Source organism: Quercus lobata, chromosome 6, assembly GCF_001633185.2.
Source record: "Quercus lobata isolate SW786 chromosome 6, ValleyOak3.0 Primary Assembly, whole genome shotgun sequence".
Classification (NCBI taxonomy): domain Eukaryota; kingdom Viridiplantae; phylum Streptophyta; class Magnoliopsida; order Fagales; family Fagaceae; genus Quercus; species Quercus lobata.
Window position 1 is genome coordinate 20,917,569 of NC_044909.1, and position 143,336 is coordinate 21,060,904.

The window sequence follows — 143,336 nt, forward strand, 5'->3', positions numbered from 1 at the left end:
TGATAGGTAAAAGCAATAAATAATTACTGTGTATATATATATATATATATATATATAGAGAGAGAGAGAGAGAGAGAGAGAGAGAGAGAGAGAGAGAGAGAGAGAGAGAGAGAGAGAGAGAGAAGAAATCTGCAAATAATTAACAACTCACAGATCAAATGTATGAAGAATGAATGATTCAGATCAAATCTTGTGTTTGACATAATCTCCTTAAAGTAGATTTTGCCCCTCACACAATGTGTGGTGCTTTGAGACTCACGGATGTTTGCTTTCCAAGATAAAATGATCTACATCACAAAGAAGAAGCACACAAGATCTATGCTTTGCGTACTACTCTATGTCTCTTTTTGTCTCTTTGACTCAAATGAATGCACAAAAAATTCTCTCTAGAAGAGTTTCTCAAAATAATTTTTTTTCATGAATAAGGGACTATGAAAATATACGTTACTAAACAGACACACTATTTCAGAAATAACTACTGTATATAGACTTATTAACTCAAAAAATAAAATATTATTATTAATTGGATAAGTGGGTCCAGTCCACACATGCCTAGAGCCTAACCCAATATCCAACTAAAAACTCACATTCTCTATCATTTCCTATGTGTGACTCAAGTATTCTCACCACTTCAAGATCATGTTTAAGTGGACACATTAGGAGTCAATTTCTTATTCACTCCATAGTATTTTTCTAACAAAGCGGTCAACAAAAAAGTCGGACGTTTTACTTTTATATTATATATAGATATAAATTGCAACTTACCCATCCGTAGTTTGACTGAAATTTAAGTTGCTTACCCGTGATTTGAAATTTGACACTTTACCCACTTGAGGTTTGACTGAAATTTAAGTTATCTACTAGTTGTTTGAAATCCCATGATGTAAGTGTCTTTCTGGATTATTTTTGATCTTATTTGATCTTATATTATTATGTTTTTTGAGTTTTTAGAAGAGAGATACATAAAAGTGGAGTAAAATTATATATTTAGTCATGTTTTTAATAATTGTGGGTTACAAAATTCTAATTGAGTTAATCTCAGGTGGGTAAAGTATCAAATTTTAAACTATAAATAGATAACTTAAATTTCAATCAAACTAAATGTGGGTAAATTGTAATTTGTCCCAAATATAGATGTATAAATATAGATAGAGATATAGATATATAGACAAGTAAAGTGGGTTAAATTGGGTTTTAAGCCGAGTGGGTCAAATACCAAAGCCCATTAATCTCTAAGCATTTTTGTTAGAAGCCCAAGCCTGGTGTCGGTTTTAAACCTACTTGGGTTTTTGTTTTGTTTTGTTTTGGAAAAAAAAAAAACTCATTGATTGCACAAAAACAACCCCTTTTCTCTCTTTCGCATTCCTGCTTCTCGCTTTTTGTTTGCTCTCTCATCAGAAAATACGGGGCAGCCAAAAACACAAAGCTCAGAGCCCAAACCCTAGCTCCAACCACAACCACAATGAACTGCTCAAGTAAGCTCTCTCTCTCTCTCTCTCTCTGTTCGTGTTTTACTCTCTTTGTTGTATCTCTACTCAGTGGCATTTTGGTTATTCTTCTCTAATATCTGTCTCTTTTTGTCTTTCTCTGCTTTTCACCGTGCAGTTTCCGGCGAAGTGCCGGAGGAGCCGGTGGTCTCCACGAAATCCGGCCTGCTTTATGAGAAGCGTTTAATCGAGAGACACATCTCCGTATGTTTATTTTTTATTTCTCTCTCTCCTTTTCATGCTAGGGTTTCTGTTTGCTTTTTTCTTTAATCCCTGTTTGGTTCCTCAGAAAGTATCGGAAAAGAAAGAAAGTTACAATTTAAAAAAAAAAAGATGAACATTTTTTTTCTTTTTTTGCTCTATGGCTAATTTTAGGTTTTCTTAGCTATTTTAAAAGAGTGTTGACTTGTACTTAGCTTCTGAGAAGTAATTGACATTGAAAGCTTAGGTTTTAATTGTATTTAAACCCCATTTACCAAATTAACTTCACTCAAATTTATAGCTATAGTTTAGTTGTTTTTCCATCTTGTTTTAATTTCTATTGCCATTGTGAAATCAATAGTTCGAGACAAACAAAATTCAATGCTACGAAAAAAAAATTCCCATTAGTTTTGGAAGTCAAAAGATAGCATTAGTGGAAGTAGTAAAAAAGAACGTGTCCCTAATTTTTGATAAGGATCTATATTCGACTCAAATTTTGGGACTAAGGCTTTGTTGTTGTTGTAGTTTTGGAAGGGAATCTGGGGTTTTGAATTTTATATGCCTATTTGTTGTAGGACCATGTTAATAATTTGCCGTGTAAACCAGAATTTTCATTGCAAAATTATGAGGCTTGAGATGTAGTCGGGTGCCAAAATGTGATTCCCTTTATTTATTTTGATTCACTTGATCAACTGAATAAAACAGAGACATATAATACTCTTTCCTCTCCTTTTTTTCTCTTCTCTTTTATTTTCTCTATTTAATAACAACCTAATGGAGTGTTTTATAATTAAGCCTAGTGCAACATGTTTTGCACTTGTAAAAACATGGAATGTAAGATGAAGAGGCACTTCTTTCTTATTTCCTTTATTCTGCCACTTCAGTATGTTAATACCTTCACTTCCAAAATTTCTACTTGTTTATTAAAATTGCATAACTAATGGATGTATGACTTTTTATTATATATATATATATCAGTATTGTATTAGTTATTTTTTCCTCTTGCAATTCAATTGTTTCTGCAAAACTCTTGGTTTATATTTTCTCAATTGTTTCTTTATAATTTTGATCAATTCATTGTCTTTCAAAGTAGTTTTGGTGCTATGTGTGATGAAAAATAGCATTTTCGTTTATTATATGGATAGGATTATGGAAAATGCCCAGTTACGGGGGAACCACTAACTATGGATGACATTGTTCCAATCAAAACAGGCAAGGTACGCATAGTAAAATATGTATATTTATGCTTTCTATGGTTGGATTTAATCCCAATTCTCTTGTACTATGATTAAGAAATTTTACCAGCTAAGGTAGTTGAGACCGTATATTGCTGTTGATTATATTTATCATGCACTGATGCATTCTTGGGCCTGCCATGCAGATAGTGAAGCCCAGGCCTCTACAGGCTGCTAGCATACCTGGCATGCTCGGAATGTTCCAGAATGTATGTGACATCAGTTTATAATCATACTTTCCCAATTCATTTTCTTTAAATGGTTTTATATGCTGTGGACCTTTTTGCATTTTTTCCTCATTTTTTATACTTTGCTATTTAATCAGATTGTGGTTCTTCATTTTCATCAATTATTCATGACCATAAAATTTGCTTTGTTGTGTCTCTAACTATCTATGGTGAGAAGGTTTTATATATGCAACCAGTACGTGTCATGTCGTCATCATCATCATAATTGTTGATTTCTGTCCTTGAATTCATGCTTGATGGGCATCTTAATCTTATGTTGTTGCTTGTCTTAACCCCAAGTTATTTGTTTAAGCCTAAATTTGGCACCTCTGGTAGTGGCATCTTAATCTTATGTTGTTGCTTGTCTAACCCAAAGATTTTTGTTTAAGCCCAAATTTGGCACCTCTGGTGGTGGTCAGAATGTGATGGAAACTAGTCATTACCTAGTCATTTCAAGGAACAAAAAGGATTTGATATGTGGTGTTCTGTATTCACATGCTGTGACAATTTTAAGATACTGTCAATCTGTTATATGCTGGATATTCTCACGGAGTTCACCTGGATTAGAACAGCTTGAAAGTTTGAGAGTGTGTTGTTTGCTTACCTAGCATGTTGGCTTGTAGGGTGAGAACAGTGGTTGTTTTGGCTTGGATTTTTAGTGGTTAATGGATTGAAATCACTTGTGTAAGCTTGCTGCAATTTCTTCCCAGCAAGAGAATTTCAGGTTCTAAGTGGTATTTCCACCCTCCAGAAGAATGGGGTGGTCAATGAGGCCACAGGTACAAGCTCAAATGGCATTTCTCTCCTTGTAACAGGATGAGATTGTAGGTTCAAGACTTACTAAATATTTGTGACTTACCATTAAAAAAAAAGCACAAAACTCGTAACTGAAAAACTAATAATACACCTAAATGTGGTTTTCAGTTTTCATATTCTTTAAGTAGACTAAAACTGTATTAAAATTTGTTTATTACAAGTGCTCTCCCAAGGGTATTACCTAAGAAGCACGGGTACGGTACGCAACAATTTTTGAAAAAATAGGACATGGTAAGGTGGGACATATCTATTAAATAATTATTAAATATATCTTCTATATATTATTAAGCATTTCTTTTTACTTATCAAACCAAAAAAATATTATTAAGCATTTCTTTTTAATATAATGTTAAATATATATCAAATTAAGAGTAATAATGGATAATAAAGCAAATCCATGACCATTAAATGATGTTTAGAAATTCGAATACAAACCAAGAATATAGATATTTATTAATTTTCAAATGCAATATTACTATTCGGAGCATGAATGCTCCCTTTGTCTTGTGAAGGGGTATTCAATGACTCTTGTTCTCATGTCCCCGTCATGTCCTGCATTAAAAAAAAAAAAAAAAGAAGACACGAATGCAGAAGTGTTCCAGGCGTGTCAAGTGTTTGACACGGATGTGACATAGGTACAACACCCCAAATGAAGTGTCTATGCTTCCTAGGGTATTACAGAATTCATTAGTGAACCCCATGCCGGCTGTGCAAATCTTCATAAGCACCACCTGCATATAATCAAATATAAGGAAATCCTTTTGGTTGGATGATCCTGATAATGTTCTTTCTTAGGTATGTCAAACATATTATGTGCCCTCCAACAACTTGTTATATAATATGTGTCTGCCTGCTAATTTATGGTATAAATTTGGGATTTATTTTGTTTTTTGGCCTTTTATCAATTTATTCTAACAGTGTACTGATTATTATAGTGTTTTATTGTTTTCCTAGACTCTTGCAATTTTTGTATTTGATTTCCTTTCCCTTGTTCACTTCCGGTGCACTTGGGTGTTCCTTTTTTTCAATATATCTTATTACTTATCAAAAAAAAATTATAGTGTTTTATGTTTTACTCTTAGATCCCATCATTTAAGAAATAATTCCATTATTTTTTTAATTGATTTTCTCTTTATTGTCTGATCGTAAGGTATGTTTTCCTTCTTTCTTTGGTTATAGGAATGGGACAGTCTGATGCTGGCCAACTTTGCATTGGAACAACAACTACATACAGCAAGGCAAGAGCTCAGTCATGCTCTATACCAGGTAGTAGCTACTAAATTATATTATGCTGTCTAGTTCTTGCTTTATATTATAAATTCATTTAAATATTTTAATGTCAGATTGTCTTTCTTCTATTTTTTATTTTATATTATTATTGCTGGTTTTCATTTGCTCGTCTTAATATTTTTTACATTTTTTTCACAATGTGCATGAATCCTTAACACTGTTGGTCCACACTCTTCAATGGTGTGACAGAACTGACATTCTGAAATTGTCATCAAATTATTTTGATTACACTTTTAGTTATAATTGGTAAATGTACATCTAATAAAGTCCTTAACTTATTCTTAGGCTCCTAAGGAACTGAATTTTCAGAAGCCATCCTTGTTGTTTGCTTCCTATATCTTTTAGATTTGAGGGGATATCAAGTAATGCTAGTGGAGTTGGTTTTAATATTCCAGTCTAAGTCGTTAGCATTCAAAGTGGGTTGGAATTGAGCCTTTATTGCTCTCAAGCAACCTCGTAAATCTACTTCACTGTTATTGATAATTGGCATCTAAGAGGAAGGTTTCTTTGGGAGGCGGGACTACTTCAGTGTTATGCATTTAAAGTTTTTATTTGGAATTATGTTCTCTTCTTCTCACAATGTATGTTTTGACAACAATTTTCTTTTGTTCTTAATTGTTTCCCTGCCCACTCTCAAATCATTGTTCTTTTAGATTTGAATAATTTAATCCTTTCTGGTGTTAGTTTATTACGAGAGTTTAGCGTGAGTACCATTTAACCTTGACATATTTTGCAATTGAACCTTTTTTGGGCCCAAATTACCCAAATTCTTTCCACAGTTGTGATTTTTGACGTTATAAAAGTTTGTACTTTATACACACACACACACACACACACACACACACACACACACACACACATATATTCTGAAAGAGGAAGTTCTCTTTGGGAGGGATTACTACTTCTCTGTATTGATTAACTAAGAAGGATGTCACTGAAGTCTCTCTATCTCTTAAATTTGTGGCTCAACTAGCACCTTCTACTGTTTCCAATAGAGACGTTCAAGGTTTAAATCCCCCCTCCCCCTACTATTAAATTATCCAAAAAAATTTTGTTGTTAATAGTACCTATCAAAAAAAATTTTTGTTAACAGTATTTCAGAATCTGGTAATACACAGTATCCCAAACTTTTTAAGGTTTTTGTAAAGACTACTGTTAAGGAAGATTTTATCATGTGAGTTAAGCTGCAATACTTTTGAAAAAAATGTTTTGCAATCTCTCATGCTTGGTTCTTTACGTTGCATATAATTTTCTCTTCCCCTCTTGTTGCATTGAAAAAAATGTTCTTGCATCTCAATAATTGATTAGACCGTGTATCTATGACTTCCATTGTATCTAAAACTTGATTGGTATATGGGCAGCATGATGCCGCTTGCCGTGTGATTGCAAGACTTAAGAAAGAAAGAGATGAAGCAAGGTCACTACTTGCTCAGGCTGACAGGCAAATACCCATGTCAGCATCAATGGCAGCAAATGCTCCTGCACTTAGCAACGGAAAGAGAGGTAGTTTGTTTATGTGCTTTTTGGTTTATTTTCATATATATTTTTTAATATTAATTTACCTATAGCTCATTGGAATTCTGTTAATGTCATTGTAGCTGCTGAGGATGAGGAGTTTGGCCCTGGTGGAAAGAGAATACGTCCTGGGATATCTGCAAGTATTATCGGTGAGCTGACTGACTGTAATGCAGCTCTATCACAACAGCGCAAAAAGCGACAGGTATTGGTTGTTATGACGCGGTATCACTGAAATTATTCTGTTTGCATTACTAATTGATTAGTTAAAAGGATATTTATTCTCTTACTTGACTTTTGTGCATTTTTTTTTTTTTTTTTTTTTTTTATCAATTTCTAATCGCTCTAATCTTCTTCTATCCCCTCCTTCCCTTCTCTCTTTTCATATGATTTGTATATCAGATACCTCCAACAGTGGCTACCGTTGATGCTTTGGAGAGGTATACCCAGATTTCTAGTCATCCACTTCACAAAACAAGCAAACCTGGCGTTGTATCTCTTGATATCCATTATGACAAGGTATGGCATTAACTAAAATCTTAATTTGTGTATGCATATATTATACAATCTTGTTACATGTATTGTTCAATACAATAGGGGTTCAAGTGTAGTGTGAGCCCAGTGGTAGTGACACCCTTTGTGGTGCCCAATGTCTGTGGTTCAAACACCACCTCCCCCTCCCCCACTATCTATCAAAAAAAAAAAGTATTGTTCAGTTGAATAAGTAGTTCAACATTCATTGCCTAGGTGCTGGTGCTGAATTGTAGCCTCAATGTCTAGGGAAGTTCCTTGACTATCAGTTGCTCTCATCTCATGCTTCTATTCTTCGCATGTCCTTCTATGTAGTTGTGGTACATTCTGTATAATAATTCTATGGTATGGTTATGTTGTCCAAACTGCTCCCAGAAAACAAAAGGTCTAAATATAAAAGAAAAAAAGAACTGAAGGGAATAGTGGTGGCATGGAAATGGGCTTTAGATGACATGGTGATATGTAATTGGGCTCACAAGATCAAATTCCTCATTTTTTTGTTTGTTTGGTTAGTTGGTTGTTCATTCTTGTATGAATCTCTGATGAACTACAATGAAATTTGCAAGCAAACACATAAAACTAAAAAACCCTAGTATATACAATTCGCCTCACTAGGGTCTTCTTGTTTTTAAGTTCCATGCTATTTTGTTATTAAGCACTCCTCTGATGCTCTAACAATGATTTGTGTTCAAGAAGATGCTGCCAATTGGCTTAAATATGATACTGGCACTCTAATAAAAGCACTTCCCCCTATTTTCTAGGATATAATTGCAACTGGAGGGCTTGACACAAATGCTGTCCTATTCGATCGACCAACTGGACAGATCTTGTCTACACTCAGTGGTCATTCGAAAAAGGTTTGATTTTTCTGTCTTCTTTAAATTCTTTAGTTGTCTTGAAAATCTATGAACTTATTAGACTTTCTGTGCTTGTTAGGTTACAAGTCTAAAATTTGTTGCACGGGGCGATTTATTCTTGACTGGCTCTGCAGACAAGGTAAACAGTCAGCTTTGTGGGAATTAAGTTTCACAATTATGAATCCATGAATATTGACATGCATTTTTTTTTTTTTTAGTTTTGTATTTTCTTGGATATGTATGTTTGTTAAAGGTAATTTTTCCAATTAAGGTACAGAAAGTTTGGTTTTAACAAGCTAAATTGAGTCTGCGAAATCCTCCTAGATCTGCCTACTGTGGATTGGAGAAAGCAAAGGTGACTTTTTATGAAGTGTGAAATGAAGTCCTGTCCTCACTTTAAACCATTAAAATTGGGGCAGAAATTATAAAACCTTACCTTCATTCTCTTCTTTCTGTTATCCCTCCCTTCTACCACAACTTTAGGGAGAGATGGATGGCCCTTAGTTCGCTCCTTCCCTCTGAAATTTCTTCATCCCTGCTACTTTTCATCTATCCTACTAAACATTGACATATAAAAGTTCCCTATCAATGTGTTATGAGTCCTTCAAAGTAGCCCTCAAATCCTTCCTCCCTCAGGAAAAGAAGGTTTCTCCACTTGGATGTATAAGTTGCACAAAGTGTTGTAAAATTGGATTTTTAAGTCAAGAAACTTGTGGCTCGAGCTCGACTCAATGGCACTACCCAGATAGTTCTATGGGAAGAACTTGGGTTTGAATTCCCACTCCACCACTTGTTATAAGAAAAATAAGGGGTTCTGAAAGACCTAAACACTTTGAGATTGCAATTATTAAATTTTCATGCCCCCCTTTTTCATAACCCAGAGGATTATACTGTTTATAAAATGTTAGTTATTTACTAAGATCTGGTGTAGTGGTGTCCGTTACATTGGAATGTTGTCAATTAGGTTAAATTTTGGTTGACTTAAGATAAGAGTTAGTTATGATCATTTCATTCAACTACACAGTATAGAACAGTTATGTTGAAGACAATCTAATTATATAGCTACTATTGTTTATGCTGATGGGTTTACTGCTACCAGCCAAACTGCCTGTGAGAACCATAATTTGTAACCAAGATGGCCAATTTTACATCCTAGGCTAGCTCCAATGGTTGGCTTACAAGGTAGTGGGCTATTTGGGAAAGGATTGCATGTGACATTGGGAAGGATTATAACATACTGTGAAGTGCAAAACACATTGTGATAGTTGAATTCTCTTAGACATGCTTTCATGTACGCAAGGAGCCTGAATTGCAATTATGGACCTTGAGACTATTAAGATGAAATCATAACTTACTGATATGAAAAGATGCAAGTGAAGGTTTTTTTATCCTTGTTTTGGTTGTTTTCTTTTGAGTTTGAATGCCTTTTCAAGTGACATTGAATAGATTATGTAAAAAAGAAAACATCTAGATCTTTTTCAATTGGTGATTTCGTGCCAGTATTTATAGTTATTTTGCTTGATTGCATTTTGTAATTTGTGATTACTCTGTATGGTGTAAATATTTGAAAATTTGGGGCCCTGTTAAGCCCCCTCCTCCCTCTCTTTTTAAAAACTAAACACTTTCTTTGTAGCTTTCATGCTCACAATTTACAGACATTCTGATTGCCAAAGTCTAAAGGAGATGATTATGCTGATATTAACAAGTTTTTGTGTCCTTGATGATTATACTAAATAAAATGTTTCAATCCCTAAAACTCATATAGAATTTCCATATTTGAAAACTATATTGTTTTCTGCTCTGTCTTAAATCTTAATGTAAATCCATGGCATGAGTGTGTTAAACAATTGATGTTTACAGCTCATATGTGATTTTGTTTCTGCTGTTTCTGCCTTTATCCCTGAAATGTTTCTTTTTTTCATTGGCTGAAGACTGTACGCGTGTGGCAAGAGTCTGATAATGGGAACTATAACTGTAGGCAGATCTTGAAGGATCATACTGCTGAGGTAAAAATGCTTTCGATTCTATTGATCATGTCCCTTAACTGATTTTGACTTTGGGTGTAAAATTTGTCTTTATTCTTCACGCGTTTAGTTTGTACTTGGGAAATAGTAGTTGAATTTTCTTATTCAATTCTTTCTTGTCCTCCCCCTCCCCACTATTTCCTCTTTTCTTATAGTTTTGACGTACCTAGTAAGGTGCTGCTGGAGCATGAGACCTGTATGTGGTCATTAGTAAAGTCAAAATTGTTACATCAGTTAAGAGTGTTTACAGCTGAGTCCTTTAGTGTCAGGAAACTTGTCTCTCACTATGCTATATTACACTTCATTAATCATGTTCTTTTTCATGTACAACCTGCAACAGGAGGCATTTTCTCTCTATCTTCTTCCTTCTTTTTTTCCCTCCCTTTTTAAATGCTGCACAATATTTCCATTAATTAATACATGTTGATCAAAATAATATCTTGACATCACAATTAATCTAGGATCTTTGAAATATTTTCTGACATTCCTGAATACAATTGTTGCATTATATGCAATGAATTCCTCTTACCACTTTCAACACTGCCCTCATCAAGTGGTGTTCTTAACTTTAGAAAAATGACATGCCATGGTGTAGTTTTCATTTTGGCACTCTTGGAATCTTGGAGTTATTTATTGTTGATGAAGTTTTGCCTTTTTCTCCCTTTTTCAGGTGCAAGCTATTACTGTACATGCCACAAATAACTACTTCGTGACTGCTTCTCTTGATAGCACATGGTGCTTTTATGAACTTTCTTCTGGACTATGTCTAACACAGGTCTCTTTCTCTCCCTCTCGTGCATGTGTGCGCACTCAGACTTGAACTGACACACAAACCCACTGTTATATAGTACATCTAGAACTATGAATAGCATGCATGTATCTAAAGGTTGACAGCCCATTGCATTGACTTAATTAATAAATTCAACACATGCAAATGTCATTTGAGCTTTCCATAACGTGTTAGAGGTTGCAGAAGAAATAGTGAGCTTTAAATGCTTTCTTCAACCTTGAAGTATCTCACAGTCATTAGTATGTATCTTTTTCCCTCCATACTTTCTGGTGGGTCAATTTGACAATCTTCAGTTCTGCAGGTTGTGGACTCAACGGATTCTAGTGGATATACTTCTGCAGCATTTCATCCTGATGGTTTAATCCTTGGGACAGGCACTTCAGAAGCTATTGTTAAAATTTGGGATGTGAAAAGTCAGGTATAGCTAGCTCTTTTCTTTACATTACCTCTGTTTTTCAGTGTGTTTCTCTGATAAAACATTCTCTGATTGGTTTACAGGCAAATGTTGCCAGATTTGATGGACATGTTGGGGCAGTAACTTCTATATCGTTCTCTGAAAATGGATACTTCCTTGCAGTAAGTATTCTGCTACTTAAAAAATGCCAGTGTTGCGCTTTGATTGGCCGAAGTGAAACTTATTTAATGAAAGCACGTCTAGGCGAACTTTTCTTTTTCTTTTTTTGGCTATAAAATATATGAATCATTAAAATTAACTGCTTGATCTTGAAAGACATGACATGAACAGTGATTTAACATACAAACACTTTTGTTAAGGTACTTAATTACATAAAAGAAAAAAATTGTTTACATATTAAAAGACATAAACAAGGATAATTTACTATTCCTGTGCTTTTTGATCTTTGCCTTTTGGATATACTTTGATTGGACCATATAATTCATCTGATCATAGCTATCACAGTTATGTATTTTTATAAAGCACAAAAGAATTAAACAAAATGTTATTTTTAAATCATCTATCACTACATTATTATCATATTGTCTTTAATAATTGTTTTCAAATTTTACTGTATAAATTTTTTAAGAAATTCACGTTACTTTCGTGAAATTATTATTATTATTATTATTGTTGTTGTTGTTGTTGTTTGCGCCTAGGCTCTTAGAGTCCTCTGTGCTTGACACTTTTACCAACATTGAAATATTATTATTATTATTATTATTATTATTATTGTTTTGCACCTAGTCTCTCAGAGTCCTCTATGCTTGACACTTTTACCAACATTGAAATATGCACAGTAGATAGGTCAGACATTCCATGTTTTGATTTTCATTTCTGAAATGGACAGACTGCAGCTCATGATGGTGTTAAGCTGTGGGATCTACGCAAATTGAGGAACTTCCGAACTTTCTCTCCATATGATTCCGAAACCCCAACAAATTCTGGTATGTAATACTAATAACTATCTCCCCAAAATGCATTGCTCTTTATAGAGATCAAGCTATTAGAAATTTTACCATAGATTGCTATCCCTCTTTGTAAAAGCCAGTCCATTCAATTTGGAAGCTTTCCTTGTGGCTTTTCTTTGTTGTTTCTCTTTTATTTATTCTCCTCCCCCCTTTCCTTTTTTTTTAATTCTATGATGGTGTTATTGATAATATTAGTTTTTCTTGTCCATTTAATGCTGTAGCTTTGTAATGTTTATTAGTGGACTTTAAAGATCAAACTCTCCTTATTCTTCATGTATATTATTGTAACATGATACAAAGTCTTGAAGAAATGTGTATAGTAATGGAAGCCATTTTTTCTGTTTGCAGTGGAGTTTGATAATAGTGGATGTTACCTTGCGCTTTCTGGCTCAGATATAAGGTGGGTGTTCAAAAACCTTCAACTATTGGGTTTTGGTTAAAGATTTTAATCCTGAATGAAATTCAGATCCAATTCACAAATCTGGAGGTCACGTATATTTTAGTTGATTATATATTATTTTAGTTGATTATATTTAATATTAAATAACTTAGCAATTTTGATATATGCTATCTGTCTGCAAATAATTTTTGTTTAAAATATTTGCAAGGAAAATCGTGGCATTCAAGGAGCTCCAGACTTAGTCTTACTCTTCTCTCCTTTGTCTCCCATCCCCCATCCACACACCCTCTTCTTTTTATGGTGGGAAGAGAATTTATAGCGATGCCACCATGAAAATGGTGGAACTGTTACTTCAATCTATCACAATACAATCTTGATGTCAGAAGTATAAATATTTGTGGCTTTCACAAAAATCACCAAACTAACCAAATATTTAGCAAGTTAATGTGGGAAATCTGAAATGGCGTGTTAATGCATGTTTAAGATTCTCACTATCTTGGTCAGTAAGCTCTCGGTTAAATGACACTTCCTTTGTAAGAGCAAGGTGGAAGGTGGGGGGGTCGTGTGTTCAACCTTGTGAGTGCATAATTACCAATAAAAAATGATAATTACTATTTTTTATAAGCTGAGCTATCTCTTCTCCCAAAAGGATATTACTATATTAGCCTTGACCAGTTACCAGAGTTTGCACCACCTTTTCATTCCAACTGCATAAAAGCCAAATGTTCTTTTCCCTCTACTTTTTTGTAATTTTTGCAGCTATGGAAACTAATTTGGGGCTTATGCTTCTGCAGAGTTTACCAAGTTGCGAATGTTAAATCAGAATGGAATTGTATCAAAACTTTCCCTGATTTGTCTGGCACAGGTTTTTTTTCCTTTTCTACATATTTTTATAATTTGTGGCTTTTAGTTGTTAGTCCTTTATGTTTTACATATTCTGCTCTGATTTCAGGTAAGGCAAGTTGTGTAAAATTCGGCCCGGATGCAAAATATTTAGCAGTAGGATCAATGGATAGAAACCTCCGCATTTTCGGCCTGCCTAGTGAGGATGGTCCATTAGAATCATAAGGCACCTTCAAGTTGCCCTTTCTGGGAAGTGGACTTCTTGGTATTTCCTGCAGTTTCTGTTACTGCTACTCTTGATTTTTATTGGCTGAAGAAGTGGAAGGTAGAATTACCTAATTATATGGTGTTGGTGCTATTCTCACATTCATATTCATAGACCGGAGAATATCCTATGAGCATTTTGCATCAATGTCGCGAGGTGCACTGACAACTGAGCTGGAAACAGTAATATCTCTGAGCAATTCTTAGTCTCCATGTTATCATCTCTTTATAAGTACATGTCCAATCTAATGTATTATTATTATTTCCAAATTTTTCTTAATGAGATTTTGTTCTTTACGAATAGTTCAGTTGTTGGCCAAGAATTTAGCCTTGTATGTTCAAATGTGGTTGGGTGATAAGATTATGACAATTGTTTCCAAAAATTATCGGACTGCCTTTTGGTTTTTTTGGTGTGTAATTTGTTGCACTTCAATCTCTGTCAATCAAATTTAGAACGGATTCCTGACCAACCCTTGCAAGTGTGCAGTTTATAATAGTCATTATTAACAATGTGGGTGGGCATTTCAAAGTTGAGCGCAGGCTTTGGTGTTTAAACGTATGTAATATATGTATATATATATATATATATTTTTTTTTTATATTTATATATTTATATTTATATTCAATTTCGTTAGTGACAAGAAACTCTTGTGAACTCCCGACTCCCAAAATAGGGTCTTCATTTGAAAAGTCAATAAACACAATTCCAGCTCCTCCGGTCTTATTAATAAACACAATACCTTTCCTCCCTGTGTTCGTGTTTTTGTTTTCCCTACACTCCCCCAACACCCAACAAAACTATCAATCTGTCACATATGAGCAAGCAACCCAGATCTAGACCCAAATGGAGGCTCAGCCCCACCATCACTCCACCACCACCACCGCCAATTATTGAAGCCATGTCAATGCACCCAAACCCAATTGTTGTCATCACTATAATAAGGAAATTGTAAAGCACCTTGCCATCCAAGCCATGCCAAGAATGATATATGAAGTCACTCGTGCTAAGGAAAGGTTGAAATTGCTCTATGCCATCTTTGCAATGCCAATCCTTTCCTCCCCCAGATTAAGGATGTTCAAAAACCGATTCGGATTGACAGACGGAGCCGGAAATTGAAGAACGAGATGGCAGTTGTTTGAGGCTTGTCGATTGGTACGGTTTTTTTTACCAAATGTTTCGAGATTCCAATGAACACCGAACTAACTGACACACATATAAAAATCTTATTAAATAATGTAGTAAATATTATATTATATAGAGTTTTACTAACATATGCCCTTAGAGCATATATTAGTAATATGGAAAAATAAAAAAGTAATTTAGGTAATAAAAATGAATTGTTTTGAAGTTATATCAGCATTTAATTCGCACAAGTTATATTAGCATTCACTCTTTCTTTTTCTTTTTTTCTTAATCCATTGTTTTTTATTCATTCCCCCTTTTTCCTATTTCATTTTGGTGCTCTCTCTCTCTCTCATAAGTCTCATTGAATAGGCGAGCTTCTCTGGCAAGTACCTTCAACCAATGTCACCGTGGTTGAGATCAATGCCTACAGTTGTCAAGTACTTTTGCGCAGAAAACCCTAGTAATATTATAGTTGTAGATAGGGTTGTCCAGCGGGTCAAGGACCCGACCAAACTGACTGAAATCGATTGACCCAAAGCCAAGCAGGTGGATCTGAAGCCCATGGTCGGTTGGATTCGGGTCTTTCTCTCACAAAAACCGAATATTCAGTTCGGGTAGCGGGTTAAAGGATTAAAAATCCGTAGAACCCGACCCGACCGAAGGTTTCAGATTTAAAATATATATATATTTATATATCTTTTTGGTTCTCTCTAGGTGAACACGTGAAAACTGAAATTGATATGACTCAAGCACTGACTTATTAAGCCTCACATGCTATCTAAAACTTACACGCAAAGATAAACTCAAATCAGAAAAGCTAAATTTCAAATCAAAAACAGAGTTTCAAAGGCTTCAGACGTCTTCCACAGTTCCACTTCCACATGACCTCATATTTTTAAACTTAAACCTCTCCATTCGCATCTCACTCTCTCAAAATCTCATCTCCTTTCTCTCTCTAAAGTCTCTGTTCTCTCTAGTCTCTTTGGTCTCCACTCTACACTTCACACTCTCCACGGTGTTCTTTCACAAGAAAGTGTGCTAGCTTGTGAAGGAACAAAGAGCAAGGTTCTACATCATGAGGCGCTGCGTGGCTATGCTCATTTGTTGGAGAGAATATAGCGATTCTTAAATAAATGAGTTTTATAGAGGGAAAGAGAGAGAGATGGCACTCTAGAGGGACTAAACAAAGAAAGTTCACTCTTTTTTCTCATGCCTCTCTCTCTTTTTCCTCTTTCTTTCTATGAGATCGTTATTGGGTTAAGCAAAAAAAAACACCCGTCCAAAAAGGAAGAGGAAGAGAAAGATATATACTTGTACATAAATTTTTTTTCCACTTTTTTGTGTTTTTCTTTTTTTAGGGGGGGGGGGGGGGGGGGTTAGATTCTTTTTGGGGGCTCTGAAAATCTCCTTTGAAGGAGACGGGTTCATGATGTTGCTGTTAATTAATTCTACTGTTTATCTATCTGGAAATATAGAGGCATTAAATTCAGAACAAAATCAAAATTAGCTTCAGTAATCCCATTATCATTGATCATACTCTTAATTACCTCTAATACTTGTGTTTTTTCTTTCTTATTTTTTGGTTTTTTGAGCTTGGTGGTGACCTTATTTGAGTTATTTCTTTGTTTCCCATCTGGGTTTTGTTGATCTTGATGAACGAAGTGATGGGTCATTTTGAGATCTCAGGTATATTTTCTTCCTCACTTCACTCTCTCCACCCTGGGTCAAGTCTTCTCAGCCTCTCAATCTCAGCTCTCCATTAATTAAGGCCAAAAAGGCCCGTAAAAATAGAACTAAAAAAAAAATTCAAGCAAATCCACAAAATTGGCTCAATTTGAAGCCCAAACTCACCAAACCGACAGATCCGACCTGCTCAATCTGCGGCCCGAACCAATGGGTCTAATCTGTATGTTCGGTCGAGTATGGGTCAGGCCTAAACCCGACCTGACCCGTGGACAACCCTAGTTGTAGACATTACATCCATGATCCAACCCATGAGATTCAGAGGATCAGATTGAATATTAGTCTGATGAAATTTGGGGGAATTATTAATTATCTGCAGTATTGTAGTCTTGCAGCTTGGGTCACAGCCACACTAGAAAGAAAATCTGCAGTGTTGTATGGCATTCGCTACCAACCATCTAGCCACTGAAATGCAAGAGTGGCTGCTCAGAATACCATGGCTACAAAAGCATTTTCTAACTAAAACTCAAATTCTATTGATTCATCTTATGGATAAATACATCATCTCCCATATATATATATATATATATATATATAAAATAAGAGCTCTTCGGTATTACAAATGGAGGTAACTTTAAATTAAATGAATAAAGAATAGGATTACAACAGATCTTGAATGACAAGTGAGCAAAGCATCTTAGTGCCTTGTCCTAGGTAAGGTAATGCGAAGCATGCTTAAAACCCCATAGCTGCAAAACAGACAAAGCTCATATTAGAAACAAACTATGATGAAGATTAAAGTTGAAATATGCAGCTGCAAACATGACTGCTTATAAAATGGAAGAAAACAATCAAAAGGGCTAACATGGACATAGCTTCGCCATATCTTTCATTAAAGAAATTCCACATGCTTTGGTTAAGTATGGTTTGGATCCTCTCCAATTCCAAAATACTTGGAAAGTTACAGTTCTAATCCCATGGCTAAGACATGACATGTAAGTCCTAATCAATGGTGGAAAACAAGACATGGGCCAGCCCTAGAAGAGTGAAAATTCGGATCTGAAAAAGATGGTCTTTCAACCACAGATTGCCTGGTCACAATGGGGATTGCACATGGGCCAGCCTGTCCAATGTCCATGGCCAGCACCAACTGCTTTAGTGGTGCCTCCCAGATTTCAGAAGATTAGGTTTCTGGGTTTACCATTGTCGTCACAATAGCCATCACTCCCTCCTCTGCGTTAGGTTGTTGCAGCTATTCTAGTTGTTACAAAGAAGGTTCCAAAGACCAAACCATTTAAAAAACTGGAAAATAAGGAGGCCAAAGATTTTAATGTTGAATTAGAGTTCAATCAGAGGTCAAACCGAAATAATGTTATAATGAATTTAAAAATTAATTAAAACATAAATAAATAGATTAAATTTTTACACACACACACATATATATATGTTGACTAAAAAACACGTGTAAAGAAATTTGGGTATCTTTCAAATACATCTTCACAACTTTTGTAAGGCTAATAGAAAGTAATAAAGTGTAAACAAGCATAAGGCAAAATAGAAAATAATAAAGCTTAAACAAGCATTAATAGATATTGAGTTTATCAATCCTTCAAGTACAAAGTCTAATTGCATAAACAACCAAATGAATTCCTAGTTATAAACTGTTTTCTTGCAAAAATATAGAATTTCAAATAGTGTCATCAACATCATCATCACCAATCATATGAATATCATAACACACATTCGGGCATATCTAAATTAAGCACAAAAGCAAATCCCACATCATCAAACCACCATCATCATTTAAAAGTAAACAAATAAAATAAAAAATAAAAAAGCAAAACTCATTCGGCCATATCTATATTAAGAAAAAAAGTAAACTAATATCATCACCACAGCCCAATATCATCCAAATTTTTTTTACAAAACCCATATTGAAATCAAGGGAAAAAATAGAGTAAAAATTAGCAAAACCCATATATACACATATAGAGAGAGAGAGAGAGAGAGAGAGAGAGAGAGAGAGAGAGAGATGTTGAATACCTATAAGAAATGAAGAGAAATTGACAGCAGAGAGGGAGGGAGCCAGCTTGAGAGAGAGAGAGAGAGAGAGAGAGAGGGGGGGGGTGTGGGGAAGGGTATATTGGTTGAAGAGGGATGAGATGACATGGTTTACTTTAGCAAAGCAAACAATGTTTTGTGAGGAAACGAGAAACAACATCATTTTGGGTGAGAAAATTCGAAAAGATAAAATAAAATAAAATGAATCAACCTGCTCTAACGGCCAGACCAGATCACGATTTCCTAAACCAACCTCCCTTTTTTTCTTTTTCTTTTTTTGTTAGGGCCAGTTCCTGATTAACTGGATTGGACTGGCTGGTCTAGTCCGGGATTTTAAATCTGATTGAAGGCGTAGGCCAAGGTTTGGCTTGTGAAAAGATGGCAATAAAAGTGGGTTGGATGCTCAAGGAAGTTGATGTTACTTGGGGGCTTTTCATTTTGTCTACATTGCTTAAAAATGACCATTGGATAAGTAAATCCATCTTGATGGAGTAGACCAAAAATGGCATTTTGGCAAATTTTTACTAATGAACTAGTACTCAAGTTTCATCTTAGGCTGTGTTTGGTTAGACAAAATATTTTCCTAATGTAAAATATTTTTAGGTGTTTGGTTGCGTTCTTGAAAACGCTAAAACATATTTTCTACTACTTTCCCACGTTTTCTCATCTCCCAAGAACATAAATAATGAAAAAGGACAATTCTAGATAGAAAAAAAAAAATCGAGATCAGTGACTGCTGGTGGTGGCGGCTGGCAGCTAACAGCAGTGGTTGGCAATTGGAGACCGGGGACATTAGTGGGGGGTGGTGGTTGGGTGCCAGTTTGGGGGGGGGGGGGGGTGGTGGAGGTTCAGTTGATGAGTTTTGGGTGAGGTGGAAAATGAAAGGACCACAAATTTAAGTGTAAAACATTTTCAGCCAAAAGTGCTTTTATTTTATGTTCTGGTTGATCAACAATTTCAGTCACCCCAAACACCTGCAAATGTGGAAAATATTTTTCCATAAAAACAAACACACCCTTAATTGATCTCTCTCAGTACAGTCTCATTATTTTAACAAATAATTTATGGTATCACCATTATTTAAACTTATAATTTGTGGTTCACTATCACTATCACCATAATGCTACTGATATCATGGATCCCAAATTCAGGTTCCTAGTTAATGCACACCAGTCACTACAAGCAGCTAGAATGGAGTCCAAACACGTATAATGTAGTGGCTGGTAGTGGAATGGACTCGAAAAATGTATGATATGATAAAGAAAATGCATTAGAGCAATTCTTGTACTGAAACTGATTGGTGAGAGAGAAATATTAGTGAGCATGAAGTGGGTTAAGGTAGTGGTGGCAGCATCAGCCAATCCTTCATTCTTTCTTAAGAACAATATTGATACTTAAAGATCACAACACTATCAACAGATGATTACTAAAAAATATGTTGAATAAAAGACAAGCCAGAAAAAGGAGTTACACACGAACATGGAAGCAAAAGCAACAATGTGATCCAGCCACTAAATGTTACAAGTGGACAAGATGAAGTGGTCAAAAAGCTGCATTACCTCAACATTTCTTAACTCAAATTCTTGGTTATGAGCCAAGCATAAATTCCCAAATGTTTCGCAAGGTCCGCTGGTTCCATTTAACCTTTTCAAAAAGAGTTCACAACCATAAGAAAAAATCCTAAAATATTTCTACATCTATTATTCATGTCATGTGAGATTCAAAACAGATCATCAAAATAAGAATCTTACAGATCTCCATCCAAGCACAAAGCAAAGTTACCACCACCACCAAGGGCTAGTATGTCATTCAAACACAAGTAGTAATACCGATTGCTTCCTACATATAGAAATTTAACACTATATAAGATTATGCATAATAAACGCCCATTGAAGGTTTCTCATGCATTTTAAATTTTAATTTTGTTTAGCTTGAAGATGTAATAGATTTCATATTAAGACTTTAATTATTCTTATCCAATGCTGATGATTCCCAATGACTTCACAGGAGCAATGAATTTTGATATGGGCACCTGCTAAAGGAACAACCCTCTTCTTGTAGCAGTTGAAGATTGACAACAATGCCAAATTCAAATAAAGGCCCCAGTTGGGATATGAGTAAATTGGGTGTCCACATTTTGATTATCAAACATTAAGGTACCAAACAGTCAAACAGTTAGCACTAAAACCTACTTAAATGCCAATTGCACTATGTACTCATCTTCTTTTTTTTTTTTTTTTTGGAGGTAGAAAACATAACAACCTTTGGACTTGATAGAAAGCATTACACATATGATTCACTCAAGGCCCTTACCAGTTGGTCTAAATAGTCTCGGTGCACCATATATGGTTGTAAATACGAATGTCTGGTTTGTCCCCTATCACCAAGAAAGAAAGAAATACTAAATCATACTCCAAATATTCAAAGAGAAAAATATAGAAACAGACGTGAAATATCAAAAGAGATAGTCGCTTCATCAAGAAGACAAATAAATAAGATTAAATATCAATAAACTTGAAAGCGTGTTAGCTTACTTGATATTTCCTCTTTGCTGTAGGCTTTAAGGGACATTCTAGCAGCCCACCAAACACAGCACCTTGCCGATCACCAACAATCTAGAAGATAAATAACAAGATTTACATTAACTCACACTAACTCCTGTTATCACCACTTTAGAGATATCATTGGACCATAGACATCAACATACCAGCAAACAAGGGCCAGAAAGTTCAGCACTCTTGCGAATAAGTGTACGCAGTGATATACCATGTTTCAACGTACTGCCCTTCATTTCAAGAACCAATATTAAATCAAGACCCAAATACAAGAGAAACAACTGCTTTTAGCGTAGAGTATATAAGCTTTTCAGCAAAGCTTACCTGTACAACAAGACCCACTGGCACCCTTTTACAATATTAGGAAGGGACGACAGCAAAAATTCATACAAGTCCGCAGAAATAAAAACAGACTCGTCCATGAGATAGGGTAAATGCTTCCGTGGACTGGGTTGGTCAGTTGCATCTTCAAACATTTCAGACCCACTAGTGCTCCTTCCAGAAACCGGGTCTTCATTATCTTCTTGATTACTTACAGTTGCCTTCTTCCCAAATACTGGACTACATTCTACGTAGTCATCTAAGAATTTATCTTCAGCTTCTAAGTTCACATATCTATATCCATCAGTGTCTGAATGACTTGGTTTGAGATCATGCTGATGATTATTCGATCTCAATCCATTGAAGCTGACAGAAGGGATAATGTAGGAAAAATACGAAGAAACAGGTTTCTCCCCTTTAGAATACGACCTGGCCTACACATTTAAAAACTTTACGTCACCATGAAAGTAAAACTCACATTCACAATTCAAATAGAAAATGAGAAAAATGCAGCCCCTTTTGCTAGGAATATTCAAAAACAGTAAAAAGGGTAGAAGATGCCATCTTCATGTATAGTTTCCAAACAAATGAAAAAGAAAAATCAAAATCAACTTGACTAGTCCACATAGCTCTAAAGGGCTTAGTTGAATGCAAATTTTGGTTTTGGTTATCAGCTACCGATCCAAAGCCTATTAGAACATCTCTTAAAACTCTTAACAAAAAAAATCAACGGTGTTGGAATGCAAATTACAAGGCTAACTACCCCACCACCTTAAAAACCACAATCATATGACATGAAGATCATATAACCCTCATCTCTTCCTAGTGTATAGGAATAAATTCAATAACAAAAATTACCCATCTGGTTTTTTTTTTTTTTAAGGGGTATGTGAATAACAAAAACAAAAGGTATATCTTTTAACAATAGCTGATAAAAAAGATTCAAAATTTTCTTTTACCCACATAAGATCCCAAACATGCAATTGCAAATTTACCCACATTGAAATTCAACAAAAGGAATGTTAGAATTGTCCAAAACAACAAGATCTAAGCTTTTCCAAGACCAATGATGACAATCAAGCTCAACTGTTATGTACCAAAAGAATTTTCTTTTAAAAAAGAAAAGAGAAATACCTGAGGTGAAGGAGAAGAGGAGGAGGACGATGAGTTGGGGGAATCAGCAAAGAAACGAGACAGGCTCTCACTCACTTTGTCTTTCAACGTGTGCATCCTCCTGATTTTTTTATGATAATAATGGCGAACCTAACCTCTCTATTGCTATCAAGCTTTGTGTTCGTGTTTTTGTTCTTTTAACGTAAATGTAAATCAGCTTTTTGTGTTTTGCTTTTGTTTTGTGAAAAGGAAATAATTACGAGAAAGTGAACAAAAATAGAGTCGGTGGTGTGTGAGAGAGAAATAATGAATAATGGCAGCAAGCGATGGATCAACGGAGGAATATAAGGAATTGAAGGTTAGGCGAAGTGGTCAATTCACAAATTACATATGCGTTTAGGATCGAATTTTGGTCCGGATTCGCATCCTATGACTGATGATTTTGCTTTTCCTTTTATGGGTTAGGCTAATTTTGCAAATATATTATTTATTTATTTTAGAGAATAATTTTTAAAAAGTTTTAAGAAAAATGTAATTGGCTTTTTCAATGGCGGCTTATATTTTTCATAAAAATAGTATTGTAATTTTCTTAAAATGTGGGTATTTGTCAAAATTAAAATATATTAGTTACTAATATTATACCCGTGCGATACACGGTTTAATTAAATTTCAAATATAAATAATTTTTTATTATTAATTTTCTTAAAATTAAATAATAAAATAAACAATAAAAAATAAATGAATATTTTACTTTTAAGTTATATAATGAATGCATATTGTGTGAGGCTAAAGTGTTTTAAAAGCATATATGTGTGCGTGTGTGTGTCTAAAATAATTGAATGGAAGATGGTAGATAACTACATAACTAATATAAAATGAGATACATAAAAGAAATATAAAAGGATTTTTCATAATATATTGAGATTTAAGGCTCAAGTAATATTTAAATGGAAAAACCTTGAATTTAATAATTAAAAGCTATTTAAAAAAATGATTGAAAGCATATTTAAGTGGAAACCTCAATTCAGGAATTAAGAATAATCTAAATAACTAAACATTTAAAAATATAAAGTAGAGAAACATACATGAAAATATATTTTTTTTCCTTAAAAGCATGGGAGAAGACACTGAAACTTGAGTGATTTTCACCCAACCAAAAAAATAAATAAAATAAATAAATTCATTAGCATTGAGATATGATGAGAATTGAGAAGTGATACCTTTCAATAGTAACATCCATTTTGGCCTTTAGTTGTGAACAATAATCTCTATTATTTGATCTCAACCTCTCTCTCTATTATTAACAAACCAAAAAAAAAAAAAAAACTGCTTAGCATGATATTTCCTATCTAATAATATTTGAATTTGGATTATAATGAAATTAAGATTTTTATTAACTTAGAAATTATTGGAGAAGAAAAATTATATCTATTTTTTTTTTTAAATCTAAAAACTTTTTTGCAATTTGCATGTAGTAAGGTTTTTTTTTTTTTTTTTAGATTTTACATGTAGTAATATAATTTAAATAAAAAAAGAAGAAGGATTAGATGGACCTTTTTTTACGTGTACTACATTGATTTTTTTAATTAAGATTCTTATCAACTTATATATTATAATAAGAAAAGGATCAAATGAAGAATTTGGATTGTAATCAAATTATGATTTTTATCAATTTAGAAATTATAGGAGAAGAAAAATAATATATATTTAAAAAGCATCAAGATGAAAGAATCTCTTTTTTATTTAAATTCTATCCTTAGGTAATTCTATTCTATTGATTTTAGGATTTGTTGATAACATTTTAGATCGACACAACTATTGTAGTTGTAAATCAAATACTACTTTATTTCATTACCTGATTTGTCATATTTATCCAAAAAATATGTATATATCTATTCTTAAAATCTAAAAATTTATTAAAATTTCTGCAATTTGGTGAAGCCACGTGGCGCAACCACGACGTCTAAACCCAACCTTTATTATATATAATATGATAATATGATATAATATGATATGATATGATGTGGTTGCGTTTAGAACTTGAGACTTGACTCAAATTCCAATACAAAGATACTCGAATTTCAAATGTGACAACATAATCAATATGTTTCAATTTTGGAGGGAAGTGGATATGGAGTGTGGGTATGTTGCCAAAAATTCAATGCTTCATATGGAAGTGTTATCTTCAAAGCCTTTCAGTCAAAGAGTTGTTGGTCGCAAGGGGCATTGCTGAGAATGGGTATGTGAGTGATGTGGACTTAGTAGTGAATCAATAATGCATGTCATAAGAGATTGCCCTTTTGCAAAATATTTATGGACCAACTTAAACAACACCCTTTATGATGAGAGCTTGTTAGCTAAGTTGGTATAAGATGAATACCGATGGATCTTCTGTTGGAAACCTAGAGAAGGCTGAGGGAGGAGGATTAATCCGAAACCATGATGGTGGCTAGGATAAAGGCTTCTCTCGAGCTATAGGTATATCTTCGAGTGTGGATACAGAGTTATGGGCTCTAAGAGATGGCCTGAAGATCTGATGTTCAATGGGGATGTAGGCGGTGGAGATTGAGCTTGATGCCAAAGTTGTGGCTGATTAGGTGGTAGGGAATGCTAGTATTAACACTGCTCACTCAATGCTTATCTTGGATTGCAAGTACCTCATGGAGTAGATGAGTTAAGATCCGACACTGCTAATAAGACTCTTCAATCTATCAATTGATCTTAGAAACTTGAAGATATGTTTCTGGTTGATTTCAAGGACAACCGAGCCTCCACAAGAAAAAGGGTGAAGATTAGGAACGGTTAAGAGCAAAGAAGCATTACATTTCACATAATCCCCTACCTCACCATACAATCTTCTCTTATACTCTCATGTCCATCTCTAACTGACAAGTAACTAACTAACTGCCTAACTACCTACTGCCAATGCATTATCACATGCTTCCTACAATTAGCACATGCTTATTTCAATCAAGTACCCTTCCAATCAATCACTTGTCTAAATACAATCTCAACACATGTCAGCTATACAACCTGATGCAGACCTGATGCAGCACTTGATGCAGCTAGCTTCTTAACAACTGCTTTAGGGTGGTGAACTAGTGTGCAGACTTTTTGGCTAAGAAGGGAGTTGTACAAGATCAAGCCTTTAGAATTTATGATGATCCCCCAGTGGACATGTCTATGCTTTTGTATTATGACTCTATTGGCATGTATTTTGATAGGCTATGCCTTAATTCTCTTATTTAATTCAAGTCGAAGCCTTTTAACCAAAAAAAATAAAAGGTCATATAACGAACATGTTTGTAAAATTAGTTTAATGGGTAAAAATAAACTTCTCTTTTCATTGGTCTTTACCTACTTATAAGGTTTTTTTTTTTTTTAAATAATGAATTCGTTAATTATATGATGTGTACTTAATATTTTTCTAAAAAGAAAAAGCATGTTTGTGGCTTCTTTATCCTAGTGAAAAATTTGGTTAAAGTACTTATTTTGAAGTTTCTTACCAAAACTTGAAAATTTTGGTATCTTTATTATTATTATTATTATTATAAATTCTTACAATAACAAGGGAAATAGATTTTGATAAGGATATTTTGGCATAGCGAAGAAGTCGACGGCCTCTCAGGACCTGATGGTTTCATATTAATAGACGGAGATCAAGGTGATGGTTCCACATGGCAGACGAGCCCACGATATCTGACGAGCATCTCCATGAAGCTGACGGGGGATCTTCAAATGAGGAAAGAGGCCGATGGGTATGGAGAAGCCAAAGGGTCCAGTGTGGCCTAGCTTGACCTTCACGGATATTTATACAAGGAAATGTCTTGTACCCCATAATTAGCCATAATCAATGGAACATTTATAAGGAAAGGATCCTACAAACTATGTAAAATTAATGAGGATTTTTCCTACAAGGAAAGACCCTCCCCGCCAAGAAAACGAAAATCATCTCTACTCTACTATAAAAACCCCAAAGCCCTCACAAATCAAGATATAAATAATTTATCCCAGTTCTGGTACTCTAGAGTTGTGAAAGTTCTCTAACTTAACCTTTGGAGGGTATTTGGTCGGTACCACACTAGTACTCTCTGCGAGGTCTTCCTCTTATTTGTTGCACATGTTTTGTCTAGAGCATGTGAGGACTATGTGATTTACTAATGATTTTTGGCATCATCAATTGGCGCGATCTGTAGGAAACCACTTGCCAGACAAAAATTTTTATGGTACTCACTCGCTCGATGGCAACCAATAACCATATCGGAGAAGAACCATGCACTACTGCCCTTGAAAGACAGGTATAGATCCTAGTTGTGACTGTGGAACGTCTTACTAAGCAAAACCATGACCTGGAGGAACAGTTGCGCCAAAGGGATGCTGGGCCCAACAATCATGGAGAGGAACAAAATGGCACCAACGTCGAAAGGAAGGACCGAGAAGGACTAGAAGGCAGAATGCTCCAAGTAGGCAAGAGTGACTAGATTGCAGCCATCCATCCATCGCAGAAACAAAAACCACCACACATGGTCGCGGAGATGCAGATGATGAAGGAGCAGATGGACTTCATGATGAATGCCCTCAAAGGATGGGTGTTAAGCGACCTCGATGAGTTAGTCCATCGGATGGACTCGCCTTCTACTGCACCCACCACTTCATTCCCCCTTCCATCGAAGGTAGAAGCCTATGATGGGTCAAAGGATCCCTTAGGTCACCTGGAGTCATTCAAAACTCTTATGCACTTGTAAGGCATGGCAGACGAGATCATGTGTCGATTTCCTAACTATGCTGAAGGGTTCTGTAAAGGTATGGTTCAGTAGGTTGACGCCCAACTCCATCAGTACCTTTAAGGAACTGAGCGCGCCTCGCACTTTATCAGGGGGCACAGATATAAAAGTCCACTGCATGCTTGATGAGCATCAAGCAACGGGAGGACGAGACGCTGAGGTCTTGCATAACTGACTTAAAAAGGAAGCCATTTTGATAGACAAAGCTGATGACAAGATACTGGTTGCCGCGTTCACTAATGGATTACGGGAGGGGAAGTTTTTGTTCTCCTTATACAAAAACGACCCAAAGCATGTCGGACGTGCTGTATCGAGCCACTAAGTATATGAACACGGAAGACACGTTACTAGCTCGAGAGAAGAAACCCAAGAAGAGAGAAAGGCAAGAAGATACATGACAGGATAGGGGACGAAAGACGACCAGGACCGGGGATCGACGAAAGGATAGGCACTCCAAACCCCCCGTTGGAAGATTTGCGAACTTCACCCCGCTGACTACCCCTATCGATTAGGTCCTAATGCAGATTGAGGATGATGTAGCCTTGATATAACCCACCAAGTTGAAGGGAGATCCCAGTAAGAGGTCCAGAGAAAAGTATTGCTGTTTTCACCGAAACAACGGTCACGACACGTTTGAATGCTACGATTTAAAGCAGCAAATTAAAGCCCTTATCAGGAAAGGGAAACTACAATGTTAGAAGGGATAACGAGTGCCTCAGGCCACCCATAGGAGACATAAGGATGATTGTAGGGGGCACCACGACTTCTGGTTTATCTAAGAAGGCCCATAAGACTTACCTTAGGATGGTTCAAAATGTCCAGCTGACAAATTTGGTCCCAAAGTTAGCACGGGTTGACAACCCTATAATTGGATTCTTGGAAGAAGATGCTTGACGTCTCCACCACCTGCACGACGATGCACTCGTTGTTAATATCCATGTAGGGGACTACAACACTCACCGAGTCCTAGTTGATAATGGAAGCTCTGCTTATATCCTCTATTACCCGACGTTCCAGTAGATGAGGATTGAGAGAGAGCGACTCGTACCAACCAACGCACCGCTTGTTGGGTTCGGAGGAACAAAAGTATACCCCCTTGGCGCAGTCATATTGCCCGTGACGGTTGGTGACTACCCTTAGCAAATTATTAAGGATGTTACATTCCTTATTGTTGACTACTTATTTGCCTACAATGCCATACTAGGTCGACCTACCCTCAACTCATGGAAGGTCGTGACTTAAACCTATCACTTGATGATCAAATTCCCTATAAAGTATGGAGTAAAAGAGGTACGTAGGGACCAAATGGCAACATGTAAGTGCTACATAGCAATGTTAGAGTTGCACAACCACTTGCAGACCATGAGCATAGAAGAACAGAGGGCAGTCGCAGAGCCCGTTGAAGGGTTGGAGGAGATACTTCTTGATAACTCTAGGCCCGAGTGAACGACTAGGATCAGCACCCTTACCAGTCTACCAGTCCGTCAAGCGCTCATGGCATTCCTAAAAGAAAACCAGGACGTCTTTGCTTGGAGTCATAAAGACATGCCAAAGATTGACCCTTCAGTCATAGTGCACAGGTTGATGTCTCACCCTCTTTTCCCTTTATTTGTCAAAAGAAGCGAGTGTTCGCCTAGGAACGAGACCAGGCTATAGTGGAAGAAGTCTGCAAACTGCAAGATGCATAGTTCATTAGGGAGGTTGAAAGTTCAAAAACGTGTACAAAACACCTTGAACGTTTAGACCCCCAAAATACAAAATAACCAATTCAAGCTTTATGACAAACAACTAGTGTGCGGAAAATGAACATAAGCTATAAACAGAATTGGAAATCAATCTAAGCCAATTATAAATCACATCCACAGCAGAAAATAAAAGGCAAAGATAAAGGGAAGAGAGATGCAAACACAAGGACAACACACGATGTGTTATCGAAGAGGAAACCGAAGCCCTCGGCGTAAAACCTCTCCGCCGCCCTCCAAGCGGTCAATAATCCACTAGAAAATGTAGTTGGGATACATGAACAGCAATAGACCCTCCAAGCCTAATCTACCCGATGTACCTAAGCCCTCCAAGCTTCTTGCTCTAACGAGGTTGCGCCGAACCTTTTTCTTTTCTAGCTTACCGGATTCCGCTACTAAACCATAGCATCCGCCATCCTTAGCATCTTCCAATGCTTCCCAAAACTCCAAGAACACTCAACACTCTAAATGGGTGTGGGTAGTGTTTGGATAGAAATCTCCTCTCAATACATATGACAATGAGAGAGGGAATGAGAAGAGACTACAAAGATTTCTCTCTAAGAATGAGTAGCTCTCTCTAATTGGGTGGGTGTTTTGAAGAAACCTCTCTTAGGGTTTTTCTTTCTGAATAGCCACACACATCTTGTGGGAATGAGGGGTATTTATACTGGTGGGAGAATGGAATACGAAGAGTCAGTTTTTCCAAAAACAGGGCTGGCTGGCGACTTGACCTCGCGACTTGACTGAGTCGCGAGTTCAAGTCGCGAGCTAACTTAATGGCCAGTCTGGATTTTTGTCGTGTAGTGCTCCAGGTGGCGTGACTGTTCAGCTCCCCTGCATGCTCTGCACGTGAGCAACTTTTGGCGGCTTGAAAGCCGCGAGCCACCCGCGAGGCCAAGCCGCGAGTCTCTGCTTCACTGCACTGTCTTGAGCATTTCTTCACACTCTCTCACACACTATCCTTACATGATTCCCACCTAAATACAAGGTTTCTAAGTGTTGTATTACAAGCAAATTTGTCATGGAATAAAGCCAACACATGGTTGATTAAATTCAACCTTACAGAGGTGTACTACCCCGACTGGCTGACCAATGTAGTGATAGTCAAAAAAGCCAATGGGAAATGGAGGATGTGTGTAGACTTCACGGACTTGAACAAGGCGTGCCCCAAGAATAGCTACCCCCTCCCGCAGATTGACATCCTGGTAGACTCAACAGCAAGACACCAGTTATTGAGCTTTATGGACGCATTTTATAGCTACAACCCGATCAAATTAGATGAAGCTGATTAGGAGAAAACTTCATTCGTCACCAGTCAAGGCCTCTACTACAATAAGGTGATGTCGTTCGGTCTTAAGAACGCGGGCGCAACGTATCAGAGGCTATGAACAAAATGTTTGCACATCAAATTGGAAGAAATGTCCAAGCTTACGTGGACAACATGCTAGTGAAAATTCGAAGGGAGGACGATCATTTAAACGACCTCAAGGAGACCTTTGACACTATCTGTTCTTACAACATGAAGCTCAATCCAAGTAAATGCGCATTTGGGGTGACGGCTGGAAAATTCTTATGGTTCATGGTGTTTTCGAGAGGTATCGAAGTCAACCTAGACAAGATTCGGCCATAATGGAGATGACACCACCAAGGAACACAAAAGAAGTGCAATGCCTCAACGGCAAGGTAGTTGCGCTGAACAGTCGTTTCGAGGGCGACGAACAAGTGTTTACCTTTCTTTCGCACCCTGAAGAAGTCCTTTGAGTGGACAATCGAATGCAAACAAGCTTTTGATAATCTAAAAGAATACCTTTCTTCCCCACCATTGCTAAGTCCCTTCTAACTAAGGGAGGGCTATTTCTTTATCTGGCCGTCTCCCCAGCTGTTGTCAATGTGGCTCAGTCAAAGAAAAAGATAGGGTGCAAAAACCCGTGTACTACACTAGTTGGGCACTTCGTGGTGCAGAAGAGAGGTACTCTCTTATGGAGAAGCTCGCCTTCGCTTTAGTTACCGTAGCACATAAGCTCAAGCCATACTTCCAAACCTTCACTGTGGTCGTCCTGACAGACAAGCCTCTACTACGGGCAATGAGTAACCCTGAAGCGCCTTCATGGGCCCATTCCCAATAGCGATAAAACAACTGAAGTTTCTAATAGTCGACATAGACTACTTTACCAAATGGGTGGAAGCTGAAGCCCTAGTTATCATCACAGAGAAAAATGTACAAAACTTTGTCTGAAGGAACATCTTCTGTAGGTACGGGATCCCTAAAGTCTTGGTCTCAGATAACAGAAAGCAATTCGACAACGACTCGTTCAGAGATTTTTGCTCACAACTGGGAATCAAGAATTACTACTCCTCACCCGCCCACTCTCAGGCCAATGGACAAGTTGAGGTCACAAACTGATCCTTGCTTAAGATCATCAAGACTCGGCTCGAGGAGGCAAAGAGTATATGGCCAGAAGAGTTGCCAAGCGTACTATGGGCGTACAGGACGACGGCCAGGACACCTACAAGAGAGATGTCGTTTCGACTAGCGTATGGGAGCGAGGCCGTCATCCTAGTTGAGGTCGGACTCACAAGCTACAAAGTAGAGAACTATGATGAGAATAGAAACGACGAAGCCATGCGCCTACAGCTTGACCTAGTAGATGAAATAAGAGCAACAATCGAATAAAGGTTAGCGCGGTACCAGGATCTCATGGCCAAGCTTTATAACTCCAGAGTCAAACGCAGAGATTTCCAAGTCAGAGACCTAGTCCTAAGGAAGGTCACGGGCGCCACGAGAGATCCCTCATAGGGAAAGCTGAGACCTAATTAAGAAGGATCCTATAGAATCACTTTATGGCAGAGGAAAGGCACCTATCACCTGGAGATGCTAGACGGGCAGAAGTTGCACCACCCATGGAACACGGAGCACTTGAAAAGATACTTCTAGTAGACGACAGCACGAAGAACAACACTCTTCATTTCCAGTTTACTTCCTTTTAGTTAATTTGTATTATCTACAGTACTTTTTAAGCACAAAGGGTAGCTTTTTATTCTTTCAAGAATAATTTTTTACTTGTGTACGCATTTATTACAATAAGAGGAGTTATTTAGATATGACTTGTGTATGTATATGTCTCTACGAAACTACATTTGTGATTAAGTCCATAAGTGGATGGGTCCGTCCTAAAGGATGCCTCCAAATTAACAAATCCTTAAGAGGACGGTTCATTATTCGGTCCACAAGTGGACGGATTCATCCCAAGGGATGCCTTGAAATTAGTAAAAGTCCACAAGCAGATGAGTTAATTATTCAGTCCACAAGTGGACGGGTTCATTACTAAGTCCAAAAGGGATGGGCTCATCCCAAGGAAGGCTTTGAAAATATCAAGTCCACAAGTGGACAAGTTCATCCCAAGCAATGCTTTGAAAATATCAGGTCCTCAAAAGGGGATGGGCATGCCTAAATAGATGAGTATACCCAAGTAGACGGGTTCATCTTGAGGATACCCTAAATCTTGCTAAGTCCTCAAAGGGGATGGGTGCACCCAAGCAAACAAGTTCATCCCAATGGATGCCACCAGATTAACAAGTCCTTAAGAGGACAGGTTCATTATTCCGTCCATAAGTGGATGAGTTCAACCTAAGGGTGCCATTAAAATATTAAGGCCTTGTTTGGATTAAGGGTGTTTTGAGTCATATGACTGAGTTCTCATAATTGAGTTTGAGAATTACGTGAGACCCAAACAATTTTGAGTGTTTGGCTTGATTTTCTCTCCTTGTTTTCATCACTTAAACTCAGTTTGGGTTGAGTGAGAGTGATGAAAACCGAAAACAACAAAATGTTGTTTTCTGTTTCTGAGTTACATAACTCAGTGGCACTAAGGTAAATTTCTAGACTCTGTGGGACCCATTTCTTCTGTGTTGTCAAGTCAGTTCAGAGCTGCTATTTGATATTACTGTTGCTCCCTTAAAAACCATTTCTCACTTCCCTCAAAATATTTCAGCCAAAATTTTCCCCCTTTTCACTTCCCTCTCTCCGTTTTCTCTCACATTTCATTACTCCATCAAATCTCGACCTCCAGCGATCTAAACCGAAGCACGAAGTGGGTTTGAAGTCATTTCTCTTCACCTGGGTCTGAATTGAAGTGGGTTTGAAGTCATTTCTCTGTCCGTTGCAAAAACCATTTGAAGGCAGTTCTGTGATCTTCTCCTAGGTGCGGTGTATATCTCTATCTCCCTCTCTATTGTCAATGACCATTGTATGATTTGGGCATTGTGGTATAATTTTTGTTTTATTGATTTTTGCCCACGGGTATTTGCCTTGTTGTTGTTGAAGTGGGTTTTTCTCCATGGACTCATCTTCGATCTTTCTTTCTTTTTATAATTTCAGTTTTATTGATCTGCACCTGGGTCTTTCTTTTCATTATTTGTGTTTTATTGAAGTGGGTCTTTCTTTCCACAGCTGTGGTATGAAATTTATGTGACCTATTTGTTTAATTGATGAACAAATATGGTGTTAAATTGCAAAAATAAAACCATTTTGCTTCTGGATCAAAAAAAAAAAAAAAAAACCATTTTGCTTCATAATTGGTTGTAAATTAAGGAAAAACTGCCCATTTTTCCCTTGCTTTGCCTCATTGGTATATAGTTTTTACCTTCAGTCCACAAAGCACAGTCCTTTTTGGTGTGTGTGCATGTCAGCATATGCTTTGCCAGAACAAACCACACTGCAAAGCACAGCCATGAGTCACCCATGCCTTGGCTCTCCGTTCTCCCAACCATACCTTTGCTGCAATAGCTTAAGATTACATTTCAAATTCATTTGTTTATATCAAACTGCCATTTGTTTAATTTATTTTCCTACCTTTAGAGATTCTTTCACCATCTACAACAAATAAGATATCAAACCTTGATTTGATGGCAACTCAAGTGTGTCAGTGCTTACTTAGCTTGCAGAAGTTTGTGGTTCTATTACTCTGATTGTGTGTAATGTGTATAGAAGACAAAAAGGATGAGGTTTTTCTCTCCCACATTTCAGATCATTAATTTGTGTTGTATATTGAAAAAATTGATATGCAATTTCATCAAGTGCAACCTTTATTCTTGTAGTATCTCTTGTTTCCTATTATTATAGTAACTTGTGAAGAAGGTCCTGGTTTTGGCAATTTAACAATTACCAAAATTTTGTTGATTTCACTCACTTCATGTTTGGGTGGTCTTTTGATGGTTTTGGTCTCTTGATTTTCATACACGTATGATAAAAGGAAAATGTCTAAGCTTTAACTTAATTTTTGAGGTTTTGGATTAATTAGGAATATGGTTCTTTTCATTGTTATTAAGAATACTGTTTTCATTCCTTTGTTTGGAATTAACTAATAAGTGATGACTTGATCTTAGATATTGACACTGTATGATAGTAAGCATTAAATAAAAATAAAACAGATAGAGCACTGCATATTGCTGGATAGAGCACTGCATATTGCACTATTTACATTTCTTAGCTTTATTTGTTCATCCATTAGTTTTCTATTTTTCAAAGTGACATAAACATTTATCAAAATTACATTAAGAAATGAAAACTTCAGTAAAATACTGTCTCGGTTCCTCTTCCAATAGAAATGAAGTGGCCAATTCAAGGAACTATATATATATATATTTATATATATATATATATATATATATTAACATCTCCGCAATTGTGTTGGAATATTTGTATTAGATGGCACAAGAATCTCAAAATGCTGAGGAGCCAAAGTGGCCTTCCCACATTGAAAAAATCTTCATTGATATTATGGTGGATGAACAACAAAAAGGGAATATGGAACATGGTATTTTTAAGCCTACAACTTGGCTATCAATTACGAATGCCCTAAATGAGCGAACGGGGAGGAGTTTTTGCATTAAGCAAGTGCAACAAAAGCATAATAGGCTTAGGCAAAAGCAGAGAAAATGGAGCCAGATTTTAAGCCATACCGGGTTGGGGAGGGATGAGACAGCCCAAACGGTTACTGCTTCTGAGGAGGTGTGGGCGAATGTGGTTGCGGTATGTTAGATTTACTACCCTAATTACTTGGTAAAATGTTCGTAATTTTCTATTTTGTATTAGTATGATTTTGATGTACGTCTTGTCATTTCAGGCTGATTCTAAATCAAATGCATTACAGAAGAGTGGATGTCCTAGCTATGACAAACTACGGCAGCTGTTTGCTTCTAATGCTGCAACCGGTGCCTATCGAATTTCATTAAACACACCAGCCCCAGATAGTGATGAAGAGCGTGCCTTAGAGGAGGAAATTACCAATAAGGCTCGTCGTACCCAGTTGGGTACCGATGACTGCTACAATCTTGACATGGAGGGCATAACCCAAGATGATCCCCTTGCTACGGAGCAAACCCAACGTGAGAACAAACATCCCATTGAAGAGCCTACTGGCAAGGGGAAGAAGGTTGCCAAGAAAGCGGATAAGGCTAGTGAGATGACCATTGCTCTTCAAGAGTACACTGCATTGGCAAGGGAACTGTTTAACAAGAAAATGGGCAAGTCTATGGGTAGCTCCGACCATGTTGCATAATTTGCTACTGGTGGCGATCCTTGCTCCCTTGGGAAGGCTTTAGATGTGCTGAACCAGTACAGTGATCTTGATGATGACACCTATATCAACATCTCCGAGGTTCTCCAAAAAAAAGAGAGACAAGTGTTATTCACGGGCATGCTAGAACATAGGAGGAGGAGGTGGATGGAGCGCTATGCTCATAACCCAAAAAATTAATGGAGACTTCTTATTTCTATTTTGTATGGATTATTGTGATTCGGATGTGAATCACTTATGTAGCTTGTAAGGACTTTATGTGTGTGCGTAGACGATCTTGGACTTTTGGTTGTATTTGCCTTGTTCAGCTGAACACTTTTACTTAAAGCTGTTTTTGTTGTAATGACAATTGTTGTGAACTATGCATGTGGATTTGACATGATTAGCATATGTTAGTATGTGAGCTTTCTCACTTGGTGATCTCTACTTGATGCAATTTACATTAGTATGTGGGTTTGGTAATTGTTGTTATGTACTGGGTGTTTTTTTTAGTATTGTATCATTTCTATGGTAATTGTTTTTTAGTACTTACATTATAAGGAGAGTTGTGCTAACATTATTGCAGCATCTTCAATACCACTTATTATTCCTTTTGTTAGTTTACATATTGCAATGAATTGGTACTGATGCATTGGTTTTTGTAGAGTATAGGGTAGAATGGTCTCTCCCAATGATCCATTCTGGACCTTCGATTTTGATGATGCTTACTTTGACTCTGACGATGATGACATGAAGAGTTCTGGATGCAGTGATGATATGGATGTCAGTGACTGTGATCATGACATGGATGTCAGTGACTGTGATGATGACATGGAAATTGGTGTAGACACAGATTCAGACTATGACAACGAGGAGGAAGAGTTTTGGATTGTATTTCCATTTATTGGTGAGATGGTGGCTTATTTCCAACGGCATTATGACAAGCACCCAATGCGTACTAGCATTTTGAGTGGGAAAGACTACATGGCTGAAGTGAGGGATGGCAATCCTACCAATTGTCATGACATGTTCCGCATGACATTGGACTTGTTCTATCATTTGGTGGATGAGTTGAAATAGCATGGGTACTTGAAGGAAGGGAAGGGGCTTGTGGACGTGTAGGAGGCTGTTGCAATATTCTTGTACATTATCGGCCATAATCCTCGGATGCGACCTGTGGGTGACAGATTCTAACATTCCACTGAAACTGTCAGCCGCAAGTTTCGTAGGGTGTTGCGGGCTGTCCACACCTATGGCCAACATTTAATCAAGCCCGATCCAAACGTGGTAGGCCTTCCAGAGCATATGTGGTTGAATAACAAATACTACCCTTGGTTTGAGGTAAATCAATTCATAATACAATTCTTTCAATGAGTATGTTCACACATATTACTATTTTGTATTCCTTCATTCACATATAGAGATGTTGTTTACAAATAATTGGCTCTCTTCAATGTAGAGAAGCATAGGAGCTATTGATGGAACGCATATTAGTGCTCGGCCTCCAAGTGAGAGAACCCAGCCTTGTAGAAGTCACAAGAGCTTGATTACAACCAACGTTATGTGCGCATACGACCATGATATGAAGTTCACATATGTCCACTCTGGTTGGGAGGGAAGCGCCCACGACTCAAAGGTCTTCGAAGAAGCTATTAAAGATTCGAAGCATGGATTCCCATGGCCACCGGAAGCTATGCGTCTTCATGTTGTTGATCTGTTTGCTATTGATCTAATTCTGAATTCTGTTCATATTGTTGTTCTATCCTAATTTTTTCTGTGCCAAATTATGTTATGTTCTAGTTTTATTTGTTGTTTGCTGTTTTTTCATTCTATTTTGTTGTAATTTTGAATTCTAGTATGTTTTATATTTTGTTCTGATCTAATTTTGAATTCTATTCATATTGTTGTTCTGTCCTAATTTTTTCTGTGCTGAATTCTGTTCTGTTCTAGTTCTGAGTTCTGTTTGCTATTTTTTCATTATGTTTTTTGTTATTTTCTGTTCTAATTCTGCATTTTGTTATGTTCTGTTCTATACTAATTCTGCGTTTTTACACGTGCCTAATCTGCTCACAACAAATTCTGCATTCTGCATTATGCATTCTGCAAAAGATGTTCTGCATTTTGCATTATAATTCTGCATTCTGCACTTATAATTTTGCATTCTGCACTATAATTCTGCATTGTAACACCCCGACCTAATTTTTATAATTAAACTATGTGTTTAAGTGGTTAAGTATTATTAATATTTTAAGCCACTTACTTACAAAAATTAATATAAGAGTATTTAATAAACATATTATTTTATAATGTCATTGAATAGAATTGTAAAGATTATAAATAATTGAAATGGTTATTTGTATTATAAATATATATTTAGTATGTGCAAAAATATATTAAGTGGGTTAAGTTATTACATACATAGTTAGTATTTTAATTAAGCATGATACATGAGATATAGATATATATATATATATATATATATAGTTGTTGGTGTTTTAACTATGTATGATGCATGAGATATTATAGAACATGTATGCCATTTTAATGTGATGGGTATAACTTTATAAAGGTAAGGATATATATGTGTGTGTGTGTAGAGTGATATTATTATTTGTAAATGAGTGTGAATGCAAAGAAAAAACTAAGTGTGAATGCAAGAAAGTTGTGTGAATGCAAGAAAGTGGAAAGTGGGTGGGATATTTCTTTCCCTAGCCATACACGTATCCACCACAATTTCCACTTACCTCATCTGATTTTTCTGCCCCAAAAGTCATCACACTTTTCTTATTTTCTTGGCTGCATCAGATCAGAAGTCCAGCCCCTCTTTCTCTACTCCTTTTTCCTCTTTCTTTGTTCTTCTTTCTCTCTTCTTTTGTTGCTTCTACACGGCAGCTCTCCCTCTCTCACCAACACAATATATTCCTCTCTAAAGAAGAAATTAAACAATTAACCCTAAGGTTTCAGCTTCAAATTGTTGTGGGTAAGTAATCAAAACTTCATTTGTTTATTTCTACCTCTTTAACCTCTATCCTGATTTTAAAGGCTGAAACATGATTCTGTTTTAGTGATTTGAATATTTGATGATATTATGGTTTATTTAATGTTTGATAACATATTTTAGTGTGTTAATTATAGATATAAAAATACCCAAATTAAATTAAGGCCTATTGCTATTTGTTGATGATTTTATAAGAATATGTACTGAAGCTGTCACTGTGACAGATTCTGTGTTCATGCATGTTAAATTATGTATTAAATTGTATATAGTGAATTTGGATGCTAGGGATAATTCATATGAAACCTAAGACACTTGTGGTTGTTATTGAATTGGTCTCACAGCATTTGGATGAACATAAAAATAATGGTTTAATTTATAAATTGCATGAAATTCTGTCAGGACAGATTTGAGTATGCCGTCTTGTGTGATTTTTAATAAATCATGGGTTTGTGCTTTGACTCCGAAATTTTTATGGTATATACTGGACATACAGAGTAGTTCTGTAAAATTTCATGACAATTGGATGTGTTTGAGCAGCCCGTTTGTATTTTACAAATGGAGCCTATGCTGCTGGAATAGAACAGTGAATAGTAAGGGACATGCCTAACTTTGTGGATTTAATTATCAAGTTAGGGTGAATGTTTTGAGCTATAATTTAATATGCTTATCTTTTGGTATGTCTCGATCATAGATTAATTTTGTGTAACTTGTTTTGAGGTTTAGTACTCAAAGGAAGGGGTTCTAAACCATGAGACGGTTGTATGTATGAAGCTGTTTTGCCCGACGTGTTGTATGTTATCATATGAATGTAATTTTTGTTTGTGGGAACCTCGTTGAGGTGGGGTTAGGATTTCCTTAATTCTAAGAAATAGGCTTTGAGTTGATTGTGTAAGTCTATGACAAGGAAATTATGGATAGTAATAAGCTTCGATTTATGGTTTAGGTGTTACCAGTGTCCAAGTCTAAGCTCCTTCGACTTTAGGCTCTCGGTTTCTCTGCTTTCAGGTAAGGGATAAGTTATATGAGCATTTGGTAAGTCATGAGGTTATTTTAAAGTATATTATGCATTAAAATGTTTTTGATTAGAGATATGGCATGTAATCATTATTCTGACAAAGTTATGTTCGTGAGTTTTCGAAAAACTTATGTATATGATTTAAGCATATTGATGCTATTATTGATTCCACGAACATGATGTTTAATGAAAAGAATGAAAATGCTATTATTATCAAATGTTATGCAAAATAAGAAATTGCAGTATGATGTAAAGTATAAAATGTTTTCGGGTTATGTCCTCTGGTGATCTGAACTCTGCTAGTAGGGGTTAATTACTAGCTTTCCATGGAAAATGTTATATGATTTGGCCATTAAGTGGGACTGGCTCTGCTGTACCCGCCCCTTGTTGGTTACGGCCAACTTGTGGGGGAAGCCAACCTACCCCCATGGTTGGAAGATATGTATTATGATGATGTGATCCCGGGAATACCTGGCATTGTGGGGAATGCTGGATGCCTAGCACCGTGGTGCTAGAAGCCTCCCAAATAAGTACAGACTTATCAGATACGGGCTAACCAATAAATTATTTATGAACAGCTATGTTATGTTATTAATCATGAGAGAATTATTTTGTTTAAATGCATTGCGAAAAGTGAAAACTCTCATGGCAAGAAGAAGTTTCTAATGAAAAGAAAAGCTGTTCATTAAAGATAAAAGTTTCTGAAAATTCTGATATGCTATAAAGGTAAAGTTTCTGATGAAAGTACAAGTTATGTTTAAAAGTTATCAGATAAATGTTTTTATGAAACGTTAAGTTTTATGATCATGAAAGTTGTAGTATTCTATGAGAAGAAGTTTATAAAGAAAAGTTTTCTTATTAGTCAAGATGTTTCTAGCTTAATACAGAGTTGCCAATTATCTGATTTAAGTTAAAATAATTATATTGTAATGAGAATATATGTATGGCGACTTTGTAGGAAGTGAAAGAAGTTTAATCCGAAAGGTTTTAGTAATTTTAAACCGATAAGAAAAAGGAGAACAATTATTTCCTATGATGAGCGTATAAGCTATTATTATGAATAGTATAAAGTACTATGCATGAAAAGATGTTCTCCTGTTCGAATATTCATAAAATGAAATGATTTGGTTACATGCATCCTTATTGAATTCTCATATATCTTACCTTTACTGAGCTGTGTAGCTCACCCCTTCCACTCTTTCAGTTAGCAGGTGTTATTTTGGAGCAGAGGGAGCCTTAGTCGAGTTTTGGAAGGAGCTGGTTTAGTTTTTTATGTATAGATCCTAAACTAGCAATATGATGTTTAGATTTGTAGCATTGTTTATTTTAGGATCTAATGAAAGTGTATATTTTAAAGTATCAAGCGATGTATTATGTAAAAGTGTGGAAATAAAATGATTGGTGGATTATGTTATTCCTTGGAGTACAATGTAGATGCTCTGAATGTCAAGTAAAAGGTTATATAATTTAAGTAAAGAAACAAAGATTAAAAAGAAAAAGAAAGCTTTTGGTAGAAGTTTTGTAAAAGTTAAGTGGTTCTTGTTAATATCAGGTTTAGGCTTGATATTAGCATGCCGGTCATGGTTACAAATCCGAGTATCGGGTTTGGGGCGTGACATGCATTCTGCATTCTGCACTATAATTCTGCATTCTGCACTATAATTTTGCATTCTGCATTTCTAATTCTGCATTCTGCACTATAATTCTGCATTCTGCATTATAATTCTGCATTATAAGGTTTTGTTGACTAGTGCGTTTCTATTTTGCTTTTTGTTGTGTCCCAAATAATGAACAGCTTTTGATGTAAAGTTTTTTTTTTTTTTTTTTCATATTCCTTTACCATCTGTCATTTGATTTATATGGGGATTTTTTTAGAATACTTGTGTAATATTTAATGCTTGTTGACCTTTTCTGTAGGTGCTGAAAGTTTATGTTAATCATCATGCATTTCTCTTCTTTCAAAATCTTTCTCCCTCTGAAGGACGTGGCCTATAGCATAGTTCTTTGTTTTTTTCCCCTTTTAACTTTTATCTAGCTTACCCTATTTAAGGGTTTTCAACATAGTAGACTTCAAAAAAAAAAATGTCCTAGTGTTTGATTGTTGACATAGTGAATTCTTTAATAGAGGCCCAAATAGCAATAGAGACCAAAAATTTTAGGTCCTAAAAGTTTCATTCCAGAAATTTTAGTAGTTTAATAGAGGCACAGATTCAAAATGTGCAATAATTATCAACGATTGGCCAAATTTATTTAACTAAAAAAAAAGGCGTATGTTTCACTAAAAATATGATGATGATGTCAACCATGATCAGGTATGAGGTGTAATTGGTTTGTTTATTTTCTTATCAGTATTGTCAATTTAAGAAATTTGGGAAGTTTTTAGCTTTGTCTAGTTGGTATTTGTTATGTAAATTTTGTAATTTTAATGGAGTGGAAGTCGTATAATATGGTATTTCATTTATGGTGTATCATGTATGTAAATATTAGTGTTACGAGGTGATTTGATTGCATATTTGTTCTTGTGGAGAGAGAGCTACTTTACTTTCTAATTGGGGAAATGCCATTAAATGGAAGCTGGTTTAGTTTAATAGGTTGATAGAATGTAGAATTGTGGTCAAGAATCTTTAGTTGCTTACTGTTTCAGTTTATGGATATTCCTAACTTTGAATATCTTTAATGCAAAACTTTGAACATGGGAAGGCAATGTTTTTCTATTGTGAGAAGTAAAGTTTTGTTATGAGTGAGTTTTGCTATGCAGAATATAGGAATGCAGAACACTATATGTTTGGCATCATATAGAATTGTGAAATTGCAATTGAAGAGGGACGTTTCATATGATGTGGCTCGTTCCTCTTGGATATTGCATGTCACCTGTTTTGCTTTAATATCTTTGTGTAATTCATTTGCTACCTTTGCTATGTCGGAGTTTATTCCTATGGTACAATGCAAAATGCTTGAAGATTTTAATTTTTATTTGCCATCTTCTTCAATTATGCTAGTTTTTAGTAAGCATGTTTTCAATTTAGGAATTTCCCCCCTGGTATAGCATATACTTGCTGATTTCTTGTTCTCCCAAGCTTTTTTTCTTTTTTCTTTTTAATTTTCAAGCATACTTGCTGATTCCATGTTCTCCTTGATGTGATTCCATGTTAGTATATTGGATTTTTGTAGAAATTACCACAATGTGTGCTACTGGAATGTTTGTTTGGTTGTTTGCACTTGAAGGAGCAAAGCTGTTATTCCCATCACTGATTGAAGTTATTAGGATTAGAGAAATAGTATTTTTCTATCCCACAAGTTCCGTAGGGTGTTGCTTTTGTTTTTGTAGTTTTAGTAAAAGCTAGAACTTTCATAGATATTTGATAATGAGAATTGGTACAATACTGCACTCTATTCTGGTCTAGTTTATTGTCACGTTATTTGTTTCCTATTTTTCTGCAGAAGAAGTGATGTTAACTAGCCTTGTTTTGCCATAGGAAGTAAAGTTTTCATACAATTATGCATATCTAGGTTGATTACTGATATAAGGATTTATTTGTTGCTTCACTTTTTTAAACTATGGTTTGATCGGTTCTGTCTTGATGTCCTAATATTATGTGTTGGTTTTGAATGTTGTTGCTTTTGTCTTATTAAAATCAAATATTATGTGCTGGTTTTGAATGTAATGCTAATGCCATTTAGTAATTCTTGTATATATATATAAAACATGCACCTATTACTAATTGAGATATGCTATTCTTGTAGGGTCCTATTACTTGGTTGATTCAGGGTACCCCATTGGTGCATCGTTTCTTCCACCACACAAGGCCACCCGATATCATGCTCAGGAATTTAAGAGGAGCAATAGGCAACCGGCATCGGGGAAAGAGTTGTTTAACTATAGACACTCTTCATTGCACATGGTAATTGAGAGGAGCTTTGGAGTCCTTAAGGCTTGCTTTCCCATCTTGAGTTGTATGGCAAACTATAAGGAATTTCGGCAACATTTGGTTGTTTCTGCTTGTTGTGCATTACACAATTTTATACGTATCAATAATCGTAGAGATGAAATGTTTAACTTATGGGAGAACCTTGACGTTAATAGAGATGATGTACAAGCTGGGAACAATGGGAATTCTCCTGAATCAAGTGCAAGTGCTGAAAGGAGGCATGTGAGGGAGATGTCTGATGTGGCGAAGAGGGCAATGGGTGAGTTTAGGGATGATGTGACTGCTCGCATGTGGGAGGAGTACGCATGACGACGGGGTTGATGGTGGGCACGTATACAAATTCACCGCTTTTTGTTGGGACTTGTTGTATAGAGTTATTACCTCCGCCTATGGCTTTTTGTGGCGACTTTTGTATAAAGTTAGGTACTGTGACTAGAAGTCCCTTAGATACATGATGTATTCTTTTAGATATTATGATGCATCTTTTTGTAAATTTACATTAACTATGAACAATGGTTACATGTTATGGCTTAATGTCAATAACCCATGGACATTTCCGATGTAATTCCTTTTGGCAATGTAAAAATAGGTGTATCTAATACCTATTGGTAATGTAAGTACAGGTAAACATGCTTATATGCAATTGTATGTACTTCCTTTTCGCAATATTTTGGAAAAGATGGATTTCAAGAATTTCAACTATTAGCTACAGGGTCAATGAATATCATGTTAATTTTTTTATAAACAAATTTATTTATATTCAAGGACACAAAAGATGACACAAAATAATTTATATTTAAATCTGTGCATGAGTGCATCTAAGATGAATGGATAATGCACATAATAAAATAATTTAATTTCTTCTCATCCCCTAAGCTTCTACTAGTCCCACTAAATAATTTCTCTTAATCTTCCCACCTGTAAGGCAGGGATGTTGCCAATGTTCTTCCCTGACTCACATCAGTTAAAGTGAAAAACTGAAATTTGCTACAGCTTATATCAGCCACCATCTGTTCTCAATTATCCAATCACAAGCACTAAAACTACAGCTAAATGCATCCAAAATACAAAAGAAGGTAGGCAATAGAGAATCAATACAAGAATATATATACAAATCAATGGATAAAAGCATTGTGAGACTTCCATGGCATGGGGTAAAATAATTGAGCATAGGAAAAACTTGGAAGGAAGATTTATAAAAGTACAATGTCATACATACCATAAATGTTTATACTTACAATAAAAAAATTGGTACATGAAGTTGTACCATTACAATACAAATGATCTCCAATTTTCACAATACAATTCTAGCTTATTACGCACATAACCAACTCATCCAGGCAAATACATTTGCCTGCTTCTAACATCCTCAAACCTAGTAGACAAAATAAGTAGTACTCCAAACATCACCCATGATATTATTAGAGCTATCTTGAACTTCTCCGCTTTCTCTTCGGAAATCCTGTGCGCAACCTTGGCTCTTTCAACCTTTCATTTTGGAGCTTCTCCCATTGCACGTGCTTGCTTCAACTCTTCATTAACAAGTTCCACCTCGTGCTCCAATCTTCGGAATTTTGCTAACACAATAGGTGCTGTTGCTGCGCCACGCGTGCAAGTGTTGGTGTCCAACCATTTGAAGAACTTACATGCACGGTCATCACCCTGTACAATCAAATAAAGCAATTAAATAGCATTTCAACAAATTGGTGACTTAATGCACATAATCAATGTTTTACTAATTTTGGATGTGGTACTTACTGGTGACCAGTAGCGACAGCCATAAAACCTCCTACCAAAAGTATGAAGTTTCAGGGATGTCCTAAGGGTGCAATGGTCTAGGTCACACAGATGCCCACTAGTACTGGAGAAATAATTACTTGTTTCTGACATTGGTAAGAACCTGCCTCTATATCAATCACAAATACAAGAATACTTGAAACATTCTATACAAACATTCTATACAAGCATGAGTAAAGCAATCCAAATCCACAGTAATAGGTTCTCCAAGTAGTTTATGTAAATCAAAAGAGAATGGGAGTTTGGGCTTAAGGAGGATAAAATATGTTAATAAAGACAATGTATATCCACTCCTAACTTGATTCAACCTAAGATACCAATACACTCTCCACTCTTTTTCTTATGAATCCAAAAGACAATGTACATCCAAAATCACCGCTCCATCCTCCTCCTCACCTCTCAAAATTCCTTTGGACAAAAAAAAAACAAGCTTGTTAGAGGATACACTGATCTCATTATATGCCAAATCAAATTTAACTCTTACAAGCTATTACTGAAATGAAATGCATATCACAGAAGAATGCATAGAAATTTGATAGAAGATCCATCCAACTCACATTGCATATAACAGAACAATGCAATGCCCACTGCCATAATTTTGGGTAGTATAACATGTAATAAAAATGCATTTTCAGTTGTTTGGATTACACTATTTTTTTTTTTTTTTGGGTAGAAATTTGGATTACACTATCACACCTTATGATATATACCTTGTTTGGTGAACTATTACTTTCCTTCTCACTCCTTTTCTCCACAAGAATTTTTATTACATGTTATTACATGCATTTTTATTACATGTTATACTACCCAAAATTTGATAGAAGATCCATTCAAAAAAAAAAATTTATAGCAATCTAAGATTTCAAAAACTAACGAACATAATATAGAATTAATGTCAAAATATTATGTAACGCTGATTATCAATATTTGGATGATATCTAGTAATCAAGAACCATGAGCGCATACAGAATTAAGCCTTACAAATGATGCATTTTGAATGGTACATATTATGCATCGTAAGCAGGTAATCATTCACAATTCTCTCAGAACTTGAAAGGAAATTAATATTTATAAATTTTTTGAACCAAAGGAGCAACTAGTCCACAAATAGAGTGCACGTTGAAAGTTTGAGACATTAAACAAACAGATGGAGATTGTCACTCTTAGTGTGTCTAAAAAATGTCACCTTTTAGGAGAATAACAAAGAACCCTCTTTTGTTCTAATAGTAAATCAAAGATCCCAGCTCATTTTCCCTTGAAAAAATGAATTGAAAAAAAATGGGTGACTGTCAAATTGCAAAATATGCACAATATGATTGTAAATCAGATCATTACCATAATAAAAGTTTCAAATCACAATCGCCACAAAGACATGCACAAAAAACTCACGATAACAATATTACCAGCTAAGAAAATAACAAGTAAAAGAGCAAACATACACCAAAGGGCCCCTCAAAGCTGGGTTGCTCCTCACGGCTAATTTGGAAGATGAAACTTTGGCGTTGAAATCATTGCTCCTGTCTTTACACAAAAACAATCTCTCAAAAATTGACAAAAGCAAGAGATGAAAAAACGGATCGAAACAGAGCAATGGAGACAGAGAGACAGAGCGAAGAGCGTTAGAGAAAATACCTATTTTGATGTTGGCGTGCATCGATGTGGGAGGCGAGAGGCAAGAGGCAGAACACAGTGACTCTTTCAGTCTGGAGAAGTAAAGAAGAAGAAGTGGGAGAAGTAAAGCAGAACTGAGAAAAAGTGGAAGAAGTGGGTTTTTCATTAATAACGAGACGCGGGTAGCAACAGACACAGTGTCAGTGGTGGGGCCCACGGGTTTGGGGAAAAGTGGTAGAAATAGGTAACTAAGAACTGAGTCTAAACATTATTTTGCAAATTTTGAGTGAAAATGGGTTTTGAGAATTGAGTTTGAGTAATGAGAACTGAAAACAGAGAACTGAGAATGAGTTAGCTCTAAACCAAACAGGGCCTAAGTCCTTAAAAGGATGGGATAAATACTAAGTCCACAAGTGGATGAGTTCAGCCTAAGGGAGGCTTTGAAAACATTAAGTCCTTAGAAGGGATGGGTCCACCCAAGTAGATGGGTTCCCCAAGTCTTCGAGGGGACGGGTGAATCCTAATACGTATGCTAAGGCAGACAGATAAAAACATTAGAAACCAAAAGTATACTCAAAGTAGCGAGACTAAAAGCAACAGATATAATGAAGTATTAGATAAAAACCCATAAAAAGGGGGAAAATGTTTATAGTTAAGCCCAAAACCAAGAGGGCACCCACTCTTGTTTGAAAATAAGACGAGGTACATAAAAGTTAAAAATTCTAAAAAGACTAAGTAGAAGGAGCATCCAAAGCAGATGAGTTCTCAACATCTTTGGTAGGAAGGTCTTCAGCAGACGGAAATAAAAGGGCGACGACACCATCAGGAACAGGTTGAGCAATAACCACACCATCGTCCCTAGGAATCTGCTCCTCTGCATGAGTGGAATCGTCGGACTCTTCACTAACAGTGTTGCCTCCTGCAGGAGTTGTCGGCATTGGATCATCCATGATGATCTTGGACAAATCAAGGTTTGGGTCAACAGACCTAACTTGCTTCAGGCAGTCGTCAAACCCGTCACCGTAGTATACAGCGCATGCATCAATAAAGGGCTAGGAAGCCCTGAACTCTGCTATGGCGTCAGCCTTGGCTGTCTTCGACTGCTCACGACGGGTCGTTAGCTCTGTCTCTAAGCTTTCCTTGGCTTTCTACGCCTTCTCTTGGAGGCAAGATTCCTCCTTCAGTTTCTCAGTGATAGCCGTCACCTCCTTATTAAGGGTACGGGCAGCCTCCTTGTACTGATCCTGCTCCTTGTTCTCAATTTCTTGACGCTTTCGAAACCAACGAATCACCATTTCCTGTGGTCAGCATTGGCCCCTTCTTGATCTTCCTCTTGGTTTCCTATCACCACGTTCTTCTGTCGCAGTTGTTCTTCTAGGGTTTGGTTTTGTCTGGTGAGGCGCTCCACAGCCGTGGTCAGGGTCTGTACTTGTCTCTTGAGAGCGGTTGGGCATGGCTCGTCTCCCTGAATGTTATTGGTGGTGGTCGCCATTGAGCGAGTAAGAACCATGCAACTCTTAGTCTAGGAAGCGTTTGTTATGGCTTATAAGTCTCACACTTTTCCACAGACGGCACCAACTGATGATGCCGTAAATATCATTAGTGAGCTACACGATCTTCGCACGCTCGTAACGATACCTGCACAGAAAAGAGAGAAGACTTAACAGAGAGCACTGGTATGGTGCCGGCCGAATACCCTCCGAAGGTCAAGTTAGAACTATTCTCGCAATTCTAAAGTGCTAGAGAAGGGTAAATTATGCGTATCTTGATTTGTGAGGGTATTGTGGCTTTTATAATAGTAGAAGGTTGACCTCTCCTCCTTGGTGTAGAAGTCTTTTCCTTATAGGAATCATCTTGAATAGTCCCAAACGTGATGGACAAGACATTTCCTTATAGAGAAGATATTCATTAATGCGCGCATCTTTCAGAATCCTCTTTGTGCTAGAATTCCTATTTGCCTTGGGATCCTGTGGTGGTTAAGCGTGTGTCGCAAGTATTTCCATCTAGGGCTTCTGTCGCATCTGTTTATGTAGGATCTGTCCATAACAAACCTTTGCACAATTGGGCTTGCCCTCTATCGGCCCTCGGACATGGACCTGTCAGGCCCACTTCATGGAGATCCGTCAACCTAGATCTACCAAATTACAAGTAAAGTGCATTTCGTCAAAGGATTAGCCAATTACATAAAATATGTCCTTAACACATGAAAAGTTGGATTAGAATCAATGTGTAATTCAACTTGATCGTCACAAAATAACAAGGCAAACTTAGAATGATCAATCTTGAAATCCTTTAAGAGAGCAACAAATCAAGTTAAATCACATACTACCATAGCTCGATATTCTTTCTTTGCAGAAGATCAAAGCACTGTGGTTTGTTTCTTGATTCTCCATGAAATAAAGGAATCACCCAAGAATATGTAATATCCTGTTGTAGATCTCCTTTAATCAATACAAAAGGTATAATCCCAATCAGCAAAAGCCTTCAAATACAATTCAAATTCTGCAAAAAAGAAGATTTATTGTCCAAGACATCCCTTAATGTATTGTAATATTGCATCTAAGTGAGGTTTTCAAGGGTGGCCATGAATTGACTCAGCTTGTGGACTATATATGTTATGTTTGGCCTTGTAATGATCTGTATATATATGTATTTATGAATGTGAATTTAATTGGATTACTTTTATATATATATATATATATATATATTTAAACAAGGGTTAATGAGAGGCTTAGGTCATGTCATGGATAAATATGAAACCTGTGTTTGTTTTCTTGGAAAATATGAAATTTTAGTGTCCAATTATATTGAGAGGAATCAACTACTTCATTCTAACATATCTGAAATTATTTTCCTCTATTTTTTTTTTTCTCTTGGTTTGTTTTCCTGTCTTTATTTTAATTATAGTTGCAAGAAAGAAGCTGCTGCAGCAGAAACCTGAAACCATCACACACCACAATAACCAGGTACTCTTTTTTAATTGAGAAATGCAATTAGTCTTTAAAAGTGTTTGGTAGATTATTATGTATTAATTAATTAATTTTAGTAAATTAATAAATTGCAATGACTCAAATCAAGTCCCTTTTAAACGAACAATGCCAACAAGCAAGAAAGTGTTATTATTGTTCTAAAACGTACCATTCTATTCTTGTTTTGTTTGTGACACAATCATCTATTATTGCAATGGGTGTCCTAAGTATGTCGAGCTTAACTTTAATCCTCAGCTCAGTTCATCGCGCTCTCTCTTTTGCCACAGTCTCTCTTCCAAACGCAACATTTCGGTGTTGGGCCGCTACCCAATAATAACATACTACTATTTTTTTTTGCTGAAATAATAACATACTACTTATTAATGTTATTTAGAATATTTGAATAAATTACATTTTTGTCTCTCAAATATGAAGTTGGTTGATTTTGTTTTCTCAATTTATTTATTTTTTAACTTTTTGAATTTTAAATTTGTAGCAATTAATCACTTTACTTCATTTTCCTTTATATATTATTGAAGTGATTAATATAAGGATGAGATATTGAGGTACACTGTTTTTTTATTAATATTTACTAACAAGGTACATTGTGTTTAATGTTCCAAAATCCAACCAATCACATATTTTAAAAGTAAAAAAAAAAAAAAAATGCAATATATGAATGTGGCATTACTCATATCTCTCGTTATTAAAACTAGCACGTAACCCGCACTATGTGCAGTTACAATTCTACATAAACAAAGATTTTTAGATCCTTTACCTCAAAAAAAAAAAAAAAAAAAAAAAAAAAAAGATTTGTAGATCATATGTTTAGCTATAGTAATTTATTATTTTAGGTTGTATTTTTTGTTTTAATTCTCTTTATATTGTAGCTTATATTTAACTTAAATCATGATAATTTTATGTAATTTTTTGTTAGTACTTATTTTAAATATTAGACAAAGTTTAGCTACAAAATTGGTTGTAGCTTAAGGTTACAAGTTCCTTTAATAAAATTAACATTACTATATATTTTGAAAATCTAACCGTTAAATTGCATGTTCTTTACTCTCTTAATTCATATGTCAAATTTTGTACCGATCATATATTATTTAATATATGATCTATAAGTTTATATTTTATGCATAATTTCAAATTTTTCTTGAAAGCACTATGTGGTTTCAAGGAGGAGTTTTGATCCTAATTATCCTATATATATATTTACAATTTGGTCAATAGAAAATATTTATCATTTTTTTGGGTACTAAAATGAAAATTATTAGTTGCCCACATAGTGCTTCTAGCATAAATGCCACGTATTATCCCAAGATCAACCTTCAGGTGGTTTAGATCAAAGGTATTTATACAAACAAAAAAAATTAGATTAAGAGTATGATTGTTTTTTTTTTTTTTTTTATATGTTTAATTTAATTTTGGACTCTTTTTTTTTCATTGAATAATTAAATTGGCAACAAAAAAAATCTTAAATTGTCCATGTGGCACAAAATTGGACTTCAATTAAAATCCAATTTAAAATCTAATTAAATTTTCTCTTAGTTTTGACATTATATATATATATATAGAGAGAGAGAGAGAGAGAGAGAGGTTGACGTACTTACAACACCCATTGCAATAATAACATTTTCTTGTTGGCATTGTTCATTTGATTTGAATATTTGCAATTTATTAATTTACTAAATTAATTAATTAATATGTAATAACCTACACTTTTACACAATAATTACTTTAATTAAAAAGAGGAGCACTTTTTTTTTTTTGGCACAATTGCACTTTTAGTCCCTACATTTTGAAGTTTTTCCATTTTAGTCCCTACATTTTATTTTTTCCATTTTTAGTCCCTAAACCAATTAACGCCCCTTCATTTAAGTCCTTGAAGCTAACTTCCGTCACTAATCTAACGGGAACCAGTAACGGATGAATAAAATAATATTAAAAATTTACTGTAGCACTGATATATCAGTATATAAATTTAAAAAATTAATTTATTAATTTTAACTAAATAAAAAAAATAAAAACATAAATAAAAAATCATGTTCAAACGCATCATCTTTTTGAAAGTCCAGACCCATTCTTCTGGATCTTTACCCAGAATAAATGTAGGGAATAACGTATCACAATTGAAACAACCCCACCCACGCTGTCCGTCAAGCCACCAGATCAAACAACTGAGACCCAAAATCCATCAACCAAAAACTGTAAAGGGAGAGCCGGTGATGGGTGGGTTTGTTCTCTCTTTTCTTTGTCTCGAACCATCTCTCTCAGATCGGCATGGAGGGTGTGGGTTTGTGGGGATCGGCGTGATGGAGGGTGTTTGTTTGTGGAGATCAACGTCTGTGGTGGAGATCGGCGTTTGTGGTCGAGGTTGAGGTGTGGGTCACGATGGTTGCTGGGCTGTGGAATCGATGAATTGGTGGTTGGGTTATGGAAATCGGTGACTGGGTTGTGGGAATCGGTGTTTGGGTTATGGGATTCGGTGAGTGGATTGTGTGGGTTTCGATTTTGGTGGGTTTGGGTTTGCTCAGATCTGCGTGGGTTTGGGTTTGCTCAGATTGGCGTGGGTTTCGGGTTTGCTCAGATCGGCGTGGGTTTGCTCAGATCGGCGTCGATTTTGGGTTTGGGTTGTGGGTTTCGGTTTTGGTGAGTTTGGGTTTGTGGGTATGGATTTGGCAGTGGTGGCGGTGGTGGTGTTGTTGGATTTTAGGTGGTGGTGGCTGCTGTGTTGTGGGTTTGATGTTGTTGTTGGGTTGGATGAGAAAGAGCTTCATTTAATTTAAATAAAAAATGACCAATTAGGGAATATGGAGGTCGTTGCTGGGTTTGCTCTTTGATTCTGGGTTTGATGTTGTTGCTGAAGATTGATTATAGGGAAGAACACAAAGAACATGAACATGTTCTTCATGTTCTTCCCAAAAAAAAGAGAAACAAAATTAATTGAAAATCTTTTTTTTCTTTTTAAATTTTATTATTATTTTATTCATCCATCAGTGTTCCCGTTAGATTAGTGACGGAAGGTAGCTTCAAGGACTTAAATGAAGGGGCGTTAATTGGTTTAGGGACTAAAAATGGAAAAAATAAAATGTAGGGACTAAAATGGAAAAACTTCAAAATGTAGGGACTAAAAGTGCAATTGTGCCATTTTTTTTTTTGAGAAAGAAAAGAGGAGCACTTGGTTGTTGTAGTTTCAAGTTTCTATTACTATCGCATATCCTTAGTACGATGGTTACTCCACAGATATAAGTGCTTGTGAGGTGTGTGAGGCAAAGGTCAAGATTCAAGTCTCTAGGAGGGAGTTTCACACACATATACACTTAGATTAAGTTAGAGTAGAATTTCTATCTTATACAAAAAAAAAAAAAAAAAAAAAAATTTATGCTATTGAAATAAAGACAAGAAAACAAACCAACCAAGAGAAAATGAGAGAGGAGAAGATTTTCAGATTTGTTGTATCAAGTAATTGATTACTCTCATTTCTAAATAATAAAAAAAAGTAATTGATTACTCTCGATATAATTGAACACTAATAATTTAATATTTTCCAAAGAAGCAAACACAAGTTTCATATTTATCTATGATAGGACCTAACCTCTCATTAGCCCTTATTTTGTTGATAAGTATCCAATTAAATTCACATTCATAAATAAATAAATAAATAAATATATATATATATATATATATATAAACTCAACTTTCAATTCTTAAAAAAAAAAAAAACTCAACTTTCAAAAGATATCCGCTTTATGGCTCATTGTTTCAGATTTGATAAGTTAGAAGTTTTGGAAAGTGGTCCTGTTTGATAGGGCATTTCAAACACCCATTTTTAGTTTTTAAACAACATTACATACATTTTTATCCACACGTATTTCAAAAAATTATAAACAATACTACTCAAATTATTCTACCAAATAGGATTTTGGCCAAAATGCAAAACTCATCACTTTTCATTTTAGTCCTTTAAATTTGCATTTTATCATTTCAGTCCTCTAAATTTCAATCCTCCTCAATTTAGTCCTCCATAAACATTTCATTCATTCCTGCAGTTAACATGCTCAAAACTATGTTGTTTTGGCCTTAATTTAATATTTATTTAATTATTTATTTCTTAATTAAAAAAATCGTTAATTAAAAAGAATCAAAAATTAAAATAACACTCATCCTCATCTGAAGAACACGAATTGGACAAATGAACACAGATGGAACCTTAGATAAGTCCAGCTCTTCAATCATCTTCTTCAGTCTACACCAGCTCCAACAAACCCACCCAAAACCCCATCTTTGACAGCAGTGTGCAGATCTAGAACATGCCCATCTCCATCACCTTCATACCCCAATAACCCCAGCTGGCCATCCCTAATAGAGGGTTGAAACATATGCATTTTCAGAATCCCCTTTTGAAACTAAAAACCAAACCAAATATACAAAACACCCACCCAAAATCACTGAACTAACAAGACCACTCTTCAAGGCACATTACATCTATAGCTTGCATTGGCCTAAGTTTTTTTATCCCAAAATTCCCATTTAGGTATTTTTATAAATTCTTTTTGTTCAAGTGAGATTCGGTGTGATCTGAGCTTTACTAGATTGAAGTCATGAGAACTTTCCAATGACACCTTATTCGTTCCAAACCATGGTTGTTCGATTATGATGTAAAGGAGATTAAATCACAATCAAGCTTTAGGACCTCTTCTCTTTTTCCTTTTTCTTTTTTTTTTAATATTATTAAATGGCTAAGTTTTGGGCACCTTTTTTTTTTTGGGCAATATCTTGCTTGCCTTATGTCCGATCTAGGTTCGTGAGCAGTCATTTTAGAAGGGATTATCTATCACAAGAGCTTGAATTTATCACGATCAAAATTATCAAATTTTTGGTCAAATGTTAGTCAAACTTGGGAACACTTATTTTAGGAGATAGATTTTGGTGTAACATAAAGGAATTTTGTGGTTGGATAAAGTTTTGAGTTTGTTGATTGTCATTCAACTCGATCAAGATGTAAGAGACCAAATTGACACAATTAAAATGTTAAGGACCAAATTGAATTATGATGTAAAGAATATGAACTAAATACGTAATTTACTCAAAAATTATATTTTTTGATAAATGCAATACAAGTAAGGTGCCGAAAATAAGTAAAGGCCAAACTCATTGATGCCCCGTGCTAATTATTGAGATCCATATTATTTCAGCTGTTGATTTCAATGCTACAATTCTGAGAATAATGACCAAAGGAGAAGAAAGAAACAAAAAAGAATCTTACTGCTAAAATGGCGAATACAGCTAAACGTCTGCTCCCTAATTTTTATACCCTCCATACTTCAGTGATTTAAAAAATTTTTTTTTTGATAACTACTTTCCCTACTTTAGTAATTTTACTATTTCAAACCATTGACATTATAAAACAATAGGGAGTACAAAAAAAAAACTATACTAAACTTTGTTGTGTGCTTGCTGCTACCATGTATAGAGTAACATTCACTCGAAGGAATAAATTTAAAAAAAAAAAAAAAAAAAACCTCACTCACACACTTCATATCCAATTCAAATTTGAAACCTGGGCGTTTGTTTTGTGAGTTCTAACTCACTATTTCACATTTCAAACACACTTAGGGTGAGTTTGGTTCAGCTTTTTGTAAAAGTACATAATAAAAAAGTGGAGTTTTCAAAAAGTGCATAATGAAAAAGTGCATTTTCAAAAAGCTGAGTGTTTGGTAAAAACTGTTAAAAAGTGCTTTTTGAAAAAACTAAGTGTTTGACTAACACTTATAAAAGTGGCAGTTTGAGGGATAAATTACCAAAAAGGATAATGTATATATAAGGGAGTTTATTTCATACTTTTTTATTTTTATTTTTTTTTTTATGTGAGTTTGGTTCATACTTAAATCAACTACTTCATCATACTTAAATCAATTTTTCTCTTTCTAAAAAAATTATTTTTTTCTCACCAATATTAGCTAATAATAACCTATCACTTAAAATTTATTATAAAAGTATTGTGAAAATATTGTGATAAAAATTGATACTGATTTTAATTTTAACGTGCTATTAAAATTATTTTTTCCTCTTTTTAAAAAAATTATTTTTTTTCACCAATATTAGCTAATAATAACCTACCACTTAAGATTTATTGTGAAAATATTGTGATAAAAATTGATATTGATTTTAATTTTAACGTGCTATTAAAATTATTTTTTTCTCTTTCTAAAAAATCATTTTTTTCTCACCAATATTAGCTAATAATAATCTACCATTTAAGATTTATTGTGAAAATATTGTAATAAAAATTGATACTGATTTTAATTTGAACGTGCTATTAAAATTATTTTTTTCTCTTTCTAAAAAGGTTATTTTTTTCACACTAATATTAGCTAATAATAACATACCACTTAATATTTATTGTGAAAATATTGTAAAAACATTATGATTCCATTTCTTTTTCTTTTCTTTTTTCCTTTTTTTTCCCCTCTTTTTTTATCCTCCACACACGTACTGCATTTCTTTTCTTTTCTTTTTTTCCTTTTTTTCCCTTTGTTTTTTCTCCTCCACACACATTCCCTTCCACTTTTCTTTTTTAACTTCTTTTCTCTTTTGCAATCTACCACTTCCTTCAAACTCAGAACGTTCCAGCTCTCCTTCTTTCTTTCTTTTTTTTTTTCTTTTTTTTCTTAGCACTTCGTTTCTCCCTTTACTAAAAATATACCCTTACTCTTTTCTGCTCTTTGTTTTTCCCAGAACATTCCACAGACTCAATAGAGCTCTCCTTCAATCATTCTTCCTCTTTTCTTTTTTTCTTTTTTTTTCCCCTTTTCTCTTAGCACATCGTCTGTAACACCCATGCAAGGGATTGATTTTTTTTTTTTTTTTTCCTTAGCTGATTTGGGAATTTGTTATAGATTTTTGTTGTGTTTGGATTTGGAAATTTGTTATTGAGGGGGCAGAGCAGAGGGATGAGATGAGAGGAATGAGGACCGCGTGAGAACTGAAGCCATTTATCAAGGGTAATTTGGTATTTTTCTGCAGAGCCCAACGGATACCATTCAAACGCACATTCGACTTTTTGTTTATGGACCTCCAGAGGTCTATAACTGTCTTGCGCGTTTATGCCTTCATCCAAAACGCAACTTTTATATAAAAGTTGCGTTTCTGCTTCACCAAACGCATATTTCCATCTAGCTTTTAGACAAATGCGCGTTTCAGCCCCTAAAAGCTGAAACAAACGGGCACTTACACACATTTCAATACATTTTTTTACCCATATGTATATCAAAAATACCCTAAATACCTTACTCAAACTTATTTACCAAACAGACCTAGTTACCAAAAGGACAAAACTTAGGTACAGTATTTTAAGTACTGTTTTTTAGGTTCTTCTTTTAAGATTCAGTCATGTGACTACTTAATTAAAAAATACAGTTCTATTTCATGAGAAAAAATCTACATAACAGAATCTTAAAAAAAGAATCTAAGGAATAATACCTAAATACTGTATCTAAATCTTGCCTTTACCAAAAATATCAGTTTATTAGACATTGGTTCCTTCGTAACACAGAATAAAAAATGAATCACGAAAAGTTTAGCAATAATTTATCCAAAAATCAATCTCCCAACTTTGTTTTAATATTCAACCTAACTGCTAACTGTGATGTGCTAGTAGTAAATGATTCATGTAGTTGTCATGAGTTGCTTCTCCAAGTTAAATATTCTTGGGCAAATGCTGGGCTCCAAATCTTAAATGGCATCATCACCAGTTTCTTGTGCCCAATACCTCACGTACTCAAAACTTAAATTTTAGAACAAAAAGAAAAAACAATAAACAAACCCATTATTCAATTCATGGTTCATGGTTCAAAGTTCAAACCGTAGCTCAAGTATGATGTACTTCAGTCAAACTTCATGCACCTCTTGCCCACAAAATCAGATTCCTCCACATCTCCCTATTACTGTATTACATGAAAGAATTTTGTCCTTTTTTTTAAGCATTAGTTATTTTTATTTTTAGTGTGTTGTTTAAAACATTTTTGTTCTCATTCTCTGAACTGAATCTCTTCAAATATTAAAAGCTAACATTATTAAACCCCAAAAAATAGTTCACTGTTCCAAAAAATAATATATTTTTATCAATGGTACACACTACACACTGTACTCTGCGTAGAGTGGAGGTAGCACATATCAGACACCTCAGCCTCTGCAGCTGCATGTCTCTTCAGACTTAAGAGGTAAGAATAAGATAGGAGTATTCAAAGGTAAAGTGAATCCCATCCAAAGCACCACAGAACCAAAAACCAAAACCAAATTCCAAACCCTTTTTGAGCAAAAAGCAATAGAAATCAAAGAATCAAAAACAAGACCCCCAAATCTTTCCCACAGTTCCAACCACAAGAACTACTTCTCAAAAACCTGCCATGATTTGATCCCTCAACTCCACCCCAAATGGGTTTTTCCTCAAAACCCTTTTCTCTTTTCCTTTATTCTCTGATTTTCCTTACCAATTTGGAGCTTATCCCACTTGCCAAATCTGTTTCTAATACAGATTTAGTTTACAAGGGGTGTGCAAAGCAAGCCTTTTCAGATCCAACTGGGGTTTACTCACAAACACTCTCAGCTCTCCTTAATTCCCTTGTTTCACAGTCTTCAAAGGCCAGGTACTTCAATACCACCTCTGGTACTGGCCAAACCACCATCTCTGGTCTCTTCCAATGCAGAGGAGACCTTAACAATGCTGAGTGTTACAACTGTGTCAACAAACTGCCCCAAATGGCTAACAGTCTTTGTGGCAAAACTGTAGCCGCTAGAGTCCAGCTCCTTGGCTGTTACCTTCTATATGAGGTTTCTGGGTTTGCTCAGATTTCAGGGTATGAAATGCTCTACAAGACTTGTGGCTCAACCAACGTGGCTGGAGTTGGGTTTCAGGAGAGGAGGGACTCAGCTTTTACTGTGTTGGAAAATGGGGTTGTCAGTGGCCATGGCTTTTACACCACGAGCTATCAAGATGTGTATATGTTGGCTCAGTGTGAGGGGGATTTGGGGGACACAGATTGTGGGGATTGTGTGAAGAGTTCTGTGCAGAGAGCTCAGGTTGAATGTGGGAGCTCTATTTCAGGCCAAGTCTATCTGCATAAGTGCTTTATTAGTTATAATTACTATCCAAATGGGGTTCCTAGGAGATCTTCTTCATCCTCCTCATCTTCCTCTTCATCTTCATCAGGTAAAGTTCCTGTTTTTACCTACAAAATTTTGATTTTCATCTAGATTAATGATGTTTTCTGCTTTATTTATTTGTTTATTGTTTATTGACTAATTTATGTATGGGGCTTTTCTGGCCTAATCCCAAGCCAGATTAGTGGTTATTTACTGTATGAAACATTGAACATTTTTTTATTTAGTGTAGTTTTATTAATATATTGATGTTGTGAGATGTGTTTTAAATTAAATGTAGGGACAGGTGGAAATACTGGAAAGACAGTGGCTATAATATTAGGAGGGGCGGCAGGAGTTGGGTTTCTAGTTATTTGCTTATTATTTACTAGAAATTTGATGAAGAAACGTGATGATGGTATGTATGTCTATCAACATGAGGTTGATTTTTTTTTTTTTACCTGCTTTTTCTGCTTCTAATGTTGTTACCAATTTGAATTTTTTTTTTGGTATTTTGGTGCAGATTTTTGATAGGAGAAAGATGAGCTTCAATAGAAGCAAAAGTTCATTTGAGGTAGATTCTTTCTACAATATTATTTTTGTTTTTAGCTAAAGGAAATGGGTTTTTGTGGCGGATAGAAGTGAGAGAGAGAGAGAGAGAGAGAGAGAGATTAGAGAGGGGTTTAGCTTTAATTTTGGGGATTGTTATTACTTACCTACCTGTTAGGTAAGCATTTGTTAAGCTAAGTGAAGGAATGAAATTAAGAAAAATGTTTACAAAAGCAAAAATTGTAAGAATGAATGTTTGTTATTTTGGGTGGTGGTCCTGGTGGATGAAAAAAAAAAAGAGGGTGGACTACTGGGATTTGGCCTTTAAAAGAAAAAAGAAAAAAAAAGTCATAGCCATAGCCATGTGGGTGTTTGTCTCTTTTCTCTAATCTCCAGATGAATGCATCTCCATTTTCTTGAATTTCTTCACACAACTTTATGCTTTTTAGAAAGTTGCAATTGCAAACCTCTCTCTCTCTCTCTCTCTCTGTCCTTTTATTTTAAAAGTACATAGACACGCTCCCCCACACGCATTTGTGTATATTTGTTAATTTGGGTCTGATAATGACACTGGCAAACGTAGCAAATATCACAATCTTCTATATGCTATGGGAAGATAAATTAATCAATCACTTTCACTGTCTATGCCTTTGGCTCTGGCTTTCCATGCACTACCTTGATTTGAGTGTTACTAAGAGTCTTAAGACCTGGTGATTGCTTTTCATAAATAAAAAAAGACCTGGCGATAAGCTTACCCTCCATTATGTTAATGAAACCTTACAGAATGATAGTACCCTCCATTGCGTTTTAATAGTAAACATAAGAATTTCTCAATAAAATGCTTTTAAATTATCTCTCGCTTGCATTTGGGATTTACTAAAATCATTCTGATATTTATTTCAACAAAGTACATCTCATCTATAAATTTCATTCAGGGTCCATTTGGGATCAGTTTATTTTGTTGAAATTGAAAATTTTTTTGCTGAAAATACTGTAGATAAAAGTAAAAATTAGTTGAAATAATACAATAAGATTCATTAATAGTATCAAAAAGTGCTGGGAGACTTATAAATAGTAACAAAAATAAGCTGAATATAAAATAAGTTTGCAAAATTAAGCCATGCCAAACACATACTCAATATGTTATAGGTGTACTCCATATTACCTTCCAATTGGTGGATTTCAATTTTTTTGTTGATGGATCTCAGCTTCTAGGATTTTTATATGCATACGATATGTTTATACACTAAAAAAGATGCTAAAGAAACAAGAACGACGGATATGCTGAAGAAAAAAAAGAACAATGGGTCTGCCTTTGCTTTGGGTAGAGGAGCTCCTCAGATGTGGATTAGGAATCAAACTCTAATGAATCTCATTTTTAATGAAATTGCTATCATCTTAATTGAATTCCCTTTTTATCCAACACAAAAATATCTTGGCGAGCAATGTTGGAGATACAAAAGAATATTACTAACTTATTGAGATGTTGTAATTAGTGTAACATCATTTTCTTGTGATCTAATATCTGACACTATTTCAAAGGCACAATGGTAAAAAAAAAAAGATGTGACAATGTTTTATTTTAGTCTCTGTGTATCGTGTTAGATGCCTAAGAACTTTAAGGTCATATGGTTTTAATCAACTATGTCTATGTGTATTGTTTATGTCGGGTCTTATTTATTTTTTTGATAAATATGACAAGTTTTGAATGTGTGATGCTGGTTCCTTTATCATTAGGCCAAAATATTTGATTTTTGTTATAGGTAAGATTTAAACTCAAATTTCTTATTTGACGATAAAATATTTCACCAATTGAACTGATAAAAACTTACTTCATCTAGGTCTTAATTATCTTTAGAACACCCTATTATGAAGTGCTTTTAATTATCTTTAGATCACCTCGATTATGAATTGCTTTGTGCTTTTGATTCTTTATTCTGCATCATGGAGGCTGGGATATTTGTATTAATAGAAGCCAAAGAAAAATCAAAACTCAATCAAGGTCCGCCCCAAATATCAGCTCATACTGCATCGTAATTTAAAACAATTTTTTATTTTTTTTTTAACTCATAATCTGCCTTTCTCAAGTCGTGATAATATAAGAAAATCAAGTATCAAAAGGAAAAAAAGAATCAAGGATAAGATATCTATAGCCTATAGGGAGATAGGGAGCACACACAATTGACAATAGATATGAATGCTCCTAAAATATTGACAATGGAAGTATGGATCCACTGAACCAACAGGACCTGACCTCTCTCTCCAATTATTTTTCGACACAAGTGTCTAAAACTTTAGTAGGTTGGGATTGATGTATTAATTTCCCATCTAAAATTATAGACTAAAGAATAAAGATATTGATGTGGAAGCTTCGTGACATTGCTTGTGTTGTGCATTGCAAGATGATGATGATTAATTGATCATTGATGCTCCTCCTCCTTCAGATTTCAGAGCTCCCTACATATGATGACAATGGATTTCACGCGGAAACACAATTGGACAGACAGTTGTATTGTATACCATGGCTTTTATGGATGTAGCAGTAGCAATGATTGGTCAAAGCTGTTAACGTGCACTATTTCAGAATGCCGCTATGGGTCAAATATTCAAGCTGTGTACACACTCTAAGTTAGCTGTATACACTACACAAGTACAAAAACAATACAATACAGTTCATGCTGAATCAACTCCTACGTACACAAAATATATGTGGATCCCATTCTGTTCATTTATTTATTGTTCATTTATGCTGGATGAACTCCCAAGTTATTGTTTAAAACTAGGGATGCTGAATCAACTCCTACGTACACAAAATATATGTGGATCCCATTCTGTTCATTTATTTATTGTTCATTTATGCTGAATGAACTCCCAAGTTATTGTTTAAAACTTGGAAGCTAAGACTGCTTTTTAGCTTAAAAACTCTTTTTTGCTTTCGAGTTTAGATGAGTGTGCTAAGTAAAGTCCTATCTTCAAGCTCTAAAAGCATAAATAAATAAGGGTAAATGGTATTAGGATCTCCTAAACTTTTATCTTGCTTAAAACCGTCCTTTTACTTCTTCTTCTTTGCCAATTTGGTACATGAAACTTGGTTGGTGTACCAAGTAAACCTTGCTATTAGTGTCTCGTCAAATTGTTAATGGAGAGATCACATGACTTGAAAACAAAAAGAAATAGTAAAGAGATGTAGAATTTTTTTATGGGCAACCAAACATTAAATAAAATATACCCAATCCCCAATATCACGGCTAAACGAAGGTTGAAGTTCACCATTCAACCATTTCCAAATTCCTTCACTAAACCATCACCAAACAAACCAACCCCCCCCCCCCCCCTCCTTCAAAAAAAGAAAAAAAAAAAAAAAACACCCCACAAGTGATGTGCTTAAGGAGATCCATTTTTCCAAAGTATTCAAAGTTGATATGTTCAAATCCCCACAAGTCTAGCCAACTTAATAGTATGACAAATTAACGTGTTGTTTGACAAGTATGGTACTAAGAATCTTGTAACTCAATTGACACATCTTACTAAATAAACTTAAATAATTTATTGAATAAAGAAAAGAAACAAATTACAATATAAGGGAATCAAACTCCACTCTCCCCAATTCCCAAAAGAAAAATCTATAATGGAAGAAATGAGAATCATTCCCTCGAGATTACACAAAAGAGCCCATCTAGCTACATAATGAGCCACTAAATTCACCTCCATATAGGTGTAATCTACAAAATATTTTGTGAAATAGTTCAAAATGAGCTTAGTTTCGTCATACATTTGTTCAATCGACCAATGAGAAGATATTGAGTTTTGAAGTGGTAGAATGACATTTAATGCATCTCCTTCACTAATGACAAATTCTACTGCCTTTGTTGCTCTACCCTTGTTGTTTTGGCTTATGCTTTAAGACGATCTTGATCATTTGTCAATTCTGGCCATGCGAATATAACTTCTTTGTTATGATGTCTACCTATTGCTATTGGGCATGTTTTCTCTTCACTTATTTCTCTTCAAAATTTACTTTCACAAAAGGAGGGAGGTGTATCCCATGAATTTTCTCTTGAGTTCTTCTCACTTGTATAATCTCAAGACATTAAAATGTCTAGGGTGTATTTTATTAATTTGACTACATAACACCAAAGGATCTGGTAGTTCCCTTTCATTTTGCTTTATGATGTGATTTCTTGTCATCTATATTATATTACAACATATAGCTGTGAATAATATGAAACTTCTTTTTAGTACTTTTGGCACCTTCAATTTTGCTTTTGAATGTAGAATAGTTTTGAACCATCAGGTATGGAATTAAATTGCATATCATAGAACATGATTGGCCAAGGAGACAAAAACAAAGGATTTTTGCAATTAGGCATTCTATAAAGAGATGTGTTCGAATCTCTTCTTTGGCTTCGCATAAAACACATCATTTATCTTCAATGTCCATTCTTTTTTGAATTACACCTTTAGTCGGAACACTTTACCAAGCAATCTTTCTTGTATTTTGAGTTTTCAAAATTGCTTCCAATCTTTGACTCTTTGTTTTCTAAGGTACTGTCTTTTGACTTTTTTTAGAGAGTTGAATTAGTTGATAGACCAACTTAGTTGTGAACTTGCCCAAATGGCTAGGGGCTCATTATAGGGACAAATTCAAATCCTCCCCCCTCTCGACCATCAATGTAAAAAATGAAAATAAAAACAAGAAAGTTACACTTTTCCATAATAAACTATATCTTTTTTATTTCTATATAACAAACATAAACTTCATTAAATAGAAAAAGTCATAGATACATTATGGAGAAGAGCTTGTTCTAAAAAAAAAGGACTCTTTTCAATCCAAACACAATAATCATCTATGTCATAAGCATGTTTAGCTAAAAAATTAGCACGTTTATTTTCATTACGATGAACATAATAGAAATTTACATTCCAAAAATCATGTACAACTACTGTAATTCCATAAACTATTGAAATACACTATATAGCCTATTGTCGTATGTTTTGACGTTAAGTCTAATAAAATTTAGTATTAAAAGACTAATTCACTAATCCATCCAAAACGGACAATAGAGGGTATATTGGTCTTTTGAAACTATACTTCATTATACTTAACACTAAAGTCTTCTTTCTCAAAAAAAAAAAAAAAAAAAAAAAAAAAAAAAAAAAAAAAAAAAAAAAGTCTATAGCAGACATAAATGTTAAAAAAAAAAAAAAATTAAAAAGGCATGTGCATTTTTGTTTTCAACATTTAAAAAAAAAAAAAAAATTAATTAAACCGATTTGAGCTTCGCGCTTCTTCCTCGGCGGAGTTCAGTCACCATTTGGACAAACAAAATCTTCAGTTTCTGCGTTCAAACGCAGCGGAAGAAGACACCAAAAAGCTCCTCCATTCCATTTCCATTTCCATTTCCATAACATGAACGATGCATTAGACCCACGCATACTCCATGCCCAAGCCATCAAATCCATCTACACAGACCGTTTTGTCTACAACAACCTCATCACACTCTACTCCAAGTCTAACATCAACAACCTCTTCTCTTATTCTCTTCGCCTCTTCCACCAAATCCCATCTCCCAACGTTGTCTCATGGACTGCCCTCATCTCCGCTCACGCCAACTCCCTCTTTTCTCTCCAACACTTCGTTTCCATGCTCCGCCACCCCACTTTGCCAAACCAGCGCACTTTTGCTTCTCTCTTCAAAACCTGTACCTCACTCCCTTGCTTCTGTTTCGGCCTTTCACTCCATTGTCTTGCGCTGAAACTTTGTATTTCTAACGAACCCTTTTCTGGGTCTGCGCTTATTAATTATTACTCTAAATATCGGCTTCCTGGTGATGCTCGTAAGGTGTTCGATGAAATTCCTGAAAGAGATGAGGTTTGTTATTCCGCAATCATTGGGGGTCTCGCGCAAAATTCACGCTCTATTGATGCATTGTCAATGTTTGTTGATATGAAAGCTTGCAATGTGGCGTCCACGATGTATAGTGTATCTGGGGCGCTTCGTGCAGCTGCAGAGGTTGCTGCATTGGAGCAATGTAGGATTATACATGCCCATGCGGTTGTTACTGGTTTCGATATGAATGTGATTGTGGGTTGTGCTCTCATTGATGGGTATGGAAAGGCGGGTTTTGTCTTGGATGCAAGACAGGTTTTTGATGAGAATTTGTTGGGAATGAATATCGTGGGGTGGAATGCATTGATGTCTGGTTATGCACAGCAGGGGGATAAGAACTCGACCCTTGAACTTTTCAATTCGATGGAAGCTCGAGGGCTTGTACCTGATGAATATAGCTTTCTAGCAGTCTTAATGTCTTTTTGCAATGCGAATTTGGCTGTTGAGACTGAGCAGTGGCTGACCCGGATGAAAGTAGATTATGGTTTGGAACCAGGGTTAGAGCATTATACATGTTTGGTGGGTGCATTGGGACGAGCTGGTCGATTACAAGAAGCTGAGAGGCTTGCAATGACAATGCCTTTTGTGCCAGATGCTGCAGTGTGGCGGGCATTGCTATCGAGTTGTGCATATCATGGTGAAGCGGACATGGCTTGGGCTATGGCTAGACGGTTATTGGAACTGAACCCACATGATGACTCAGCTTATGTTATTGCTGCCAATGTGTTATCAGCTGCAGGAAGGTGGGATGAGGTTGCGGAAGTGAGGAAGTTGATGAAAGATAGAAGAGTGAAGAAGGAAGGTGGGAGGAGTTGGATCGAAGTGCAAGGAAAAGTTCATGTGTTTTTGGCTGGGGATAGAAGGCATGAGAGAACAGAGGAAATTTATGAGAAGTTGTCAGAGTTAATGAAAGAGATTGAGAAATTAGGTTATGTGCCAGTTTGGAAAGAGATGTTGCATGAGGTAGGGGAAGGGGAGAAAAGGGAAGCACTTTGGTATCATAGTGAGAAGTTGGCAGTGGCATTTGGAGTGGTGAGTGGAGCTGCACCACCAGGGAAGGCCCTAAGGATTGTGAAGAATCTAAGGATTTGTAGGGATTGTCATGAAGCGATTAAGTATATGAGTAGAGTATTGGAGAGGGAGATCATTGTGAGGGATGTAAACAGATACCATAAATTTTTAAATGGTAGTTGTTCTTGTGGAGATATCTGGTAAATTGTAGGAAATGAGCCTCAATAATGCTGCTCAAGGGAGAAAGAATGCATGCCCTTTAAATGTTATGGGTGTGTTTTCTGTACTTTTTAATTTTTTTTTTATCATTGTTCTTCCTTTTTTAAGTTTCACTGATAAAGGTGTTATGGTCATGGTATAACAGTTGACATATACATTACTTTCAAGTAGTGAGTCTTGTTTTGTTAAATCCTATGCCACATAGGTATCCATCAGGAAGATCAATTATTCAACACTCTTCATCTTCTTCTTTTATTTTATTTTTTATTTAAAAAAATCAAATGGTAGAGGTCTACCCCAGAATCCCTTGTAATAAATCCCTTCCTTAATATGTTGAACCCCGGACCTTCATGTTGGTGGATGTGAAGTTTATGTTTTACTGGAAGTACTGTTTCAATGTGTAGGTTCTATTATAGAATTCACTAGCGAACCCCATGCTGGCTTTGCAAATCTTCTTGTGCACCATCTGCATGATCAAGTATAAGGGATACCTTAGAATTTGGTTGGATGATTCCGATAGTTCTCCTCCTTATGTATGTGGAACACATTACATGCACTCCAACAACCTGTTATAGTGATGTGGTGTGGCCTGCTAGTTCATGGCATCACTTTTTGCTTTATTTAAATGAGTTTTTCCATTGATCGTTTTATTAAATAATGAGCCTATAATTTTTGTGGCTTAAGTTTTGCACTTTGATTCTATCATTGAAGATGATTATTCTTTTTCTGTAGTATTTGAGTTTCTCTTTAGTGTTCGATTGTAAGAATTGTTCCTTTCTTTCCATGCTTATAGGAACGAGATGTTGTGATGAGAGATGCCGTCCAATTTTGCATGGGAAGAAAAACTACATACAGCTTGGCAAGAGGTAGTAGCAACTAGGTTATATGCCCAATAATTTTTGTTTCACATTCTGAATTTGGTAGAAGATTTTAGTGTCAATTGAAGCATATTATGTTTCTGGTTTTCATTTACATTTTTCTTAATTATTTAAATATTGTTGTCACAATGTGCAAGAATCCTTCATGATCAATTGAAGATTGGGAGGCAACATGGGGGGGGTACGTAGTTTCTTCCTTGAGTCCAAACATTTTCAGTTAGTTTTAGAGGAAGGGGGTCGTTATTTTAAGCTATAGATTTTTGAGAGAGGCAAATTCTTTATGAGATCAGTTTTCTTGGGCAAGAACGCAGCACATTGGTTGATGTTAAACATAGAACACATTGTTGTTGGGGTGAGCCCCAAACAGTTCTTTTCTCTTAGAGAAGGAGACACAGCTTTTACTCTCCAATGGAGTTCCAACTCCTTTGGCCAGTTCTTGCTGTTGACTGAGCTCAAAACAGGTGGGTCTAGGAGGTCGATTATCATACCGGAAGGTAAAGAGAGATATGGCTGGAGGGCTTTTGGCCTTGAACTTAGAAAAGTGTTGAATCCTTCTCATTATGCAGTGGGAGAAAATGGTCCCAAATTCATTCCTCAGGTGTGGAGGTTCAACCTGGAGGCTCATTCTAGAACTTTTGCTAAAGTTGTACAAGACTTTCATGGAAGAGTAGAGGATAGAAAGAAGCCTATGCAACCAGGAGTCTCAGTCAAGGGGAAGATACCACATAAAGGAGAGAAGAAGATGGGAGATTTTGAGAATCACAGGTGCAAAGGTAGGGGATTTTCCGGTGAAGTTATCTGATAAGATGGAAGGGGTGGGAGGGGTTAGGAGGGAGAGCTGCATTCTTGAGGAGGCAGAGGGCGGTGAGCAAACTTTGGCAGACCCTAGGATTAGTGTACCTAGCAGTAGTTTGAATTCAAAAGTTTATGACAGAAGGAAGAAGAGTGACGTTTGGAGTGCTGGCTGGTCAAGGAGAGGTCTTGTCGTGGAAGTTGATGTGATAGGAAGGAGGCGGGTTTTTTTGGGAGAGTAAGAGAGGGGGTGGTACGAAGAGCAGACTTGTTTCTCGGGCAGTTGGAAGGGAGAGTGTCACGGATGCTTCTAACTCTCTTAAATGGGTTTCTAAGGGCTTCAAACGGGTTGCTGTTAAGCCATATTTGGGCCTTGGAACAAGCCCAGAGCTGGCTGACCTAGGTGTGGGTTTCATTAAACCTGTGTTTTCTGGCCCAAGCACTTTTGAAGTGGGTGAGGGCTCGTTGGCTGGTGGTGGAGGCTCAGCCCAGGCCCTGCTGATGGATGTTTCTGAGTTTGGAGTCCCGGCCTGGCGCGATGAGCACTTGGTGGATGGTTCATCTCTCTCTGGCAGCTCTGGCGAGCTCGTCGTCGGCTGTAGCACTGGCGAGCCACCGTCGCCACTGGAGGCCGTCGGTTCCTCTCTCGCCGGTAGCTCCGACGAGCTTTCGTTGGTTCTGGGTAAGGCCGGCGACACCGAAACCAGCTCCGACGAGCCGCCGTTCTCACCGGGAAGGTCCGACGAGCTCTCCTCCGTTGGATCTAACTCCGGTGAGCTCACGGTGTCTCCGGGTAAGGCAGAAATGGCGATTTCGTCGCCCTTGGTTGAGTGTATCCTTTCTGGTTTGTTTCTGAGTTTTTTGAGGGCTGGGCTTGTGGTTTTGGGGGATCAAGAAAGGGATGATGGTGGCTTGGTCAGCCTCACACCGATTGCTGCCCTTATACCTGAGCAACCCAGGTTAGTGGAGTTACCCACAAAGTCTTTGTGTGCTGTCCTTGGGGCAAGTGTTTTAGTGGAGGAAGGATGGAATCTTTCAGATAAGGGTTTGGGTGGAGAGGATAGCTCACCTGTCCCTCTGATGTCTATTACTCCCTCTGGGATTCACTTGTCAGCTGAACTGAATTGTGGTAATGAGGCAGTGGGGTGTGAAAATATATTGGATACGTCAAGATGGGTGAAGAATAGACTCCCTGGTTTCAGTAAATTGGTGGGGTTGCCTTTGAACCGTCATGAGAAGCTTTGCATCGCATTGTTACAAAAGATTGAGAAGGAGACGGAGACTGCTAAAGCGGTGAATAGGAATGTTACTCTCTCTAGAAAAGTTGTTATCTTTAAGGATAAAGGGAAGAGAGAGCTGAGGAACCTACAATCTTCGGTTAATTATGACAGCAGGTAGTGTGTTGGCTCTTGAGCTAATTTTCGGTTGGGTTTTCTTGTGTTTATGAATTTAAAAATTCTCTCTTGGAATGTTAGGGGTCTGAATGACCGTCGGAAACGTTCTATTGTTAAAAATTTACTACGGGATTGGAAGTGTGATGTAATTTGCTTTCAAGAAACTAAACTTACTGGTTTGAACAGACAGATGGTGGGGAATTTGTGGAGCTGCCCCTTTGTGGATTGGGTGGCTTTGGACGCTGTCCAGACAGCCGGTGGGATTCTACTGATGTGGGATAGGAGGGTTTTAGAAAGGTCGGAAGTTTTGGTGGGTTCTTTCTCTGTGTCTGTGCGGTGGCAAGGGGTGGGAGACGGTTTCAATTGGGCTTGTTCGGGGGTTTATGGCCCTATTGATAACAATGCGAGGGGATTGATGTGGGATGAGTTGGTTGGTGTTCAGCAATATTGGAATGTCCCTTGGTGTTGTATTTGGGATTTCAATATTGTCCGCTTCCCTAGTGAACGTTTGGGTAATTCTCGTCTCACTCCGGCAATGGATCTTTTTTCGGAGTTCGTCGAGGACCTTAATTTGATTGATTTGCCTTTGGAGGGTGGGAGGTATACCTGGTCTAGAGGGTCAGTTCGGCCTTCGATGTTTAGGATAGACAAAGTTTTGGTGTCTCAGGAGTGGGAGGAGCATTATCCGGATGTGATCCAACGGATTTTACCTCGCCTTGTTTCTGACCACTTCCCTATTCTAGTGGAGGTGGGGGGAATAGCGAAGGGGAAAAGTCCGTTTAGGTTTGAGAATATGTGGCTCAAGACGGAAGGCTTTATTGATAGAGTTGAGTCTTGGTGGAATCGTCATTCTTTCTCTGGCACTCCTAGTTTTGTGTTTGCCAAAAAATTGAAGGCCTTGAAAGAGGACATCGTTCGGTGGAATCGTTTGGAGTTTGGTCATGTTGGTCGCAAAAAGTCTCAATTATTAGAGACTTTGAAGTCTTTAGATGCCAAGGAAGGGGAGTTTGGTCTCTCTGATGCAGAGTCTAGTGAGAGAGCGGTGGCGAGATCTGAAGTTGAGAATCTTCTCTCCTTGGAAGACATCTCTTGGAGACAGAAATCCAGGATGCTTTGGATTAAGGAAAGAGATAACAACACTAAATTCTTCCATAAGATGGCTAATTCCCGGAGAAGGTTTAATCACCTGAGTTTCTTGGAGGTGGATGGGGTGATCTATGAGGAGGAATCTGAGATGGCTGCTCAGGTTGTGCATTTTTATAAAAATTTGTACCAGGAGTCAGAAGAGTGGAGGCCCTTTGTGGAAGGTCTGGAGTTTGATCAGATAGATGGGTCGGAGAGGGGTTGGCTTGAAAGGAGGTTCGAGAAGGAGGAGATTCTTCTAGCTCTTAATGAGTTGGGGGGAGATAAAGCTCCAGGTCCAGATGGTTTCTCTATGGCTTTTTTCCACCATTGCTGGAGAGTGGTGGAAAGAGATGTTCTAGCAGTTTTTGAGGAGTTCTATCTTCATAGTAAGTTTGAGAAATCTCTGAATGCGACCTTTATAGCTCTTATTCCTAAGAAAAATGATGCTTCTAATATTCGAGACTTCAGGCCTATCAGCTTGGTGGGGAGCTTGTACAAGATTTTGTCGAAGGTTTTGGCGAATAGGTTGAAACAGGTATTAGATCAACTGATTTCTGAGTCTCAAAATAGTTTTGTGGGAGGCAGACAGATTCTTGACTCCGTTCTTATTGCTAATGAGTGTGTTGATAGTCATGTTAAGAGCAAGATTCCGGGGGTTATTTGTAAGCTTGACATTGAGAAAGCTTACGATCATGTGAATTGGGAGGCTCTTCTAGATCTTTTGAAGAGAATGGGCTTTGGGGAAAAATGGTGTGGATGGATTCGCACTTGTATCTCTACTGTCCAGTTTTCTATTTTGATTAATGGGGCACTAGCTGATTTTTTTGGGAGCACGAGGGGTCTAAGACAAGGGGACCCGCTATCTCCAATGCTGTTTTTGGTTATGATGGAGGTTTTGAGTAGGATGTTGAAAAGAGTAGAAGGTGCTGGCTTGATCAAAGGTTTCCAAGCTGTTGGTAGTCGGGGTGTAGGGGAATGTGTCTCGCATCTTCTGTTTGCAGACGATACTATTCTATTCTATGATGCGGATGTGGAGCAGATCCTTCATGTGCGGATGCTTCTCCTTTGTTTCCAGGCTGTGACTGGTTTGAAGGTTAATGTCTCGAAGAGCGAGTTGGTTCCTATAGGGGAGGTTAATAATGTTCATGCCTTGGCAGAGATTCTGGGTTGTTGGATTGGGTCTTTGCCTATGACCTATCTTGGTATGCTGTTGGGGGCTTCCCATAAATCCCCTTCTATATGGAATCCTATCTTGGAGAAATTTCAGAGGAAATTGGCCGGGTGGAAGAAGTTGTATTTATCTAAAGGTGGTAGGTTGACGTTGCTTAAGAGTACGCTTTCTAACCTTCCTACTTACTTTTTATCCCTTTTTACCATTCCCTCGCATGTGGCTAATAAGATTGAGAAGATTCAGAGGGACTTCTTGTGGGGGGATTCGAAGATTCATTTGGTGGGGTGGGATAAGGTGTGTGCTCCTAAGGTTAATGGTGGTTTGGGTATAAGGAAGTTAACTACGTTTAATAAAGCGTTACTAGGAAAATGGCTATGGCGGTTTGGGGTTGAGGAGACTCGTCTTTGGCGGAGGGTTATAGCTTTGAAGTTTGGGGAAGAGTGGGGGGGTTGGTCGTCCAAATTAGGCAGGGGTGTTCATGGGTGTGGTTTATGGAGAAGTATCCGGAAAGGTTGGGAGGTGTTTTCCAAACACATCCGATTCGAGGTAGGGGCGGGGGATAGGGTGAAGTTTTGGACGGATCATTGGTGTGGGGACTTACCTCTCCATCTATCCTTCCCGGCTGTGTATGGGATTGCTATTAATAAGGAGGCATCTGTAGCCTCGTCTCTCGAGCGTCTGGGAATTGAGGCCCGGAGAAGTTGGAAGGTTCTCCTTCTTAGAAATCCGAATGATTGGGAGTCGGGTGTTGTGGATGATTTCCTTCATTCCCTGGATTCTAATTTATCTCTTTCTGAGCAAAGAGACCGTATGATTTGGAATCTGTCAAAGAAGGGGGTTTTTGATGTTCGATCGTTCTATGATAAGCTTCGATGTCCCTTGCCTATTATCTTTCCTTGGAAAGGTGTTTGGAAGGTTAAGGCTCCTATGCACGTCTCCTTCTTTGTCTGGTCTGCAGCTTGGGAAAAGATTCTTACAGGGGACATTCTGCGGTGTAGAGGCTTTGATTTTGTTGATTGGTGTATTTTGTGCCGTAGTAATGGGGAGACGGCGAATCACTTGCTTCTTCATTGTGGAAAAGCTTTTCAGTTGTGGAGCCTGGTGTTTAGATCTTTTGGGATTTCTTGGGTCTTGCCAAAATCAATTGCAGATACGCTTTTCGGCTGGTGGAACTGGCTCGGAAAGCACTCTTCTAGAGTTTGGAATCTAGCTCCGTTGTGCCTAATGTGGTGCATTTGGAGGGAGCGAAACTGGCGTACTTTTGAGGACAGGGACAAAACTGATGACCAACTGCTCACTTACTTTAGCGGCTCTCTTTTTGATTGGTCTAGGGCTTGGGGACTCACCTCTAGTGATTCTATCCCTATATTTCTTAGTTCTCTTCTTTGTAATTAGTTCTTTGTTGGCTTCGCTTGTTTTCTTGTTTTCTTGTTTTCTTTTTCTTTTTTTGTTTCCTCCTCTGTACTCTCTGTTTGTCCTTTTGTTTTCCTGAGGTTTTAATATATTTTTTCTTACTTATCAAAAAAAAAAGAATCCTTAAGCACTTTTGTCCTTATTCTTAAATGTTGTGATGGAGTCCTGACATTCTGAAATCTTGTCCTCAAATTAAAATGAAAGCTCTGTAATTATAATTATAAATGTGCATCTTAGAAAGGCCTTAAGTTATTCTGAGGTACCAGAGGAACTTGATATTCAAAACTAATCCCTGCTTGGAATTGAGCCTTTATTGTTCCCAAGCAACCATCTTTGTATCCCTGCTCTGGTGTACTGTCCAGTGGTTAGTTTCTGGTTAGATGTTTATCAATTGGTGGTGATTACAAGCACCCTTAGGTGGTAAAGTCTAGGTTTTTTTTTTTTGCTTTCTTATTTTCTTGCCTTCCCTCCCTCAAGTCCTGTTTCATCATCCTTTATTTGTCTCAAGCTACACCTCAATTATTTTGCCGGGTTGATGATCATTGACATGCAAAAATGTTTATATAAGAATTGGATGGAGGGGCAAGGTTTTGAGATCAAGACCTGTTGGCTGTGCATGTAACTTACCAGTCAAAATAAAATCTGTTTGATGTTTATTTATTTTTTAACACCGCCAAACTTCTTTTGGCGGTGTTACTGCTTCTATGTCACTCATGTTTTTTCTTCTTTACAGAATATTTGCTGTTAAGAGTATTTCAGAATCTGGTAATGCACAATATGCCTTTTTTGGGACTAAGGCTCTGTTTGTTGTTGTTGTTGGTAATGCACAATATGACACACTTTTTAAGGTTATTTTGGTTCAATTTTGCACTTGTAAGGAACAGTTGTGAAAAAAATAAAAAGCAGATGTGAGTTTCAGCTGCAATAGTTTTCTAAAATCTTTTACCAAAATTTATCCCAGCCTCTCATGCTTGGTTATTTATGTTGTATATAATTTCTTCCATTGTCGCTTTAAAGAAAATTCAGATTGACACTCCATTTCTTTCTTTCTTTTTTCCTATACAGATTTAAACATGCATCTATAATTTACATGGTTTCATCTAGAATTTTTTATATTCAATCTGTCATATATGGGCAGAATGAAGCTGCTTGTGAAAATTAAAAAGCAAGCAATGAAGCAAGGTCATTACTTGCTCAGGTGAAATGCAGATACCCATGTCAGCATCAATGGCAGTTACGGCCTACGCTCCTATGCTTAGTAATGGAAAAATTGGTAACCTATAGTACCATTGGACTTCTGTTAATGTCATTATAGCTGCTGAGATATGAGGAGTTGGGTCTGGTGGAAAAAGAATATGTCCTTAAAAATCTGTTAGTATTATTGCTGAGTTGATTGACTGTAACATGGCACTCACATCAGAGCAAAAAGCAGCAGGTATTGGTTATGATGTTGTATCACAGAGATTGCCTTGATTTAAGTACTAACTGATCTGTTCAAAGGATATTGTTTCTCTTCCCTATCTTTCAGCATATGTTTTTCAATTACTAATTGCTGTGATCCCCCCATTTTCTCATTTGACTTGTTTTCAGATACCTTCAACACTGGCTAACATTAATATCCAGCGTTGTATCTCTTGATATCCACCATGACCAGGTATGACTAAAATCTATTTCTGCTTATTGCAGATACCAACTTTCAGTACATGTTTAGTTCGTTAGAGTAAGTAGTCCAACATGCATTGCGTGTTGTGGTATGAATATCTTAGCAAGTGCCTCAACTCATGGCTGCTCTGGTCTTTTGCTTCTAATTTTGTGCAGGTGTTCCCCTTTATGTAGTACTGGTGCATTGCTGTCTTACTAGTGTCAAGTATGATTATATTGCCAAACTGCGCCTGAAAAACAAAATCTGTTGAAATGCAAAAAACAAGAACTTAAGTAGAAAATGGGTGGTATGGTTCTTTCCAAGTTATTCACCTAGAAACTGGCTTAGATGACACTGATATACATGACCAGGCTTGCAGCATCAAATTCCTTTGTGTTTGGTTTAAATCTCTAGACGACCGTGATGAAATTTAATAGCAGTAACAAACCGATCCATTATTTTGATGTTCTTATGTTGTAAGGTTCAATATTTGTTGACCCTATGATACGTTCTTCTTGTTTTTTTATTTATTTTTGTGCTATTTTCATTTTGTTATTCAACACTCTTTTTTTATGCTAACAATGATTTGCATTCTAGATGGTGCTGACAATTGACTCAATTAGACTGAAACTCACTGAGATACTGCACAAGCAAAGGACCTAATAAAAACTTCTTACCATTTCATTTCTCATTCCTCCTTGTCCATGTGCGTTTGGGATTAGATTATAAGCCAGCTTACCACTTATTTTTCTTCCCCCCCACCCCCCCCCCCCACCCCTAATTGTTTGTGGGTCCCACATGGCTCCTGCAATAAAGGAAGGTTTTTAATTTTTTATCTTTAATTTTTTGGGTCCCTCTATTATGTTTTTGGTTAAAAAGTCAATACAATTAACTTATTGCGGCTCTACATTGGGTTCTACTTTACCTTAATGTAAAGTTAATATCAAATATACCGTATGATATAACTCCCAAAAGACATTGACCCGACTCAATGTATTGGTTGGCTTGTCAAGTCCAAAAGAAATAATCATTCATTCAAACCCTTGCTATATTAAATGGTTCGTACTTAGTACCGTATCAATGTAATAAATATCGTAAAAACTGAGACCAATGAAAAGCTAAAATTGTGATTGAGAGAGCGATAGAGAGTTAGTAATTGTAAGTCACAAGGGGGGAGAGAAATCTAAGAAATTAGCTTACAATTTGGAATATTTTGAAGAAAGTAGTATATGAAGAAAGCCAACAACAGAGAGAGAGAGAGAGAGAGAGAGTTTTGTGCTAAGTTACAGAGATAGAGTGTGTAACCGATAGGTTGCTTCTTGTTTGAATCTTCTTGCTATGTGAGAGATGTGCAACAATGGAGACTCTTTACATTCCTAGGTTTAATCGGTTTTCTCTCTCTTCAAATAGTGGCAGCTTCACATTCAAGTTAGCGTGTTTCTATGAACAGCTTGACTTGCAGAAAAAATGTATATACTAAACTAATATATTTTGACCACCTAATTAAAATGTTGAACACACTTACTTGAGAATCATAAGAATTTGGACTCAACAAAAATAAAAATGATGCTACGCCCACAACATCTTCACAGTAATTTCACAACAAATCATATGTGGTAAGCTATTACTAATTCTAATATGAGCCCAATACTGACATCACTTTTTTACTTATCAATAACTGCTTGTTGCATATATTTTATTATGAAAACGTTGTGGACGTAGTATTACTCCAAAAATAATTTTATCCTCCAAAAATAATTCTTAACACCCATTTTTTTTTTTTTTTAAGCCCAAATAACCCAAACAAAAAGAAGATTATGCCAAACAAGAAGTGAACATATTAAATATTATTCAAAAAAAAAAAACCATTCAAAAACAATAAATAAATAAAAATTCCTAATTATCAAATTTGTTGTCATAGCGGTTCGTCGGCGATGGCGTTTGGAGTGATGACTGGTGCTGATGGGCCGTGCTACCAGAAAAGGTTCCAAGGATCGTGAAGAAATGAAGGCTTTGTAGGGATTGTCATAAGAAATTTTTGGTATACGAGTTAGTGCTAGTATCAGGTTAGGCATATGGGTTTCCTAGCCTAGCCTATCCCAAAAATTGCCCACATCCAAAAAATGTGAAATTTAAAGTACGTGCTGCAGCTGAGCTCGCAACATTCTTCCTTGATTAGGAGAAGTACCGAATGGACCACGAAAACCATCAAATGATTTGATAAAATCATGTACAACTATCAAATACCCGATGGCTAAAAGCTATCCCATTATCATGAGCCAAAAAACAAATTCTATCCCATTATAAATCTTCCAAGTTTAGAGATCCATTCATTCAGGCAACCTTTATTAGAGATAACCAAAATCCAGTATCCTTCCCCTCTCTCTCTATTCCAAGGTAACCAATTTTGATGTAAAATGGTTGAGATCAATTCAGAAAACCGTTGTTAGATTATTCTAACATGCCGGAACCTTCTCCACCTCACAATACCTAATGTTACCCAAACCCAGGGCCGGCCCTTCCCTTAGGCGAGTTAGGCAATTGCCTAAGGCCCCCAAGTGGAAGGGGGCCCCAAAATTTTAGAAAAGAACAAAAATTTGGTTTCAAATGAATTACAAAAATAATCTGGCACATCCTTTTAACCAAAAAAACAAAAATTTTGGTAAATCCTATTAAACATTGGTTCTAAACAAAATCATTGACCAAAAAACAAACCAAAAATCAACCAGATAAACTACAAATCCGGTCTAAGAGATTAACCACAAAACAATCACAAATCAAATCAAAACAAATAAATCCACTCAAAACCCTAAAAATTTTACCTTTCTCTCTAGTCTCTGCTCTCCGCCTCTCTCTAGTCTCCAGTCTCCACTGTTCAGGCTGGACCGCCTCAGCCTCTCTCTGATTCTCTGCTCTAAGAGATTAATCACTTTTGTTTTAAAGTGTTTGAAACAATCAGATAAATCATCACCCCAATACACCTAATCTCTTCCTTCTCTTCTACTCTAAATTCTTATCTACTTTGGCTTGTTTCGGGTTTCTCGAGTGTTTCAGCTCAGATTTACATTGACTTATATTGTTCTTGAATTTTTCAGATTAAAAAGAGATGATAAAAACAAGCCCTACCAAACTATGAATCACCTGAACTCTTCGAAAGATTAAAGCTTAAAGTTTAAAGAACTAAACGATGATACTTCCATACTGAACTTTGAAGAATTAAATTTATACATACATTGAACTAGCTATTAATATTAAACTAGCATGTAATCCGTATTGTCCTCATCGTGGTGGCTTACACCTTGAGATCTCACACAGATCTTGATTTTCATTAGATCTACTAGAGTTGAGTTCGATATCCACAATACCTTTCAGGTCCTTATCCTTGGATTGCCATCCTCAATGCCATGGCTCACCCAACAAGATAAATTGGCATAACTGACTGATCGAATCATTGACATAAGCTTCAAAAATTGGTCAGTACCTTGTATCTTCTCAATCGACATCGGTTGGAATTTTCTTAAATCCAAGATGATGTGATTGGTTGGTGAATCAGCTCTCAACCTGAATCCAACTGACTCATGAGCACTGCTAAAAGATGTGCAAGGTCAATTTAATCTCCACAAATCGTTTAGGATTCACTCCTCATCATTCAATCCCTAAAAAACATAATCTTTTTCTTGAGCTTGAGCATAGATATAGGTTGTTAGCTAACTACCTAAAATTGATTTTGAACCAACTTCCAAGTTTCAGTTGGGAAGGGGTAAGCATACCTCCCATTTGAATTAGTAGTGTAAATATCATACTATTTCAAATTCGCAAAATGCCAAATACATTTGTCACGGATAACCGAGGTGTTATACTAAACTGTAACAAATAAGCTTCAAGATCTCCATATGCATCTAGGTAATCAGAAAAAAAAATATATATATATATATATATATAAAATTCAAACAGAAAATAATGGATAAATATCCATTCTAGTGACATTTTTAAAAAATGGGAATTAGACACATCTAATAGATATTTAGGTATGTAAATAAGGGAGGAGTGGGAGATGGTGTTCCAAACCTAGACACCAGGCAGCACAAAAGGTGGCAGTGCCACCTGACTATTAGCTCGAACCCACACCTAATAGTTATTAAACCTATGACCTCACACTCCACCTAGCTCTAGTTACAATAAGCTCAAGGCACGATCTTCATAAACATCAATGAAAATTACTTGACAGTGTCAAGTTCAAACCTAACTCTATTCATTATCTTCTCCAACCTAAGGACTATTGTTTCAGCTGAATAGCTTCAAATCCATTGCATAAAGCATCCAGAGAAGTAAATTCCCAACTTAAAGTAGCATACTTCAAATAAGTGAGAACAAACAACAGCTTAAGAATGAAACAAAGAACTTCTTAATGGAATCTAGTTCAGGTTAGAAGTGTAACAGCAACTTAATGCCCATTTAGCTAAAATTTAAGGGTTCCAACTTAATTACTTTTAGCCCAAAAATTAACCAAATTTAAAGGTTTACATGATGGTGCACAGACACACTCAATTTCAATGAATGCATCTATGCTATCAGGATATACTACAGTTCAATTTGAATTTGGGGATCTCCATCAAGAACAATTTATTCAAATTCAATTCACATTCTTAGTGCAAGAGAAAACTTCAACGCATCATACTGAAAACAAAAACTCATATTTACTGAATCAGCATATCTCCAGTGCAAATATTGCCAATGCAAAATTATAGCCTTAATAATTCTTATTGAACAAATTTTGTTTTACTGTTTTTTTCTCAGCCACCAAACAGCAGCATATCATAGAAAACCCAACAGAACATATCCAAAATAACAACTAATAACTTCATCGGCATCGATTTGCAAAACAAATATCCGAACCAAACTCCACAATCCGCAGGATTAAAAACACTAACAACAACAATAATAATAATAATAGTAAAGAGAGAACAGAAACATAATCAGGAAACAGAACCCAAATTAAAAACTCTCTGTGTCTCTATCTCTAAAAAAAGTCTGAAACTTTTCGAAAACCCTAATTGAAAAAGAAAGAAACAAAAGGGTCTCTCTCTCTCTGTAACACTCACTTGGGAGTGGGAGTGGTGCCGAGGAGGCTGGCATTTTGGAGCTCGATTTCGGTGAGTTGTTGGTCGCGGTCCATCTCGATGATGAGTGGCACAGCCAGGATCAGGAAGGTGGTGCCGGCGATCCACGCCGCCTTGCCAGTGCTACGGAGGAGCTTCTTGGACACGACGGCGGCTTCGGAGGCGGCGCGCTTGGCGTGGATGACGATGGACGACTGGGACACGTTGCGGCTGGCCCTGGATATGAGGGACTGTTCGCTTTCCTTGCCTTGGGTCACTCGCTTTTTCCCTTGAGCCGACGCCATTACAAGGAGCTGTGTGCGTGTGAGACAGAGAGAGAGAGAGAGAGAGAGTGAGAGAAAGGGTTTTATGGTTTTGGTTGGGTCTGCTTTGCTTTGCGGTCACAGTCAAGGGCAAACCAAACCAAATATAGAAAAAATGTCTCAAAGGGTTTCAAGTTTCGTATTGAAATAACAAAATATTGGTTTTTTTTTTTTTTTTAAATAACAAAATATATATATATTTTTTAAATACTAAAATATAATGCTACTACCATACTGAGTAATATACTAATTACTAACATTCTTTAAATTTAAATTTAGGGAAATTTTGATATTGTTTATCGAAATACAAAATTTTCTTATTGTAATTGGTTGAACTACAATGTTCTTAACCAAGTGACAATTTTTTCCCTTCTCAAAAAAAGTGATATAATTTTAATAATTTAAAACTGTCTTTTAAATATAAAATATTCACATTGGATAAAATTTTCTCTCTTTTTTTTTTTTTTTCCTCTTCTTCTCCAATCACGATCAGCATGGCTCATACAAGTCCCATAGTCTAAACCTTATCTCATCTACGACATTGCAACTTTGTGTTTCAAAATGCATATCAAAAGACTTTTTGAACTAATTTTGGTACTGTCAATTGAGAGAATTGAGTCTAAATTCATGGATGACAAATAAGGGTAAAATACATTAGGGTAGTTTTTTTTTGTTTTTTTTAAGTGTTGAATTTAGGTTGGCAAAATTTTCAATCCAAGACACTATCAATAGCTTAAAATATATATATATATATATATATACACGTATGTATTTTAATTTTGTTAATTTGATTTACTTTTGAATTTTGAGACTTAGCTTAATCTTTTAGTTTGATTTATTTGTGACTTTGAGACTTGATTTTGATCAAGTTAGAATATTATACTTGATTGTGTAAATTACAATCATTTATTGAATAATATGTTTAAATAGTTGAATGAAATTCCAACTATTTTATTAGGCATGACAAAATGATCCCAACTCGATCACCAAACCCATTTCTTATGTTGGGATGAATTGGTTTTTAGAACTATCATGAATTGTGTTAGATTGGCTTAATTGTGGATTTCTCAAAGTGAGAAGATCAAATCAAGTTGAATTTTTTTTTTTCAAACCCAACCTATTTTGATAGATAAACACCCTCTACAATAATGAATGTCTTAGAAAATGGACTATTACCTAAGATCTTGTCCAACTAAACCAAAAAGGTCCATTTCTTAACCCAAGTCAAGTTTTTGCTATCCAAATGCCAAAGGGCTTTGTAGTTTGTACTATGTGGGGAGAGAGCTTGCACATTGTGCGGGGATGGTATTAGATTGGTTATATAGCCCATCCAACATCACCACATATTCAAGGCATACCAAAATAATAAGAAAGGGAGAGAGATAAAAGCTATGTATAAATGAGAAAGTATGTAGTCATTAGTTATCGTCTACGTATCTAAGATGAGGGGTAAAAGTAATGCCAAAATCAATCAAGGACTATTACAGCTACATCAACAAATTTCAACCATATGTTATAAGGTTTGGCTATATTGCATAGAAATACCAAATGCATGTTGTCCTATTTTGTCAAGACTCTACCTTGTTATTCTCCAATGAAAAGACAACATTTTACCCAATAGGAAAGTGATATATGCATACACTACTATTAAAGAATGACAGACCTAAGAAAGAAAAATCAATCCGTCGGAAGCTCTTTCCCCTTCTCTCTTATTATTTCGTACTTTGTTTTTTCTCCTCTCTCTTTCTCAACTATAACACAATACTCCATTATAACCATTCTAAAAAAAATAGTGGAATATTCAACTGATTTGTGCTTGTGGTTTTCTCCCTCTCCAAACATAGAAGGTTTCCATGTTAAAAAACATGTGTCTATGTTCTCTTGCATTTTTAATTTCTGTAACTTTACTTTCTAATTATCAAACGCCAATCTCAGTTGGTATGTAAATGACATGGTAGAAATCCAGTGCGTTGCTAAATCAAAACTATCACGCACACACATATATTGGAAATGAAACACAAAAACAAAATGCACCACTTTAAGGCATGTCAAGCACATTAGACCAGAAATGGTTCGAATTATTTTACTCCAGATTACTAACACCCAATTGGATCTGTCAAGAATGAATTAGAAGACTATAGGGAAAGGGGCTAACCAATTAGGGACAACATAACCAATTTTCATTGTTTTCGGTATATATTTTTGCCAGTCTGACAAATTAGGACTAATGTAGCATATTTAAATTATTATTATTATTATTCTCAAAAAAAAAATATTATTATTATTAATTTTTTTTTTTTTTTTTGGGAAAGAAAACTAGTTCAGAATTGAATCAAAATATATTCCCTTAAAAAACTAGTTTTTAAATTTTTGATGCTTTTAAATGCAGATTCCCCGCATGCATATTTCTACCCAAAAAAAAAAAAGTTTTAATTTTTAAATTTGACATTTTTCACATACATTTGTCCACCAAAATTGATTCTAAACTAAGTCTAGACAAACTAGATACTCCGTATTAGATAAAGCAAATTCAATTTTGAACCAATTTTAGCCTTCACTCATCTTATATCAAAATTGATTCAATTCTGTAATTTGCCACTCTCCCATAAAGGAATGGAACTACAGAACCCTACAGAGTCCAAGAATGGGGCATGGCTTGGAGCACCCAATAAACATGTGCTAAATTTCAAATAAAGTTGAATAGGAGAACCAAAAAAAAAAAAAACCAGATACTCTTGCAGTTTGCAAAAATTGCAAAGATAACTAACTTTATACTACTCAAAGATCATTCAACTAATATAAAACCACTCTTTATATACTGCAAGCATGAGAATGGTAAGTTTAGAAGATTTTCCACTTCCAGGGATTTGGATAAGATAGTGTTCATAACCAAATCCCTGTTAGAATAATCACCACTTGTTTGAAGACCTCTGCACACAACCAGAGATGTATTACACACCCAAGGAACTGAAACAGTAAAACCCAAACCAGAACCTTCTTTCCCACAACTTCCACTTCCAACCAGCACATCCATGTACGCTCTGCCTATTCCAGAAACATACTTTCCCATTGGCAAAATTTGCTGAAGAAAAGATGGAGCAGACCCAACAAGATCCAAGATATCAGAATCTGAATGAAGGTTCACCACCACGGTGCCATGTCCAGGGTGAAGTTGATTACTAAGAGATTTTAGAAATTGGGAACTTGGGTCCCAAAGCTTGCGAGGGAAGATGTCTTCACCATCATACGCATCAATGAAGACCATATCATATAGATTTGTGTTGTCAAGGACAAATTTCTCAGCATCTGATTCATAGAGGTAGAGCCTCTCATGTATGCCTTTCCACAGTACTTCATCAATAGTACTAGGTTTGGAGAAGGCACGCTCACCTGATGGGGTCATAACTGAGAAAGCAGGAAAACCCATAGCTTTGATTGAGGCTGAGATGACAAGGGGATCAATTTCAACTATGTGAATAACAGCACCTGCAGGGAGCACAAAAACTGCGAGTCAAGTATACAGGGAACAGCTGCCAATCATTCAATACAAAAAGATAATGGATATCCAGTGTTAGTAAAAGTGTCAAGCACACTTAATCATACATGCCTCCTAGAACCTAAACGCATAGCATAAGTGCGAGCTTGATTGCAGTAAAGAGTAGATTTTCCAAACATAATGCATCTAATAGAAATATTCACAACATATACTAAAGAAAAGTTAATAAATTAAAAATAGTAACATATTTTTCCTATTTAACTCAAATGGATAGTGCAATTGCACAAAGCTTGTAAGTTCAAATTTTATGTAAGTCATTCCAATTTCTTAAAAATTTTATATAGTTATTTGAAATCAATAATCAATGGACAATATGATAATAATCTATTCACATTAAGTTTAAACATAACATTTTATATAATTCTCTTGTACTTTATAAAAATAATAACTAAGACTACTAATCAAAATGGAGTATATATTTCAATCAAAATATATTCAAAACGCAAACACCAAAAAGCACAAGAATTGTAAATTATCCATGTTTGTATCCTTTGATAGGTAAACAAAAAAGGTATATGTAGTAGATAGCGTTTATATAATAATTCAAAGGTCCATGTCTTTTCCTTCAAGATTGAGCCGTAAAATTTAATGGCTCATATTTTTTAGCTAAAAAATAAAAAAGCATGCATAGGCATGCTTTGTGCTTTTCCTTCAAGATTGGGCTGTAAAATTTCATGACTCATATATTTTTAGCAAAAAAATATAAAATTATGCATAGGCGCATACTTTGCGCTTTTTCAAAAAGCACTAGAAAAGAATGCTTGAGGCACGATTCATTTAACAAGCTTCACTTCATGCTTTTACAAAAAGCACTAGAAAAGCATGCTTGAGGCATGATTCATTTAACAAGCTTCACTTCAACCAAGTGTGCTCTTAATCACACTGTATATGACAAAGACAATTCTCACATACTTTTCAAAATAACACAATTACACAAGTATGCAAATGCAAATTTATTTCCAACACAGCATCAGAGGTTTTTCTTTGAGCACCATTTGGATGTCAAGAGGACATAAGGAAAGAGAATCTATAGGCAATATTATGAAGCAAGGTCATAACATATGTATAAAATTAAACAGCAAGTTCCATTTTCCTACCACTTTGAGGATACGTAGCAAACAGTTAAAATCCCTCTTCTAAAGTAATTAATCAATAACTCTGTCTATGTTCGTGCTTAGTGCCATATATTTTGTTCACCACCAGTCTTAAGTCCAGAAAAAAGGAAGGTTATGGTAAGTGAATGGTCAGTGTAAAATTTAGTCACTATATCATGAATATAAGGAAATTTGTTTAAAGATAGGGATAGCTTGTATTAATGAAAAGATGAGGGAGAGTCACCTTGATATGGTTTGATCACGTTTAGAGGAAAGTGATTAAATCACCAGTAAAAAAGAGTACATTGATTCAAGTAGAGGGAATGACAAAAAAAAAAAAAAAGAGTAGAGGACAAAAAAATGACATATCATTTAAGGAAGTAACGAAAAGTATAACTTCAGATAGAATAGAACGACGAAAAAAAATACATGTGGCCGACACTGACTAGTCTATTTAGGATACATAGCCGACCCAAAAATTTGGGAACTAAGCCTTGGTTGTTGTTGAAAAGTAATTACTTAAACATAAAGACTTCAAGTTTATTTAGTGACAGGCACCTGGAATCTGTAGTAATGATCAGAATGGAAACAAAAGAAGAGAAGAGAGATACATCATTGGACATAAGTGTAGCTTTCAGAAATTGTGAACCTTTTTGAAAGCTAAAAATTTGCATATAATAATGTCATATGTGCAGCATATTAACAGATCTCAGATTCATTTCAAGAGTACTGAATTTGAGAATAAACTAGTCCTTGTGAATTGCAAAATATGATTCAGACCACCTTTTAATGTAAACCATACAAATCCATCTTCTAGTTTTTCAAAGAACTAATATTAAAGCCCATTTGGTTGCTTCCTATGTATTAAAAATTAAGAAGGAAAGGGAACTAAAAATTTTACTTTTCTGGAACCTTTTAGCTCAACTGCAGGTTTCCTCATTCTAGATGAAGGAGTTCTTACTGCAGAATCTTAGTGCTTTAAACATCCTATATCCAAACATTTGGAATATAGCCTGTGACAATCCAGCTTCACACAGGCAGAGAGATAGAACTGGTTCAAGTTCTTTTTAGACTTTTTCAATGTTTTATGGATGTTTGAATTCACTGCTTGCAGTTCAAAGCAACGGAGCCAGGAAAAAAAAACATATTTTTGGCTAAAAGGTCAAGTTGTGAATCATTATCTAACATAAAATATATTTTTAGATTTCCTAATAACCTCCCAAGTGGGAAAAAAGAAACACGAATAATTCAAAGAAATAGAGCTTCAGAATAGACACTTTTGCTGCAGCTGAAGTTCTACATAGAGCTTTTTGGTTGATAAGTTATAGCAGCACTGCAAGTTGGTTAGTTTTGTTTGTGTAAGTGCAGTGGGGAAACGGTGAGTCATTTATTGCTTCACTGTGATTTTACTTATGTCTTGTGGTGTGACGTCTTCTCTTTGTTTAGAGTTCATTGGGTAATGCCACTGACAGTTTCATCCTCATTATTTGGGTGGAAGAATTGGTTTGGCAAGCACTCCTCGGTAGTTTGGAATTTAGTGCCATCTTGTTTGATGTGGTTAGTATGGAAGGAGCACAATTCTCGCATGTTTCAGAATGTCAAAAGATTCCTCAAACAGTTGAAATCATTATTGATTCACAACCCATTTGAGTAGTCTTGGGTTTGGGGCTTTACTTATTGTACCTCTATTTTAGAATTTCATGATTCTCTTAGCTATGCTGTGTAATTTTTTTTGACCCTTCGTGTTCATCACCGTGAACATAAAGTGTTTGTTCTTTTTTCAATTAAGCAATTATACTTACTGATCAGAAAGAAAAAAAAGTTACAGCAGCACTAAGCAACATCCAACAGCTCCTTTTATTTTTGTGCTTGCTTTATAGAGCATATGCCCTCAAAGCCATAGCAATGATGCTACTTTCAAACAGGCACACAATTTGACTCATTCATCTAGATCATGAATGTTTGGAATCCATATTATGCAAGGAGATATTGCTTTTGCTAATTCTTATTGAAGGGTGATGTGAAATCACAGTGGAATCAATACACTCAAAATAAAATATTTGACAATTTTCTTTTCTTTCTTTTTTATTTATTTATTTATTTTTTTAAACTTCAGAAAAAACAAAATGTTCATTAAATTTCAAACTACCTCTGACACCAATAAAAGAAAAGCACAGCACATAAACAATGGGTAAGTGATATTTTCTCACCTTTGATTTTACTAGCCAAAAATAATGGTAAGCTTCCCCCACCATGACCAATACATAAGATATTCATTGTTTTCTTCCCATGCACTGCATTAATGATATCATAACCACAAGATGCTATAGTTGACAACCCAACTGATACCATACTCTTCAGATCTGCAAAATGTAAAGAGACCAAAAGGTTGCTTCAATTTCTTTAAAAATTAAAAAGAATAAATTCTGACCAAAAAAGGTGTAGCAATGGTTCAATTCATTCAGGAATCTTTATTTGAAATGTAGGAGCAATCAACATCACACACAGACGCAAAAGGTACCATATCATCAAACTCTATTGAAGATAAAGACAAAACCATAACCAAAGATCAACTAGCACATCTATCATGACAAGAAATAGAGATCTATAGTCTTTGATCAACACACACAGAAAAAAAGATTTAAAAAAAAATATATATATATATATATATATATTCAAAGCACAAATAAGCGCAGCATCCAACAAATAAACTGCCTAGATTTCCAGTTTGCCAAAATTGCACCAGTTTCAGAAATGAGAATGACTTCCCTCTTGTCATACGCTAATTTCTATCAGTGAGAGTTCTCCATACTCACTCACTAACAAATCTTTATTGCTCAAGCATTTCATACAGAATAGCACTAACAGTAGTGCAGCTTGAATCGATAAATAAACACACCCACATGTATCTAAGTACCAAGACTTTCAAATCAAGGATCTGTAGAAATACAGAAACTTAACCTCAATCAACGATCATTCATTGTTCTGCGAATGAAGCAAGAGAAAAATAATAAAAATAGATCCTCAATCATAGCCAAATATGGGGTTTTCCGACATCTACTTTTTTAAGTTGTATAAACTATTACAGACCCACAATGTGGCTGCTAGGTTTCTTTTCTTTCCTTTCTTTCTTTTTTTCTGAGAATATAACAGTGATATTTATGAAAGGAAAAGCTTATTTAGGAGCCATTAATATTTGAGGTTCAAATTCAATAAGGTGCATAAATGCTACAAGTAATTAACAAGTGTTGATGAAAATACAATCTGCCTGCTAAAAAAAGAAAAAAGAAAAAAAAAAAAAAATTCCAAGCATAGTACCTGTCAGATACTCAAGTGTTAAGCATGCATATGAGATTGAACAGAACTGAAAATTTGTTTATTAAAAGCACATCTATCCACTTTCTCCATTTATTGATTAACTTGAAACAGATTTTATCTTTTTCTTCTTTTAAAGTCCAAAAAAAAAAAAAAAAGAATACTCCAAAGGTCTACAGATGATGACACAACCTCTAACACACTCGACAACTACATTTTTAATCTTTTGGTCTATCAATTGCTTTAGAATACTCTCCATTCTCCTACAATGATTTACCGAGCTAATTTAGTATTTTGACTAACCCCTAAAACCTATTGCAAAACCTTCCAAGTCTGCCCTAACAACTTCACCAATACCAAAAGCGGTCCAGAAAACCCAAGCCAGCCCATATTTTTCAAACCCAAAATGCCAATATGTGAACCATCCGATATACTACCACTAAACCACAATAAGACTTTAGGGTCCTTTGCCAAGAGTCTTGTAGCAAAACTAGCACCTCCTGACGTTTCCCACAAAAATGGCCAGGGCCCAAATCCCTCCACCCCCATTGTTGTAACTTAGGAAGCACGGAAACGGACACAAGTAAGGGTATGACACGGCAACAAAGGTAATTTCTGAAAAATTATAACATGACACAGGTACAGCACCCTAGTATCATAGCTATCTAATCTTAACCATTCATGTTAACACCTTTAAAAATATTGTGTGTAGCACAGAATTGTCCTGAAGTTAACAAGCAAGGCAAGAGTAGACGACAAAGAGCATAACAAGAAAAAGGGTATTTACATGGAACAGCAAGGCAATGTGGCTGCTGCATAAGGAAGATTGAAGCGGGTTCGGATTGGCGATAAGCAGACATTACTTTGACAGTGCTCTGGCGAGTATCATCATTAAAGCGAAGAGCGCGCCATTGGTAACCCAGTATCCGAAAACGCTCCTCATCTCCACATCCTGACCCTGGACACACCTCTGCATACCTTTCCTGTAACCATCTCTCCATTCTAGGCCACTGCACTTCACTCTGCAACCAAAATAAATTGAAAATTCAAGTTTAATTGTTGATTAAGAGAGAGAGAGAGAGAGAATGAGAGAGAATGTGCAAGGCTAACAGGTTTAGAGGAAGGGAAAGCGAGGACGGAGACGACGCCGTTTCCTTTGTCGGAAGAAGAACGGAGAACGGTGTGACCGTGGGACTCCGATCCCCACCACTCCGAGGAGAATGACCAGTCCCCTTCGTCCTCTATACGCTGCCGTATTGCTGTCGAGAATCTTCGCCGGAAGTTCCATGCCCACCTTGACCTTCGCCACATCATCACCCCAAATTCCCTTAAAATTTGGACTAAGCTAAATGGCCAACGGTCCCTAAACCCTAAACCCCTGATTAAAAAAAAAAAAAAAAAAAACCACTCAGGGTTTAGTTGACTTAAGCTATGATTTATGATTTTACTTTGTTTTGTTTACTGTAATTAAATGCTTTAAATGCTGTTAATCCTATTTGAATTTAAAAAAAAAAAAATTCAAAAAAAAAAAAAAAAATTCTCTTCTCTTGTTTGTAACCTTTATTATTGAAGATGTTCAAACATTACTGTATATATATATATATATATATTTGTTTGTTTGTAAATCATGTAGAAGTAATCAAATAAAAAAAAATTGAATATGTTACATTGATTCGGTACCTTGTTCTTCTGTCAATTTCGTACCAAATGCAACATAGAATACAAATTTAAAAGGGTTCATGCTATTTTCCCCCCTCCCCTCTGAGTATCAAAAAAAAAAAAAAAGGGTTCATGCTACAATAATTATGAGTTATAATTATATAAGGAGATTTTTTGTTTGTTTGTTTGAAGATAATAAAAGGGTATTCTACACACTAGTAATAGTTGAAACAATAATTGCTGATAATCATAAAACAAATTTTCTTTATTGAAGACACATTTATCACTTATGAAATCAAAGAAGCACAACTTTACAAACAATCCGACAAATTTTAAAACACACCCAAATCAAATAGTCAACCATGTAGCCACATGTGAATCTGAAAATTAGTTTCTCAAAAAAAAAAAAATTCTAAAAATTTATTCAGTCAGCCAGCATTTAATGATTGTCCCTATTATTTTTTTAACTTTCATAGTAAACTAAAATGTAGTCAGAAAGCACATAATAATAAAATAAAATAAAAAAACGAGTCCTATATGGTACTAGTTGATGATCTTAGAGAGATTTGAAATTGTACATCTTGATTGAAAAAGTTAGTGTGAATTCAGCCAGAAATAAAAAGAGAGCACAGAACTAGAGAAGCGTTGACGTTTCGATTTTCCATTTGGGAGGCTATAAAAGCCAAAAGTTTAAAATTTTAAAAGAGACCACGTGGGAAAGGAAGGCGACATTTTGCAGAGGAGTGATTCGATTCGATTCGTTGCGCTTGCGCATTCTATATTACTATTTCATTTCCTTTCCTTTCCGCAATCATCAATCAAAACAAAAAGCAAAGTTATTAGTTCCAAATTCACACCCTTTCTCTATCGAATATCCGCACCACTCAACAACTCTAGCTTTCCGTGTTTTTGGCTTTCTTTCCCTCCATGCCATGCTTTTTTTCTTGGTAGCTTAATAATAAGCTCACGACTCACGACTCTCAGCACCAACCAACAAAAAATGGAAGAAACATCAAGTTTGGTTTTTTTCATCTTGGTCTTCTTCTTTTTCTTTGGTTTTTGTTTTGTTTGTTGTACAAGTTTTCTTGAATACTGAAATGGGTTTTGTTGTTTTATTTGGAATCTTCAAGTGTATCCAAAGGTGAAAGTCAGGGAACAAGACGATCAAGAGGATTTCAAGGGACCTTCTTTGCTTCCATTGAATGATGATTCTTCTTTTCCAGGTACTTCTTTCTCCTCTCTTTCCTACTTCTTCTTCTTTTTAACTTCCTTTAGATTATTAACTTAATTTAATCTTATTTTTAGTTTTTTTATTTATTGAGTAATAATCGCCTTGTGAAACTGCCCTGAGATTTTTGGTTGTTTTAAAATTTAGATCATCTATATGGGAATTGGTTATTTGGGTGAAATTTTTATCTTTTTTCTGCCAAGGTAAGATGAAGGCAGTGTCAGCTTCAGTAGGACCTTTTGACTTTTTTTTTTTAAAAAAAAAAAAATTTAAATCCAAGTACCTTTTGACTTAGTCAAAAGAATCCGATGGATCGAGCAATGTAAAGTTCCATCTGAATATTATCTTGTGTTACTGTGCCACCAACTCTATATTGCATTGGGTACGAAATTGACTGCAAAATAAATAAATAAGAAACATCGGAGAAACACGAGTACTGACCATTTTGTTTGAAAACATCCCGGTTTTAATTGGGCCCTGGTTTGGCAGGTAATTGGGAAGATTTCTTTTCTTTTTTTAGATAATTGGATTGGTGGAGGGTGGATTCAAACTCTGTATCTCTCTGTTGGAAACATTGGGAGGTGCCAACTAGGCGGGAAGATTAAAAATTAAAGCTTGTGAGAATGCAATGCAAAAGTACTAGAGAATGAATTACAGAAGTCATAGGTGAGTGTATTAAAAAACTTGAAGTGCAGTAAGGACACAGCACAGGTGTTTTTCTGCCAAGAAAAAACTTAGTACAACCAAGGCCAACCTATGGAGGAGGCTGGCCAAGGAGGCCCTGAAGGTTAAAGTCAACAAAACAGGTAGAGCCAATAGTGTTAGGGTAATATTAGTGGAGTAATGGGATATTTATAGGATGGAGAGGACTTGAATTTGGTGGGAATTATCCCCCAAGATCAGGCTTTTTGGCCTGTCTGTTGATTGTTCTCTTGGCCTTTCAGACCTTCGTTTGACTAAAAGGACGGGTACAGGACAACCATGAACCACCTCAAAACTGTAGGCGCATGGAACGAGTTCAATCATATTAAATGTGATTGACAATTGGTAGGGCACGATAAAATGCTGATGCGAGACCCTCATTTTGAGGGGGATCATAGTATCATACTGACTGGCCAAAGGGAAGATTCCTACAGGAGTATGGTAATGCAGTTACATCCTCCTGAGATGGGTTGATCATTGTGGCCCTAGGACCCAGTGACCGAAGAAGGGTCAATTGCCAAATGTGCATTATGAGGATCTTTTTGGCCCAACCGCTTCTAAAGGAATTATGGTATATAAAGAAAGGTTTAGTTACCATATTAGTCCTAACCTTTGCACCATATTTCAAAATGGTTCCTAACCTATCAAATGTGTCATTTTAGTTCCTAACCTTTTGTTCTTGTATCAAAATAGTCATTGTTGAAAAGTAGTGGATGAAAAAGTTTGATCTGACAAGCAGAGGCACACTTCCATCCACTACTTAACAACAATGACTGTTTTGACACTAAGAACGAAATGACTTTTGAAAGGTTAGAGACCATTATGAAACATGGTGCAAAGGTTAAGAACCAAAATGACAGTTAAATCAAATAAAATTTACAGAGGTAGTTAACATTAGGGAAATTTACAGTCACTAGTTTGTGTAGTTTCTTGCATCAAACTTTGATCAGAGTGACTTACAGGTCCCATAAATATATTTTCCCTTAGCAGCATCTCACAACCAGACTAGCTCAGAATGTTTTATCACTTGCAATCCAAGAAATATTTTCTAAAATGCTAAAGGCAAGTGCAAAGTCCTCCTGTGGTTTACCTCCTGAGACAAAGCTTTGATACATCTTTCCTGATGATATTTTATCCTCTTTGGAAGTTGAAACAAAACTAGCCTTGGTTCAAATGTCACTGATTTCTGTCTGAATGAGGTAAATTGATACATGAAACCAACAATTTTAAATTGAAACATTATCACAAGAGTATTGTTTAAATTTAAGACCTCTAACTGCTGTGATGAAGTTTGTTAAACTTCTATCTTTTCTTTTCTTTTTGGTAAAGCTATATCTATGTTTACTTTCAGTAGATTGAATGGTAGTTGGGTTTTAAAATATAATCCTTAACTTCTTTTTCTTATTCTTCTTCCTCTCATCCCCATTTCAGCAAAGGAAAATGAAGAAATTTCTCCAGCATATGTTGCAAAAATTCCAAAGTCTTATGTACCAAACGTACTTGTGTCAACAACTTCTGTATCTGAAAGTTTGATTATGCCCACAATTTCTGCATCTGAAGGTTTGGTTTTGCCCCACAGATTTCTGGAAAAAAAATCCTGCATGTATTTTTGTATAGAGATATCTTACAGTTATGACATCCTCCTCCGTTGATCAACAGGAGCAGGGGAAATTGACAAAAAGATTGATGAGGATGATAAAATAACTATTAGAGCCAGCTCAATCCTGCGTCCACGTGCTGTCTTATCTAGTCCAGGTAATTTCACATAACTACTTCATTATAATCTTACTTTTTCCTTCTTCTTTTTTTTTGTTTCTGTCTCATTCAGTTCTTGCAATTAGGTTCTATTAGTTATTAATGACCTTATATAGACAATATGGGAATAATTTCTCCCAAATGAAATTCTAGAGAATTTTTAAGAAATAAAATATAATACAGAGGGAAGTTATTATTATTATTATTGTTATTGTTATCATCATCATCATCATCATAATATCTGGCAGTTTGTGTAATTACAATTTTTCTATCCTTATGATACTTTCTGAATTGACTATCTTAGGGGGAGTTTTTTAAAAAATCTAAACAACTAGGTGTTTGCACTTTGTAGCACAAGATTGTTATTGTCTTCATCACAACTTCTAAAATAGTAAGATCATCCAAAAACGAATCAGGGACATATTCTTCTGTGTGTGCAGCACATAACAACCATCCATGTTTCATGTAGCTATTGCATAACTTATAAAGTCAACCAAAAACTACAATAGATATAGCATAGCGACATCTCACAATGGTTAAGGTTTGCTTTTAACTGCAATGATAGAGACCTTTGAAGAATACTTCACTGGAGCAAGTCAATCCGTATGCAGTGATGAACTATGATTGTGGGAAGAATCTTTGGCTAGATACAGAAGCCTAGAGAGAGAGAGAGAGATGCTAAGATAATTCACTTTTTGTAGATGGAAGCTAAGAGTCCAATCATTTTTCTTTTGGTGGGGATAAAATTTTAGGACAAAGCTTGGCTTTTCCTGGAAAATTATAATACAATCCATGTCTAATATTTAGACCAGTCACATGACTTTTTAAAAAATTCATGTGACTGAATTACAAATGGATGGTCTCTTCAATTGCCATGTTGTAGGTTGGAGCAAGATAACTCTAAACGTGTTTGGAACCGAACTTTTTCCAAAGTTTTATCATTATGCTTTAGGAAGGGAAAGAATTAACTTAAAGAAATTGAGTCTGAAATGTACTTGTAGAGACTGCGGCGTAACTTATTTCCTAATGCAAGTTTCATCAACATCCACACACACACATTGAGACAAATTTAACCTCACCTATGATCTATTTGCAGCCTTTTTAACTCTTGGCATTTGGTAAATTTCTATTCAGATAATGACGAGATGATTGGGAATAAAAATAGGGTCAAAGCAAAACGACCTTCAGGTTTGAAGAACCACAACTTGGTTCAAAGCAGACATGCACAGTGTAAGATTATCTCGAGCAACATCACTGAATGTACTGTTCACACAAGGAAATCCAAGGATGCCGATGATAGTAAGGGCGACCTTAGAGGAAAGAAAGGGTCCACAGTAGCAGTTCCTAGTCAAAAAAGATACCTCAGGACTAACAAACCAAGCTCTGTGAAAACCTAGTGTTAGATTATATGCCGGTTGGTGCTTGAACTTCAGTAGATTGTACTGAAATGCAGGGGTTTTTTCTCCTTTTTCTTAAAAAATCTCATACTTTATTGTAATTATCCTTCACATAATACAATTCACACAATGGCAAAGTTTTACACGATGTATAAATCACTTCATTTTCATTTCCCTTTTCCCCTCTTTCATTCCAGTGTTTCTGACATATTTAACTTTGCTTTGTTTTAGGTGCCAAGAAGTGAGCAGTTTATATTGTACTAACTAAACTAAATTTTTTTATCTCAAAAAAAAAAAAAAAAAAAAAAAAACAATACTGGAGTTTTTGCACTGCACACTCCAAACTAAAAAAAAAATTCTACAGTCAGCACTAATTTTCAGTTAATGTATTATATATACAAAACCATTTAGATTAACATATAATTATTGAACCATTCATCCTAAATTATAGGAAAATTTGCAATGTAACCTTTAAGTATGAAAATTTTACAATCAATGTTTTAATTAGAAATTAATCTACTTACTAACTTGTTAATTTAGATACTAATTTTGGAGTAAGTTCCAGTTAGTTTATTTATAAAGTCTCTTATTGTCGAATAAGAAATCTGGGGTTCTATTTCCGCTTACAGACGCTATAGGTTGAAGCTCTACCTCTTCAAAAAAAAAAAAAAAAAAATACTAATTTTGGATGGTGGAGTGAACATTAATTTTGAATTAAGGTGTTAATTGTAGGAGGTACATTGCAAACAGCCCCATAATTGTTGGTGGATCCAAATAACCGTCAATTTTAAATGGTTCCAAGAATCTGAATTTGTTTTGGAATTTGGTCAATTGTTTTTTTTTTTTTTTTTTGAGAAATAGTTTCAATCTATGCCATCCGTTCCTGATAATTTTTCTTTATTATTAGATTAAGACACTAATTGGTTTTTCAGTATAGACGGTTAACTGCTAATTTAATTAGCAATATCCCAGTAAAAAAATGGTTGTTACGTTAATAAATAGGCAAAAAAAATTCTGATTTAATTTTTTTTTTTAAATTATTTTGGTTGGGTAACTCTTAATTTTAAATAGAATAAAATAACACATGAATGAGCCATATCTACCCAAAAAAAGAAATTCCATATGATCGCTTTTCATAGGTAAAGAGTGTGGATGTTCAACTGGCTTCCTTTAACCACATAAGAGTTAGCTCAAAAAAAAAACAGCACCATCAATTTCTGTCAATTAGACAAACGGAAGAACTTAATATTGCAAATTTAAAAAAAGAAAAAACAATTTGGGAGAAAATTTTAAAATTCTTTAGGTACTCCATTTAAAAGTTGTAAGTTATAGGGATCAAATTGGGGTGTGTGTATTTTTCAAAGACTTAAAGATGTTTGCCTCTATCATATTTGAATATCTATAAAAATATATTGATACAAACTTGTATGCTCACCACTAAATTAAATCTTAGCCAATTATAAAGGGTAAATACAAAATCTTTTTTCACCGACCTCTTCTCTTCTGCCGACCTTTTGGCAATCTTGTTTCCCTCCTCTGCTATTGTTGCAATCCTTAAAGCATCCCAGAAAATTAAAAACTAAGATCTGCTTGAACATTACTAGACATGCTTCCATTTCTGCTAGGAGGCATACACCTGAGCACACTTTGTATATATACTCTTGAAGAAACAGCATGATAATTTGGTCCCATCTGTATTTCGATGTATTAAGATTAGTAATCAAGTGATCAACCCAAATTTCAAAGTTCTACTGGGTTGTGGGACAATGTTACATTTTTACTTACTTGATTTATCCTCTGACTGGCAACACCAATCTACAAAAGCAACAACTCCAGATTCCCATCCATTTCCTTCTTAAATCTTAATCCTTATCCCATCAACTTGTACCCATAAGTTCTTTGTATTTAAGTCATGGATCCGAACAATATGGTACATATATTGTGAGCAAAAATGATCTCACCCATAATGTCCATCAAATGGAACTTTTATCTGTTGAAATGAAACAGCATTCGATTCTGAAATTTTGATCTCCAACTCCATATGTATCAAGTCTAAAACACAACAGACTCTACTGAACTCAGGGTGTGAACTATCTCCTGAAAGAAATATATGTGCACTGCGGTTTACCTCAATCCAACTACATCCTGGTTGCTTCTTGACTCCATTCTCTTTCATTTGAGCCCAAATTTTTTCAGCTTCTCCTCTCTTTCCACCACTCAAAAACAATTCAGCCAAGATCAAATACACACCAGAGTTACAAGGGTCTACTTCCAAAACCCTCCCGCCAGCAATCTTGCCCACCTCAATGTTCTTGTAAATTCTACAGGCTCCTAGCAAAGCTCCCCAAACACTTGCAGGAACTTCAACTCCATCTGCTCTCATTTGATCTAAAAAGTTCATTGCCTCATCTATGAGTCCAAATCTCCCCAACAAATCAACAATACATGTATAATGTTCAATTTTTGGCTGAAGACAACACTTGGATTTCATGAAATCAAAGTAGTACCTACCTTGGTCTACCAACCCAGCATGGCTACAAGCAGATAGAACACCAACAAAGGTTATATGATTAGGCATTGTATCAGTTAATCTCATTCTTTCAAACATCTCGAGGGCTTTTTCACCATTTCCATGGTGTGCATAGCCACATATTATAGAATTCCACGAAATGATGTCATGGCTTGACATGGAAGAGAACTCCAACAGAGCAGAATGCATGCTTCCGCATCTTGCATACATGGTAATCATTGCGTTGGAAACTGAAATGAAACTATTAAAACCAGATTTTATAACGCCTGCATGAGTTTGTTTTCCAAACTGTAAGGTTGGCAAGTCTGAACATAGTGTCAAAACACTAGTGAATGTAGCTTTATCTGCAGATGGACCTGATTCTTTCATTCTAATAAACAGCTTTAAACCTTCCTCACCTTGATCATTTTCTCCTAATCCAAATACTGTGGCATTCCACACAGTTGCATCTCGGGCTGGCATCAATTCAAAAATCTGAATTGCTCCCCCAACCTCACCTAATCCAAAATATCCAACAATCAAATTTGTCCATGTCACAACATCACTGTATGGGAATTTCTCCATAATAGCATGAACTTGTTTGATGAGCCCATTTCTTACTAGTTCCAACAGGATTGAGTTCCACATTTTTTGACATTTCTGTGGCATCTCCATGAAAAGATTTATAGCATGAGTAACTCTTTTGCTCCTCACCAACCCACTTATCAATTCATTCCAAGACTCAAAATTGTGCTTGGGCATTTTCTGAAACAAATCCTCTGCAATTTCAATCTGTCCATTTTCTATATATCCAACCATCATTGCATTCCAAGCCCGAACATCCCTTACAGGCATGTTCACAAAGAGCTCACGAGCTTCAAGAACCCGTCCTGCACTAGCCAGCCCCGAAATCATTATAGTCCAAGACACAATATCCCGAACAATCATTCGTCTGAAATACTCTTCAGCCAAATCCAAATCTCCACAATTTACAAGCCCCCCAATGACCGAGTTCCATGAAATCACATCTTTCAACAGCATCCCATCAAATGCTTCTACTGCTTTGTAAATCATACCATTGCGAATATACCCAGAAACCATTGAATTCCAAGTAACAACATCTCTGAATGGCATCCCATCAAAAACCTCTCTGGCACCATCCACATCCCCACACTGCATCATCCCATCAATCACTGTGTTATATGAAAAAATATCCCTTTCAGGCATTTGATCGAAGAAATTGACCGCTTCAACAAATCTCCCATTTATAAAGTACCCACGAATCATCGCGTTCCACGTGACCGTATTTCTCAGAGGCATTTTATCAAACAGTTTCTGAGCTTCTTCGACGAGGCCGTTTCTCATGTAGCTTGAAATCTTGGAGTTGAGAGGCTTTAGATTGGGCACTGTTGTTGTGGTATGGCGTTGTGAAAAGGATTTGGGGTTTCCGTTTGTGAGAGAGAGTGTTTTGGTGAGCTTTAGAGAGAGATTTTGTGTGAGTTTGAGGGCTTGAAAGATGAACAACATACTCCAATAGTTTTAACGACCAAATGGGAGGGAAACATTAAAAACAGTTTGAAACAATGGATTTAAAGTGGAATGCGGTCGGGCCCATGAGTCAACAATGGATTTAAAGTAATTTAAAATGATAATTATAATAAGAACACAGTTAAATTTACAAATAAAATTGTAAATGTAAACTGTAATGATTTTCGTAAAATAGTAATTAGATTAAAAACTTATATGAAAACTTGAAGCACTTGTATTTTCCATGGATTACATTTTCTTTTTATATTTTTCATGCTTGCATAATTTTTTAAAAAGATAAAAAAAAAAAAAAAAAAATCAATAACTATGTTATCAATCTGTCGAAGGAGAAATTAATGCCTCTGAATAAAATGTCGGGAAGCCAAGCCGAAACTCAACTATGGGTTCTTAAAATGGTACCCAAAGGCTTTCGGTGTGATGACAAACCTATCTAAGCAAGAGGCAAATGCTGCACTTGACAAAACAACAACAAAAGCCCAATGAAAATACTTTATTAATACGTTAGTGGTCTTGTTCTGATAGTACAAGGAAAATAAATTCTCCAGCGGTAAGGGTGAAATTACACTTAAATCCAAAAAGATAAATTCTCCAACGGTAAGGGTGAAATTACACAATCCAGTAGTCAATGATTAAATAAATTTAGAAAAGTGTTAACTCCTGAGAGTTTTCCGATATGCTTGGGGCTACGCTTTGGCGAAGACAGTTTGGTTTAACCAAAAGACCGGAAATGCTGTGGTTGAATACAATGTGTCCGTCTTGCATTTCTGAGGGGGTTCCAAGTTCTTCAGTAATCAATATTGTTTTGAGAGTTGTTGTTTTTGTATTCCAAGTCAGTCATGCATGCATGTCTGTAGACTGTAGTATTGTTTCTACTAAGTACTGTCATTTCCCTAGTAACAATAGAATAAGACCTGATAGCGAAGCGGAAAATAATCCATCTCCAGCTCGTCCAAATGGATCGTCCAGAGCCTACAGTGCAAGTTCATCCAAGAGTTAACCCAGAAGAAGGAGAAACGTTCATGGACAAAAGCACCACTCTATAATTTAAGTCTCCCATGGACGACATGATCGTCCATGGGGATCGTCCATGAACAATCATCGGATATCCTTGGACGACCAAACCGTCCTATACCAGACGGATGAAAGTGCAACACTTAGAACTTTCGACTAAACTCGCAACTATCTCAACAAATCCTCCGAATAAGTTAACTTCCGTTAGCGGTTACAGTTTTATAGCCGTTGAGGAAGTTAACTCCGGACTTGTTGGCTTCCACAAATCCTGGGGAGGTTATTGGACAAATAACCGTCCCAGGCTCCCTATATAAAGGACCAGTCTGAACCCGACAGCGGTAAGAATTTCTCTGAGACAATTTTCCCAAATACTTGGAACATCCTTCTCTGCGAGACTAACTTCTCCATTGGAGGGGGTTTGACCGGTCTTCTCTGGTCTCCTCTTTGATTGTGTTTTGTTCCTTGTAGGCCTTCAACCGTTTCGATAGCCCACCGAAGCCAGGCCATCCACCTTACTGATTCGGAGCGATATCAAGACCTATTCTCAATTAAGAAATATTGTGTCTCTATTCTAAAACGAGTGACTGATTAGGTCCTCAGAAAATTGAGAGTATATTACTCATCAAGACTACCTTATGTAACTACAATGTCGAATATCACATGTTAGAGAGACGAGTATTCATGATCCATCAACTTCTATAATACATTTTCTCAAGACTCCCAGTCAAATTAATATACCGAAAATTCCGTTTATGCTCCTAGTTCCGCTTTCTAACAGTTTTAACAAATTTACAATTATAGTTGAAGTAGTTAGCTCGCCAGTTTCAATGGTGATTTGATAGAGCAGTACATCAAACGCAACAAAAACAATCACGCATTCACACACAAGAGACGATGAATTGTTTACGAAGTGAAAATCTAACAAGGTAAACCGTAAAACACTCCAAGAAAAACCTAGTCCAACTAGTTAAACCCACTATAAAAAAGTTGTGATACACGTTGACTTATAAGACCTCTAATACGAGTACACAAACACGGTATCTGAGATCCCTTCTCCTGCTGTAACTGCAGAGCTAGCCTTCATCTTCACAGTAATCTAACGTTAAAAAGTTGATTGTTGAACGCAACCGATCTCACAATTACTTCAAGGTCACTTGAAGATTTTCCATGGATTACATTTTCTTTTTATATTTTTCATGCTTGCAAAATTTCTAAAAGAGATTAAAAAAAAAAATCAATAACTATGTTATCAATCTGTCGAGGGAGTAATTAATGCCTCTGAATAAAATGTCGGGAAGCCAAGCCGAAACTCAACTATGGACTCTTAAAATGGTACCCAAAGGCTTTCGGTGTGATAACAAACCTATCCAAGCAAGAGACAAATGCTGCACTTGACAAAACAACAACAAAAGCCCAATGAAAATACTTTGCAATACTTAATTAATACGTTAGTGGTCTTGTTCTGATAGTACAAGGGAAATAAATTCTCCAGCGGTAAGAGTGAAATTACACTCAAGTCTAGAAAGATAAATTTTCCAACAGTAAAGGTGAAATTACACAATACAGTAGTCAATGATTAAATAAATTTAGAAAAGTGTTAACTCCTGGGGGTCCTTATATGTCTCGGTTAGGGGAATTTATTGTACTTTCGGCCATCATTACATCAATGTGAGAGAAGAGTTCGATTGTTACAAATACATTATATCCTTTAACAGTAAAATAAAAAGTAAAAATTAAAGGTTCCATGGAAAGGAGAAAATGATTAATTGGCATGGTGTGAAGGGAGAGAGGGATCCCAACTCAGTGCAACAAGTATTAAATTAAGATTTTGGTGAGTGTGTGTTCATAAGGCATGAATGAGGTAATGTGGGTTGTTTTGAGTGAGTGGTATAGGATTAATACTGAGGTTAAGGCTTTAGTGAGTAGTGGGCTGTTTATGACTAATTGGGAGACATTTATGACCTGTGGTTGTGTAAAAGGGGAAAAGAATATCTGAGGTTAAGTAGGTGTGATCTAAGAGGAATGAGTGGTGAGCTAAAGGAGAGTTAAACCACAAGTAAAATGGCAAACAAATCAAGAGTTTCAGAGGGAGTAGCTGTCTTTGTGGGCTGAGGTGCTTATGTTTTTATAATGAAATTTTAGAGAAGTATTAATTAACAAGAATCCAAAAAACGTAGGACTGATCAGAGGTAGTGAATCAAGGTTAATCTTCCTAGGATTTGGCCAGAAGTAGGAGATTTACTTTAGGGGCTACCTTGCTTCTTTGAGTAATATATGACACATGATGGGATTTTGGAGTGCTTTGCATTAAATGCCAGGATTTCTGGGGCTGAGCTTAACCAATGGGATTAAGGCATGTATCAAGAACGAATCCTAATACTGCAACTGAGATTTGGATCCCCAAGAAGTAGAATTCAACACCCCAAGCCAGGTGTCAAACTCTAAGTCCACTCTAGGGGGTTCCGCTAGAGATCTCTTTATGCCCTCCAAACCACATGTTTCCAATTTTTCCCCTTTAGGATTCCTGGGCTTGGCACATGAATCATGTCTTGAACTTTTTTGACATTTATAGTATCAATTTGTTGAGGTTTGGATAACTTGGTTTTAGCTCCCTTTTTGCTGGAGGTACAGTCTTGAGGATGATGAAGTTCCATCATCCTTTAGACTTCAGCTAGTATCACTTTCCCCCTCGGGCACTGTTCACGTTAGGTAGAGGGTGACAGAAAGCTGATGGGACAGTCCCTAGTTCATCCTCAAAGACTTGGTTCTCTTGTAGGGGCCTCCAACTGTACTTTGGTTAGGGATGAACAGGGGCTGGTTTGTCCACTTTCAATCCTTTGTCTCTTGCTTGGATCTTTTACATTGGGCTTGCTCACATAGTCTGGGTTGTGTACATCCTACAAAATGGACATCAACAACGCATGTTTGCCATGGTTTTTCATTCCTCATGGATTTTTATTAGCAAATATTTTTTGGTTTTTCATAGATACTTGCAATGGGCCTTTGGGCAATTAATTGTAATATTTGAAACAATAGGACAAGTTTCAAAATGCCTTTGTAAATAACATTTACTATGATGAATTCCATATTGTAAATAATGTTCATGGTTTCTAATAATCCCATCATAATTCAAATGATGAGCTTGTGGGTTTGAATATTTACCATGAGTGCTGAAGGTATATGTTATGGATGTTGTGATGCAAATGATGACCATGTATTTCATAAGTTTATAATATGAGAACATAATCTTCAAGATAACTCCTAATAAGCTTTTATAAGACAATTGCCATGGTTTTTGCCATATTCATATTATACCATGATATTTTTTCTTTGCCAAGTGTTAATAATCTTGAGCTTTTTTGATAAAATAGTGCCAATGAAAATTGGGTTTTGGATATTGCCAGTGGGGATTGGGCTTTTAATATTGCCAGTGGGGACTGTGCTTTTTTGATATTGTCAATGAAGATTGGGCTTTTGATATTGCCAGTGAAAATTGGGCTTTTTGACCAGCTTTTTGACGAGTAATTTGCCACAGGTTTGGTAAATTTCTATTCAGATAATGACGTGATGATTGGGAATAAAAATAGGGTCAAAGCAAAACGACCTTCAGGTTTGAAGAACCACAACTTGGTTCAAAGCAGACATGCACAGTGCAAGATTATCTCGAGCAACATCACTAAATCTACTGTTCACACAAGGAAATCCAAGGATGCCGATGATAGTAAGGGCGACCTTAGAGGAAAGAAAGGGTCCACAGTAGCAGTTCCAAGTCAAAAAAGATACCTCAGGACTAACAAACCAAGCTCTGTGAAAACTTATAGTGTTAGATTATATGCCGGTTGGTGCTTGAGCTTCAGTAGATTGTACTGAAATGCAGGGGTTTTTTCTCCTTTTTCTGAAAAAAATCTCATGCTTTATTGTAATATCCTTCACATAATACAATTCACACAATGGCAAAGTTTCACACCATGTATAAATCACTTCATTTTCATTTCCCTTTTCCCCCTCTCTTTCATTCCAGTGTTTCTGACATATTTAACTGTCATTGCTTTGTTTTAGGTGCCAACTGACATATTTGCAATGTAACCTTAAAGTACGAAAATTTTACAACCAACATTTTAATTAGAAATTAATCTACTTACGAACTTGTTAATTTAGATACTAATTTGGGAGTGGGTTTTAGTTAGCTTAACTAGTAAAGTTTCTTATTGTCGAATAAAAAATCTGAGGTTCTATCCTTGCCTACACCAAAAACTAATTGATATTTTAATCTGATGATAAAAGGTAATCATCCAACATTTTAATTAGAAATTAATCTACTTACGAACTTGTTAATTTAGATACTAATTTGGGAGTGGGTTTCAGTTAGCTTAACTAGTAAAGTTTCTTATTATCGAATAAAAAATCTAAGGTTCTATCCTTGCTTACACCAAAAACCAATTGATATTTTAATTTGATGATAAAAGGTAATTATCAAGAACAAACGTTATAGGTTGAAACTTTACCTCTTCTAAAAAAAAAAAAAAAAAACTAATTTTGGATGGTGGAGTGAACATTAATTTTGAATTAAGGTGTTAATTGTAGGACGTACATTGTAACCCATAATTGTTGGTAACCGTAAATTTTAAATGGTTCCAAGAATAAATACTAATTTTGGATGGTAAAGTGAACATTAATTTTGAATTAAGGCATTAATTGTTGGATGTACATTGCAAACAGCCCCATAGTTGTTAGTGGATACAAATAACCGTAAATTTTAAATGGTTCCAAGAATCTGAATTTGTTTAGGAATTTGGTCAACTACTTTTTTTTTTTTTTTTTTTGGAGAGATTATTTCAATCTATAACATCCGTTCTTGATGATTTATTTTTATTATTAGACCAATACACCAATTGGTTTTTTAGCATAAAGGGTTAACTGCTAATTTGGTTAGTAATATTCTAGTAAAAAAAAATCATTACGTTAATAAGGCTGTGTTTGTTTCATGTAAGTGATTTTTTGGAAAATACTTATTTTCCCGAAATGCTATTTTCCGGAAAGGAAAATATTTTTAAGTGTTTGGTTGCATTACAGAAAATGTTGTGAAAAATATTTTCTGGTGTTTGATTGTATGGTTGAAAATGCTATTTTCCTACAAACTCCGCCAAACTCACGGCAGCAAACTCCGGCAATTAAAAGCCACAACCACCAAAACACCACCACCACAACAACACCAAAAATCAAAATCATACAGAACACCAAAACACAAATAAAACCCAGAAAAAAAAAAATCATATTCCGGTCAAATTGAGAGAAGAAGGAAGAGAGGGAGGACGATCGGTTTTGGGGTGCGACCATCGCGATCGGGGACGACGAATCGGTGCTGCGACTGCGGCGATCGGGGACGACGAATCTGGGTTCGTGATCGGGGACGACGAAGGGTGCGATTCGAATGGCGATCGGGAACACCAAAACACCACCACCCACGCCACCACAACAACAACAACAAAATCAGAGATCAAAGAGAGAAAGTAAAAAATCAAAATCACAAAAATTTCAAACGAGAACGAGAACGAATCGGTGCGAGTGGGTTCGCGGTGCGACGATCTCTCTACTCTCTCTGTCTCTCTCTTCGCGCGTGGTCCGGAAATGGTGAGACGATCTCGATGATCGGTGACTGGGTTCGACGAGGGTGAGTTTGAACGATCGGAGCAGTGCGATCGTCTTGCTCCGATGCGATCTTCTTGCTTCGACGTCGGCGATCTTCTTGCTCTTTCTCTCTCTCTCTCTTCTATTTTCCAAGGGCGGAAATCATTTGAAGTGAAAATGAAAACGGAAATGATTTTCCGTTGTTTTGGCTCTCATTTTCGGTCAACTGGAAATGCTTTTCAGTTTGACCGAATTTGAAGTAACAACCAAACACCGAATTTTCCGGAAAATCATTTCCGGAATCAATTTGAAGTCAATTCAAACGCACCCTAAATAGGCAAAAAAAAAAAAATCTGATTTTTTTTTTTTTTGTTTTAAAATTATTTTGGTTAGGTAACTTTTAATTTTAATCAGAATAAAATAACACATGAATGAGCCATATCTACCCAAAAAAAGAAATTCCATATAATCGCTTTACATAGGTAAAGAGTGTGGATGTTCAACTGGACTTCCTTTAACCACATAAGAGTTAGCTCCAAAAAAAAAATAGCACCATTAATTTCTGTCAATTAGACAAACGGAAGAACTTAATATTGCAAATTTAAAAAAAGAAAAAACAATTTGGGAGAAAATTTTAAAATTCTTTAGGTACTCCATTTAAAAGTTGTAAGTTATAGGGATCAAATTGGGGTGTGTGTATTTTTCAAAGACTTAAAAATGTTTGCCTCTATCATATTTGAATATCTATAAAAATATATTGATACAAACTTGTATGCTCACCACTAAATTAAATCTTAGCCAATTATAAACAAGTAATTACAAAATCTTTTTTCACCGACCTCTTCTCTTCTGCCGACCTTTTTGCAATCTTGTTTCCCTCCTCTGCTATTGTTGCAATCCTTAAAGCATCCCAGAAAATTAAAAACTAAGATCTGCTTGAACATTACTAGACATGCTTCCATTTCTGCTAGGAGGCATACACCTGAGCACACTTTGTATATATACTCTTGAAGAAACAGCATGATAATTTGGTCCCATCTGTATTTCGATGTATTAAGATTAGTAATCAAGTGATCAACCCAAATTTCAAAGTTCTACTGGGTTGTGGGACAACGTTACATTTTTACTTAACTTGATTTATCCTCTAACTGGCAACTCCAATCTACAAAAGCAACAACTCCAGAACCCCATCCATGTCCTTCTTAAATCTTAATCCTTAACCCATCAACTTGTACCCATAAGTTCTTTGTATTTAAGTCATGGATCCGAACAATATGGTACATATATTGTGAGCAAAAATGATCTCAACCATAATGTCCATCAAATGGAACTTTTATCTGTTGAAATGAAACAGCATTTGATTCTGAAATTTTGATCTCCAACTCCATGTGTATCAAGTCTAAAACACAACAGACTCTACTGAACTCAGGGTGTGAACTATCTCCTGAAAGAAATATATGTGCACTGCGGTTTACCTCAATCCAACTACATCCTGGTTGCTTCTTGACTCCATTCTCTTTCATTTGAGCCCAAATTTTTTCAGCTTCTTCTCTCTTTCCACCGCTCAAAAACAATTCAGCCAAGATCAAATACACACCAGAGTTACAAGGGTCTACTTCCAAAACCCTCCCGCCAGCAACCTTGCCCACCTCAATGTTCTTGTAAATTCTACAGGCTCCTAGCAAAGCTCCCCAAACACTTGCAGGAACTTCAACTCCATCTGCTCTCATTTGATCTAAAAAGTTCATTGCCTCATCTATGAGTCCAAATCTCCCCAACAAATCAACAATACATGTATAATGTTCAATTTCCGGCTGAAGACAACACTTGGATTTCATGAAATCAAAGTAGTACCTACCTTGGTCTACCAACCCAGCATAGCTACAAGCAGATAGGACACCAACAAAGGTTATATGATTAGGCATTATATCAGTTAATCTCATTCTTTCAAACATCTCGAGGGATTTTTCAGCATTTCCATGGTGTGCATAGCCGCATATTATAGAATTCCATGAAATGATGTCATGGCTTGACATGGAAGAGAACTCCAGCAGAGCAGAATGCATGCTTCCGCATCTTGCATACATGGTAATCATTGCGTTGGAAACTGAAATGAAACTATTAAAACCAGATTTTATAACGTCTGCATGAGTTTGTTTTCCAAACTGTAAAGTTGGCAAGTCTGAACATATTGTCAAAACACTAGTAAATGTAGCTTTATCTGCAGATGGACCTGATTCTTTCATTCTAATAAACAGCTTTAAACCTTCCTCACCTTGATCATTTTCTCCTAATCCAAATATTGTGGCATTCCATGAAATCACATCTTTCAACAGCATCCCATCAAATGCTTCTACTGCTTTGTAAATCATACCATTGCGAATATACCCAGAAACCATTGAATTCCAAGTAACAACATCTCTGAATGGCATCCCATCAAAAACCTCTCTGGCACCATCCACATCCCCACACTGCATCATCCCATCAATCACTGTGTTATATGAAAAAATATCCCTTTCAGGCATTTGATCGAAGAAATTGACCGCTTCAACAAATCTCCCATTTATAAAGTACCCACGAATCATCGCGTTCCACGTGACCGTATTTCTCAGAGGCATTTTATCAAACAGTTTCTGAGCTTCTTCGACGAGGCCGTTTCTCATGTAGCTTGAAATCTTGGAGTTGAGAGGCTTTAGATTGGGCATTGTTGTTGTGGTATGGCGTTGTGAAAAGGATTTGGGGTTTCCGTTTGTGAGAGAGAGTGTTTTGGTGAGCTTTAGAGAGAGATTTTGTGTGAGTTTGAGGGCTTGAAAGATGAACAACATACTCCAATAGTTTTAACGACCAAATGGGAGGGAAAAATTAAAAACAGTTTGAAACAATGGATTTAAAGTGGAATGCGGTCGGGCCCATGAGTCAACAATGGATTTAAAGTAATTTAAAATGATAATTATAATAAGAACACAGTTAAATTTACAAATAAAATTGAAAATGTAAATTGTAATGATTTTCATAAAATAGTAATTAGATTAAAAACTTATATGAAAACTTAAAGCACTTGTATTTTCCATGGATTACATTTTCTTTTTATATTTTTCATACTTGCAAAATTTCTAAAAAAAAAAAATCAATAACTATATTATCAATCAAATATTTAAATTTAAATTTTTTATATTCTAAAATTATGCATAAAAAATAAGTGTATGAATTGAATAGTAAACAACATCTTATTAACACAAAATTTGACGTATGTGTTTTTTTGCTAAGAACATATAATCAAACAGTTATATTTTTAAAATATTTAGTCGTGCGAGTTGTAGTCATTGACTACAATTAAGTTTGTTGCTGTAAATAAATGGAATAGAAATAGAAAAGGTTACAAGTTTTGGAAGATATTTTAATTAAAAAAGTATTTGGGATATTAGGAAAGGATTTTGGTTGAATTAAAGAATTGGTTGCTAGGAAACATCCTGCCTTGCACTTTGGAGGATGTCCTCTTAAAAAAGTTTGGAAAGAAGACTTTTGAAGGATGAGGTATCTCTTCCATTGGTAATTTAGTATTATTCTTATGGGTCCAGCTCCTCTCCCGTTAGAAACCCTCCCGTTCTCTCCATTTTTTTGTATAGATGTGGCAACTAAATGATCTAATGGTTCAAAAAAAGCCACTTCAAGCTATCCTATTTCTTGCAATCTCCTATTCTTCTCTCCGCAACATCACCACTGCCGGACCCATTCTCTCCTTGGTTTTTTTTTTGAAATGAGTGGGTAGGAATGCTTCCGGTGGGATCTCGGTACCAGCATGATACTTCGTGGAGTGGCTTGACTGGATTGAGGGTAAGTGTTCACTTTATCTGCCGAAGATGGCATAAATAGTGATTTTGGGTTGAGGGATGGGTAACCTGTGTGTTGTGATTTCCGATGTGAGTAATTTCTTTGTGGTGTCAATGGTAACAGAAGGGTATGGCAATGGTTATGAAGATGGGATTACGACAGAGAAGTAATTTTTCTGTTTTTGTTTTGTATTTGTTTTGTGGGTTTCTGATGGGTACAAGTGTTAAGAATATGAATCCTAGTAAATCACCATTTGTTGAAGCTATTGAAGATAAAGTTAGAGAAAAAAATAAAGTCGCACATAACATCAGATAACTAGAGTTTATCCCTTTTTGTTGTAATCTTTTTATTTTTCAAATGCTTGTAATTATCCTTATAAATGAAACCCATACGGAAGCCTGGAGATTGATTTGGCTACTAGCTTTCTATACACTCTGTTTTTCAAACTAGAAGAACACTAGGCAGGGAATGATTTTATTTATTTTTTTTTAGAACCCAATTTACTGCTGCTTGGGTTTTTTTTTTTTTTTTTTTTTTTTTATATATATATAATTAAATTTTTTTTATTTGTTTACCCTTAAAAAAAAAAAAAAAAATAGGAACACCCTCAACCAAAATTAGGAACACCCAAAAATTAAAAGAAAAAAAAGGCTCAACATCAATCCTAAACAACAGATTACAAACCCAATCTAACGGAAAAAAACAATGTAGCAAACCCAACATGGTAGCAAACCCACGGATTGTAAAAACAAAATAATAAAAAACCAAAAACGCAATTAGAAGTTGTCAAAACAAAAAAAAAAAACCTCAAATATCTAAAATTTTTACCTTTCTTTTTCTCATTCTTGCTCTGCTTTTTTCTCTCAACTCATGCTCTCCGCCTCTCTCATTCTCTCTCCACTCCCACTGTCAGGGCCGGCCCTAGACCAAGCTTCCTCCGATCTCATCTTTTTTTTTTTTTTTTCCGCTGCTGCTGAGTGCTGCATTTGGGTTTTGATTCCTTTCAGTTTTACTGGCTTTCTCTAGACTCTTCTAGTCTTCTTTAGATTTGTTAAAGATAATTTTTCTCTGGGCAGTGGGCTGGACGTTTCACCACGTCTGGGCCTTTTTTTTTTTCTTTTTGGTTGTTAAGCCTGCGTTTTTTTTTTTTTTTTTTTTTTTTTTAAGCCCAGTTTTTTTTTTTTTTGGTGTGTGTTATTGGTGCAATTGGATTTTTTTTTTTTTTTTTTTTTTTTTTTTTTTTTTGGGTGCCATCTTGGCAGGCATCCTCTTGGCTGGGCTAGGGCCCTGGGCTTGTACAGTATTGTGTTTATTTTTTATTTTTTTGTTTTAATCTTGTGTTTTTATATATATATTTTAGTTATTGGGAATATAATGAATAAATTTTTATCTATGCAGGTTGAGATTGCTAAAAAAAAAATTATTGTTCAGTGAAACTATAATAATACTTTTTATATAAATCAGGTTTTATTTCTCATTTGCTCTACACTTGAAAGTTTTTTTTTTTTTTTTTAGTCTTTGTAAATATATTGTTTGATTAAAAATGTTTACTAGAAAATATGCATCTGAATATGAAAACCTTAAAAAAAAGAAAAAAAGAAGAAAAACTTGAGTCTCAAAAAGGATCAATGGATAAATTTGTTATTAGTAATAAACAAAATATAACACAAAATTAGATGAAAATATCACAAATGAGCAAGAAATTCACCAAAAATGGATTTTAAATAAAATATATTATAATATAAAAATATTAAATAAGTATTAATTTAATTAATACATAAGTATAAACAATAATTTAATTAACCAATAATTAATTGGGGGAAGCAACTAATAAACAATAATTAATAATTTAATTAACCAATACATTATAAAAGACAAACAAATTAAATTATGTTTGGCTAAACAACAATTAATAATTTTATAATTAATGAAACAATAATATAACAAATTATAGTTTATAAAAGACAAATAAATTAATGAAAAACTAAACAACAATAATTAATAATTTTATTAATATTTAAAATGGACTTATAATTTATTATTTATTCTTTTGCTAAAATTATAAACAAATATTTGATAAGAAAACCCTATACAAGACAATTGTAAACTTTATGTCTTTACGTGTTTTTTAATTGTTGTTGTTGTCAATATACAAATTTTTCTTTTTATAAGATCATGTAATTTATTTTTGTTGAGGAACACCCTGAAAAAAATTTCTGGAACCGCCATTGGTTATATGTTAGAAGTATGTGGTTAAATGATTAAATTTACCATATTTCAATAGCTTAAACTTTTGGAACAATCAGTAATTTAATATAGTATCTGAGTATGAAATCCTGAATTCGATCATTGTCTCCTCCACTTTACGTCCCATTTAAATTCCCATATGTTGGGTTTCAACTTTCACATATTAAAATGTAATTTCGGCCTACACATGAGGAGGAATGTTAGAAGTATGTGGTTAAATGATTAAATTTACCATGTCCTAATAATTGTATTTATTATGTACATTTTTTCACAATTTCACAATTATAATTGAAATTGAAAACACAACTTAGAATTAGTTTGGGATGAGCTTATTTCCTTCCGCTTATTTAGTTTTTAGCTTTTTTTTAATACTATTTATGGGTTCCGTTGTATTTTTTGATACTATTTATGAGACCTATTATATTATTTAGCTAACTTTTAACTTTTTTTTATTCTACATTTTCAACCAAATAAAAGATTTTAATTTCAGCTAAATGAGTGGTTCCAAACGGAAGCTTAGTGCTATGTAGCAATAACTGATTATTAAGACCAAGGTACAGACCTACCAATCAGCAAGGTGTCTGATCTACTTTGGACTTACCTTATCCCCCAAATATCTCTTCCAACAATTCTCACTGGACACAATCTGCCCACATCAGCTTAGATAGCATACGTAGCTGACACACCCCCATCCCTCACTCTTTCCTCACATCAAAAAACCTTTATTCTACCCCCCAACTTCATAACAGAAAAAACCACCACCACCACCATCGCCACCACAACCACCACCGCCATTAGAAGAACTAACTTCCAAACCATGGCGGCCACTGCAGCTGCGGCTGTAGGCTCATCTTTCTCTTCGTCCATCCACACCCTCAAGTGTAATATCCGCCCTAATAAGCAATGCCTGTCTGACCCTTTTCTTAGACTTTCCTCCTCAACTCGCATGTTAGCATCAATATCTCATTCTTACAGGATTGAACAGCTTTCACTCAATGCCACCTCAAGCAAGTGGAGGCTACTCAGGATATCAGCTGCAGTTGCTCAAGAAGAGGTAGCAGTAACAGCTGAAGAGGTTGCTCAAGAAGATCAGGTGATAGTAACAGCTGATCAAGTAGACACAGGGTTGGTTGAGGAGGAAGATAATAAGAGAGGAGAGGAAGTGTTGGATGTTGAAGAAGGTGAGGATCTTGTGAGCACTAAGCTCTACTTTGGAAATTTGCCTTACAGTGTTGACAGTGCCCAGCTTGCTGGCATCATTCAGGATTTTGGAAGTCCAGAGCTGATTGAGGTATCTACTATCTAAATTTAATGCAATATTTTCCTCCTAGCTAAGATTCTATTTTTCTATGTCTTTTGTGTTGGTGTTAATGATGGGTACGTAAGTTGATGAGGAGTATATATTGGACTACATGGTGAGATCAGGAAGCATATTTTCATGCTATGTCTTATTGGTAGTTGGGCTTTTTTACTGACTTGCAATAAGTTAGTGTTTTTTCTTTTTTTAATTATAAAAACCTCCATTGATTAGAACCATGAAAAATATTAGATGAAGTCTAGTGACACTACAAAATATTACAGCATTCTTGTTTTTAGTTGGGGTGGATCTCAATATAATATTTTATTCTAATCTATAATGGGATTTCACCTCAATTTTTGTAAAAATGTTGTAGTTGTAGAACAACTCAAAATCTTATCCAGAACCCAAGCATGTTCTAAATGCTCTAGTATCAATTGAAAGTTCTATTTTGACCTCATACTAACTTAAGTTGCAGAGTTTTTTTTGAAAGGTAAGTTAAAGACTCACCTAGTGGGTCTTTAATCTATGACCTCACTCTTGATCTCATTATTATAGGAGGAAGTGTCAGTTGAGCTATAGCTCATTCGCAACAATTTATGATTTATTTCAATGGATAGCCTAAACAAGTATTAATTTCATCCCAAGTTATAAACACTAAAACAATGAAGATGTAAAATAGAAAAAAGACACAAATTTGATGACGAATTGGAAAACTAGTCCAGATTCTCTTCAAGGGAAAAATCATTTCGGGGATCTTATCTTATAAAAAAAATTTACTAGAATAAAAAGTTACAACATCCTACTTACAAAACTTTTGCACAACTAAACTCTCTATTGTAACATTAGCAAATGCCCTGCTTGCCTTCCAACTACTATGACCCCAAAAAACTTTCAATCATTTTACGAGAACATCTCCTAAATTGCTTATGATGTTCTCTTTATTCACTTGACAATTAATAAAGTATTCAGCCCACTTTCTTTTTTAGCAAGCAAAAGAAAAATGACAAGTACATTTTTTTCCCCTTTTTTGCAAGTAAAAATATTTATACTTGGAAGTGACTTGCCAATTAATGGTGGAAGTGAGTAGTTTGTGATTGCTAGGGATTCCCTCTTACATTAGTATTGTAGAAGTGAGAAATTCTGAAGTTTAGGTCACTGCTGGGGAAAAGGGTCCCCTCCCATTGCTGGACATCGCTAATTGACAATTTTATTAAGAGTTGTGAATAAACTCAAGGTGATTATTACTGACCAGTAACTCTTGGAAAGGGCCATTTTAACTAATTGACTTGGATGCATAGCTGGAACAGCTTGATACTCATCTCACTTAGGGGCCCTTCTTTTTTGGGGTTCATTTCTTAAGGGTGGAGTGGGGCTAATTGTTTAGCTCCTTTGTGGTTCTCCTTTTTTGAATTCTATTAATTCCTTCATCTCATTGCTTAGTGATGTCCTCCTGACTGTGTTATATAGAACAGGATTCACTAGGAGCTTTACTTTGTAATGGGTTTGTATTTTATAATTTCAAAATAGAATATAATCAATTAAACTTGATAACGTAAAAATTATTTAAATAAAGAGTGATGATTTTGTGTTATGTTTATTCAAATGTTCTTCCCTAAGCCCCAACATTTGCAATTTTGAGGTTGCAAAGTGGAACAAGTGGAATTTTCTTGAATATGCGATCAGGATTGGAGAAATATAGCTAGCAATTTACCAATTCATTGATTGCATATTACTTACTTTAGCATAAAATTTATAATGATAACATCATCATTGCGATTTTTATTTGCATCACTATGTCCATACTGATTGATGCAAATGGTTATAGGTTCTCTATGATAGGGTTTCTGGGAGAAGTAGAGGATTTGCATTTGTGACAATGAGTAATCTTGAAGATTGCAAGGCAGTTATTGAAAATCTGGGTGGAAAAGTAAGAGACTCACTCTCTTTCACTCTCTATATGTGTTTGTGGGTTATGCAAGTGTTGTGTATCTGTATTATTGACTCTAAGATGACTGAATAATAGACAGAAAATTTGATTATCTGGGTTCTTTCTTTCTTTCTTTCCCTTTCCTCAATACTAGAATAATTTGGATATTTCAGGAATATTTGGGCAGAACCTTGAGGGTGAATTTCTCGGACAAACCTAAACCGAAAGAACCTCTATATCCAGAAACCGAGTACAAGCTTTTTGTTGGGAATTTATCCTGGTCAGTCACGTCTGAGAGTTTGACACAAGCATTTCAAGAGTATGGAAATGTGGTTGGAGCAAGGGTTCTGTATGATGGGGAGACAGGAAGATCACGTGGTTATGGTTTTGTATGCTTCTCCACAAAATCAGAGATGGACACTGCCCTTGAATCTCTTAATGGAGTGGTATTAGTCTCCACCCCACCCTCCTTTTTCTTTCTTTTTTTTCCTCTTTGTTTGAATCTCTTAGACATATTTATAGTTTGAGATACTAACTGGTAGTTGTTGTTTATTTGCCTTTTAGGAACTAGAAGGACGAGGAATGCGTGTAAGCCTGGCTCAAGGAAAACGATCGTAAGAGATGAATAGTCAGGGTCCGGTTAGGAATCAAACTTCCAATTCAATGGCTCTTAAGGAAACGAAAAGGATATGCTATTTGGCTATCACTAAGCAAGGACTTCAGTCACTGAAAAATCCTTTTCTATGTTTTTGTCCATAATTCGTTGTCCACCTTTTTTATCTTCTAAGTGAATCTGTCATTGTGAAAATTATATAATTGTCTTTGCTATATGTAATAGCAAGCGATGTTATTTTGCTTGGCTAAAAAGTATGAAAGAAATCTCATTAACATTGAGTCATGTATGAGGCTGTGTAGAAAGTAGTAACATCTGCTATAAGCATTCAAGGCCTAAAGCAGGGGTAAGTTCCTCATCCTAGCAAAACAAATATAGTCCATGTCTGTTTATTAAATAGGTACCTATTTTCACTTAATACTATTACGCCGTCTGTAACCATGAAGTATTGCTAAAAATATCTGCCCAATTTTACTTGAGTAGCAAATGTTTTATGCCAATGTACTACTTTTGGTCACAGCAAGCACCAACTTGTTACAATCTTGAGTTCTGAACACAGGCGAAGATTCACTTACACATGGTATTTGGCATCGAGTTCCTAGCAACTGAAACTTCTAAGACAAAATTATTAGAAAGAACTCAACATGGGAGAGAACATGGTTTTCATTCATAAGGGAAATCAAAGACTTATATATGAGCCAATGCTGGCTTAAACAGAAGCAAAGAAGAGCTCTTTCCCTAAACAAATAGAGCTGCTGCCTAACATTGCCTTTTCTCATGACTAAAGTGATTTTCCTTCTTGTGTCCACTTCTTAATGGGCTCTTTCCATAAACAAATAGGGCTGCAGCCTAACATTGCCTTTTCTCATGACAAAAGTGATTTTCCTTCTTGTGTACACTTCTTAATGTTGTTGACTTCTTGTGAAACATGCTTGGAAAATTGTACCATCACTAACTAAGATTTAGATCCTTGGAGATTATGTTTGCATTACAGTAGCAGGATTGCATTGCAGGAATATGTACATTTTGATTCTCTCGATTCCTAACACCATACATCATATAGGTTCGATGAACCAAGCCAAGCTGTTGCACCAGTAAACCTTCAGTTCTTGTTTCTAACAGGCAATGATACTATTTCGTAGTCAATGTTTGCAATGTTGGGTTGGGAGACTTGGGTCAGCTTTTTTTGTTAGTAAATAAATTTAGCTTTCTCTTCAAAGTAGTTAACCAAGGAGGGAAGAATACTATTTATGAGTGATTATTGTGGATGTTTAATGCTGTTATGCATGAAGCAGACAAATAAAATGTTACATGATCACGCAAGTTTGTAAATGTCGTGTAAAAGTCATATACTAATCTAAAATGATATGATGCAGAATTGTTCGAGAACATCCTGGCTCAAAATCTTCCAGAAAACAATGATAATGATTTCCATTCTATTATATTTAAGATATCATTTGTTATATAAAATAGAGGTTGGGTCTTGGTGCGATAGGATTACAACAAAGTTTACAACTCACTGCATGGTGAGTTGTGGAGGTATGAACCCACTACTTTTTTTTTTTTTCCACCACTCACAACTCATTACCTGTCGAGTTGCTACAAAAGTTGTGAACTTTGTTGTAATCCTAATATTGTTCAAAAGTGATTAGTCTGGAATAAACTTCTCTAATAAATTAGAGGTAAAAGTAAGACTGCTTACTATGATTGACCTATCTTAGATCATGCAAAAGTGAGAGTTTTGTGTATTAAGTAGGCGGATATGACTTTTTTTTTTTTTTTTTTAATGCATTATACAAGACCTCATATAATTGTTATTTATCTTGGCGAATACCTAACCATGTATCATGACTATATACAATATAGTCTTAATCATAGCGTCAGCACCATCAACTATTTAATGCTCTTCACCAATGAATTGCCGGGTGTAGCTAATGAAATAATCATTTACTTTTAAATGTCATTATTCACCAGTCATAGTCTGGTCCCTTTGTTTATATTTATGTATGAGTCATATTATATAGACTTCTAAAGTGGTCTAATGTTGATAGGTTTTAATTAACTTAATTGATAAAGTACCTGATAGTTGAATAAAAACTACTAGATTTTTGTTGAATAATAAATCTCAACTTGAGGAATAGAATATTTGAGATTGTCAATTTATCAATAATTTTATGTAAGGACTCGATTCGTGACGAACCGTATCGGTGTTGGGCTCGTACGTAAAGAGGTCCATACAATATCATTTGTAAAGCGTGGGTTTGAAAGGCTAGGCCTTGGTCACCAGGCGGTGGGTTTTTCATGGTGTTCATGCATGGTTAAGTTTTCTTCACCCCTGGAGTCTTTCTCCTGGAGGGGGGCTGGGAGGCTCTGGTTTCTGGCCATTTTTCCCAGCCACCCTTATAGATTACTCACTTTTCCTTTTATACTAGCCCGTGCCCACTGTCCTTCGTCCACGCGTAGGGTTAAACCTTCCAAGATTGATACTTGTCCCATCAGTTCATACTCAAAGTCGTTGGGGGTGGTTGTAAAAGCCAAAGAATGCGGCTCTGTCAGGTGCAGAGCATTGAATGGCAGTAAGGGCAGCTTTCCCCGGATATTTTAGATTTTCTCTCAAACTTAGTCCTATACCGTTTTTGCCCTTCTCTTCGGTGGGACTTTAGGTTCTGCCGAGGACCGAACTGTCCTTGGATGTATCCCAAGGATTTCTTGTGCTTTATTTTATCGGGTTTGGGCCATAGCCCTCCTCGACTTGAAGCTCTGGATTCCCCACGGGCAGATGGGCCTGGCCCATAAATCACTTGGGCCCCACATTTTAAAACCACCTAGTTTGTAAAACACTAACTACTGAATTAAGTAGGTCAATTTTGGCCACTATTAGACTATTTGTGCTTTTAAATACTAATTATGTCTAATGTGAGCCTCTCTTTAAGTTAACAAGGAATTAAAATAGAGAAAAAAACAAATTATTGGTGACGTGTGTTTATGTCTAATATTGCTATGGGTAAAGCAGACACGTTAGAAACATAATTGTAGATGATGTTTAATGTTTACAAATGTCGTGCAAAGGTATAATAGACTAATATTATATGACATCAGTGCACCATTGCTGGAAAACATTGGAGCGCAACTGCTTATAAATCTAAAATCTTCAACACAAACAATGATTGAACTTTTTAAATTTTAGTATTATTGAGAAATAGCTCTTCACATCATTCAAACCCAATAGGCTGCTCTATATAAATATATAATAATATAATATACTAGCATCTGAGCACGCACGTGTTTTTGGGTAAAAATTAATAATTTGCATTTATTATAATTTGGGATTTCTACTTTTTACAAAAACAATAAATAAAAAAAAAAACTAAGGGTGTAATGATTTTTTTTTTTTTTAAATTGAATAAAAAGGAGGACAAAAGAAACAAATACGTTGTGATGAAGTAAAAAAAAAAATTTTTGAATACGTGGAGTGAGTTTTGTAGATTGGAGGAGTTTTAAAACTAACAAAAGAGTAATCCTATTTTGTAGGGAGTTAATGAGTAGAAGTAGGAATTTAAATCAACGTAAAAGTAGGAGTTTATTAGAATTGTCAATTTACTATTTTAACCCCATTTTTAAGTTTTAGGTAGGGGTATTTTTGACAGTAAAAAAAGCATTAATTAACTTTCTTTTTTCAATGTACTATTTTAACCTCATTTTTAAGTTGTTGGTTAATTAATTTAAGGATATTTTTGACAGGAAAAAAAGTAATAACTAACTTTCTGAATCCTCTTAATATATACAGATAAACTGGGTTATGAAACTCAATATATTATACAAAAATTAATTAGCTAATCATAATATAGGGACCCTTTTTTTTCCCTTTTTATTGGGTAAGTTCATAATGTTATGACTTATTACCATCTAATAAAGTATACAATAGTTTCTCAAAAAAAAAAAATAAAGTATACAATAAGTTTTGCCCATAAATCTCAATTGGAGGAATGAAATATTTGAGATTGTCACTAATTCTACAGAAAAATTAGAAGGAAATTTGCCAAAAGACCACCTAATTTGTAAAACACTAACTACAATTAAAGAAAACTTCATATGTTGGTTTATTTGGATGAATTATTTAAATACAAAGATTTGGTGAAGTACAATCCCCCCTTAATTACCTTCCTTCTCCCGCACTCCTTCATACATTATATTATATTATTGTATTATTTTCTCTCTCAAATACTCACTTAAAACTCAAATTCTTCTCAGTGAGTTTTCTTTAGTTGAAATCGTTTTGGATGGTGATGTTTCGTTTCTTGGGCATAGAGTGGACCTTCATGTTGTTGTTCATTTTTGGTGGTGTTGTTGAGTTTGATTTTCTAAGGATTTGGTGGTTGTGGAGGTGGGCTCATCTAATTACTATTTGCTTCCTAAGAAAATCGAAGGAAAATATATATGAAGTTCCATTCTTTTTGTCCATGGTAGTGTGGCTTAAATTTTTTTTTTTTCTTTGATTTGAGTATCATTGATTGGGTTTTTTTTTTTTTTTGGAATTTCTTTTTGCTAAATGGATTAGATGAGGATTTGGTTAGCAAATTTTTGTTTCTTTAAATTAGGGTATGTTCTTCTTCTTCTTCTTCTTTTTATTTTTTATTTTTTATTTTTTATATATATATTTTTTTACCTATTTGAAAGTTTTAAGTTAATAACATTTTTTCCTTTTTTGTTTTCAAAAGATTGTGTTATGAAGGGGTTAATGAACAATTTAATGTGATGAAGGCATGGAACCCAAAAAATTAATACCCCCTTTAAGAAAGTTTAAATTTAACCATCCTTTTCAGTGGTACTATTTGCTTATTTCTTACAGTTCAAGGAGACATTAGTTAATTTTATAGTTTAGGGATGATTGCACTTAATCTAATAATTAATGGGAAAAAAGTGTAATTAACCCATTTTTATATTAACTTATTTGAATTTCATGTAAACTTTTTCATATTGAATTCACGATGAATTCAGGTTTGATTAATATGCATGTACAACAAGTCAATAACCCGTGCAACGCATAATAAGTTTTTTTTTTTTTTTTTTTTAATTCAATAGGGGAATTTGAAGTTTTGAATCATGGATGTCTCAATTATAATTTATCTTCTTTTTTTGTATAAATATGAAATTTGATCATTATAGCCATTATTAATAAGTATTTATTATTTTTGTATTTGTGTATGGAACTATATATTTTATCATTAGATATTATGATTGTATTTGTATATGGAACTATATATTCTATTTGGTGGTTCAAATATGGGAAAATAACACTGATCTCCCCTAATGTTGTCCACTGTTACTCTCACATCCCCTTTAATTTAGAATAAGACATTGACCTCCTCTAAAATACAAACTATTTACACTAATCTCACTTGGATGATTGAAAAAAAAATTAAAAATCTTGAATTTTATGTTTTACCCTTTACTAAATCTGTCATCCAAATCCCCTCAAATAGGAAATTTTTTATTAAAAGCTTTTTGTTTGGGGATTTTTAATTTTTCTTTTCAAGGGAATTTATAATTTAAATAGTTTTGCATTTTAGGGGAGGTGGACATATTATTCTGAACTAAGGGGAAGTGAGTGTAATAACATAAAACCTTAAAGGATGTTAGTGTAATTTTTCCATTTAAATATGGAATGAAATTTAAATTCAATTAAAATATATATTAAAATGACGTCATGTAAAATTTTGAAGACTCAAAAACTTATATGGAGTCAACTAAAAGTCAAATATTTTCGATTTTATATATAAAACTAGTTAATGATCTGTGCAATACATGGAAAATTTTAATCAAATATGATTTAAATGATTTTATCTCTCTTTAATTCTTTAAATAATTAGAGCTTGTTTGGTACTCTGAATAAAAATTACAATTGGAATTGTCATCTTTATTACTATAAATAAAATGAGTTTTAATGGAATAATTAAACATATTTATACATTTGGTCATAACTTTAAAATAAAACTCAAAATTTGTATTTATGAAATACCTTATTTATACAATTATATTTTCTAAAAAATAATATTTTTTAAATTTAATAGAGAAATGATTTTTGATGATTTATTTATTTTTTATAATTGTTATGTGCATAATTGTGTGTGTGTGTGTGTGTGTGTGTTTTTTTTTTTTAATTATATTAATTTTAGAACCTATTACACTTGCTAAGGAATATGCATTACAATCATTGTTAGAAATGAATAGTTATTTTCCAATTTAAAGAATAACTGGGGGTAGCAATATTTAACACGATTTGCGAACATGACACAAAGTTAGTAGGGTAGGGTTTAAGCTCAATGAGCTTGTGTTAAATTTGGGTGATACAAATTGACTTGTTTATTAAACAAGTCAATTTAAGTTTAATACACAAAGCCTATTTGAACCCATCTAACTCGTTTAATTGATGACTATTTTTAACAATACCCTTTAAATTTATTGTTGTAAAATATATGTTATTTGTTGGCAGATTTTTTGGAATCTTGTTGTACACTTATACATTTTATAAAATATGAGAATTGTTGTCAGGTTATTAATATTGAGTAAATGTATTAACCTGTGTACATGACCAATTTATTAAATGGGTTGTATCAAGTTGTATCAACCTTAATACAACTCATTTACTAAATGGTTTATGCAAGTTGTACCATGTCAACTTGCTTAATAAATTGGTCATGGTAAGATTGAGGAATTCTAACACAATTAATAAATGTATTAAGTTCATGTCAACTAGATTAATAAATAAGTCATGTTAGAATCGAGGGATACTAGCATGGTTAATGAATGTGTCGTGTTCATGTTGAACTCTATAATTGAATGATCATGAGTTGACACGGCACAGACACAACACTTAAACAAGAATTGCCACCCTTATGGCCTTATCTATCCATAGGGAATGATTATTACTTGTAATAATGATGCAATCAAATAATTGAATAGCTATTCCACATGAATGACTATTTCATTATATGATTTATTATAGCATACCAAACACGCCCTTGATATGGAATATTTAAATATGAAAACTGATAATAATGGTAGTTATTAATACGTATTTACTTTGATTGTGTTTATATATGAAACTATCATATATATATATATATAATTATGGTAATAATTAATAGGTATTTACTATGATTTTGTTTATATATGGAATTATCTATTCTATCATCTAAAGGAATATATAATGTTGCCAAATTCTAAAGTTGTGAATAGAATTTAAATTCAATTAAAAAATATATATTACAAAAGACTCATGTCAAAATATTATGAAGTCAACTAGTCAAATGCATTTGATTATATATATATTATATAAAATACTTATATTAGTATAAAATCCTCAAATTCAAACTTAACATAATGTTGTTTAGATTTATGTTAACAATGGTTTATTAACACTTTGTTTGGAAGTTCATAAAGAAATGTAATAAAATGAGATGAGTAAATCATAAAGGAATGAAAATGTATAAACTAAATTTAGCAATGGAAAAGAATAAAAAAGAAAAAATGGAATAAAATTAAATAAAAGGCTATATGTTTAAGAGTATTTTGAGAATTTTAGTGAGATTTTCATTAAATTTAATATCATTCCACCCGATACAAGAGAATGAAAAATGGAAATTTTAAGAGAAAATAAAAGAATATCCGATATGAGGAAATGAAAATAAAAGAATAAGCATTTCCTCTTGTCTATTCTATCCCTTCTACTGCTTAAACTCCTAAAAAAGAAAATAAAAAGAATATTCTAAAGTAATTCTTTTTATTTTCTTCCATAAACCAATATTAGAAAATTATACCGAAAGGTGATAAAGGAATCTCATGAAAAAGTTGTTATCAGCAGCAGCAACAATGAAATTTGAAAAGTGAAAAAAAAAACCCCTTGTAGCCGTACATTTGTGGTGACGGCTTAAAGAAAAAAAAAAAAAAATCCCCCAAAAAAAAGAAAAAAAGAAAACCCAAAAACAAAAAGGGGAAAAAAAGAGAAAAAGCGAAATAGAGAGAAAAGAAAGAAAAGAGATTTTGGAAAAACAGAAACAACAAAACCAAACCCAGTGCCAGCCAGAGGAACACAACACCCTCAACCTGTGGTGTGGTGTGTTGTGGTGTGTGTGGGGGTGTTGTGTTGTGTTTTTAGTGGAGAATCCTAAATCTCTTTCTCTCTCTACAACCCCCCAAAAAAAGGTCATCCCTTCTCTCTCTCTCTCTCTCTCTAAAACCCCAACAACACTTTCTATCTTCTTTCTTCTTCTCATAACTTTTTATTATCGTTTCTCAGATCTCTCTCTCTATGTTTATTTCTCAATATTCCATATGGGTTTTTGTTATTTCATAATGATGTATTTATGATAGTAATACTGTGTGTTATTGTGTTATTTCAGATCTTAAGAGAGAGAGAGAGAGAGAGAGAGAGAGGGAGAGAGTTAGATAGAGAGGCATTGTGGATCTTTCTTCTTCTCCTCCTTCTTTTCTAAGGGTTTTGTGATTTTTAGGGTTTTAGGGTGTTTCAGACAACAATGGCCACGCCCTTTCCTATTCCTGTCACTGCTGCTCAGGTCTTTTTCTTAATCTATTTAGCTAAAAAAGCTTTTACTTAAGCTAAGGTACTGATTAATTATAATCTGTATTTGTTTGTTTGTTTAATGTAAAATGGGTCAGGTGGGGACGTACTTTGTGGGACAGTACTACCAGGTTTTACAGAATCAACCGGACTTCGTGCACCAGTTCTACTCCGAAGCCAGTACCATGATTCGTATCGATGGCAACAACCGCGACACTGCCTCTGCTATGCTTGTATACTTCTCTTTCTCTCTCTGTCTATCCTTTTATTCTTCTATTAACAATGTTGGATTTGGATTTTGTATTCATGAATTGGGTTATAACCAAAATATGATATAAAGGAACAATTAAGTGTGTTGCTGCTTTACTGGGTTTTTATTTTATTTTATTTAAATTTTGGTCAATTTTTGTTTGTATGCCTGGATTTATTACTGCATTGTGATACATTTTAGTAGCAGTGGCAGGTTTAGATGGTATTTTTGGTTTGTTAAAATTTTGAGGTGGAAGGGTATGAACCATTGGGTCTATGAAGGAAACAAAGGAAGTGAATTGATGAGGTACAGATTAGTGCCATAGGGTGAATTATTTGTTTGGAAATATCACATGTTTTTGGTCATTCAGTAATTGGTCCATTAGTAGTGTACAAGACATGACTACATGCTTAGTAGAGCATGCCAAAGTGCTGGAAGTGAGATAGTTTTTGAGCTGGTGAGGGTGGGGGTGGGTTTGAGGGGTTGTAACTTATTGGGGAGCACAATGATAATATGATTAAGGCACGTGCTTGATGCTTTTCGACTAATTTCATGCACTCTTTTGCCTGTGTACTCATTGGTATAATGACTTGGTGGCTTTGTAAGATAAAAATAATAGTGTAATATGGTGGAAGCCACTGATAACTACAAATTCCATGCAAATTTTCAATGTATAAGAATGTGAAGTTTAATATTATGGTAGCCTTTCCATTGTTATGTGCAATTAGTATTTGTTTTTTTGTTGTTGTTGCTTAAATGAAGTGGTGAGAAAGATTCAAACCCAGGTTCTCCTTCATGGGAGAACTGAGCAATGCAACTAAGCTACAAGACTCTTGATTATATAGAATTAGGTAATAACGTGAAGAGGTGTATACACTACTAACATGGTAGAAGAATGTTGTGCTTCCTATTCCACTATTTTTTATTTGACAAAAATCAATAATATAAAGTTAACATTATTATCATTTTGTGAAACATGGTTCTGTAGTTGACTGTACAACTTATTGCTTGTTATAAAAACAGTTATATAATCTGTGTGCTTATTTATTCGTGGATAAATTTGAAAAATAGAATATCCAAACCATTCATCTTAGGACCCTACTTAGGTGAGACCAGAACCCAGTACTGATCCTATAAGGCACCTCCCTCCACCCCCCCTTTTCTCTTTCATGTTTAGTTATGAACATACTTAGGTGCTAATGATTGTTCCAACTCAGTTATGTTTTGTTTTTGATAAGTAATAGAATTTTTATTGAAAATGAGTGGGGCTACTCTATGCTCACGTTGATGTGCATAAAGCACCTTTAAAAAAATACAAGCAAATCAGCTACAAAATTATGTTAAACATACAACAGAAGCTTAGATCAGAAAATTATGCTCCTACTCAGTTATGTGCTGCTTTTATTTTAAACAATCCTCATTTAGTTTTTTTAAGCATCTGGATTTGGCAGAATAGAGATGAATGGAAATTTTAAAAACTTGACTAAAGTCTATAAGATTTATATTACTTAAAGTGCATGTATTGATTATATTCTACTTATCAAAAAAAAAAAAAAAAAAAAAATTGTATCGATTAATGATTATATGCTAACAAGAAAATTATGTAGTTAAGGCAGCAGTAAGCATTTATGCAATGAAAAATGGAATAGTATGCAAGTACACCGGTTTTCATTAGGTCCAGGCATCCAGCTAACATCTGTCTGTCTTCACCCATAGTGTTCAGAATCTTGTTGGCACATTTGTTGCTGATGTCATGGTTCCATTATTATGATTAATTAGTATTGACGTATTCTGGAACTTGGTGTATTAAATGATACCAGTTATCTTGTAAATGATTTTGCTTTGAACCAGGTTTTATATATCAGAATGTAGCTATACTGATCTAAGTTTTCGTTGTATGTTTAACATAATTTGTAGCTGATTGGCTAATTGGCTTTGGCTCAAATAACACTTCCTCTGCCTTTGAGAATGGGTTGGAGGGTAAGGTATTAGTTTAAAAAACTCACACCAGGTGCATGTGTAACTTACCAATAAAAAAACTTTTGAAGCTAATTGGCTAGATTAAAATATATACAGTTGTGCTGATTTCATAGTGGTTCCATCCTAAGGAGCTATTCTTTGTTCTGATTTGATAATATGTGAGCAGTTAATAGACCTTCTTATACACTTTGTCCAATTTTATTTTTGTTTGGCCAGCAAATCCATGCACTTGTTATGTCACTCAGCTATACGGGAATTGAAATCAAGACAGCGCATTCCCTGGAATCTTGGAATGGAGGTGTTCTTGTGATGGTTTCAGGCTCAGTGCAAGTTAAGGATTTCAGTGGAAAGAGGAAATTTGTGGAGACATTTTTTCTTGCGCCTCAGGAGAAAGGTTATTTTGTGCTTAATGATATTTTTCACTTCATTGACGATGAACCGGTTCTCCACCATCCTGCAGTCATATTAGCCCAGAGCAATCTTGAGTCCAAATTAAATGCTCCTACTACTATTCCAGATCCAGGTATTGGTCATTCAACCTAAAGTGTGGGGATGAATAGTTCTCATTAATGCAGGGTGCAATAATCACAATTTTTTTTTATCCACTGATATAAGAAGCTTTTGATTTTTTTAGTAAAATAATCTTGGAATCTGTGTAATTATATTTATTGCTCATTTACAATAATTTTAATCATTAAACAGAATTAATTCTGTAATTACTGATATGGTCAGATGATGTTGGATCTTTAGAAATTCAGCCCTAAATTAGGAATCCTGATGAGATCTTGAAGGGTTCTTGAATAGAGTTTGATGTTTAAGGGTTTAATAATAAAAAGATTGATTGAGGAAAAAGAAGTAATTAAAAGATTAGATATTGAATGAATTTGCTGGCGATTTAGTGTCAAAACAGTGAATAGAACCAGAAACAAAGAAAGATAAACTCTAGTTAATCACACCTAAGTTTCCTAAGCAATAGTACTCTGGAAGGAGAAGACAGCCACACCCTCAAAGCTTAAAGTAAGCTGCTGGAATTTTATTAAATTCAATCTATCTCTATCTCGATCTCTATTATTGATTACATAAAAGCCTTTATACAGGCTATTCCCAAACCCTTTCCAAGGAATTATTAGGGCTCTTAAATAACATTTTCCAAGAAAGAATAGTGCTTTTAATAACAACGAATAGTAATTAAGAACTTCTAAACCAAATATAAAAAATGGTTCAAAACAATAAATAAGACTCATGGTAAAATTTAATTACAATTCCAGAATATCTGAAAAATTACCAGATTACCCTTATTCTAGTAATACCTAATTAAAACAGATCTGGGAAATTTTTATTTTATTTTTTATACAAGATAGAAATTTTACTTTATTCTAATCTAAGTGTATATGTGTTCTAAGTTCCCCTCTTGGAGACTTGAACCCTGGCTCTTACCCTCACACCCCATAAGCACTTATACTTGTAGAGTGACTATCGCGCCAAGGGTGCGCGGTGGTAGATCTGGTAAATTTTTAACCTAAATAAACTTAATATTAAGACTCAATATTGACTAAAGTAACTTATTAAGGATGCCAAGAAGGCTCTGCATTAAAACTAGACCACAATTCTAGAATATATTTGAATTGGGTAAAACTTAGATACAATACCTTAGGTACAGTACATTAGGTTCTCCAATTAAATTTAAATATTTGGTTGCATTGACCAATGAAATAAAACAATGTTATTTATTTAGGATAGCTAAATTTTATCCACCCAAGTGTTTGAATTTAATTGGGGAACCTAAAACCCCTTTGAATTTGATTTAGTCTTTTCTTGACTCTTTGCTGGCTGCATCATTAGATCTTTTATTACCAATGAGAAGTATACTGTTGGATGTAGCCAATGAGCTCTAGCTCAAATGACATCTCCTTGAAATAGGTGCATGTGCACATCACCAATAAAAAAAGTATACTGTTGGGTTTGGTTATTACTTTTTGGTCAGAAAATTTAAAATTGTGGCTGGAGTTCAATATAAAATTATGTTTATGCATACTCGTTAGGTTGCAGCCTAGTGGTTGGAGGCTTGGGATGAACTGAAGACCCAGACATCTTGGGTTCAATCCCAAGTAGGAGTTCCCTTGGATTACGTGATACATGGTTTTGGTGGGTGGGGTTGCATCTGTGGTTTACTCCCCAGGGCCATGCCTTGGTGATGTTCCACGTCATAAAAACAAAAAAGTTTCAAAGCATGAGTTAAATCTGAAACACCTTTCATAAAAATTTTTTCTCAAAAAAATCTATGTGACAGTGACAGATTTTGTAACTGTCCCTATGACAGATACTGGAAAATTTTCCTGTACCCAATAATTTATTAATGAAATGACAGCTTTTGCAGTATCCAATTATTTGCTTGGTGGAGAAGTCCAGTCAAGAGAATTCATGTCTCCTACTGAGGTAAATGAAAATGGCCCTGTTGACAATTATAGTTACTCTGAGCAACGGTTGCAGCATGTCCCCGAGTCTGAACACATTCTGGAGAACGATGCTGCAGAGTCAAATGGTTTACTTCAGAATACAGTGAGTGCTGTACAAGACCACCTGCCTCCCAATGCTGAGGAACCTATTGGAGAGCCTCAAAAGCACACTTATGCTTCAATTGTATGTACTAAATATAGCAATTAGCCATATTTATGAGGAATCCTTTAAAACATGAGGCTGATTTTGTCTGTTCGATTATTTTGGAAGTTACGGGTAGCTAAAGGACAACCCACACAAGCAGTAGCTTCACAGCCTTCTGCTAACAAAAACATGCCTCTTACCTCAGAGTGGGATCATGCTTCACAGCCCACTACTCAGCAATCAAATTTTTCATCAAATACATATGAAAGGTCTGTGGTGGAGACGGCAGAGGAGGTTCCCATAATGGAAGATGAAGGTATTCTTTCTAGGTCTCCTAATATTTGTTTCCACTATGGTATTAAGACAATAGATTTTCTTAAGATTGAATAGGATTTTTTTTTTTTTGGGGGGGGGGAGGGGGGAACTTATATGTTTTTTCTCTTAGGGAAGATATCATTAATTCACAATTACTTTTAAAAGTGTCGTTTATGTTTCAGCATGTGTTTGATTTTATGTATGGATACCCGTAGGTGAAATTAGGTCTGTTTATGTGAGAAATTTGCCACCTACTGTGTCTGCTTCTGAAATTGAGGAGGAATTCAAGAATTTTGGTACACTCAGTGATGAGGGCGTCGTCGTTAGAAGTCGCAAGGTTCATACCCTTGATATCTCTATTAACTATATTAATGCATTTTAGCTTCAAATTTTATGAAGCAAAATATTTCTTATTGTGCAGGATGTTGGTGTTTGCTATGCATTTGTTGAATTTGAAGATATGACTGGTGTTCAGAATGCAATCAAGGTGAATATGCTTTGTGAATCCTTGATATAAAAGATCTATTAGTTGCCTTAATCAACCCAAGTATTTTATTCAAGATGGAAAAAAAAGGCTTTTAACGTATTTTCTGACATAAGCCTTCTCGCTAATACTTTCTCAACTCGGTTGACCTCATTCCAAATTTCAAGTTTATGTGTCCCTTTTCTGGTGGCATTAAGCTATTTTTCAGCTTTCTTAAATTTTATAAATTTGATATGGTTAACCTTAGATTAAAATTTCTATTTGGGGGAAATTTCTGTGATTTTTTAATGCATCCTATTACTTATTGAGAGGAAAAGGGTTTTTATATTAAAAATTTCTTTGATTATATTTCTGTAGGCGGGTTCTCTTCAGATTGCTGGACGACAAGTATACATTGAAGAGCGGAGACCAAACAGCAACATTCCATCTCGGGGAGCAAGTATGTATTTTTTCTCTTTCAATTTTATTGAATTTCATGAAATGCCATAAAATTCCTTACATTTGAAGAATTAGTGCATCGATCTATATTACATTCTTCTTCTTTTTTTTTGATAAGTAATCAGAGAAATGATATATTACATTCTTCTTCAATGGTGAACTATATTTATAATAGGACCTGAGGTGGCCTATTAGTGTCATTGGAAGGGGCTCTAAGAATCCCATATATATATATTGCCGTGTTCATTTCCCCTTTTGACTAGTTGATTATTTGAACTTTAAATTGTAATTTTTTTGAGCGATTCTGTGTGCCCCTTTTGACTAGTTGATTATTTGAACTTTAAATTGTAATTTTTTTGAGCAATTCTGTGTGCCGCTGCTTGTGTGTATAGATTTCTTTTTATTTTTATAAATTTGTCACTACTTAGAAAAAAGATGTAAATAAACTGTTTCAGCTTATGTACTGATGGTCTTTGTGTGTGACATATAGCCACTAGACAAGGATTTTTGGTTTGGCTTTTCCCACTCCATTATGCAATTATGTTATCCATAGCTTGAATTTCTTGACGATGATATTTTGTTATTAAGCTTGTGATATGGTGAGAACTTAGGTAACTTAGGTCTAGGGTAGAAGAAGGGTTTAAGAAGAAATAAGCTTGTGATGCAGCGAGAACTCAGATCTAGTGTAGAAGAAGGGTCTAAAAGAAATTCTAATGACAGACAATATTAATGCTAGGAAAAGGATAATAGGATTGAAGTTGGAACAATCAAATATCAATTTCTAGATTTAAAGAGTTCAAGAAATATTCAAATATGAGATTTCATGATGTAGATAAGAAAAAGATGTCTATGACTCAAAAGAGGCTTTTTATAATATCCTTTAGTAATCTTAGAATCTTAGAATCCTAGCCCTTCATCTTACAGTAAAAATTAAATCATAACCCACCAACTTCTTTAAATGTCATGAACTAGTCACATGACCTTTTAAAATATTAGAGACGTAATGATAAATTAAACATAACAGAGAGAAATAAAACATATTGGAAATATGGGTTTCTTTCTGGGTTGGTGAAAATCATTCTTGAGTCTGGCTTCAAATTTCCATTATCTATTGGAGTTTTCGAATAATGTTTTTCATCCTTTCTTTCTTTGTCGTCTTAAGTACGTCAAGAAATAGCCTTAATGTGCCAATAAAAATTTATGCATAACAAGTTGAAGAACCTTTCTTCAATTGTAACATGAACAAGTCATGTGGAATAAATTACCATCATTGAGCGCCATGTGAGTTTTTTCTAAAACTCAGCTCAACCTCATCTTTGCATTTCTTGAATCTTGTCGAATTAAGTCTTGCTTCATAAAATCTTCCCAAACACAATCAAATCCGGTATCTTTATCTTCCTAAATTGCTTAGCCCGTTAGGGGTGAAAAGCCCCCGGATTACCCGGTAACTGATTCTGGCGGGTGGGTCAATTGCCTGTAGGGGTTTGATTAATAGTGAGGATTGTTGTACAGTATGCTTTGCGACGTGCAACTAATCTGAGTGAAGTTCTTCTATGTCATCAAAAAAAAAAAAAAAATCTCATAATTCAATATTGTGTTGATAGAAGAATTATTAAAATGGGCAAAACTTAGGTACAGTACCTTAGGTTTTCTATTTCAAATTTTGACACCTTTCCAATTTAACAAACCAGGTAAATGGCATTAAAACAAAAATATCTTTTTTTTTTTCTTCCTTCCTTCTTTTTCCTGTACCTGCAAACGTCTTCTCTTCCAAACCCAAAACCTTTCTCTTCCAAACCCAAAACCCATATTTCCTTCTTCCTTCTTTTTCCTGTACCTGCAAATGGCTTCTCTTCCAAACCCAAAACCTTTCTCTTCCAAACCACCCATGACCCTTCTCTTCCAAACCCAAAACCCAAAAAAGAAAAAAGAAAAAAAAACTCATATCTCTCTCTCTCGGTGTGTGTATGTTTGTGTATCTGTTTCCTTTCTTTTTTTCTGATCTATGATTCTTTCTTTTCTGATCTATGACTCTTTCTTCTTTTCTGATCTATGATTCTTTCTTTCTCTCTCTCGGTGTGTGTGTATGTATGTGTATCTGTTTCCTTTCTTCTTTTCTGATCTACGATTCTTTCTTTTCTGATCTATGATTTTTTCTTCTTTTCTGATCTATGATACTGTGGAATCTGAACGGATCAGATTGGATCTGATTGTAGCTTCAAGTTCAGGTGCCGTTTTTTGGTTTGAAACCCAGTAGATCTAGCTTTTATTTTTTGATCTTTCCTGTTTGGTTACTGGAAAAATGAGGAAGAAGGGTCCTTTTTTTGGTTTGAAACCCAGTAGAAAATGAGCCAACTGGAGATTTGAAGCCGTGGGTTCTTGCAGTACAGGAAAAAAAGGAAGAAGGAAAAAAGAAAAAATTTTAAGCCATGGGTTAACGCCGTTTGTTTGGGATGTCAAATTGGACAGATGTTAAAATTTTAAATAGGAAACCTAAGGTATTGTACCTAAGTTTTGCCCTATTAAAAATTACATATTTCTAAGGAAAAAAATCCCATCTTCACAAAGATTTTTCATTTTGGAATTTCATTGAACACTAGTGCATCATTCAAATCAGCATGTGTATGTATGCAAACTTTATGTGTCCAAAAGAACACTCGTAGGACTTGCATTGAACACTTGATGTGCATCACTCCCTTGAATAGTTTCTTTAATATGTATTGAAGTACCCACATTAAAATCACCCCCCATCAAGGTAGACTTTATAGATCGGTGGAAAATCTGTGTATGGCACACGTGCCTTTTGAATTTTTATCCTTCAATTCAACTACGCACACCAACTGATCCTCCAATCTGCCTCGTCCTACATTATGAAAGGAGTTTTCTTCTTCTATAGCATCGTTCCCATCTTGGATCACCTTCCAGTATGTCCATGGGGTTGTGCTTGGCGTTTGAAATATCCAAACAGGCTTCTGTTGGTCCCCATCATTGAAGAGCTTTTATAGCTTGCGACAAAATTTCAATCATATGCCGCATCTTAGCCATCTCTATCTACTGGCATTGATTTCCTCTACTCCCACAATCTCTACCTTAACCAGCAATAGTTTAAAGTCGCATATTCAACTCAAATATGAATTTTGTGACCTAGATATAGATATTTTGCTTTGATATCACATGATGCGGTGAGGATTTAGCTCTTTTCTTTTGATAAGTTACCCATGCCCCTAGTTGGTCTTGAACCCTCGATCTCACCCTCTAACCAATTATTATGGGAGATGAAGTGTCAGTTGAGCTATAGTTCATTGGCAAGAACTTTGGTCTAATTTAGAAGAAGGATTTTAGAAGGAATTCCAGTTACAACTTACAAACAGGATTAAAGAAAAAAAAGAAAGAGAAAAGATAATAGTATTAAAGTAGGAACAATCAAATATCAATTTCTAGACTCAGAGAGTTAAAGAAATATTCAAGTATGAAATTTCATAAAATAGATAAGAAAAGGCTGCCTACAATGACTCAAGAAAGGGCTATTTATAATTGACTTTAGTAATTCTACATAATACATATAACAATTAAATCCTAGCATTCAACTTCTTTAAAAGTCACATGCTAGTTATGTGACCTTTTAAATATTAAAGACTTAATAATAAATTAAACAGAAAAAGAAATAAAAGACAATAAGGACTAATGGCTTTCTTTATGGTTCCTTTCTTTTGGGCATAGATTCTTCTGCATCAGCTTGCTAAGCAGAATGATTGATAGTTGATGCCTGCAAAGAGGGGACATCAGAAATAATTTAGTTCTGTTTTGGTAAATCTATCATAGCATGGGAAACAACCAACTTTCTGCATGTTGCTCTCCGCACATCACTATTTTAAATGATGTGTTCAATTAATTGTAAACTGTTATGGACAGGAAGGGGCAGAGGCAGGGGCATCTACCAGTCAGATGCACCAAGGGGGCGTTTTGGCTCTCGGAGTTATGGCAGGGGAAGTGGCTATGATGTGGGTGATCGAGATTACAACAGACCGAGGGGAAATGGTTTCTATCGGCCAGGTCCCCGGCCAGACAGAGGATTCTCAGGTCACCAAGTATCAAGAAGTGGACACAATCCATCAGAGCCTTTTAATTAGTATTTTTTTAACGATGGGAAGTGACGTTTTGAGCCAAGCCATGCAGCTCAGCACATTCACGTTTGTTACTTCGAAGACTATAATATGGATATTTTCAGAAGTAAGCTTTATTTAGATGTTTTGGAATATGAATCACATATCATGTCTTTTTTTTTTTTAATTACCTGAAAGGGTTCCTTGATACTTATTTTTTTTCCTAGAAGGAAATTATTAAATATAAAAGCAATGTGTTTGCAATTTTGAGTTCTTAACCTGGTGAAATATGCATTGTCTTTTCTATTGATAAAGCTTTTTGAATTCTATTTTATTTATTTGTAATGTCTTAAAACATTTTGATTTTGTTCACCCTGAGTCTTTGCTCAGTTCTTTTTTGCTAAGGTTACAAATCAGCAAATGGTCCTGTAAAGGTGGCATCTAATATGTTTTTCCTTAAATGATGTGCTCCTAGAGTCCTAGTTAGTAGAATTGAAAAGAAATGGAAAGCGTTGCTTTTCTTAACCCTTGTTTTGGAATTAGAATGGCTCCTAAACCTGCATGTTGGGATTGATGGTCTGTTCTTTCAGTTATTGCTTAATTATACTCAATAATTTAGCTCACCTTAAACCGTTCATCTTCTACTTACAAATTCCATGGCGCTTGCTCTTTGCATCATTTTGTCTTGGAGAGTTTAATTTCATTCCAATTCACTGAACATTTAAAAGTAATTCCATAAGGGCAATTCCATTCTTTCGTGTATTACAAATCATATACCACAAATAATAGTCTTTATAAAAACTGTGTTGGTTTGTACATTGACCTATCATAATAAGCCACCCCCAAGTCCAAACAGTAGTAATGGGCAAATTCTTATTTGTTGGACAAGGGAGATCTTCAGATCAGTGAATGCTTCCATCAGTCTTGCACCCTTTTGTGTGTTTACGAGTACCTTGTTAGTCTGGTCTAATGCTGTAGGTATGGGGCATCGCTGTTGTTTTGTTGTCACGGTCTGTGTACGGACCCAACCATTCCCAAACACAATTTTATAACCTGTGCAATTGAGTGGATAACGTAAAGTAATGAGCTGCCTAAAGCAGAAAATATCTATCATTCATAATTTTATGAGTCAATAAATTGTGAAATTGGATGTGATTGGTTATGTTTCTAGAATTCTTCGTCTCAGAAGCCAGGCTTTGGATACTTCTATTTTAAAATTTAAACGGCAATCCTTGAGCCATCTCAGTGCAATAATGCGTTTGGCCAGATAAGAAAGTAGCCATCTTTTATATTATATGCTCGAAATCATGACTTTCTATGTTGTTTTGCGTATCGATTCCCATGTTTGAAATGAATCAATGATGACTTCTTTACGTTTGCGTATCAGTTCCAATGGATTTTTTTACATCACAACAACGTGTGCATGACTTCAGCTTTTCACTTTCTAAAATTTTCCAATCGAATCTTCCCAAACACATTCGGATACAATGGCAACGCAACTTTAAAGACTTCCCTCCATCACAGGCTCAAAACTAACAGATCATATATCATCATAAAACACACAAGAATGTTTAACTTCCTGACTACGCTTATCACATCATATATTCAATCAGATTTAAACTGAAATAAAAGTCTCAAACGTCACTGCTTGTCTTATTGCATATGTTCCATGTCTTATTCAACACATCTGAAACACCTTTCATTTATTTATAAAAAAAAAAGAAAAGAAAAAGAAACAGCTTTCATTTATCTTGTGGGCCAACTATTGACGATGGATGTGAAAGTTTGGGAAAAATATAACTCAGCATTGGGACAGTTCAGAAGATTTTTATTTTTTATTTTATAAATTTTCTTATTTATGCAACAGAGAGGATAATGTCAAAAAAAAAAAAAAAAATTAACTTCAAGTCTCAGTTTCAGTTGATTTTTTAATGTGTATAAGTGTGTAATAGCTTTTATCCTAAGACCGTTATTGAAAACCATGGAATGTATGGAACCAAGGTCAGTCCAAGTGGATTTTGCATACCACTTTTGCATTCCAGTTGAAAGGTATACGTTAAGGGATTTAGATCACTCGATGCAATTGTAATCCGTGGCTAAGATTGAAAGTTGAAAAAACAACTTTCAATCTCAACCATTAAATAAAATATATTAAAGGAAAGTTAAAAAGTTAAAAATGTAAAAAAAATTTTGAGAAAAAGTGGGTGAATTGCATCAGGTGCAATACCCACTTGATCTCAATCCTACATTAAGACCCAGTAGTAGAGAACTGGTCTCCTTCTAGTATTCTAAGGCTAATTAACTTGGATTCAGGTCCTCTAGATTTCCTAGGGTATTTCACCAGTAGATTTTTTTAAATCCTAACCACTCTTTTATGATTTAAGAGTCTAGATTCTGCCATGTTAATATTCTACTAACAATACTTTTAAAATAATAAAATAGTGTTGCAAACAAAACAATTAAGAGTATTGTTAGTGAAATGTTGATATGGCAGAATCTAGACCCTTAAATCATAAAAGAGTGATTAGGATTTAAAGAAATCTACTGGTGTAGTACCTTAGAAAATCTAGAGGATTTGAATCCCATTAACTTATACTAGCGTGAAGAATGGGTCTATAAGTTAATGTTGATTTGGAATTGGTCTATGGTCTTACTTCTAGTAAGTCTTTCAATCTTAAATGTTCATAGAGAAAAAGTCATGTACCTTATTTACCAAAAAAGAAAAATTCATGTACATACGACCATGGTTGTCAAAATCCCGACCTGAATCTTACAATCCTACAATTTTACGATCCCACCTACCCAAAATGATCCGGATCTTTCAAGGATTTTTGCGATCGTTCAGGATCGTACGATTTTGACGATCACCAATGATCTTCGTTTCTTGTAATCTTCTTTAACTTGACGGAAGGCTGTTGGACCCAAATGAAAAATAACGTCTCAATAGACCAAGTTTTGCTATTCTAATGTAGAGAGATAGAATGTCAGTTGAACCTAAATGAAAAATAACATCCAGAGAGTGTCACGTTTTGAGATTTTTGGTCTCTTTAAATGATGCTTACAAATAGATGTAATAATGTATGGTAATTACATCAAATGGGTGCACATTTTTTGTTTCTTATGAATGTTTAATTTATGTAATTATTTAACATACCAATTTTTTTTCCCCTTAAATAATGTAGGATCTTACGATTCACAATTCGATCCTATGATTCACGATGCCACCTACCTCCCACGATCTTACGATCTTACGTAGGATCCCGATTTTGACAACCTTACATACGACCGACTTGGCAAAAGAATTTTCATTCTGCTTGTACTTGATCACATGCTACATTATAGGCTCCACCCCATAATCTATAAATAGCGACCAAACTATAATGCTTATGCAGCATTATTAAGTTCTAGAGCATAACTTCAAACTTTCTCTCCCTTGAAAGCTCCGAGTCCGGATGGCATGCCTCTTATTTTCTATCAACATTATTGGGACTCCATTGGTGATGATGTGTCTTATGCAGTGCTCTCATGTTTGAATTCAGGTACTATCCCCGCCAGTTTAAACCATACTTTTATCACCCTTATTCCAAAATTAAAAAGCCCGGAAAAGGTTTCTGAATTTAGACCCATTGCCCTGTGTAACATTCTTTATAAGTTAATATCTAAAGTGTTAGCTAATCGTATGAAAATTCTTTTGCTTATGTTGTATCATAATCCCAGAGTGCTTTTCAATTTGACAAAGTTATCTCAGATAACATTTTGGTCGCTTTCGAAACACTTCACCACATGAAGACAAAAAAAAGGGGCAATGAGGGGTATATGGCAATGAAATTGGATATGAGAAAGGATTACAATAGAGTGGAATGAATTTTTCTTGAGAACTTAATGTTGAAGATGGGCTTTCATGTTAGATGGGTAGGGTTGGTGATGGAAACGGTCAAATCAGTCTCATACGCCATACTAATCAATGGGGTACCTCGAGGATGTATCAAACCAACGAGGGGGATTCGTCAAGGAGATCCTCTGTCTCCCTATCTATTTTTGCTGTGCTCGGAAGGTTTAAATGGTTTGATTAAAAAAGTTGTTGTAGTAGGTGATCTTAGGGGTTTCTCTTTATGCAGGAGCGGTTCACAAATTTCTCATCTTTTTTTCGCCGATGATAGTTTGATATTTTGCCGAGCAAAGATGGGCGATGTGCAAGCAACCCAATTCGCATTATCTCAATATGAAAAAGCTTCCCGGAAAAAAATTAATGGTTCTAAGACTAATCTCTTCTTTGGGAAATCGGTCCTCGAAAGCACCAAAATTGAATTGAAAAACTTTCTAGGTGTTCTAGAAATTAAGGAGTACGAGAAATATCTAGGGCTTCCAGCGGTGGTGGGGAGAAAGAAGAAGGAGAGTTTAATTTAAATTAAAGAAAGGATTTGGGGTAAGCTCCAAGGTTGGAAGGAGAAACTCTTGTCACAAGCCAGAAGAGAGGTTCTATTGAAAGCTATTGTTCAAGCCATTCCCACTTTCGCTATGAGTTGTTTCAAACTTCTCATGAGTCTATGCCATGAGATTGAGGTTATGATAAAAAATTTCTTTTGGGGTCAACGTGGTGAAAGGAGGAAGATTCATTGGAAAAAGTGGGAGACTTTGTGTTTACCAAAGAATGAAGGGGGTATGGGTTTTAAAGAGCTAAGATAATTCAACGATACCATGTTAGCAAAACAAGTATGGAGGCTGATCCATGACAAGGAATCTCTATTCTATTGGGTTTTCAAGGCAAAGTTCTTCCCGTTAGGTGATATTTTCTCAGCATAAGTCAAATCGTGGTCCTATGCCTGGCGGAGTATCCTCATTGCTCGGAAATTAATTGCTGAAGGTGCTAGGTACAGAATTGGCAATGACTTGGCAACCCATATCTACCATGACTGTTGGCTGCTAGGTGAAGGTTCAGGCAACGTCATTTCACATATCTCTGGCTGCTAGATGTTAACTCGGAGTGGTGGAATGTGTATTTATTAGAAAGGTGCTTTTTGCCTTTTGAAGCACAAAAAATAAAGTCTATCCCACTCTGTCTTACACCCCAAGAAGACACCTTAATATGGCCAAAGTCTAGGGATGGTCAGTACTCCGTTAAGGCAGGTTACCATCTCCTGTGTGATATGGAAACTAGTGGGTTAGCTTCGGTGTTAGATAATGAGGAGACCAAAAAATTCTTGGCAGGCCTATGGAGATTGAACGTGCCAAATAAAATAAAGACTTTTGCGTGGCGGGCTTGCATTGATTTGCTCCCTACGTTGGAAAATTTGGCGAAGCAAAAGGTCGTGCTTCCAGACAACTGCTCAAGCTGTAACAGGGAGCCTGAGACAGTTGTTCATGCCTTATGGGTAGGGACGGACTCAGGATTTTAAGTTGGGAGGGGGGGGGGGTCGGAGATAAGCGAAAAAAAAATTTCAAATATGCTTCCATATAGTATTAATAAACTATCAACCAAGACAAATACCCAAAAATTATTGTTTCTTAATATATTAAGATACAATCATCTACTAACAAAAACAAAAGACACGAAACACTATTATTTCTTTATACAATCATCTATGAAAAGGGATCTCGATGCTCTTTCAAATTTTCAAAATCATCTACGATTGAATCTAAACTAAATGTCAAAGCTATATCCTTTTCAATGTATAACATCAAAGAGTCCATCAAAAAATAATTTTCCATTTTGTTTCGAAGGTTAGTTTTGACAACTTTCATAGTTGAAAATGCTCGCTCTGTAGTAGCAGTAAAAACTGGAAGAGTAAGCACAAGTCTCACTATTCTATAAATAAGTTTGTAGTGTTCTGAATTTCCAGTTCTCACTAACCATTGAGACAACTCAAATAAACTTTTCAATTTTTTGAACTTTGAATCCTAGACTACATTATGCTCAAAATGATAAAGCTCCTTCTCCAACGCTTGTTTGTCATAATCTATGAAATCTTGTGAATAGAAATTCTTTACCAACAAACAAAGATCACTACTTCTAAAAGATTTTAATGCCTCTTGAGGTTCTAAAGCTGAGCTAAGCCTAAGTAACTCCATTGCATCTTCATTAAACCGATAATTTAGTTCCTGTAGTTGAGAATCTATTGTAGCATAAAAAAAATTTACTTGATAATGATGCTCAATTGTAACGTTATCTTGCTGATTACAAGCTCGACCTCGTCTTGCAACATAACGAGCATTCATATCCAGGACATCAATGCAATGCTTCTCACAAAATGATATTACAGTGGTGAGTAAGCCATCCCACCCATCATCTCTAAATTTTTGGATAAGTGCTTTAGTAGATGAAACTAAATGCATGGCATTTAAAATGTCTTGAGATTGGCTTTGCAAAGCTTGACAAAGTTTATCAATGATCTCCATAGTTTCCTTCTCAAGATGCAAGATGAAGACAAATTCAAATGCGGTTAAACCCTCATAAGTTGACTCTGCTTCTGCCCGATGTTCTCCATCAATTGTATCATCAATTATATTTTGTAAAACTTCATCAGTTGAAATAAACATCCTTAATAAGCTAGAAACTAATCTAAAATGTGAACTCCAATGTTTTCTACAGGTTGTTGTAAAGTGTCAATTTGAAGTCCACTTCCAATCTTAAACTCTTTAAGATCAATCAAACGTGCTATTTCATTAGCATTGGCAAATTTCAATTGCTCATTGCGCTTGCATGAAGTATTAACAATTTTGATCAGAAAAAGCAATATAAGAAAAAAATGACTAATGGGAACAACTTGTTTTGATGCTTTTACTAATGCCAATTGTAAACGATGTGCAAAACAATGGATGTAGTAAGCATATGGGCAATCATTCAAAATCAAAACTTGTAATCCATTCCACATACCTCGCATGTTGTTTGCTCCATCATATCCTTGCCCTTGAATATTTTGTATATCTAAGCAATGTTGAGATAACAAAGAATATATCCCCTTCTTTAGAGTCAAAGCCGTAGTGTCAACAACATGAATAAGTCCAAAAAAATGTTCTTTCACAAAGCCTTCTGCATCAACATATCTAAAAACCACAGCCATTTGCTCTTTCATGGACTCATCACGAGTTTCATCAACCATTATGCAAAAATTTGCATCACCAATTTCTTCCCGAATGGCCTTTTTCACTTTGACTGAGAAAACATGTAGAATTTCCTTTTGAATCCTAGGTGATGTGTAGGTTGCATTTTTGGGAGCTTTTTCTATTATTTCAGCAATCTTCTCATTCCAAAACACAATACCCAATGATTCAAAAAAATTCCCACGATTTAATGAACTAAAACTTTCATCTCGACCTCTAAAAGCTATAGCTTGAAAGGCAAGATATCGGACAATAAAAACTGTGGCCTTCAGTTGCAACCGATTATTTGCAATTTGTTCAGTAGTGAAATGATCAACTACCCTTTGTAAATGCTACCATTGGTTCATCAAATCCTTACACATTTGCTTGGCAACTCTATGAGCTGAGTTAGGATCTTTTCCTATATGACCTTGAAAATAATAATCTTTGCCCCCAACCTTTCTCCAATTTCTAAATCCACCAACAATGAATGTATTTTGTCCCACAACCCCATTTGAATTACGAAAGACAAATCATGATAGACAATAAGCTGCATCTTTCGTAGGAGAATATTCAAGCCATGTTGAATTATTTCCAAACCAAGAAGCTTGAAAGCTACGATTGTGCTTTCCACTTTTTTTGAATGTCTTTAGAGGAGGTTGGTGTGGACCTTTTATAATGTAAGCCCGTCGAATTTCATCACGTTGATTAACATGATATTCCAATATTTGTTTGCGTGTTCTGGGATCATAATCCAAAGAATCAAGGTCAATTCTTTGAAATTGTGTTTGAGAGATTGGAACATCGAAATTTTCCAGACTTGGAACATCCACATTTTCTAGAATTGGAATAGTAACATTAGTTGTTGGCAATTCTACGTTGACTTCGGAAGAATTTGAAGTTGAACCTTTTCTTTTGAAAAAAATCAAGCATTGTAGTTGATTTTTTCATGATCTACAAATAAAATAAAAATCATATAAGAATCACTGTTATTTTCTTAAATTTGTGTGACAATTTTCTATATTATATGATTTGTTTTTTTCTTTTTGTTTGGTCTGCCTTTATTTATGTCTTTGTGTTGTCTCCATCTTTCTAATTTTGACCCACTAACCCAATGAATCCCACTACCGACACTACTAGCAAAAACTTTTCTTAACTTTACCTTTTTTTTTTTTTTTTTTTTGTCACTTGTCCGTTGCCCAACTCCACTTGTCCCTATTATGCCCAACTACCAGTCAACAAAGAAAAAACTATCTCTACAAACTCTACTCTCTCTCTCTCTCTCTCTCTCTCTCTCTCTCTCTCTTATCTATATAATGTAAGAGAGAGAGTCACAAACACAGAGTCACAAAGCCAAAAAGCCCA

At 35.3% G+C, this 143,336-nt stretch overlaps 11 protein-coding genes across 18 annotated transcripts; 6 read left to right on the forward strand and 5 right to left on the reverse strand.

Annotated features, from left to right (window-relative positions):
• The first annotated feature begins 1,316 nt into the window (after window positions 1-1,316).
• LOC115994751 (pre-mRNA-processing factor 19-like) lies at window positions 1,317-14,310 on the forward strand. Its single transcript, XM_031118990.1, has 18 exons — window positions 1,317-1,475; window positions 1,606-1,691; window positions 2,834-2,905; window positions 3,070-3,132; window positions 5,146-5,232; window positions 6,618-6,759; window positions 6,855-6,976; window positions 7,174-7,290; window positions 8,064-8,159; window positions 8,239-8,298; window positions 10,091-10,165; window positions 10,854-10,958; window positions 11,275-11,391; window positions 11,472-11,549; window positions 12,278-12,374; window positions 12,747-12,798; window positions 13,593-13,663; window positions 13,751-14,310. Exons 1-18 carry the CDS (start codon window positions 1,463-1,465, stop codon window positions 13,864-13,866), a joined length of 1,569 nt encoding a protein of 522 aa, XP_030974850.1. The 5' UTR covers window positions 1,317-1,462; the 3' UTR covers window positions 13,867-14,310.
• A 2,794-nt stretch (window positions 14,311-17,104) lies between these two features.
• LOC115993740 (oxidation resistance protein 1) lies at window positions 17,105-23,128 on the reverse strand. Of its 3 annotated transcripts, XR_004093053.1 has the most exons (9): window positions 22,786-23,128; window positions 21,655-22,085; window positions 21,483-21,555; window positions 21,310-21,390; window positions 21,089-21,152; window positions 20,527-20,614; window positions 20,335-20,419; window positions 17,916-18,016; window positions 17,105-17,463 (listed from the first exon to the last, which is right to left on the reverse strand). XR_004093053.1 is itself a non-coding variant. In XM_031117708.1 (8 exons), exons 1-8 carry the CDS (start codon window positions 22,879-22,881, stop codon window positions 17,425-17,427), a joined length of 957 nt encoding a protein of 318 aa, XP_030973568.1. In that variant the 5' UTR covers window positions 22,882-23,124; the 3' UTR covers window positions 17,117-17,424. The 3 variants fall into 3 exon arrangements, 1 of the variants encoding a protein (XP_030973568.1); XR_004093054.1 differs by lacking the exon at window positions 17,916-18,016 and having other exon boundaries at window positions 17,113-17,463; window positions 21,483-21,560; window positions 22,786-23,126; XM_031117708.1 differs by lacking the exon at window positions 17,916-18,016 and having other exon boundaries at window positions 17,117-17,463; window positions 22,786-23,124.
• Window positions 23,129-36,525: 13,397 nt separating this feature from the next.
• On the forward strand, window positions 36,526-44,406 carry LOC115949963. The gene is made up of 4 exons (XM_031067222.1): window positions 36,526-36,840; window positions 37,307-37,591; window positions 38,560-38,827; window positions 43,605-44,406. Exons 1-4 carry the CDS (start codon window positions 36,526-36,528, stop codon window positions 44,096-44,098), a joined length of 1,362 nt encoding a protein of 453 aa, XP_030923082.1. The 3' UTR covers window positions 44,099-44,406.
• Window positions 44,407-45,063: 657 nt separating this feature from the next.
• LOC115994139 lies at window positions 45,064-45,988 on the reverse strand. Its single transcript, XM_031118183.1, has 2 exons — window positions 45,548-45,988; window positions 45,064-45,451 (listed from the first exon to the last, which is right to left on the reverse strand). Exons 1-2 carry the CDS (start codon window positions 45,677-45,679, stop codon window positions 45,281-45,283), a joined length of 303 nt encoding a protein of 100 aa, XP_030974043.1. The 5' UTR covers window positions 45,680-45,988; the 3' UTR covers window positions 45,064-45,280.
• A 12,240-nt stretch (window positions 45,989-58,228) lies between these two features.
• On the forward strand, window positions 58,229-62,704 carry LOC115949642 (plasmodesmata-located protein 2-like). 4 transcript variants are annotated; one of them, XM_031066927.1, is made up of 4 exons: window positions 58,235-59,383; window positions 59,615-59,731; window positions 59,837-59,887; window positions 62,265-62,704. In XM_031066927.1, exons 1-3 carry the CDS (start codon window positions 58,609-58,611, stop codon window positions 59,842-59,844), a joined length of 900 nt encoding a protein of 299 aa, XP_030922787.1. In that variant the 5' UTR covers window positions 58,235-58,608; the 3' UTR covers window positions 59,845-59,887; window positions 62,265-62,704. The 4 variants fall into 4 exon arrangements, with proteins under 4 accessions (XP_030922789.1, XP_030922787.1, XP_030922786.1 ...); XM_031066926.1 differs by having other exon boundaries at window positions 62,307-62,704; XM_031066929.1 differs by lacking the exon at window positions 62,265-62,704 and having other exon boundaries at window positions 58,229-59,383; window positions 59,621-59,731; window positions 59,837-60,283.
• A 17,421-nt stretch (window positions 62,705-80,125) lies between these two features.
• On the reverse strand, window positions 80,126-81,019 carry LOC115995169 (mitochondrial import receptor subunit TOM9-2-like). The gene has a single exon (XM_031119626.1). It carries the CDS (start codon window positions 80,799-80,801, stop codon window positions 80,496-80,498), a length of 306 nt encoding a protein of 101 aa, XP_030975486.1. The 5' UTR covers window positions 80,802-81,019; the 3' UTR covers window positions 80,126-80,495.
• Window positions 81,020-83,369: 2,350 nt separating this feature from the next.
• LOC115994362 lies at window positions 83,370-97,102 on the reverse strand. 2 transcript variants are annotated; one of them, XM_031118483.1, is made up of 5 exons: window positions 97,019-97,102; window positions 89,895-90,162; window positions 89,572-89,806; window positions 87,680-87,832; window positions 83,370-84,305 (listed from the first exon to the last, which is right to left on the reverse strand). In XM_031118483.1, the coding sequence occupies exons 2-5, from the start codon at window positions 90,096-90,098 to the stop codon at window positions 83,605-83,607; spliced, it is 1,293 nt and encodes a 430-aa protein (XP_030974343.1). In that variant the 5' UTR covers window positions 90,099-90,162; window positions 97,019-97,102; the 3' UTR covers window positions 83,370-83,604. The 2 variants fall into 2 exon arrangements, with proteins under 2 accessions (XP_030974343.1, XP_030974342.1); XM_031118482.1 differs by lacking the exon at window positions 97,019-97,102 and adding an exon at window positions 90,465-90,487.
• On the forward strand, window positions 91,174-104,663 carry LOC115949964. The gene is made up of 6 exons (XM_031067223.1): window positions 91,174-91,459; window positions 91,574-91,666; window positions 93,805-93,933; window positions 94,033-94,128; window positions 104,153-104,431; window positions 104,653-104,663. Exons 1-6 carry the CDS (start codon window positions 91,444-91,446, stop codon window positions 104,661-104,663), a joined length of 624 nt encoding a protein of 207 aa, XP_030923083.1. The 5' UTR covers window positions 91,174-91,443.
• Window positions 104,664-106,932: 2,269 nt separating this feature from the next.
• On the reverse strand, window positions 106,933-109,316 carry LOC115994361 (pentatricopeptide repeat-containing protein At4g02750-like). Its single transcript, XM_031118481.1, has one exon. The coding sequence runs from the start codon at window positions 109,044-109,046 to the stop codon at window positions 107,526-107,528; it is 1,521 nt and encodes a 506-aa protein (XP_030974341.1). The 5' UTR covers window positions 109,047-109,316; the 3' UTR covers window positions 106,933-107,525.
• A 3,616-nt stretch (window positions 109,317-112,932) lies between these two features.
• Window positions 112,933-116,584, forward strand: LOC115995466 (28 kDa ribonucleoprotein, chloroplastic). The gene is made up of 4 exons (XM_031120043.1): window positions 112,933-113,590; window positions 115,425-115,526; window positions 115,700-115,972; window positions 116,091-116,584. The coding sequence occupies exons 1-4, from the start codon at window positions 113,117-113,119 to the stop codon at window positions 116,142-116,144; spliced, it is 903 nt and encodes a 300-aa protein (XP_030975903.1). The 5' UTR covers window positions 112,933-113,116; the 3' UTR covers window positions 116,145-116,584.
• Window positions 116,585-124,381: 7,797 nt separating this feature from the next.
• On the forward strand, window positions 124,382-135,169 carry LOC115995465 (nuclear transport factor 2-like). 2 transcript variants are annotated; one of them, XM_031120040.1, is made up of 9 exons: window positions 124,382-124,715; window positions 124,819-124,953; window positions 127,167-127,473; window positions 129,319-129,590; window positions 129,678-129,867; window positions 130,082-130,203; window positions 130,288-130,353; window positions 130,708-130,789; window positions 134,701-135,023. In XM_031120040.1, exons 1-9 carry the CDS (start codon window positions 124,677-124,679, stop codon window positions 134,916-134,918), a joined length of 1,431 nt encoding a protein of 476 aa, XP_030975900.1. In that variant the 5' UTR covers window positions 124,382-124,676; the 3' UTR covers window positions 134,919-135,023. The 2 variants fall into 2 exon arrangements, with proteins under 2 accessions (XP_030975900.1, XP_030975901.1); XM_031120041.1 differs by having other exon boundaries at window positions 124,383-124,715; window positions 129,328-129,590; window positions 134,701-135,169.
• Window positions 135,170-143,336: the final 8,167 nt, after the last annotated feature.

Coding starts and splice junctions, on each gene's coding strand:
- LOC115994751 (XM_031118990.1), top strand. Junction 1,692..2,833: donor TAATCGAGAGACACATCTCC/GTATGTTTATTT, acceptor TTATATGGATAG/GATTATGGAAAATGCCCAGT. Junction 10,959..11,274: donor CTGGACTATGTCTAACACAG/GTCTCTTTCTCT, acceptor TCAGTTCTGCAG/GTTGTGGACTCAACGGATTC.
- LOC115993740 (XM_031117708.1), bottom strand. CDS start 22,881: ATGCACACGTTGAAAGACAAAGTGAGTGAGAGCCTGTCTCGTTTCTTT. Junction 21,391..21,482: donor TTTCTGGCCCTTGTTTGCTG/GTATGTTGATGT, acceptor TTTATCTTCTAG/ATTGTTGGTGATCGGCAAGG. Junction 20,615..21,088: donor GAGACTATTTAGACCAACTG/GTAAGGGCCTTG, acceptor TTCTATATGTAG/GAAGCAATCGGTATTACTAC.
- LOC115949963 (XM_031067222.1), top strand. CDS start 36,526: ATGGTCTCTCCCAATGATCCATTCTGGACCTTCGATTTTGATGATGCT. Junction 37,592..38,559: donor TTGATCTAATTCTGAATTCT/GTTCATATTGTT, acceptor TTCTTTCCCTAG/CCATACACGTATCCACCACA. Junction 38,828..43,604: donor TCAGCTTCAAATTGTTGTGG/GTAAGTAATCAA, acceptor CTATTCTTGTAG/GGTCCTATTACTTGGTTGAT.
- LOC115994139 (XM_031118183.1), bottom strand. CDS start 45,679: ATGTCAGAAACAAGTAATTATTTCTCCAGTACTAGTGGGCATCTGTGT. Junction 45,452..45,547: donor GCTGTCGCTACTGGTCACCA/GTAAGTACCACA, acceptor TTGATTGTACAG/GGTGATGACCGTGCATGTAA.
- LOC115949642 (XM_031066927.1), top strand. CDS start 58,609: ATGGGTTTTTCCTCAAAACCCTTTTCTCTTTTCCTTTATTCTCTGATT. Junction 59,384..59,614: donor TTCCTCTTCATCTTCATCAG/GTAAAGTTCCTG, acceptor AATTAAATGTAG/GGACAGGTGGAAATACTGGA.
- LOC115995169 (XM_031119626.1), bottom strand. CDS start 80,801: ATGGCGTCGGCTCAAGGGAAAAAGCGAGTGACCCAAGGCAAGGAAAGC.
- LOC115994362 (XM_031118483.1), bottom strand. CDS start 90,098: ATGATGTGGCGAAGGTCAAGGTGGGCATGGAACTTCCGGCGAAGATTC. Junction 89,807..89,894: donor CTTTCCCTTCCTCTAAACCT/GTTAGCCTTGCA, acceptor TTTTGGTTGCAG/AGTGAAGTGCAGTGGCCTAG. Junction 87,833..89,571: donor ACATTGCCTTGCTGTTCCAT/GTAAATACCCTT, acceptor TACATTTTGCAG/ATCTGAAGAGTATGGTATCA.
- LOC115949964 (XM_031067223.1), top strand. Junction 91,667..93,804: donor TGATGATTCTTCTTTTCCAG/GTACTTCTTTCT, acceptor TCCCCATTTCAG/CAAAGGAAAATGAAGAAATT. Junction 93,934..94,032: donor CACAATTTCTGCATCTGAAG/GTTTGGTTTTGC, acceptor GTTGATCAACAG/GAGCAGGGGAAATTGACAAA.
- LOC115994361 (XM_031118481.1), bottom strand. CDS start 109,046: ATGTTGTTCATCTTTCAAGCCCTCAAACTCACACAAAATCTCTCTCTA.
- LOC115995466 (XM_031120043.1), top strand. CDS start 113,117: ATGGCGGCCACTGCAGCTGCGGCTGTAGGCTCATCTTTCTCTTCGTCC. Junction 113,591..115,424: donor GAAGTCCAGAGCTGATTGAG/GTATCTACTATC, acceptor AAATGGTTATAG/GTTCTCTATGATAGGGTTTC. Junction 115,973..116,090: donor TTGAATCTCTTAATGGAGTG/GTATTAGTCTCC, acceptor TTTGCCTTTTAG/GAACTAGAAGGACGAGGAAT.
- LOC115995465 (XM_031120040.1), top strand. CDS start 124,677: ATGGCCACGCCCTTTCCTATTCCTGTCACTGCTGCTCAG. Junction 129,591..129,677: donor AGCACACTTATGCTTCAATT/GTATGTACTAAA, acceptor TTATTTTGGAAG/TTACGGGTAGCTAAAGGACA. Junction 130,354..130,707: donor GTGTTCAGAATGCAATCAAG/GTGAATATGCTT, acceptor ATATTTCTGTAG/GCGGGTTCTCTTCAGATTGC.